This window comes from Panthera uncia, chromosome B4 (genome assembly GCF_023721935.1).
Source record: "Panthera uncia isolate 11264 chromosome B4, Puncia_PCG_1.0, whole genome shotgun sequence".
Lineage (NCBI taxonomy): Eukaryota > Metazoa > Chordata > Mammalia > Carnivora > Felidae > Panthera > Panthera uncia.
In genome coordinates, this window is record NC_064809.1 from 1,590,442 (window position 1) to 1,734,620 (window position 144,179).

The window sequence follows — 144,179 nt, forward strand, 5'->3', positions numbered from 1 at the left end:
ATACATGTGATGTGTGCGTACGGATGGAGAGAGCACAGATCTAGTGTTTGGAAGAAATGGGCTCACGTGATTATGGAGGCTGAGATGCCCGGGGTCTGCCACGCATACGCCGGAGACCCCGGGGGCCCCCGGTGGCTCAGCTTTGAGTCTGAGTCCAAGGACAGTAGAAGACCGATGTCCCAGCTCAAAGACAGAAAGACAGAATTCCTCCCACTCAGTCTTTTTGCTCTCTTCAGGTCTCCTAAAGATCGTATGAAGCCCACCCACACTGGGGAGAGGGATCTCTTTACTCACCCCCTGCTTCAAATGTTAATCTCATCCAGACACTCAAGAGACACCTGGATTCACGGGAGACCAGATGTCTGGGTGCACAATGGCCTAGTCAAGTAGACACATGCAATTAACCACGATTATGGACAGACAGATAGATAGATAGACAGGCAGATAGACAGACAGACAGATAGACAGAGACATAGGCCTCGAGGCGGATAGCTATGGATAAACATGGACACAGACAGGCGGACAGAAGTGTGGAAAGCGACTTAGAATTCTCAACAGCTCTCTTGTTGACCACCTCTGTAGAAGTTGGAGATTCATTAACCTTTCAGGGTTTTATTTCCTAAATCACAACAACAACAAAAAAGGGTTTTAGACTCATCCATAAACTGTGGAGTAGAAAAAAGCAGGTTTTTTTTGTTTTCTGTAAATGTTTTTTAATGCTTATTTATTGTCGGGAGAGACAGATTGTGAGTGGGGGAAGGGCAGAGAATCCAAAGCTGGCCGGATGTGGGGCTCAAACCCACGAACTGGGAGATCGTGACCTGAGCGTGACTGACTGAGCCACCCAGGTGCCCCCTACCCCATAAATATAAACAGTAGAGCAGCAAAATAATTTCTAAAATATGAGACAACCTTGAAAAAAAATAAGCAGGACAGTTACTTGTCTCTAGTTTTCTGTGACTTAACACCCGCTTTTCCTATTTTTCCCTTAACACCAGGATAATTGTAACGTTTTTGTGAGAGAGGGTGGTATTACCGTTTCAGTACGTAGAAACGGAAGAGCAGTCCAAGCAACTTTCTAGCATGTCATTTCAGAAAGGGTTTAGGTTATGTTAAAACATTCACTGAAACACATTTCCTCCTAGCACATTCCATTTTGATAATGGGTTCATTCAAACGCAGCTACGTACACACGTGGATTTTCTTGCCACGTACAATAGGAGGAAATCTGAGAAACAGTATGAACTATACACCTATATAACTCATAATTTATGTTACATATAATGTGAGAACATATTCTAAACATATAGTAATATATTATAAAACACATAAATATTACACGATATATAATAGTGCAGTGAATATATAATGCAGCATAAGGTATCCCGGGACAACCAGAGTTTCTGGAGTTCGTCAAGCAAATGTAATGACCCTAATGTTTTCGAAGCAGCTTTTTATCTTGACTTCGAGTGTACATAAATTCAGAATCAAAGGAAAAATAATGTCTTCATTTGGATTCGAAGGCGTTCAGTCTGCCTCAGACGCGTCATTCGCTCACAGGGCATGCATTCTCAACTTGCAGACAAATGTGGGGAATGACTCTTTCGGTTAGAAACCAATTTGTCCTTCACAAATGCATCTCCACAGGTTCTGTTAATTTGTTCATTAGGCCTCCATATGGGGCGCTCTGTGCTGAGAGGCAAACAGAAACAACTTGGAACGGATCTGTTTTGTAAATCGGGCGTGTGCATGAAAAGGAGAACCCACGATTCTGTGGCCTGATTTCCCTTAACTGATAAAATCCAGAGTTTGTTTGGGAAGTGTCTCTGCAGCCACCAGCAGAGATGGACTTTTCAGGGCTCTCTGTTTTGAATTGTCCGATAAAGGGACATAGTACATTGAACCATGTAAAATCAGTGTGTTGGCACGTCCAAAACGAACGCTTACTGGCACTTTCCTAGCCTTCAGCCGGTACAGCTATTGAAGAGAATCAGTCAATGGATTTAAGGGAATATGAGAAAGTCCGTGGATATTACTCAGACCAGAACTGGAGACTTGGGCTTTTTAGTAGCACTATTTAGAAGCAGATACCTTTTGAGGTTGGGTAGGGAATATTTGTCCTCAGAGGTTTTAAGCAATAAATTGAGCATTATTCAAATAGATGTAAACGAGGGCGTGAGAGAGGAGACGTGAAAGAAAATGTGGTGCGGCAAGGCAGTAAGTGATTAGTACAAGAGCAGATTCATCAAATTACTGAATTAGCAATCACCTCTCACACAATTTTTATTCTGTTTCTAAGTTGTCTGCTCACCCTTCCTTATCCTTTTTTACTTTTCATTCCACTGCAGCTGTCAACATGTTTAGTCTCTAATTCTTGTTTGATTTGTACCAACCACACCAGTTCTGAGCCCTGCTGTTTTCACTGGCTTACTCCCAATCCCTTCTTTGACCCTATGTCGGGCAAACCCTTTCCATCTTTCACGCCTGAAGCTCAAACCCGCTTCTAAAATCTTCCCTGCTCCAAACATCACATTTCTCAATCTGTTAGATGTGTCTGAACAATTATTTTCTTAACTCATAATTTATAACATAAATATTATCTTTTATTGTATATCAATTTCTCATGCCTCTCACTTCTCCAGTTACGAGATGATAAAGTCTTTGACGTTCGGGTCCATGCTTCACCATTATAATGCCCAGGCACACATAAGATCTTAATGATTAATTAAAAATAACTTACCGATGACCAACTCTTCCTAGCACACACTTATAGAATATGTATTATCCTCAAGGATTGACTATAGGACGACATACAACCAGCCTCAATAACTTCAAAAGATCAAAATATTGTTTTAACAAAGTGTTCTCTGATCATAACACCATGGAATGAGAAGTCGATAACAAAGGAATTTGGGAAAGTCACACCAATGCGGATATTAAACAACACCAACACATTCTTAAATAACCAATGCATCAAATAAGAAATCACAGGAGAAATTTTTAAATACTTTGAGATTAATGAAGTGAGGACACAAAAGGCCAAAAATTATAGGATGGAACCAAAGCAGTATGTAAGGAGAAATGTATCAACGAATGACTACATTAGGAAAAAATATTGATCTCATATCAATAACCTAACCTTTTACCCTGAGACCCTGGGCCAATGCAAGCAAACTAAACGCGAAGCAATCAGAATGAAGGAAATAACAAAGATTAAAAATAGAAATAAACTAAATAGAGAATAGATAAATAGAGAAAAGCAGTAAGACCAAAAGTTAATTACTTTAGAAGAGCAACAAAATTGATAGATTTTTAGCTGGACTGAACAGGAAAAAAAGGAAGCCTCAGTAGTAAAATCGGGAATCAGAGAAGGAACTTACTTCCAATCTTACAGAAATCAAACATATTAGAAGGGAATCGTATGAAAAACTGGATGCCAATAAATCAGATAACTTCGATGAAATGGACAAGCTTCTAGAAAGACATAAACGACTGACACTGACTCAAGAGGAAATAGAACATCCGAATAGACATAGCAAACAAATTGAATTAGTAATCAAAGAATTTACCACAAAGGAAACCCTAACTCAGTTGGCTTTACTAATAAATTCTACCAAATATTTAACAAAGAATACCATTTTTTTTCAAACTCTCCCAAAAAATAGAAGAGGAGGAAATACTCAGCAGCTGATTCTACAAGGTTGTTATTCCTCTAATCGCAAAACGCAGACAAAGACATGATAAGAAAATCAGACCACAGACCAGTGTATCTTCTAAGCATAGACACAAAAATCCTCAACAAAATGGTAGCAAAAGAGCCACCCAGGAACCTATAAATGGGTTCTATACCATGACCTAAAGGCATTTATCCCAGCATTGCAAGACTGGATTAACATCCTATAAGTCAATTAATGAAGTATCAGCAGAATAGAAGATAAAAATAAAACCTCATCAACTATCTCAATGGACACAGGAAAAAGAAAAAGAATTTTGATGAACCAAGTTCAACACCCTCCGCGATACAGCAGTTAACTAAATCGGAATGGAAGCAGACTTCCTGGGGCTGGTAAACGTCGCCTACGAAACTCAGAGCTAGTGCCGCACTTAATGGCCAGAGACTGGCTGCTTTCCCCGGGAGACAAGAAACCAGACAGATGACACTCCTACCGCTCCTGTTCTACGGGAAACTGGAACGTGTAGCCAGGGAAGACTGGAAACAAACAGAAATAAAAGCAAGAAGTGCCGAAAAGCAAGGAGACTGTCCTCTCAGGCTGATGTCTCACAAAACCACATGAACACCCTGTGAATGCTTGGGCTTCCAACCCACGGCTGATCCGAAGGAAATAACACAAGCACTCTTGGGAGTTACATAGTCCGTGTTCGGTCTTCAGATACCAAAACAACAACAACAACAACAAAAAGGTTCTAAACACTTGGTCATGCTCTCTACTTACTCTCGGATCTTGGAGACATGACATGTGATTCTCGGGGCAATAGTAATGATCTACACGATTTTGGAGGAATGGATCACTAACACTGATTGCTAGTACTTATCGAGGGCTTGATGTGTACCAGGGATTATGCTAAGGACCTTCAGTATTATGTCCATCTAATTGTGAGAACTCTGTGGTTTAGATACAATCATTGTCCCTATTCTTATAAACGAGGAAAGTGAAGAACAGAGAAGGTAGGTAACTTGTCTGTGATCACACAGCTAGAGTGGGTGGCTGAGCCTGGAGTGGAAACCAAGTGGGTGACGCCATACTCGTGCTGTTAGCCGTGAAGTCAAACTGATAGTGACTCACTACCTGTTCGCCATCAATTCTGTCGTTAGCACGCGCAACCCGCTAAGGGAGTGCGTGGGGGTGCGCACCTGGTGGCTGGCTATCGGTGTCCACGGATTATAGTTCAGTCCATCCTTCTTCACTCTGTCCTTACACTCAGATTGATTTACAGTTGGCCTGGCCAAGTCTTCTAGAACAAGTGCAGGTCACAGGGAAAGAAAGGAGAGGGTGTCGCCCGGCCCAGAGTCTGACCTTTCCGAACTTTCCATCCCTGCTCAGGGAAGGGAACCTGAGTACCCCTGGGTCTACCTGCCCCAAACAACCATCTGGGATGAGAGCGTTCAAAGTCCTCTCTTATCACTACGAAGTGTCCCGAACTGGGTCACACGTTCTTGAGCGGTCCGCACTGACCAGCACATGTTGTTGTACGATCCCCTGTGTTAACGCCAGCGAAGAGCTCTGAAATGAGTAAACTCTGCCGTCTGAGGCTGATCTCTGATGATTTGGTCCTACCGGGAATCTCACAGGCATTTCCTAGCAGACAAATGTACTGTTAATTCAACGGAGAATACAAAGTTACAGCTTTCGTTTGCTGTAAAACAATAAAAGCACTGTTTCCATGTTTCCATAAGCAGCTTTATGATTAGTACAGTACGTAGGGTCAGAGACAGTAAATCAAGTCATGTTATAATTCTTTTTACACAACAAAAAAGTTATATTCCTTTTTTTTTTTTTTTGATGTTTAATTATTTTTGAGAGAGGGAGAAAGAGACAGAGCATGAGCGGGGGAGGGGCAGAGAGAGGGGGAGACACAGAATCCGAAGCAGGCTCCAGGCTCTGAGCTGTAGGCACAGAGCCCGACATGGGGCTCGAACTCACGAACCATGAGATCATGACCTGAGCCAGACGCTCAAAGGACTGAGCCACCCAGGCGCCCCTGAAAAGGAGTGTATTTTAATTCTTACCCTACCCTGCGAATAACATCACAGAATGGATATGGAGACACCCAGCTGGAGACAGAGGGTAGACCCTGCAGGCAGCCATGACAAACAGGGAAAGTGTTTATAGGAGCAAGTGCAGCATTTAGGATGGAAAAATGAGGGTGGAATTCACAGAGCAGTTGTGTGAAATTAGCTAATTCATTTATAACCCATTTTCTGAGTCTCCACTAGGAATGGGGCTGAGTTAGATGGGGACACAAGGCCACACGTGGTGTGAACCCAGGAGGGCTGTAGCAGCAGAGTATCATAAGTGATCGTTACTCCTGTTCAGGACACAGAGGACGGTGGCCTCGGACGGGGGATGGGCACGTGGTGCAGACCACTCCCCGGGCACCGCCGTTCCCTCGCCATCTATGTGACCACCAGCTTGGCCACGTCAGCTCCCATACTCAACCCTGGGCGTCAACCGATGGCCTGGGATCTGAAAATTCATCAGCGTTTGTGGGGGGCTCTGGGAGAGGCCCCAGAAGGACTGCAGGGCTGGGGGCGAAGGGTAGCCCGGAGGGGTGGCAGCCAGCTGACGGACGTGGGCAGGGACGCTCGGACCTGATGTCCCCGCACACGGCTACGGCGAGACGGGAAGCACGGAGTGTGGGGGCACCCAGGGCGCCCCGTCCGTCCTGCAGTTTCAGGGCTCTTACATTTCTGCAGAACATGGTTCCTGCAAAGCAGGCTTCACTGTGAGGGCATCTGAACACCTGACGGCCAACAAAGCCAAGGCACAGGCCAGGATTAATAGGATAGGGACAAGTCTACTGCAAATCCAAGACCTCTCAGGGTAAAACATGAGCCACCTCGCAGAACATCAAAACATAACAGCAGGAGTAACCTCACGGTCTTCTGTTCCACGACAATGGCCGTGTTCCCGGCTAAGAACCAAAACTCACCTCCACACACGCAAGTTAGCAGGAATTACTGTTAGCTAGCCCATCTAAACTGTGAAATAAAACTTTGCTCTAAAAAGTGGGTTCATCTGCCCGAAAGTGATACTTACGTGTAATAGCTGGAAAAAAGTCAAGGAAAATACGCACCTGCACGCACACAAGCTTATTCCTCACAGAAATTATTCAAGTATTTGTTAAACTCCTATCATGGGACACACATCATAAAAATATTAATCCCCATGGTGTTTATATTTACTAGAGGAGAAAATAAAATAAGTAAAGTTTACAGTATGGGAAAGAGTAATAAGAAAAATAAAATCTAAGAGAGATATTTTCAATTTTAAATAGTATGACCAGGGGAGACTTCACTGAGAAAGTTGCATTTTAATGAAGGGGAAGCAGTGAAGGAGAGATGCAAATATCCAGTAAAAAGAGGTTTTCAGGTGCAGGGGACAGTGAGTGCAAAGGCCCTGAGGCAACGAGGCACCTGGCAGGTTGGGGGAACAAATCAGTGAGCGGGGGAAGCAGTCTGTGAGATGAGTCTCTGGGCCCCTAATCACACGACTGAAACTAGAGGTCCAGTGTGTTTCAGAACTCCAATTTTCCCAGATTTTTAGGAAGGTAAGTAGGAAAGGTCATTTTCTAATTAGGGAACCTACTTCATAATAAGTCGCAAAAGTAATACACGGCACGTTCGAGTCATGACACAACCCCTGGGGGCCTGTGCAACGCCCCATAATTACGTGGACAGAACTGCATGAAAAAACGGACATGCTCACTGAGTGGGGAAAAGACTAGAAAAAGCTTTGTTTCCGTTCAGGTTGCATTTTGCTGCCGTGCAAGTGTTGAGTGTCCATCCAATGCTGGGCATCTGACTTTTGAGCGATGTAGAACCAGGGACTCGGGGTGGTGCTGTCCTCCAGGCATGGCCTGCATAAGACGAGGTGCAGGGAGGGTGTTGGGTGCAGGGTCCGGGGGGGGGGGGGGGCAGGTGCTCTGGCCACTCTGTGCAGGTGCTCAGTACAGTGCCCTGCTTCCTTGTGCCACCGTGGCAGCCACGAGGACTTGACTGTGTGTGACTCCTCGGGTGTCCATTCCTTAGATATTTGTTTGCTTTTATTTTTTTCTTTACGTTTTTATTTTATTTTTGAGAGACACAGCATAAGTGGCAGAGGGAAACACAGCAGAGAGAGAGGGAGACACAGAATCCGAGGCAGGCTCCAGCGTCCGAGCCATCAGCACAGAGCCCGACGCAGGGCTCGAACCCACGAACCGCAAGATCATGACCTGAGCCGAAGTCGGCCGCCCAACCGACGGAGCCCCCCAGGCGCCCCATCCTTAGACATTTTAAAGTCATGCATTTAATTAGCTCTTTTTCCCCAAAGGTCTTTTGTTCCATGTAGGGTCCCCTCAGAGCAGACGTAGAAACTATGCAAGAGAAGCATGTTTTACCCTATCTCCTGAAAATCCCTTTTGTTGTTGACATCACACCGTGGCATGTCGGTATCGTAGTATCTGTGGACTGTTAAATTAATACCTATTTTGAGCACCGATAACAGGAGTTTCCACAGCTATCTCATCCCAGCAGCTAATTACAAAGCAATGCTCGAAGCTATCAGAGTAATTCAGTGCTCAGCAAAGCTGTCACTGCCCATTTCGGGCGGGCACATTGTTTCCTGTCTTCGGTGTCGTCCATAGAAATCCAACGGCTGGGGTCCCGTTCTGTTCCATTTTTCTTTCCTTTTCCTGGCTGCAGAGTTGATCATTCCGACATTGGTCCTGAAATTCAACATGGGTGGGCATGTCCGGTGGCCAGCTGGACAGAACGCACTCCCGGTAAACTGTCTAAGGTCCGTGCTCGGCCACGCGGGGGTGGGAAGAGGGTGTTTTCCACTGTCCTGGGAGGCGGCCTGTCCTTGACGATCTCCGTAGCACCAATGTGTGTTTATTTGTGTGGCCGGGGTTAAGAAGCAGAAACTCTCTCCTGAGACTTTTGCTAAAAACACTCTCTAGCATTTCATGATCCCTAATTTTACATTTTTGCATTTTAAGAATTAAATAATGTCATCTATTGTGCATCTCTCAGCTGGAATATTTTATATCCTTTTAAGGCCCTGTGTGTGGTTATTACGCACATCTAAGCAGCTGAAATACAAACCACCGAGGCCTTTGCAATAGTGCAAAGCACCGACGTTGTATGAAGGTGTGTGTGGTGTTTCAAGGGGTAAAGAAAGTATGACACACAGGTCGTACCCTCTAGGATCTGTTCCTGAGAAGTAAGGCAAAGATAAATGAAAGAGCAAAACACGGTGTAATGTTGGGTGTCCCATGAATGGTGCCAACAAGGAGGCTTCTGGAACCAAGGCCTCTGCGTGTGAGGTCAGGTCCAGAAATATCCGGGAGCTTCCGGAGGCAGGGGCAGGTGAACCGAGCCCACACAGAGCATCTGGGGAGCCGTGTGACCTTCCGCAAATGTTTATTATGTGGCACGGTAATGCAACACGTGGTGATGGGCGAGGACACAGCAGCCACTCTGAGCCTCTATAATGGAGTGAACGGAACAGGAGGTTGGTTAAGCAGGTGACAGACATGGAGATGGAGGAAATCAGTCCCCCGAGCAGGCGGAGAGCAGCTCCCACACCTAGGTGAGGGCCAAGTGCCTGCAGACGTCCCCCCATCTCCCACCCGGGCCTCCCCTTTCTGGAAGCCGGCTGTCTCGGGAGCCCACGGGGCCGGGGCTCCAGTGAACGTGGTGGGGAGCAGGTGCTCTGACGGCTGACAGAAGGGCTGACGGCTGCTGAGCCACCTGAGCTGTGCTGGGCACGGTGTTTTCCGCAAACCACGAGCAACGATTTCGCTCCATGCCCTGGGACGTAAATTTTAAAGATCAGGTAAAAAAGCATAGAAATATTAAGTACCTTCAATATGGTCGCAAAGCTACTAACTGGGAAGGACGGAATTGTGAATTTTACCTGATTCTGAGCCCTGGATTTTTCCACCACGGGTACGAGACGCCCAGAAGAGCAGGCTCCAGCCCACTCTGGTGACTCCTGGCAACCCGCTCTTTGCTGGCTTGGGATGTCTGGCAGACCGTGGTACCTGCTGGAATACAGGGGACGTTTTGTAAAGAACTTTGGACTTAAATACGAACCGAACTGGCTCTTCCACTGGCTCCTAAGCCATCTGTCCACAGCTGTAATGCAGACACATTGCGGGGAACTGTGAGGGGCTGCACACATTTGAAACTTCTGATGGAATATTCCATAAAGGGGGAAATCAATGGGGAAGTCAGGGTTTGTAAAAAGGACTTATCGAACGGTCGGCGTGCAGTAATCTTACGGCCACCTTTGTGAAACGGTCTTGCCAAACTTGGCTGCGATTAAAAAAAGCAATGGCAATCAGCTTTCATAGATCCGTTCCTCCTTTCGGGTGTCTTGGTAAGGTCTTTGTTACCTTTGAAGCGGTGCCTAGTTGATCGTTGCAGGCTACACAGGTGTGTTTATTTCGCTCTCTCTGTGCTCTGACGATGTATCTACAGTCCGCACTGAAGGATTTCATTACTCAGAGCACATCTGGAAACAGCAGACATTTGAGTAATTCCGTGTTGCATCCGTGTATCAAGTACAAGAAATATTTTAAGCTTGTGAGTTCCTGTCCTATCTGGGACCCCTGTGTCGATCCCCAGCCTGGGTTTGGAGCCCCAGAGCCCTGCCTGGGAAGCGAGACCAGAGGAGGGATGTTTCACTCAACTCCCCCAGGCTTAGTGATGACAGGAAGGGATGGCTGCTCGTGCCTACAGGTGCACTCTGTACATTGCATGGATGTTATAGATGAACATATAATATGCACATATATATGCATATATAATATACAGGTATTATATATGAATGCCCAGTGTGCACACATACGGACACACATAGAGACAGAGATCATAGTTCATCCCTAAAGCTGGTGTTGATCTAGGCTGTGTAGTAGGGGGCTCTACACTGGAGCACTTGACTGATACAGGCAGAGAAAGGCTGGAAGTGAAAGAGACGGGAAGGATCCCGGGTACCGGAAGACAGCTGCTCCCGCCCCGGTTCCCCCGATTGGCCAGCGCTCACCTGCCCTTACACACATCCTTCAAGATCTTTACATGCACGGGCTTTGTGGCTCCCTATATCGGAGGCGTTTTATACACTTCTCCTCAGCTGCTGCTTAGAACCAACAATTAGCATTTCAGATGCAGGGGCTAGATATTAACCAGATGGAAGTTAATTGTACATACTACGCACGACTTAAATTTATGGACTTTTTAAGCTTCTTAAAAATGTTCCCGTTAGAAATAAGACCGTGACACAAATCAGCTCATCAAAAGTATACACTTTCACTAGCTTATTTATCCCTATTCCTCATCTTTACACAGGGACAAACTATCATAGGCTTATTAGCTGGAGAATGAAGTTTATTTATAAGATAACAGAACGCTGTCTGGTTAGCGAAGAGCTTCCAAGTTCAAACAAGGTGGAAACGTCTTCAAAACATTTTAAGATGTCTGACCAGAATCCCCGGTTACACTGACTTTTTCCTACTAATTATTTTACAGAACAGATAAAATTGTAGAAAAACAACTCCATTTAATATGGGTATTTAAGATGATCAAATGTCAGGGAATGTGCCACATTCAGCCAGTGAAACATTCGACACGTTAAGGTATGCATCTCTATAAAGTGATTATATGGTAACAGTCTAGATGACACAGGATCTCCAGTCATCAAACACGCTTTAAATTCTTTCCATGGGAATCAGAACTTTTAGATATACTTTTGTCAAGGACACATGCATTTTTCCTGGAGCTTGGAGACCTCTAGATTCCGATCTTAGCTTTGTAAGCAATGACTAACATAAATCCAGGGATGGCCCTTAAACACCTGTGGTGTAATATTGTCAATAGTAAAATGAAAAGTTATTGAACATTTCAGTTTCCTTTTTTCTTTTTTTAACCCAATACCCTCTCCTTCTTTAGGGAACAGCACCTCTCTCCTCTAGGGAGATGTGTTCTGCCTCTGCTTAGACCATGTAATTTAAATGGGGACCACCAGCATCGGGAAGTCCACCCTAACCTAGGGTGAGGGGACACATCTGACCCAGGTTCCATTTCAGATGATTTATTTTATTTTATTAAAAAATTTTTATTTAATATAATTTATTGTCAGGTTGGCTAACGTGCAGTGTATACAGTGTGCTCTTGGCTTCAGGAGTAAATTCCCATGATTCATCGCTTACATACAACACTCAGTGCTCATCCCAACAAGTGCCCTCCTCAGTGCCCATCACTCACTTTCCCCCTCCCCCACCCTCCATCAACCCTCAATTTGTTCTCAGTATTTAAGAGTCTCTTATGGTTTGCCTCCTTCTCTGTTTGAAACTATTTTTCCCCTTCCCTTCCCCCATAAGCCTCCTTTATGTTTCTCAAATTCCACATATGAGTGAAAACATAGGATATCTATCTTTCTTTGCCTGACTTATTTCGCTCACATAAATACCTTCCAGTTCCATCCACATTGTTGCAAATGGCAGGGTTTCATTGTTTCTCATTGCCAAGTAGTATTCCTTTGTATATGTAAACCACATCTTCTTTATCCATTCGTCTGTGGATGGACATTTAGGCTCTTTCCCTAATTTGGCTACTGTTGAAAGTGCTGCTATAAACATTGGGGTACAAGTGCCCCTATGCATCAGCACTCCTGTATCCCTTGGATACATTCCTAATAGTGCTTTATTTTAAGCTGGATCTGAAAAAGAGACTCTTATGCTCATGAGGTCTTAAGATTGGGTCAGCTCCCCATCTCATCAAAAGGTTGTGTGAGAGGAAGAGGCTCACCACAGAGAGAAGCAGAAACACAGGGCAGAATCCCAGGTTCCAGGCCCTCCTCAGGGAAAACCCATCCTTGTTTTTCCACGTTTCATCAAGGGAGACCCTGGTCTGACATCACAACCTAAAGATTTCTAGGGGTACTAACCTGAATGGACTTTGAAATCTCTTCCACCTCTAGGATTTCATGATTTTATGGTCAACTAAAAGCAAGTCTAAAAAAATAAATAAATAAAAGATTTTTAGGGAAACCTCAGTTGATCAGAAAATTACTAGCGAGAAGATGACACAGTTTCACAATAATGTTAGGGATCTATACTAGACTAATGCCTGACACACAGAAGGACCTATATATTTGCCAACTGGCAGAGTGAGTCTAAAAAATTCATGTATCCTGGATGATTACACTTACCAGGACGTATACCTGGGTGTCAACTACACTGACCAAATTCCGCGAGTTTGGGTAGACATAGTACGGTAATTCAGAAGTATGGTCTGCATGATATTTATGGGCATAAAATGGTAAATGCTAAACCTTTCGTATTCTCATGTCATACAAGATGTTCGATACTTTCTACATGAGGATGAAATTTCTGCTGAAATGGGGCTTCAGTGCCAGGGCAGCCAATTGTGTTGAAGCAGGGTATACTGCCTTGCCGTCCCTCCAGTGTGCAGGAATAAGATAAAGGTAGTGATGGCAAGGGAGGGAGGGAGCTAGCTGGCAAGAGAGATGGGGTCGTCAAATTATCAGGAAAATAAGACAATTTCTAGAGTGACAGCAAAATAATGTAAGGCATTGGATAAAGCAAATCTCTATAGATATCCACTGATACTCTTGTACTGAAGACAAACTTCCAGAAACTTTATAAACAGAGGCTGAGGGTAAAGGTCTGGAGACTGCATAGCACCCTAATGTAGATCAAAGGGGATAGAAAAGTGTAGAATGCACAGATCAACCATCCCACATAAAAAAAAAGGGAGAAAAGTACAGAAAATAACCCAATCCTTTCATTAAGAGGAAATGAAAACAGAATCCAATTTTACATATTTATTCCTTGTTCTATATAAATATACATGAGCCAGTTGGAGAATGAAGAGCATGCTATTTTCATATTTTGGCAAAGACATAACCATTCCCCAGTGATTCCTTTTATGTGTGTGTTTGCCTATGTGTGTGTAAAGAGTCTGGAAACTAGAATCCAGTTAACTTGATTGAGAGATTTCTGCACTGTGTGAAGCCTGAGAATTTCTGTCAGTATTCTGGTTCCAAGGGGGACCAAAACAGGTAAGCCCCCACCAACACCCTTATATTAACAATGTCTTATTTTTCATAGACAATGTTGCTGCCATCATCATCATCATCATCTTCTTCATCACCACCACCATCATGACCATCATCACCACCACCATCATCATCATCACCATCACCATCATCATCACCATCATCTTCCAAGGATTGTTCCTACACACAAAGGCTGCCTCTGACCATACCGTATGAGAGTTCTAGCCCCATGTTTCCTCACTGCGTGAGCTGGGCCTACATACTCAGTCTTTCCAAACTGTGGACCTTCCATTAACAACATAAAAAGTGTATTGTACTCACCTCACTAGATTGCTGAATAGGATAAACAATAAAAATATAGCTCTTGACACAGTGCTTCGTGCCTGGTCAGTCCTCAATACATACAAGTTTTGTCACCACTGTTGTCATCATCATCAAAAAAGCAGAGCCTGGGTGTTTCCAGTTTCAAATGACTGACATAAGCAATTTCTGGAAGAAAACTGAATTTGGATTTTTTTTTGATGGCTGAGGATGGATGATGGAAAGAAGATTATGAGAATAGTAAGATTAATTAATTCTTAATTAATCTAAGTCATGTTTTAAATGTTGGCTCAGGAAATAGTTTCCACCCAAAGAGAGAATTTGGGAAGAAAGGAGAGAAGCAAAGCAGTCCTCGGTTGCCTCCTTCCTGGAGGAAGTGATATGAAGGGATGTCCTTCTGGAGAACTGCTGATCAGTAGGGAAGCCAGTGATGGACAACGTCTCTTGGTGGTCAGAGCACTGGCTGTAGGTCACATCATGCGATGCACAAGGGACATCTCATTGTTGGGGTCCTGGTGATATGTGTAATCCCGTCAGAGCGCTCACTGTGTCTCACTTACAGAGTCTGGGCAGGCATGGCCTGAATCTGGTGTCTCTAAGGAGACGCCTGCTGGTGTGTGGGGGGCAAGGAGGCAACAAGGTGCTGAAAAACCTCCAGTCACAGGGAGTGGCACAGACATGATGAGGGTTCCAATGGTGAACTCAGAACAGCGTTCCTATAATTTACTGCAGGTGGAAAACTCACTGATGAAGAATCACTTACTTTCATTTGGGGGCTTTGAAGTGAAGAGGCTATAGAGTTCGTGTCAAGATGATGATGATGATGATGTCTTGGCCATGGGACTGATGGACACAGGGATGTTGCCCTGGCCCCACAGTCTTCCCTCTGCACGAGCTCCTCAGAGACAAGCAATCCCTGGGGTTCACTCTCTGGGGTCCTTCATTTGCTGCTAACAGACCAGCATAGGAGCTTGTGCACGGGAAGTTTGGGGCCAAAGCCTCACCTGTGATTAAAATGCTAACTTTCCATCCTTGGACTCTTTTGCTTGTTGACCTTGGAGGGAGGGAGGATGGTCACTGACCAAGGGAGGGGTTATGTCTACCAAGGTCTGTGGGCCCTCCCTGAAAAATGTTCCATCCTATGACCTCTGCCTCTTCGTGAGATACCGTCGAGAGGGATGCATTTGCTGATATTTTTTTCCAACACATTAATTTCACCCCATGTGCCTCTTGTTTGCATGATTTCTGATGGGAAGTCTGATGTAAGTCTTACCTTTTTGTTCCTCTAGAATATTTTGAGAACTTTTTTTTGACTTTCTAACTTTTGAGTAGGATGTGCATAGAAGTGTTTTCCTCCCTCCCTCCCTGCCTCTCTGCCATCCTTCCTTTTCTTTTTTTTTTTAAATTTTCTTTCTTTTGGAATTTATTCTACTGGGTGTGCTCTGAGCTTCTTGAATCTGTGGTTTTGCGTCTGCCATTAATTTTGGAATGTTATCAGTCATTGTTATTTCAAATATAACTTTTCTTCCTTCTTTCCATCTTCTTTTGGTATTCCAATATGGGCATATTAAACCTTTAAAATTGTCCGTGACTGGGGCACCTGGGTGGCTCAGTTGATATAGCGTCCGACTTTGGCTCAGATCATCATCTCCCGGTTCATGAGTTTGAGTCCCACGTTGGGACATCTCAGAGCCTGGAGCCTGCTGTGGATTCTATATCTCCCTTTTTCTCTGTCCCTCCCTTGCCTTCACTCTGTCTCTCTCTCTCTGTCAAAAATAAACATAAAAAATTTGAAAAAAATAAAAATAAAATTGTCTATGACTACTGGATATTTTGTTCTTTTTATATTTTCATTATCTTTTTTCTCTTTGCATTTTAGTTTACTAAGTTTCTATTACCCTATTTTCAAGTTCACTGATTATTTTCTCAGCTGTGTCCAGTTTACCAGTGAGCATGTGGAAGACATTTTCGTTAGTGTTTATTTCCTGATTTCTTTTGTTTCTTTCTTGGAGCTCCCAACTCTCCGCTTACATTGGACGTCTGTTCTTTTTTTTTTTTTTAATTTTTTTTTTCAACGTTTTTTATTTATTTTTGGGACAGAGAGAGACAGAGCATGAACGGGGGAGGGGCAGAGAGAGAGGGAGACACAGAATCGGAAACAGGCTCCAGGCTCCGAGCCATCAGCCCAGAGCCCGACGCGGGGCTCGGACTCACGGACCGCGAGATCGCGACCTGGCTGAAGTCGGACGCTCAACCGACTGCGCCACCCAGGCGCCCCTGGACGTCTGTTCTAACACTGTGTACTTCACAGCTGTTCTGACTTCCTGGCCTGACAACTTTCCTGCCCTGTCCGGGTCTGCTTCTGATGACTGTTCTGTTCATTCATACTGTGTTTTTCTTGCTTTTTGAGCTCATTTCCCTGTAATCACTGTCAGTATGCTGAAGTGTTTTCGATGTTCCAATTAAGCCTCTGACTTCGGTGGCCTGTGTCTCAGGGCTGCAACCTTTGCTCCTATACAGTCTGCTTTCAGTTCCCTAATCTCTGTCTGGCCACAGCCTCCTGATCTGCTTGAAGCCCTAGGCATGGTTGACCCTGTGAGTTCCCCACTTAGCTAAGACAAGATCGGGAGTGATGTGTTCCCTCCCTGGGATAAGACTCTGGCAAACCCTTCTCTCCCTGGGCCAGCCTTTGTCGGGAGGAGATTCTGGGTGTATTTCACTCAGAAGTGGCACTTTTCCCTCTCCCCTGGTGGAGCCACACGGGAATGTTCTTGGACCTTCACTGTGATCATTCTATCATGGTTCCAGAGGAAAAAGCCTGGGAAGAGTGGAGCTCCCCTCAGCCCACAGCCCCACGCACTTCTTACCCTGCTGCTCGTCCACACTCAGCTTCCAGAAATTCATCAGAATCACCGCTAAGTGCAGCTCCGGTGGCTTCTGCCCAATCAGCTGCTCTCAGCCACACCTTCCTGAATGTGCCTTGTCTCCAGATTCTGGGCAGGGTCTGTCTTGCAACTCCAGTTCTCTGACGATTTTCCATTTTTCTAGCTCTTTCTTGTTCTAAAGACAGATGGGATGTCTTCTGAGATCTTTCCTGTGGCAAAGCCGGAAAAGACTCTGTAGGTTTCTGGAAGATGAAAATGGCCTAATACGCTTCCCATCGTAGGAAAGATTACCCTCCTCTTCAGTGAGGCCATCAGTGAATATGTCATTAATTGAATTAAAGCCCACCATCAGCATCAGCATTGATTGCAGGGACACAACAATATAGTAGAGAAGTATTTTGATTCTAATTATTTTTCTCTGGTGTTCTTAGCCCTTCATGCTTTCTCTGAGGTTCTTCATCTGATACATACACACACACACACACACACACACACACACACACACACACATTTATTTATTTATTTATTTATTGGCCCAAGAAGTACATTTCTTCAAAAGATTAAAAAATAGCAAAAGGTACACATAGCTGGTTTTCCCTTCAAGATATGTATTCAATTCTGAAGCTTCATGGGGTAGGAGTTTAAAACACAGCACCAAACACTTTGACAAGCAACATGGATTTTTTCCCCCACATTCTTGCACTGTTGAGGGGACAGAATTTAGGGTTCAGGGTCTGCCTGGTGAACTCACCAAGGAAAGCCCACCTTGACTACTGCTGAAGCCTTTGGGGGTGGGGGCTAGGTCCCAAGACCTAGGAGCCGGGGAAGACCAACCAGGTGGGAGTCTTCCCTGGCTCACGTCACTTCCTACTGGATGGAGGTCAAACATCCACCTGTGGAAGGAGGCCGCTCCATCTGCAGCCTCTCCTCGTTTGTAAACAATGCTTGGTGTGTGACCTACGCAAGAGAGCTGATCGAACATAAACCCACCATAGACCCCCCCTTTCCACATAAAAGAAGCATGGTTCCTATGCTCAGTATCTGGGGGGGAAAGACATGGAAGACGTATAGAAAGATGAGAATTCCACCAGCTGTGTTTTCCTTAACATGTTTCATTCAGTGCCCTGCTACGAGACAAGGTAATTATGGTTCTGCCGGGGAGTTTTCCCGGGTTGAAGAGCAAACGCATTGGTACTGTCTTAGCCGTGCAGGGGACATTGACACCTTAGCTGGCTTCTTCATTCCCATCAGCCAGCCTTTGTTTCCGTGTCTCTAAGTGGGGATTACATAGTCGGTCCGTGACTGCTTTTGCCAGGTCCCCGCTATTCCCCCAGCACCCACAATTGTGTGCTTTTGCAACAGTATCTGGCTTCTCCACAAACTGAACATTTGCTCAACGAGTGAACAGAGATAATATATGTAAAGCGCCTGGCCAGGATCTTCTGCGTTTCACGTGTGCAGAAAATGGTGAATTGATTTGAAGCTAGGATCCTGATATGTTTGAACACAGTTGATGAACTATGAGTACATTTGATGAAATTCTGGGTGTGGAGGTGGGGGGAGGGTGGTTTTGGTTTTGGTGAGGAGAGAGAGATCCAGTTTGGATGCTGGTTTTGGCATTCTGGTCTTCTGAGCCCTGTGGAGAAAGGCCAGGAATGCTGGACGGAGAACTCTGATCTCACACGATTTCAAGAGGAATGTATTTATTCCAGCTCTGGTGACCGTGAGACAACAATGCGGAGAAACAACGTGAGACACCTTCTTCAGGGTGAACCTCAGGAAGGCAAAGCCACATTTGCATTTGTCCCCTGTAAGTTTTCAGGTTTAGGGGCATTGGTTAATGGCGTTCTTGGCTTGTACTTGAACATTGTTGTGGTGGTGAGCGGACAGAGCAGCATTTGTGAGATGCCATCCCAAGGGGGCTCCCAACTTAGAGGTCATGGATGTCCTGAGGAGTGAGGGGGAAGGTGATTCGTGCAGGCAAGAGAATCAGTTCCCCAGCAATGAGGGGCCTGGAGAATTCAATGAAGGTTAAATATGCATGTATGTACATAATACATATGTATATACAGTATAATGGACATATACACATACATATATACACACACATATATGTATATATGTGTTATATGCAATAGACATATAAATAAACAGATATAAATATGCTATATATAGATTAAAATTATATATATACATATTTCCTTGTATGTTTGATCTGGGATACATTCTTCAAATTTATAGTATAATAGGTTAACACTGTTCTTCAGAATATCTGGAATTAAATGATTATAGTGATGATGATAACAACAATGATTAATATTCATTTGCGACTTTGTCATAATGTAGTACACTATATATGTAAATCTGCCTATCTTCATCATCTATCTATCTATAATCATCATCATCATCATCATCTACCTGTCTCTGAATATTAAAAGCATGCAAGAAGACTTTATTAATACCCTTGTTTTATGGATGGAGTTTGAGGCACAGAGTGGTAGGTGAATTCTCTGGGTTCACGGAGAACTAGTGGTGAAGCCTTATTTGAATCCAGTCAATCTAACTGCAGAGCCTGGATATTTTATGTGAGTGGAAAACAAAGCAGAGAAAAATTCTTAAGTAGTGAATTCTTTATAGGACTATCAAAGCACGGGTACTCATGTCTGAGAATGGTAATTATAAAATGATATTCTATAGTAAATGTTGTTAGGTTAAAGCACTTAACGAAGCGATGAAACACACTGAGTTGCTGGTCTCCGAGTCCCACGTGACCTCCAGTAACAAGCTGTCAGTCACAACGAGCAGAAAATTAAAGATTCAGCATCTCCAGAGACCAGAGCCGATTTGGGAAGGAGCCCTCAAGAGTTGCCTAGGAAAGCGGGGGTGGGGAGCAAACTCACTAACGAAACTAGAGCTGGAGAGGGAGACAGCCGTAGGGTTATCTTTTCAAAATAGAAGTATGGATTTCAGGCCAGAACGGCCAAGATGGGGTTCTTTGTCTCTGCGTGGAGCACAGTGAGTCTGTCTGTTTCACAGCCTGTTTCAACCTCCGTCCACAGACACAGTTTGAATAAACACAGGCCACATCACATTAACATAATCTAATTGCCACAGCCTCACTTCCCTAAACGGCTTTGAAAACACACAAACTTGATAATTTATACAAAGCTTCTTGAGAAGACTTTAATAGACTTTTTATAAGCGAATAAACTAAATGTGCTGGAGTTTTCTAAATTGCACTTCAAAGGCAGCACACACATCTGTAAATAATAAAAAAAAAAAACCCTATATCACATTTCATGCATTGACTAACAATTTGTGGGGATCTGAATAGTTTAATACATAGAAGAATTCATAAAACCTTTATAGAAATAAAAAAATGTATCTTAACCCTACAGGGAATGACCTTTGTGATTCACTTTGGGGATCATTTCTTTTCGGGTAAATGTATTGTGGATTATAAGCATAAAAAATGAGTGGAAAAATTTGTATTATTCATTTTGAAGGCTCTTTTTATTAAGAGAAGAAATGAAATTCAATGAAAATCATTTTGCTGATAATTATAATGAAATATGAAGTGCTCTGAATATATTCTATTGCAGGCAATATAGAAGAAATGGCTCTATCTGCTTGATGCCTGATTTAATGGATTGGCTCCACAGAGCTGGCTCATTTCTACACATAGTCATCAGAGGGATAGTTGGTGAGATCACTTCCAAAGGAGGTTTGAGAGGAAAGATCTGGAGAATCATGGACAATCGTGTTTCAGTTCCCAGAGGCTTAACCACTTATGGGTTGTTATTAGCCAATGTCGGTTAGCAGTGACAGCTTGACCCATGGTGCAGTCTAGGCAAACCGCCTTGGCGGCCGCAGGGAGCAAAAAAAAGTCGTGACACTGAGGTCAGTGCCACAGTCAGAAGCCATGGGTTCCTGAGAATAAACCGGTGAGATACAATCAATGCAGCTATATTCCAACAGTCCTCACATTATTTGGTGCCATATTTTGGCCCATTATTTTTTCTAGCATGCCTAATATAATCCTGATCTTTTTTTTTGTTTTTGAGAGATTAACGATGATGCCAAACTAGACATGAATAGATAAGAGCAGTAACTCATTAACGAAGATTTAAAAAACCCACTTTGACCTCGTAGCTCCCAGGAACTGCCTCAGAAGGGGCCCGTAGGTCCTGCTCACTGACTGCCCAGGGACTTGTGATGCAATGTTCCTTCTACACCACAAGTACACTGAGAACAAGCTAAGGACTTTAAAACATATGCATCATCCGGGAAATGCAAATCAAAACCGCGACAAGATATCACCTCACACCTGTCAGGATGGCTGACATCAACAACTCAGGAAACAACAAGTATTGGTGAGGATGTGGAGAAAAGGGAACCGTCTTGCACTGTTGGTGGGAATGCAAACTGGTGCAGCCGCTCTGGAAAACTGTGGAGGCTCCTCAAGAAACTAAAAACAGAACTACCCTATGATCCAGCAATTGTACTAGTAGACATTTACCCAAAGGTTACAAAAATACAAGTTCGAAGGGGCACATGCACCCCAATATTTATAGCAACACTATCTACAATAGCCAAACTATGGAGAGAGCCCAAATGTCCATCGACTGATGAATGGATAAAGAAGATTCCATATACCATGAAATATTACTTGGCAATCGAAAATAATGAAATCTTGCCATTTGCAATGACGTGGATGGAGCTAGAATGTATTCTAAGTGAAATAAGTCAGCCAGAGAAAGACAAATACCGTATGATTTCAGTCATATGTGGAATTTAAGAAACAAAATGGATGAACACATGGAAAGCTAGGCGGGGAGAAAGGGGAGAGAAGAGAGGAAAACAAACCACAAGAGACTCTTAAATACAGAGAACAAACTGAGGGTTGATGGAAGCAGGTTTGTGGGGGTTGGGGAAAATGGGTGATGGGCCTTAAGGAGGGCACTTGTTGAGATGAATCACTGGGTTCTATTCCTGAAACCAATATTGCATGGTATGTTAACCAACTAAAATTTGAATAAAATTTAAGTTAAAAAAATTTAAAAAATCTATAAAACACATGGTTGGGATCCTGGTACAGCTACTGTGCTCCAGAATCCAACTGATTACTCTAATTGTGAAAAACAGAATTGAGGATCTCTTGATTGGACAGATTAAAACCCAGAACACATAATCTCAAAGCCAACACAATTTTCAGAGGATTTAGAAGGTCACAGATCAGGTATAGGCTGATCTCTTATATACTTTTAATCTAGTTACTTTAACAATGAGGTTTAAAATTCAGAATAATAATCCAAAGGCTTCAAAGAATTTTTGTTTAAATGGCATTCATTGCTTTCACTAGATCCTCTTTGTAATTTTTCAGTTGGAATACACCTTAGCAGTTAAGAAGCCCAACATTTACATTAATACACACAACTATAAACACCAGAAGTCAAGTCCAAAAGCCTAATTAATGATGATATTTGCATTCAACACCCAGAAATTCTGAGTGAATGCAATCCCCAGATGTTTTGAGCTTCACCATCAGGGGATCACCAATCGACCATTTATTAGGTGCGGGCCCTGAGCAAGTTCGTTCTTTACCCTGGGCCTTGATATTGTCTCATCTGCTGAGGGGGATAATAATAACCTCATAGCATAGAACTGTGTTGCAGATTATATGAACAACACACACATAAACCAGACTATGCAGTGCGGAAACATCTGTGAGTGTTTATAAACTATTGGCCATCACCATGAAACACAACGGTGGGGGGAAAGTTGAGCCAGGTCACCGAGATACTAACACACACACACACACACACACACACACACACAGAGTGCATGAATCTGTGATTCCACACGAGATCTGTTCGGCCTGACTTTTATTACAGTGTGTGTTCGGGCTCTGTCTGGAGATGTCAAAGCAGTGTGTATGCGGGTTGTCACTGAATTCTACCAAATATAAAATGGTTCAGTCAGAGGGAAACTTGGAACTCATGAAGTCCTAAAGGCAAGGTAATAGGACTCCACGGTCAAAAGTTTCCAAGGTGATTTATGAATCAAGAGAAACAGTAAAATGGAAACCCCATGTTGGGCTGCAGGAACAAATCACCCTTATAAATTCTCACCGGGGCAGTTGGGTTCTGTGGCAAGGCTTCAACCCAGTTGAAATTTACAGGATTTGTTTTACGTGTCAGGATCATTGTCACCTCAACCCTTTCTGATGTGCACTAATGAAGGTAAATGGTTGGAACTATCTGGGATGGAAGGACTTAGATTTATAACCGGGATGGTGCCATTCACTTGCTAACAATTTAAAATATATGAATGTTATAGACACTTCTGCTTGATTTGAAAACCCTCAAATGAAGCTCCAAATCATCACTTCTGTCTGTGCACAAATGATTTAAAAAATGATTAGATAGATCCTCTTGAATTAGTTTACTATTTAAAACAGAGAGAAAACTCCCAAGAACATAAATTTACTAATAACCTGCTAATATATTCAATATCCGGTCAAGATTTTGGAGGTGTCTGTACAAATGTGCCACAAAATTCTCTTTGCTTGAAGGTAATCACTACTTAAAAGATAACATCTTTTTCTTATTTATATATGAAGTCCGTTTTATATGGTTCGACATGTAGGTACCAGGGTTGAACTCAGACAAAATGGAAGTACAGTCAAAATTTCACAGTTGAAATCGAAGTCAAATTTGGACAGAGTTATCTACCATGGCATTAAAATGTCTTATCCAACTTAAAAAATTCTTTTAATGTTTATTTATTTTTCAGAGAGAGAGAGAGAGAGAACAAACAGGGGAGGGGCAGAGAGTGGGAGACCCAGAATCCCAAGCAGGCTCCACACTGTCAGCACAGAGCCCAACGCGGGCCTCCAAAGCATGAACCGTGAGATTATGACCTGAGCCGAAAATGGAAGCTTAACCGAGCCCCCCAGAAGCCCGTCTTATCCAACTTTTAAATTCCAGTGTGCAATAAAAAACAACAACAACAATAATAAAAACTGTATGGAAAAGAAAATGGCATCCACTTTGTATAATAACAAATGTGTTTTAGCATCATTGCTGTGAATACATCCCAATGCGTTGCTCTCCAAATTCCTCTGGCCTGTTTCTACACAACTAATTTAAAACAGTCAAGGCGTCAGGAATTGATCAAGGTGGGAAGTGATTAAGATCTGTTCTCTCCTTGCTTTTAAACTGTAAAACAGGATTTCATGCATTTCAAATCCTATTAGTTTATTTGGTATAGGTGACCTTCCCAATAACCTTATTCAAATATAGGAGGCTGGGTTGCGTTCATCATTAGCAGGGAGAGCTATGCCAAACACGACTTTTAAACCTATTTTCTGATTCAGATTTAGTAGGTCTAATGAAAAAAACTACCTTGGGCTTCGCAGCTGCATCCATTTGCACACGCACATTCAGTAATTGCTCATATAAATTGAGTAAACTGTACATGAAAACAAGCTGTTAAATATTCAATTAATCAGTTTGCAAAAGTCTCCCCATGCTCCTGCTACCAGCAGACTCCTTCAGAGATCATTCGCAGGGGCCAGAGCACAATCGGGTATTTCATGTGCACACGCGGTGGGGCCCCTTCACCCCAGCCGGCTCTGGCTCGCTCGCACGACCTTGTTTGGTGCACACCAAGTGCCGAGCACAGAGGCCCCGCGGTGAGGACGGACAAACCCGCCGTGCCCCTCACCGGGTTCATCTTCTGACGCTGAGAAACCACAGCAGGTGTAGACAAGGTTATTCTCCGCCACCCGGTTTCAGGCGTGAGGTCCTCAAAGGCGGGCAGGATGATGCCACGGAGATAACGCGGCCTTGAGACCCAGCTCTCACTTTCAAGGATTACAGTCGTGGAAGACGGTTTCTGCGTTTCTGCCAGTTCCCTCGAGTGTAAAATGAGGGGAGCCAGCGGGCCGTCCTCTGCTGCTCTTCCTTCTGGTGCTGGGCACCTGTCACGCCGTGTCCACCGTCCTGGCTCCCCGCTCCCTGGCCTGGACGCGCTCACCCGTGGCTGGGGGACCCGTGCACGAGGGCTCCCCCCGGGCAGGTCTGGGAGGGGATGGAGAGCTGGCGCTCCCCGTGCTGGGGTGCCCTGCACCTTCGCCCGTCCCGCCTCCTGTGTCTACACCGGTCTGGAGCACTGAGTCCGGCTAGACGGAGTGAGGTGCCGAGTGGACAGTGAGCCTGGTGCCCGGGAACCTGGAAGGCAGGGTTTGCAGAACCTTCCCTTGAGCCTCCCACCGGCTCTTCACTGACTTGGTGGCAGCCGACCCGACGGAGGCTCAGGGACGAGATGTAGCCCAGCGTGTGCACCGTGCGGGCGCTTCCTGGTGACAGCCCCTTCCTGGCACTGGCCTGCATCACCGCAGCGGTCCAGGGCCCGCGTCGGACAGGAGAAAACGGAGTCCCAGAGCAGCTAAGCAATTTCCCAATCTCGTCGGCTGGTAAGCCGTGGGCTGTGACTCTCAGGCAACCGTGTGCGGCTCCAGAGCTGACGCTGGGCACGGTCCCTCCCGTCGCCGCCTGCCCCCAGCTCCCCCCACAGCCGTGCAATCACGGCTTCGCGGCTAGAAGGCACATTATGCCCAGAAATGAAAGAACATTGATTTTATCAACTGATATTATTTAAAACATCAATATTTGGCATAATTCATGTTTCTTGAAATGATGACCTATTCAAGAATTTGGATTTTTACATTTCTCAGATTTAATGAAGATAGAGTTCAATGGATCCAGTATTCTATGAAAGTTCTATTAATATGTATGTGTAATAGGGGAAAAAAATGTCTGGTGCTGAAGATGTGTATTAGGATATGTGGTTTTTAAAATCCCTTCTACAGTAGAGAAATAATCTATTCATAGCATTTGGGCCAAAAAGTTCCAAGAATTATTTTTCTTATCTACTTCTTTTGGGAATTGAAGAAACTTTATTTTCTTAAAAGTCAAATTGAGGGTATGAAAATAAAACGGTATTCTCACTTCTGGACATTTTCCCTTCCCTGTGCACGTAAACTTTCCAGAGCAGATGAAGAGTTTGTATTGGAATTCTAGAAATACAGGGAGATCTGATCCCACTTATCAACTGGTCTGAAATGACGGGTGGTGTGCCCCCGAGGCAGACACCAGGTCGGTGTTTCTGGGGGACCTCCTCTCCCTTCCTCCGGCTTCTTCGAACAATAGTTCTCAATGTCGTACGTTAGTAGAGACATAGACAAAGTGGGATTCTCTCAATGGTGTCCAGAAGGGTGACATCTCTCTTTTTATTATGTTTTTATTTTATTTTTGAGAGAGAGAGAGACAGAGCGTGAGCAGGGGAGGGGCAGAGAGAGAGGGAGACACAGAATCTGAAGCAGGCTCCAGGCTCTGAGCTGTCAGCACAGAGCCCGATGTGGGGCTCGAACTCACGAACCGTGAGATCATGACCTGAGCCGAAGTCAAACGCTTCACCGACTGAGCTGCCCAGGCGTTCTGTGGATGACACATCTCTTGAGCGATTGTTGACAGAACTGGAGGTGCAGGGAGAGAAATGGGAAGTTGGTAGAGATGCAACTCATGTTTTTGAGTCCATGAAGGTGAACCTGCCAGAAAGGCAGGTGGTTCAGAGCAGGCCCCGAACCCCACGTGGCTCTGCATAGACACCATACTCATCCTCAGAGCTGGGCCGTCGTGAGCTCTAGGAACCCAGCATGTGCAGGACAAACATCAAGGGAGCAGACGGGGTCACCCCTATGGCCTTGAAACTGTAGCACCGAGGTGCTGTTGTCTGAAGCTGTGTCCTTGCGGGCAGGCACTGGCGATGATCCCACTGGATTGGGCAGGAAGGACCTCGGCAAATCTTCATTGGGCCAGGGCCCGATTCTCGCCTTCTCAGGGGCCTCTCTCTCCCACATGCGTCCTCTGCTCTCAAGTCTCTTTCTGTCCCCATGGCCACGTTCCTCTATTCCGATGGCACGCTCCCTCTTGGAGTTCACGTCGTCTCAGCGACTCTCCTGCTTTATCATCAAACCTCTGGAAACCTCCGCAGCTTTCCTTAAGGCCCTATGGGCCGGGCAGAAGGGGGCCCTGTGAGCACTGGAAAGGAACAGCCGCCTTGGGTCCTGTGTTAATTTTCTCGGGTAATAATGCCTTTAAGGCTAATACAGGAGTTTCGGTCACAACAAGACAATGAGGGGTTGTCTTGTCCTACGGTCCTCTTGTAGAAAACGTCAAGCCACAGTGGGCGCTTCCTCTGTCCTCACGAAGCGTGCCTCCTGGGCTGAGTGTAGGGAACGGTATCGGTGCAGGACTCTTACCAAATCTGGATGTGTGACTGCACACCGGGGCCTGGGGGCAGCCCGAATGCAGGGGGCCCCTCTCCACGTCAAGGATGCGTACCTTCTAGGAGGAAGAGACCACTTCGCACGCTCACCCCAGGAACACGAAGAAGAGGCAAGGAGAACACTCACATGTCTGAAGGGAAAATAAGTAGAAATCTCAAGTCCTACTTCTATGTGAAACAAAAGCGTTTTTACGTGCTTTGCAGGCAGCACACCTGTGACAACATTTTTTAATTAACATCCTAAACAGACTAAGCGATGACCGGACAGGTTACCTGAAGGCCATAAGCATTTTCAGAATTTAAAATTTTCAGAATTCAAATTTATTTGTCACCATAGTAATTATTTTCTGAATCCTTTCAGGTATATCCTTGCAAATCTGAGTTTTATTTTTTAAATTTTTTTAACTTTTTTTATTTTATTTTATTTTATTTTGATTTTTTTTAACATTTATTTATTTTTGAGAGACAGAGAGAGACAGAGCATGAGCAGGGGAGGCGGAGAGAGAGAGAGGGAGACACAGAATCTGAAGCAGGCTCCAGGTTCTGAGCTGTTTGTCAGCACAGAGCCCGATGTGGGGCTCGAACTCACGAACTGCAAGACCACGACCTGAGCTGAAGTTGGACGCTCAACCGACTGAGCCACCCAGGCGCCCCTTTTTTTTTTTTATTTTTTTTTAACATTTATTTATTTTTGAGAGACAGAGAGAGACAGAGCATGAGCAGGGGAGGGGGAGAGAGATTTTATTATTTTTGAGACAGAGAGAGACAGAGTATGAACACGGGAGGGGCAGAGAGAGAGGGAGACACAGAATCTGAAACAGGCTCCAGGCTCTGAGCTGTCAGCACAGAGCCCGACGTGGGGTTCGAACCCACGGACCGTGAGATCATGACCTGAGCCGAGGTCGGACGCTTAACCGACCAAGCCACCCAGGTGCCCCGCAAATCTGAGTTTTAACTTATTAAATGGCCACTTAGTTACCAATTTCTCAAATAATTATGGTGCACAGTGTTTCCACTACGTATTTGCTGATACCTGAGCTGGTTTGTGGATGAGGAACAGATGATTTATTCAGAGGAATCAAGTAGAAGAATATTTAATCTTAATGTGTATCTTGATATAGCTCTTAAGTTATTCAAAGTTGTCCGTTGATGTTCATGTAGGAAACTCCTTTAGAATTGTATTAAATGTATGTTTGCCTTTATGTATTTGCATTACATATTTGAAGACTATATTAAAATTATAAAGTAGTATCTAAAAAAGACTTAGAAATGTATATGTATAAGCAAATATGTGTGTTATTGTTAATTAATTATCAATTTTCAAGTAGTGTGTGTAAAGAGGAATATTACCAAGTATAAAGAGAGACATCGCACAATAATAGAGAGGCCAACTCATCATGAAGAGACGCCATTCCTAATTGGGTATGCAACTAATGACAGATTCCAGGTAAATCTGACAGAACTGAAAAGTGAAGCAGGCAGATCCAAAATCATCTTAGTAGTCGATAGAAAGCACAGACACGCAAGAAGGGACAGTGCAGAAGCCCCGAGCGACGTTATCATCCTCTTTGCCCAACAGGTATTTGTGGAACTCTTCACCCCCAAAGCAGAGAGACACTCATAATTTTTAAGTGCACACAGGGTGCTTATGAAGACAGATGATCTTCTTGGCCACGAAACAAACAGCAACATATATGAACACACTGAAATCACACTAAGTGTGAACACAACGGAATTAAACAAAAAATGTCAGCAACACAAAGGACTATATATACAAATACGTGAAAGTCAAACAACACTCTTTTACATAACCCAGTGGTCACAGGAGAATTCTCAGGGAGGTTATGATATATTCTAATTGAGTAAAAATGAAGCAGAATTAATCAAATTGGGTGAGATGCAGCTAAAGCAGAACTGAGAGGGGAATCTAATGCATGAACATTATATTAGAAAAGAGAAAAATCTCAAATCAATGATACAAGTTGCCAAATGATGAAAATAGAAAAGGAAAAGCTAATTATTAAAAAAAATTTTTTTAATGTTTATTTTTGAGAGAAAGATAGAGACAGAGTGTGAGTGGGGAAGGGGCAGACAGCGGGGAGAGACACAGAATCCAAATCAGGCTCCAGGCTCCAAGCTATCAGGACAGAGCCTGACTTGGGGCTCGAACTCACAAAGTATGAGATTGTGACCTGAGCTGAAGTCTGACGCTTAACTGACTGAGCCACCCAGGCACCCCTTAAGTGGAAAAAGGAAGTTATAAAGATAAGGGCAAAAGTCAATGAAATAGAAATCCGAAAAGTAGAGAAAATCAGTGAAGCAAAAACTTTGTAAAGGTTAATACGATTATGAAAACTAGCAAAAGTGATCAGAATAAAAAAGAAAGACACAAATCTCCAATATTAGGAATTAAAGAGTGGTATCACCTTAGACCTTAACAGCATTAAAATTATTTTATTTATTTTTTTGAAGTTTATTTACTTATTTATTTAGAGAGAGAAAGAGAGTGCATGTGAGCAGGGGAGGGGCAGAGAGAGAATCCCAAGCAGGCTGGGGCTGTCAGGGCTGCAGAGACTGACTCCGGGCTCGATCCGACAAACTGTGAGATCATGACCTGAGCCAAAATTAAGAGTAGGATGCTTAACCAACCGAGCCATCCAGGTGCCCCGCATTAAAATTATTTTTAAAAACACTAAGATAACTGTAAGGCAATATATTGGATGGATTGAATAGAAACTATGGCAAGTTCACCCAAGAAGAGGTGGACAATTGGAACCACCACTAATCCACTGAAGAAAGAACAGTCCAGTCCCATGCGTCTTCCTTGATAAAATCTACCAAAGGATTTATGGAAAAGGTAATAGTCGGCATTCAACACAAAGTCTTTTAGCAAATAAAAGAGCAGAGGACAAATCTCAACTTAATTCGAAGACTAGAACTATTCTGTGAGCAAAAGCATACAAAAACGTCACACGCACGCAAACCCTACAGAAAAGTAACTCCACATGAACATAGCCATACTAATCATTAACACGTTTTGAAAAAACAAAGCCAGCAGCATGAGAGAAATGCAAGATGACCCACTGAAATTCATTCCAGAAACATAAGGCTGTATCAACATTTGAACATCAATCACTGCAATCCCATCCATCAAGAGATTATGAGAAAACTTATATGATGATATTATGCGATTTGGACCCACAACAGTTTTCCTGATAAAAACTCTCAGCAAAGTAGGAAGAGAAGGCGACTTTCTCTACCCGAGGAGAAATTGGGTATGCATATAGACGTTCAGTAAGCACTTCCTCAATCTACAGGAAACACACTTAACCGTGAAGGACTTTCCCCCGAAGATTAGAAACATTGCAACAAGAGCTGCCCTCTTCTCTCCTATTCAACACTGAGCAAACAAGGCAAAATAAAGACTTTTCTTGGGGTGCCCGAGGGCTCAGTCGGTTAAGTGACTCTCGATTTTGGCTCAGGTCATAATCTCACGGTTCCTGAAATAGATCCCCATGTTGGGCTCCACACTGAGCATCGAGTCCGCTTGGGATTTTCAGTCTCTCTCCCTGTCTGCCCCTCCCTGCTTTCTCTCTTTCTCTAAATAAATAAATGAACATTAAAAAAAAAAGATTTTTCTTTTTGTTTTTCAAGCATAGAGCTCTGACACGCAACATAGAAGTGTCTTTTATGGAAAATAAAATTATTTACAAAGAAATCCAAAAGATTCTGCAAGAACTGCTACCCGAATATGTAAGTTTAGCAAATTCTCAGGAAACAAGCTCAACATACAGAAACCAATAATTTCTATATTACCAATTAAAAGCTTAAATTGAAATTAATATAATGAACAATAGCATCAGAATTATGGAACAATTAGGGATAAAGCTGTATGTGGGTAGCTTTTTATAGGGATAGAAACACATGTGTAAGATTTCTCTGTGGAAACCACAAAATGCTGCCGAAATAAATTTTAAAAATCTAACTGAATTTCTTAAAGAAATATATACCATGTTTATGGATATAAAAGTCAATCATGTAAAGTGGTTAATTGTCTGAAAACTGATTTATAGATTCAACACAACCAAATTTGCAACAGCCTGTTTGTGTTGAAATTTATAAGGTTTTCCCAAAATTTACATGGAAAACAAATGACCAAGAATAGCCAAAATATTTTGAAAAAAAAAAGCACTGCCTGATTTCAGCATTTTTTCTGTAAAGGTAAAATAATCAAGATAGTGTATATTGACATAATGATTGATATGTAAATCAATGGAACAAAATAGCAATAACACTCATTGATTTCTGACAATGAGCAAAAGCAGCTTAATAAGAAAGAATAATCTTTCAAATGAATGGTTCTGTAACAATCGGGCATCCATTTGTGCAAAAATAAACTATGATCTGTAACTTATACATCAAACCACGAAAAAATGGATAGATGCTTTGCTTTTTGAAAGACAGTGTTATTGAGTAAATGAAAAGACAAAACACAGATTAGGAGCAAATATTTGGAAAACACATCTGATAAAGGATTAGTAACAAAAATATATAAAGCATTTTTCAAACTCCGTCATAAAAAGACAAGCCAATATATAACAGGCAGAGCATTTGAACACTTTATCAAGGAAATATAGACGTTCAATAAGCACACGCAAAGATGTTCAGTCTCATTAGTAATTAATGAACTGGAAATTAAAACCACACTGATGTCACTGAAGCAAACACATAATACCTGGAAATAAAAGTATGTGCATCGGTCCCGCGGTGAGACACTGCATGCATGCCCCACCAGTCTGTGGGAACGCCGCATGCCATCTCGCGGGGTTAACCTTGCTCCCCTGTGACACATCAGGGACACTTGGCCCAGGTGTGATGTCGTGGAGGGAAGTTGGCCTTGAACCTAGAGGAAGCAGATTTGAATTTCACCTCTCGACTGAATACGTGATATTGAGTCTGCTTTCCTCTACAATAGAGCCTAATTTTCAGGACCACTCAGGGCTGCAGTGAAGATTTGGGAAAACGCTTCGCAAGTGCCTGCACGGCAGCCCACACGGAGGGGATGCTTCACGAGTGGCGGCGACTGTGCTTGCTGCCATATTAAATGTAGGTCCTTTATGATGATGTTTGTTTAAACGGCATTTGTCACACCTTAACATCTGTAATAGTGAGAAAACAGGCAATATGCTTTTTTGATGGGAGAATCATTACCAGAAATTTCGTTATTCTTCGTGGCCAAGATCGTGCAGACTCTATTCAGGTGCTGAAGTCGGTTATGACTGGGGTAAGCTGACAACCATCTACGAGGCGTAGAGTTCTACATGTGGGGTCTTGTTTGTGTCCACAGCATCTCTCGAGTCCCCTGGAGAGGGACGGGGCTGGTGGCTACTCACCGACACCCTGATGGGTTTTCATTCCTTATCAGCCGCTGGCTGTTCTCTCCTACCAAGGGGAACATGCCATCACCTCGTGAATGATCACGGACTACGAGTATCTATTACTGAGGGACTAGTGTTTCTTTAGATGCTACCAGAATGAAAGAATGGAGCATGGCCTTTGTCTTAGCCTGTCTGGGCTGTGGGGACAAAACCACAGACGTGGTGCTTGTCAACAGGCACTGATTTCTTACAGCCCTGGGGGCTGGACATGGGAGACCATGGCCCGGGCAGATCCAGTGTCTGGTGCCGGCCTTCTGGTTCACAGATGGTATCTTCTCCCAGTGTCCTCCCATGAGAGAAGGGGCGAGGGGGCTTTCTGGAGTCCCTTTTATTTAAAAAAAGTTTTAATGTTTATTTATTTTTGGGAGAGCGAGAGAGAGAGAGAGAGAGAGAGAGAGAGAGAGAGAGAGAGAAACAGAGCACAAGTGGGTGAGGGGCAGAGAGAGGGAGACACAGAATCCGAAGCAGGCTTCAGGCTCTGAGCCATCGGCACAGAGCCTGACGCAGGGCTCGAACTCACGAACTGTGAGACCATGACCTGAGTGGACCGCTCAACCAACTGAGCCACCCAGGCGCCCCCTGGGGTCCCCTTTATAAGGGCACTAATCCCATCACGTGGGCCCTGGCCTCATGACCTCCTCACCTCCTAACACTATCACCTTGGGGGTTAGGAATCAACATAGGAATTTGGGGCATACAAACATTCAGTCTTTTGCAAGCTTGATCCAGAGAAGTTTCAAAAAATGGACTTAGAGTGAAAATATGTGAACAATTTGTATTCTATCTTTGTCTTAAAATCTTTTTGTGTTCCCTTAAAATGTCACATCTTTGAAAAACAAACTTAAAACAAAATGAGCCCTATTCTTATTACCATGAGACACAGATGCCGCCTCCTTTCTTTTCACTCCCCCCCCCCCCCCCCCAACCAAGGCAGCCCAGCAAGCACACTCCAGGTGGATCGGATTACTGTAAACCACCGGCATCACTTCTAAACTGGGTTGAAATCTAGTGGAAAACTTGGTCTTTTAGATTCCCTGCAATAAAAGTGGAAGTGATCCTGGATGTCAATTAGAAATCACATCGAAAAATGCCCCAGGCTTCTCTCTTCCCTTGATGGATTTTTCTATGGGCAAGAGTTTCCGTATTGAATATCTGAACGTGCCTACAGCTACCACACTGAAGAATCTTAACCCTCGGGCAAGCAAGGAACAATTTAACAATTCGAAGGGAGTTTTTCCTGTTAGAGTTCTAATTTTTTTTTTCCTTCAAAAAAGAGGAGATCAGTATTTTGTCGAAAGTTGTAAGGAGTGCGTTCCGTGCCAGCATACATCTTTATGAGTGCAATGTCACACCTAAGATTTTTATTTTTTATTTATTTTTTATATGAAATTTATTGTCCAATTGGTTTCCATACAACACCCAGTGCTCATCCCAACAGGTGCCCTCCTCAATGCCCATCACCCACTGTCCCCTCCCCCCCACTCCCCATTAACCCTCAGTTTGTTCTCAGTTTTTAAGAGTCTCTTATGGTTTGGCTCCTTCCCTCTCTAACTTTTTTTTTTCCTTCCTCTCCCCCATGGTCTTCTGTTGAGTTTCTCAGGATCCACATATGGTATCTGTCTTTCTCTGCCTGACTTATTTCACTTAGCATAACACTCTCCAGTTCCATCCACATTGCTACAAATGGCCAGATTTCATTCTTTCTCATTGCCAAGTATTAAGTACTCCATTGTGTATATAAACCACAATTTCTTTATCAGTTCATCAGTTGATGGACATTTAGGCTCTTTCCATAATTTGGTTACTGTTGAAAGTGCTGCTATAAACATTGGGGTACAAGTGTCCCTGTGCATCAGTACTCTTGTATCCCTTGGGTAAATTCCTAGCAGTGCTATTGCTGGGTCGTAAGGTAGATCTATTTTTAATTTTTTGAGGAACCTCCACACTGTTTTCCAGAGTGGCTGCACCAGTTTGCATTCCCACCAACAGTGCAAGAGGGTTCCCATTTCTCCACATGCGCACCAGCATCTCTAGTCTCCTGATTTGTTCATTTTAGCCATTCTGACCGGCGTGAGGTGGTATCTCAGTGTGGTTTTGATTTGTATTTCCCTGATGAGGAGTGACGTTGAGCATCTTTTCATGTGCCTGTTGGCCATCTGGATGTCTTCTTTAGAAAAGTGTCTATTCATGTTTTCTGCCCATTTTTTCACTAGATTATTTGTTTTTGGGTGTTGAGTTTGGTGAGTTCTTTATAGATTTTGGATACTAGCCCTTTATTTGATATGTCATTTGCAAATATCTTCTCCCATTCCATCGGTTGCCTTTTAGTTTTGTTGATTGTTTCCTTTGCAGTGCAGAAGCTTTTTATCTTGATGAGGTCCCAATTGTACATTTTTGCTTTTAATTCCCTTGCCTTTGGAGGTGTGTTGAGTAAGAAATTGCTGTGGCTGAGGTCAAAGAGGTTTTTTTCCTGCTTTCTCCCCTGGGGTTTTGATGGTTTCCTGTCTCACATTCAGGTCCTTTATCCATTTTGAGTTTATTTTTGTAAATGGTGTAAGAAAGTGGTCTAGTTTCATTCTTCTGCATGTTGCTGTCTGGTTTTCCCAGCATCATTTGTTAAAGAGACTGTCTTTTTTCCATCGGATATTCTTTCCTGCTTTGTCAAAGATTAGTTGGCCATACATTTGTGGGTCCAATTCTGGAGTCTCTATTCTATTCCATTGGTCTATGTGTCTGTTTTTGTGCCAATACCACGCTGTCTTGATGATTACAGCTTTGTAGTAGAGGCTAAAGCCTGGGATTGTGATGCCTCCCACTTTGGTTTTCTTCCTCAATATTACTTTGGCTATTCAGGGTCTTTTGTGGTTCCATACAAATTTTAGGACTGCTTGTTCTAGCTTCGAGAAGAATGCTGGTGCAATTTTGATTGGGATTGCATTGAATGTGTAGATAGCTTTGGGTAGTATTGACATTTTGACAGTATTTATTCTTCCAATCCATGAGCATGGAATGTTTTTCCATTTCTTTGTATCTTCTTCAATTTCCTTCATAAGCTTTCTATAGTTTTCAGCATACAGATCTTGTACATCTTTAGTTAGTTTATTCCTAGGTATTTTATGCTTCTTGGTGCAATTGTGAATGGGATCAGTTTCTTTATTTGTCTTTCTGTTGTTTCATTATTAGTGTATAAAAATACAACTGATTTCTGTACATTAATTTTGTATCCTGCGACTTTGCTGAATTCATGTATCAGTTCTAGCAGACTTTTGGTGGAGTCTATCGGGTTTTCCATGTACAATATCATGTCAAATGCAAAAAAGTGAAATCTTGACTTCATCTCTGCGAATTTTGATGCTTTTGATTTCCTTTGGTTGTCTACTTTTTGATGCTAGAACTTCCAACACTATGTTAAACAACAGCGGTGAGAGTGGACATCCCTGTCGTGTTCCTGATCTCAGGGGGAAAGCTCTCAATTTTTCTCCACTGAAAATGATATTAGCTGTGAGCTTTTCATAAATGGCTTTTATGATGTTTAAGTATGTTTCTTCTATCCCGACTTTCTCGAGGGTTTTTATTAAGAGAGAATGCTGAATTTTGTCACACCTAAGATTTTTAGAGAAGAAACCACAGGCACGTTGAAGTCTTGATCATAAAGCACATTTGAGCCTGTTGATTCATCCACTCATTTACTTTGCGCCCCTAAGTGTGAGCATTGTGTGAAGTGTTCGGTGGGTGGGCACCTACCTGGAAGACACTGTATTCGCACTGGGGGAATTAACCAGTTAAACAGAGCGGCCAGAGACATAGGTAAATACCCACAGTAAGTGACGTGTTAATGGGGAGACATTTACAAAATATAATGGAAATATGTGATTAACAACCTCTTTGGGGAATTTGAGTCGCTGTATCATAGGTAATATGTGAACTGGATCTTGAAGGATCAGCAGGAATCTGACAGGCACAAATGGGTTGATGTATGAAGACAGGCCGTGAGTACCAGGGTGAATACTGCTGACTTCTGCTGAGCAGAGTCCTAACGAGGCACAGCGAGGGGGGGCGCTGGCTGTTCCTGTCCTCAGACCCAGGGGTGGGGGCCCCGGGGGCAGGTGGCCAGTGAACCGCTGGGTACACCATGGCTCTCCAGGACCAAGCAAGAAAGCGGGTTCAAGCGGGAAGCTGAGAAATGTTTTGCTGTGACCCCATTCAGAGACACTGGCTCAACTCTCACAGGAGATCAGCTGCCAGAGGTCAGCCGAGAGCCCCCCAATTGCTCTGCGGGTCCGAGCATCCCACACGGTATTGTTGGGGCCGCTGTGGATGGCCCACTCCGTTTTGCTGAGCAAAACCAGTGATTTGGAAAAATCAGAGCCCCAGACACCGTGGCTTGCAGCACGGCACATCGCTGCTAGCGGTTAAAGAAGGGACAGTCCTGACTAGCGCCCTGAACAGGAAGGCCTCTCCGTCAGCATAGAGTGTGCTGGTCCTGTGGAAAGAAAGCAAAACAGAGCACTGAGTACATTCTGGAAGGTCTAGCCTAGGATGGGGGCATCTTGGAAGGCCGTGGCTCTTTCTTTTGCAGCCGTTATTTTGAAGCAAAAAGACGTGTTCTACGTTGCCTCCCTCAGTACATGGAGGTGATAGTTCACAACGAGAAGTGTGTGGAAAGCTGCTCAGTCATGACACAGACACTCACAGGCCCGGTGCTCCTCTTGCTGGGGACCCCGAAGGGGTACCCGAGTCACCAAATCTCAAGTAAGATGCCGCGAGCCACTTTGTTACGTGTTTGGTTCCCCGCTCTGAAATGGGCCTGGGATTTTGTAGTTTCACAAAGGAGGCATCTCAACTTGAAACTTCTTGTAATATCCCCGGTACTGGGGATCTACTTTGAGGGGAAAGGAGTTTGCGTGGCTCAAGCCTTTTCCGCAGATGTACGGGCGCTGATGGTCAGATCCGTGAGGGCTTCCTTCCAGGAGCGGGGACGGACAGGAGCTCCAGCTTCCCGTTGGGGCAGAAGGGAAGGAAAGGAGCACTGATCTGACAAAGCCTGGGATCTCCCCCAGGCTCGGAAGCAGCAGCGACGAGAGAAGCCCTGTCTCCTGATTGTCCCAAGCGCGGGGCTGAGAGCGGGACTCCGGAGTCCCAGGTCCCCACACCCGCGGGTGAGCGCGAGCGCGTGGCGTTCTGAGCAAAAGACGTTCAATGAAACGCACAAGCACTGGGCCTCGCGCGGAGTCTGTGTCCACTGAGGAGGCCCAGGCCCGTCTCCTGCCACGTGGGTTCTCATCCATGCGACTGTCTTCCACGTATGGAAGGTCTCACCCAACATCTTCTGATTTTCATAGATTTTCTTTTCAAGTTGTTCAGGCAGCACACATCTGGTGGAGCATGCAGACGCTAAGCCACTCTTGACTCATCTGGAAGCTTCCATGTTATTATTGCTCAGCTTTTCATGTGGGACAAAACAAACAGCCACGTATTTTGTGTGTGTATTTCGTGTGTATTGTGCAGTCTTTTGCGTGTTGTATTTCTGATTCCATTGAATCTCTTTCGTTGTGCCTTGTAGTTCACCGAGCTTCCTAAAAACAACTATCTTGAATTCCCTATCAGCTAAGCAGGTCTCCGTTTGTGAGGGGGTTGGTCACTAGAAACCTGTCCCTTCTGGGCTGCCGTGTTTCTGGATTCTTCCAGTCCTTGAAGCGTTGTGTTGCTATCGTCACACTGGAGGCAGTGGTCACCTCTGAGGTCTCTACCCACTTACTTACGTCCGCTCTGATAGGGATTTGGGGGCTCCCAGGACTTCCCTACGGACACACCTGCCCCACACATCTTGTCTCCTCCTCAGGGAGGTTCTTCGGGTCTTTCACCTTCTCCGACCTGAAGCACAGGTCTTGTGCTGACGGTCCCTGTTTCCACAGGGACGACGCTGTACGTTCATGTGTGATCCTTCCCCAAGGCCCACAGACCATCAGTGCTGTGCTCACCAGTCCTCTGCAAGGCCACCCTCTCCGTGGTCAGGGGTGCCCCCGGGCCAGCTGAGGGGACCCACAGGCACAGCAGTCCCCGTGGCTTGTGGGCGGGCCTTCTGATGGGGTCCTGGACGCCTGTAGAAGCATCCACGTGCCTCTGACCATTCTGATCCTGCCCTGCCCCCAGGAGCTCCCGGCCCCCAGGGGTGCAGTGACCACTCTGAATGCTGGCCATGTGACTGGCAAGAGTAGGGGCTTCTGTGACAAGCACCCACATGGCTGGGGAAGCTGGCATCCACACACAAGCTCTCACGCTCTCACTTTCCCCCACAGGACAGATCATGGACCCTCAGCTGGGGTGCCTTGGGAAGGAGAGATGCCAGCAAAGTCACACGGTTTCTCTTCCCTTCTCTGTGCATCCAGTCTTACATTGTTTCACTCCAGTGCTGTGTAGACCTTCTCCGCTCCACTCCCAGACTTCATAAAGTCTATGGGTGGACTCCTCACCCACAGATGATTATCTAAGTTTATGTTCTTTTTGGGGGGCAGGCGGTAGAACATTCTTATACTGCCACGATGGTGACATCACTCCTATTTGTTCATTTTCATTTGAGGCTTTGGAGCCATGTTAACTATGGGTCTCAGTAGTGTATTGATGTCAGCACACTGTGAGTGAGATATCTAATAAATGGAAAATCAAAAGAAAAGCATGGCAAATGGTGGAGTTTGTCAGGACAAAGGACTTTTGGGCATATGTTAAAACACTGTGTATGGAAGGACCCAGCTGTGGTGTCCAGACAGAAACCTTTTGGGAGAATAGTTTGCAGGAAAATTAAATGTATATTCAAAAAACGTCATTTGAAAAACAAAATAAAGTTTATAGGTTCTGCCTTAGGAGACCAGGTAGCCTGAGTCACACAGCCTGGCTGGTCCTCAGTCAGCTGGCTTCCAGACTCCCTGGTGTCTGCCCTCTGTGCCAATGCCCTGTGGCAGGACTTCACTCGGTTACATAAATGCTCAGCTGTGGCCTGGACGATGTCATTTCTTACCTTTTACCTCTGCACAACCAGTCAGCTCAGGTAAGGAAAGCATAATCCAAAATAAACTCATTATCCTGTCCCATGTTTGTCTGTATGACCACATGTTTGATACCCAAACTCTCAAATAAAACGTAGGACAAGTAAGGTGGTCTTCCATCCGATGGGGGGCCCTCAGGGGGCCTTCTATCAGATGGAGAACACAGTCTGTTCCTGAGACTGGAGAAAACAGGCAGGAGTTTGACTCAACGGTGACGTAAATCCATTCAGTGATTGGCCTCCCAGGCTTCCTGAGATCTCACAATATCCTCTAGAACCAGCGTCCACAAGCAGCACTGTGTTGCGTGCAAAACTCCTGTCCGGGCACACTGGTCATCTCCATGTCTGAGCTCACATCTGACACTACTCTGAAGCTACCCTTGAGCACTACTCTGAAGCTATAGAAGCTTAAGACAGCGGCTTTACATTCTCAGTGAGCACCCATGTCCCACAAATAAGTGTGTGTCTTCACAGTCCACCTCTTCATAAAACCAACCTTGCCTTCCCAAGCTCATTCCCCTCGGCTCAAATGCCCCACCCTACGCTATCTCTATTGTGCTCATCACCACCTTGTCCATGAAGGACATTGGTGCTTCATCCATAGCCTTCTTGACCGAGTCTAACCTTGGCTCTGTGTGACTGCAAGGTGCCTGAAGACGTCCCATCCAACACCCATCTTCAGGACTGGACCAGACGTCCCCAATGGCCGCCTCACCCAACCACCTGCCTTACACAGTCATGGAGGCGTCTTGGGTCTTGTTACCCCCTGATGTGCCTCCTCACATAAGCCCACCACCCAAACCTCTCTCCCTGCAGACTGCGTGCCCAGTTATTCCCACTCAACCTTCTGTTGATTCCACTGAGTCCAGTCCATCGGACACGTCTTCATCCCGAATTCTCACCTCTCTCCTTTCTTCTTGTTCCTCAGATGGAAGCACCAACCTCATTTAGTCTTTCCCCACTGCTGTGGTTAGCTCCTTTGAGATCACTTCTGGGAGTAGAGGAGGGTGGAGAGGGTCACTCACGTTTCTTGCTCGACCCGAAGTTGTCATCTGTCAAGGAGAGAAATTAAAGCTCTGCTCTGGCAGGGAGAAGCCTCTGAAGTTGTCCTTTCAAGTCACACAGGCTTCTCTCCTCTGCTTTGATCACGACGACTACCCTGAGCTTTCACAACAACCTTGTTAGGAGTTAGGCTAATCCTCGGCGTCTCATGAAGGCTGAAGAGTGTGCATCACGGTGGCCTTTCCCTGAGCGTGCTTCCACTGGACTGTTTCTCATGCCCCTTCACGTCACGTTGCCCCTTGCAGATGCACACAGCGTGTGGTACCACTTCTTACACAACCATTTTTGTTGCTGCCGTCATGCTGAAACGTCAGCGTGTACTGGGCTCTTGATTACTGTACGTCAAACATCAACAACCATATGAATGTCCTCCTACTCGTGTTACAGATGGGAAGACTGAGCCTACCAGGTGCTGCCACGAGCTCCTGATTCTTAAATTTGATGCTGGGAGCCAAGTGTGATCCCAGAACTCCCCACTGCTCTGCCGTTCTGCCTTTCTGACGGGCGTATCCCCGGCCTCTTGGCAATAGCCAAACGTGTAAACGTGATGGAGCGAACAGACAAAGCCACCTTGCCCGGGTTCCAATGAGGCTGGCTCTTCGGTGATGAATGCCTCTGTACACACGTGATGCTCGCAGTAGGGTTGCAGCGCTCGGCCAGGCTGGCACAGAACCGGATCCTCACGTGTCACGTTTACTAACAGAGCTGGAAGCTACAGTGTGTTTAGGGGGAAATGTATGTGGCTGCAGCTAACAAGTAGGAATTTATCTGATTCATAAAATTGGCACCTGCAGCCTCAGGACCAGGGGCCAGTCTCCCTAAATGTTTACAAAACAGCAAAATTCACGAAGCGCCAAACATTGCAGTGAGGGAAAGCGGCGGTTCCTGAGTGTCCCTCCAGCTCTGCGTCGGCTCACTGCTCAGTCCCCCAGGGCACAGACACAAGCAGGGAATGGGTGGTCAAGGTAGTGGAAAGGCCGCTGAGCGGGGTCCAATGCGGCTCTGTGGATGTGATGTGCCAAGAAGCAGCCAGAGGCCCAGGAGCCAGCCCTCCCCTCTCCCATCTCCTTCCTTGAAGATGGAATGAAGGCACTGGGCTGCTCGCTCTCAAGCCCGTGTCAGACCTCAGAGCAGGTGCTAGACATGGACGGTTTTTATTTCTCTGATTAACCTTGTACCTCAACCACAGTTGGTGGAAACAGAAAACATCGATTCCACTAAGTTATCCCAATAACATTTTGGCCGGATCTCCATTCCGATTCCTTCCTGAAAGTGACCAGACCCACTGACCCTCACGAGTAAGGATTTCCATGCCGTCACGTAATTTCTGGGGTGCACACCACCAGCCTCACTCGCCCCAGCCTCTCCCTGTTGGAGAGGCTCAGGTTGCAACTTTCAGGTTCTGGCTTGTTATATGGATGTATGTGTTGAACCCCCAGGAGTAAATACAAGTATGGGTGAGGACATCGTTCCTTTTAAGTGAGTCTCGTTTTCCTCCATACCTCATCCCTCCCTGCCGTTGAATCTTTTCCTCATAAAATGCAGAGAGCTTTCTGGTGGGAAACTGATGTGACAGGGAAGGAAAACTCTTTAGAAACTTTTTGCCTTGGGGCGCCTAGGTGGATCCGTCAATTAAGGCTCCGACTCTTGATTTCGGCTCAGGTCATGATCTCACGGTTTGTGAGTTTAAGCCTTGCGTCGGGCTCTGTGCTGGTAGCACGGAGCCTGCTTGGGATTCTCTCTCTCTTTCTCTCTCTGCCCCTTTGCCACTCACTCTCTTTCTCTCTCTCTCAGAATAAACAAATAAATGTAAAAAAAAATAAGATATGCTTTTAAAAAAAAAGAAAATTTCTTCCTAGAAATATTGTTCGTTTGTGTGTGGCAGTATAAAAAAAATCTTTAAGTTATTTTGGAAAGTCATTAGATTGGTTTAAAAATTGTAAGTCGTTTGATAACTACAAAACAACAACAACCAAAAAAAGGTAAAAGGGACGATATGGTAGGCAGCTGAACATCCGCGACCCATTCATTGTTAATAAATTTGCCTTGTAGTTTTAATGAAGAAAATAAAACATATGGCTAGAAGTAGATTCTTCAGGATAGTCACAGGACACCCTCAAAAATAAAGTCTCTCTGATCCATACGTCAGCCACGGATTCTGTCTCTGTCTCCTCACCTCTCTATCACCTACCTCCCCATCTACCTATCCATGTGTCTGTCTCTCCATCACCGATAGCTATCTGTAGGTTAAAGGAACTCCTCACGGATTTGTCCTTGTATGGGGACCGCCTGGACCAGGGAACACAGCTGATTGGCTCGCTGATATTTCCCATCAAAGCATCTCGGAAATTTCACAATCCCACCGCTGCCCAGCAGGGAGCACGGGACCGCACCACACCTTGGAGGCGTGCAAGGGAATGGTTTGCTCGGGCCCATGGTTAAGTCCCTTGTGAGGAAAGCTAAGGTGTCTAACGTCCCAAGTCCCTGTTAGTTGTTGGTAAAAATGGACTGGCTGTTCCGGTCACTCCTCCTCACGTGGCTCTTCCCAGCCAAGGGCATGGAAGGGAAAGTGTCCTAGTGAGCCCTCGGGCAGGCGTGAAGGTGCGGCCGGTGCTTACCTCTGGTTACCTGGAGGAGCAGGCCCTCCGAGGCCACTCCGGGCGCTGGGTCATGACGGGCATGGTCGAGGAGAGGCTTTTGTGTCATCCTGCACAGCCCTTCTCAGCTCCGAGCTGATGAGGACACGCGGGAAACACATGCCGGTCAGACCCAGAGGGGACGGCAGGGAACCAGAAGTCACTGGGACAAACCGTCCGTGGCGCTGGAGCCACTGCAGCAACTCCCGAGCCGGAAAGGTCTCAGGAATTGCGCCTCCAGGGGCCACGGGATGCGGCACGTCCACGGGCCTGTCCTCTGAAGGACAGGGGCTTCGTTGCCCTGCCACCCCGCCCGTCTTCTCTCCAGGGCTGCGCCTCTGCTCCCGAGGCTCTGGGCCCCCGGCAGCCTTCTGTTCCAGGCAGAGATCTCTCCCCTCAGTGAGCTCCCGTTTGTCTCCTTAACCTCCTCCGCTTGTAAGCACACGAATGTTTCCACTCACCTTTCCGCAGAGCCAGGGGGACCCCGCAGAGTCCGCACGGCTCCTGCCTCCCTCTTCCCCACAGATGTCATCTCTGCAACGGCGCATCCAACACGCACGAGCGGCCGTCATCCCAACAGTTGTGCTCGTCTCTGCGGCGCCATTTACCTGTGTGTTTATTTGAAACTTTGGCTCCCGTATTTCAGAATGCCTTATTTCTGGGGTTTATAAGAGAATTCAGTGTTGATATTTTCACATGCTCCCGTGGTTTCTTGTTTGGTATTGGTGAACAAAAATGATGTTTTTTCTCCTGGTCCTTTTTCTAGTTCCCTTTCATGTCATGGCCGTGCCCGTATGCAGAAGGTCATGTTGCAGAATAAGCCAAATTAAAACAAAAACATGAGGCCCTTTCTGCTCCTTCTGTAGGTAACACAACTGGTATCTGAATCCCTTGATTTACAATGTGATGCAAAAAAAAAAAAAAAACAACAAGCACCTCTCCCTTTAACCAAGAGTTTAAGAATGGATCCCTGTCCTAAACATGACAAGAATGAATAGTCATTTTTGTGTGTAACTAGTCATTTTAAATACACGCATTTTCCTTTGACCTGCTGTCTCTAATCATTACACATAGTGTCTCTATCATCTTAATTGTTGAATCCTTGCTAGGAGGATTTTATGAGTTATCTGATTAACTGATTACTTTATCCTGTAACTGTCTAATACCATCACCATCACCAGGTTTCACTGCATCATGATTCCGTCACATTAAAGCTGCCATGAATTTAACATGAATTATCCTGACCTAATTTAATTTCTGAGTTTGAGTTTTTAAAAACCAAGACAAACATACAAATTTATCCCAGGTATGTCATCATAAACAAAAAATTTCTACAGTTTCTAGGGAAGCATGCCTTACCCCAAACAGTCACGTAAGTGCCTTTGTTCACTTGCTTTATTCACTATTAGTCCCTAAAGAAGAAGCATTTACTCACATGATTTTAGCAAAATAACTATTTTATGTTACATGGAAACATCATTTCATCCTGTTCACCAAATACTAAGCATACGAGTTTTGCAAATCGAATAAGCAGAGGATAATTGACAACCGGACGTGACAGACTAACCATTTCATGGTGCTGAATGGTAAAGACAGCAGGATTTAATCTGATTCGGCTGAGGGAAGACTACTTTGGAAGAAGCAGCATTAACTTTGGGTCTAGATCAGGGGTGCTGGGATAGGAAAGAACCCCAACTTCTCGGTGGGCTACAGCCACCTCGACCACATGCCTTGCCAATCCTCTCTCTGGGACCCGGGCTGACAAACAGGAGGCCCGCACAGGCTCTGGAAGCTTCTGGCTGGGAGGGACAATTTCTTCGACTCCCCAGTCAGAGGTCGAAGCAACGTAACACAGACTCACCTGAGTTTCACAGGGCAGGAGTGTTGACGTGATCATCTCAGCGCTGAGGGAGCAGAATATTTCGCACACAGCACGGGGACAGGGCGGGAATGGGCCCACGGAGATTTTCTAGCAGTGCCATCTGGGGATTTTCCCGGATCTTACTTTCTACATCCTTGACCACTGGCATGATCACGCCCATCTCTGGGGGTGGTTCAAGCTCACTGAGGAGACACAGCCTCCAACAAAGAGCCTGCTATGGTTGCTGCACTTTGTTAACTAGCGTGAGCTATATCGACCCCTCATGTAACCCGGACACTGATGGGCAAACTCCATTCTACAAATGCAGCAGGCACAGTGTGAAGCGGTGTAATCACTTGACCTGGGTCAAGGTAGATTAAATGGTGAAGCTGGGCTTGGGCCCCGTCCTCCCCACCCTGTAGAGGAGGCTCAGCCACATTTCACCAGGAGCATCGTTACTCTCGGGGCTCTGGAGGCTTCCCCTAGCAACTGCTTGGACTGTTCCACCACAAGGATGTTTTCTGGAACCTCCCATTCTCCGTGGACTACTGCTGCTGGCGCTCATCTGGCCACAGGTAATGATATTTCCCAAGAAACAGACTTTGGTTTGGTCTGTGCTTTGGAAAGGAGATCTCACTTGGAGGAGACAAATTAAGCCAAAGACTAGATCAGGACAGTGTCAGGAATGTGTGACAAAGCCAGAGGTGGAGATTTGAGGAATGAATCATGGACGGTTAGTCAGTCCCTTTGTAGACCAGGCCCTGTGAATGGGGCGTTCCTCAGGCGTCATTCCACTGAGCTCCCGAGCCTCTGTTACCTCTGTTTGTGGAGGAAGAATCCAGGTTTTCCATTTAAAAATCAGCGTGCCTTCAATTTCACCTGGAAACAACAGTAACAACCTAAGTAACGGAGCTTCCTAAGAGGCATCCGCACAGGCTCCCTTGAATGTCTGCCAACTCCATCAGATTGGAAATGCGCTTCGCTCGTTTCTGTGCCATTCTCACCAACAGTGCACGGGGTTCCCTTCTCTCCACAAAGAACCATTAGGATATTCTTATCAAGGAATTTTTAAGGCCTCTGACATTCAGATATATGCTAATTTTTAAGAAGTTTAAACATCAATGTTTACCTTTTATATTAAAAATGAACATGACCTATTATTTTCGGGAAAATTTCTCTGAACGCAAACCAAGTCGCACCAGACCCCAAACACGGCTTTCCATCACCTTCCATGTCTGTTGACCGTGATGAGCCCTTCACAACTGGTCCTCAGCCACTTCCTGACATTGACCTCTGTTGTCAGCATGTTCCCCAGGGAATGCGTCACAGCCTACGTCTCTAGGAATTTAAGGGTACGGTGAGTTCTTGAAAGAATGAGGTCCTCACGGTACGTCCATATTTAATGAGATGGCGTTTTTGTTAACATTTCTCCTCCCTAAGTCTGCACCTCTTCCATTCTCTCCAAGTAGTCCCAAAGCACCAAATTCTCCCCTGATATCTTCACCGGCCTTGGCCGTCAGAATCAGACACAACGTGTCAACTACTTGGATTCCTGGGCTCCAGCACGAACCTGCGGTACCTGCACCACAGAGAGGGGCAAGCGTTTCTCCGTTAGGCCTAGATAGATAAATCTTTTCAGAGCGAGCTTACGGCATATGTGGCGATTTGTCACCGCGGGGTGTGGTCAGCAGTACAGCCCCCATGCTGTCACCCGTTTCCGTGACCTAATGACACATTGTATTATGCTGCATTATGTGGCCAAAGGGTTTTTGCAGACGTAGTTAAGGTCATGGACCTTGAAACAGAGACATTTTTCCCTGGGTTATCCAGTGGGCCCGTCTAATCACAGGACGCCTTAAAAGCAGAGAACTTCTCCGGCTGGAGGCAAGAGAGGCTGGCAGAAGGGAAGTCTGAGAGACTCCAGGAGAGAGCATCTTGACCGCCACAGCTGGAGGGAGCCACGTGAGAATCTCAGAAGAAATCTGGGTGGCTCCCGCAGCAAAGGCCGTCCCCCCTGCTAGAGGCAGCGAGGAAACTGGATCTCATTCCCACAAGCACAGAGGTGAGCTGGGAGGCACATTGCTCCCAGGAGTTTCCAGCAAAGGGCACAGAGGACCCTTCAGGAACACAGCTCACAGCTGTAGAAGGTTTCAGAAATGAAGTGTTTTTATGCTAAAACTCATGCCTACCATGAGACACAGATATCTGCTTGCCTCACGGAGTCAGGAGTTTCTTCTACAAGTCACAGAGGGCTTCCACAGTCTCTAGTCTGCAGGATGGTCTGGCCCGGACGCCCGGTCGGGGTTGGGTCTCCCAGCTTCCCTGTCACCTGCACCCACCCAGTGACACCACGGAGGCCGCAGACACTGCCATTCTGTGCTTGATGTCAGAGCCCCAGGGGTATCTGCTCATAAACACTGCCGTCACCGAGAATTCTTGCTTCTGTCCTCACGTGTGGGACTTCACCCCCAGTCTCAGTGGCCTGCTCGTGCTGTCTCCGTGCTGGGTGCTGACACGGAGACATCTCCATAGGACCAGCTGTGGCCACCCTCCTGGCCTGGTTCTCCACCTCTTCCTTGCTTGCCTTCTGCTCCGTGTCATGCTGTCAGTATCTCAGTGTTTTTCCCAACCAGGCCCTGTTAGGTCTTTGTACTGTAAGGGGAAACTATTTTGGAACAGTAGGACATTTGGGGATATTTTATATCAAAGAGCAAACACGGTTATCAGACGGTGGTATGCGTGTCTCTCTACGCTCAGGATTCTGCAGCCACAACAAGTGTCTCCAGGTGGCCCTGAGGCATCGGTCTCCACACTGAGAACCATGCCGTAGGTGTGGAGACGCGCAATCCGCGCTGATGGCGTGTCGTTGTCTCCCCGAGGTGGCCGGAAGGTACACGCTCACCTGAGGAGAGCAGCTCATGCTCAGTACAGATGACTGATGAGTTGAAATGTGTCACTCTCTTGCCCCCAGAGAGCGAACCAACTGGCATTTCCAGCAGGAAAGAAGGTCCCCAACAAACTCGTCTTCAGCCCCCTTCCACACAGCCCCCTTCCAACGTCGCCACAACAGGGACAGCCTGTGTTTTGCCCGGCTGGGAGGCACCTTCTAAAGATGCATCACTGAGGCTAACAGGAGATATTTATGTTCTGAATAGCCTGCCTGTGGGGACCAATCCCCTAAAATTGGATTTCCTCTCTTTTTTATTGACAAACAATAAAATGGACAGTTAAAAATCAATTGGCTGTTTGACCCGCATGTAAATGCAATAGACCTGGGTCCCTTCCCATGGGGACCGTGCCCTCGGGTTAGGGTGGAAATTGCTTTGTCATAACGTCGCAGACCATCTCCTGTGATAAAATCTCATTCCGATCCTCCGTAGAGACGGCCGGTGTTATTGGTCTGTACTCTCCTGTAGGATTGATCTCAATTTGTTCTTCCCGTTCAGCCTTGATATTATTCCCGTTCATGATTTACAGCTCAGAAGCCAAATGCACTTTGGAGCACGCTGTTGACGAGCAGGGTAAGTAATGAAGGAACCGGACGGCTCGGGTGCACCTGAGCCCCGCACAGCATCATGTCTGCTGCTGCTGCTGCTGCTGACCCCGAAGAGGGGAGTTCTTAAGTGTGGCCTCTCTTGCCTAACTTACAATGATTAAAGCTGCCCGTACGGGTGTGGAAAGAGAGAGAGAGAGGGCAAGCTGGAAGACGGAGAGACAGAAAGTATAAAAGAGAAAGAGAGTATTCATCTCAAGTCTCCAAGGCTCCGATGATCTGTCCGCTCCACTCGTGGTCGCGGCAAATGATGAAACCCACCCACACTCCGATTTGTATGATTTGATTCACTGTGACAGAATGATTCTCACATCCATTTAAATCACAGGTATTGGAGGTTTTTCACGCAGGCTTCTTCCAGACGGGCGAAGGAATGGCGCCACAAATGGCTGAACCCTGACTGTGCAGAATTTTACTTCATTTACTTTCTCCAAATTGTTGCGGCTGAGCATTAGGCTTCCCCGAAATGTATTTCCTTAAGAAATGTGGGCAGCAGAAGAGTAAATTTTAGGGAGAACTGATATGGTTTTCAGAAGACTCACCTGTTTCTTCATGGAGCTGTAAACTGAGGTCTGTATTTGGAATTCTTAGGAAAGCAGGGAAATCATCAACACATCTAAACCTGAGTAGGGATGGTTAACTATGCGTAAAACAAACAGACCAAAAACACATTACTCAAAAGAAAAAAGCCTTCCTCAGAAACGAGTGTCGTCCTCGCCCTCCCTCGCGTGCTGTGTCCGGCGGCTGTTGACGCCCTCACACTGTCATGCAACAGCACTTTTCCCTCCTGGGAGCTGCGACATTGTAGTGATTGATAAGGTGCATTATTTTAAGTGCATAATAAGCTGGTGGCCATTCCAGCTGAGTGGAGCTATCTAAGTGGAAGGTCACCACCGTCGCCATTAGGAAGGAAATCGTTTCTAATGATAATCCCCTTTACCTCTGGCTCTAGCTGCACTGAGTCCCTCGAAGAGGTAATCCGGCCCCGCCTCGGCGGATAGAGCCCTGCGATGTGCCAACAGCCACTGTCCGTGTATTAATGTAACGAGCTGCCTTCCCAACCCGCAGACCGTTTCACGTCGCTGCGTCCAGGGGACGTGGGCAGAGGAGGTGGCCCGCCTGATGGAGTGATTTGTCAGGCGCTTAAGTGGCCATGTCCGACCAACGTGACGTCTCCTAGCAGGACACTGCCGCGAGCTTTGTTCAGGCCATGAGGAGTCACAGGGTTTGTTTTCCTTCCCTCCCCTCTGTTCGGGCCAGATCTACAGGGCCGGAGCAGCACAGAGCCTGAGCGGACACCCAGTGCAGACGCAGGTGTGAGGGGCATCTTTGGGGCTTTCGGAGTCCAGGTGACCTGCCTGGGCCCCAGGGACATGCTCCCCATGTTGGGACCCCAGCATCCCCACCAGTCTTACGCGTTCTGGGGGAGGGGCAGTGGCTCTGTGCTCACGGAACTAAAGAGCCAGGGGGAATCCTTCAACCCTTTGCTCTGGTTTGACTAAAACTTCGGGAGGAGTTGACCTTGAACTTCATGACAGAGATGAGTTAATGGAGAATATGCCATTAAATAATCACGGAACCCAACACAGGTGTGGTTCAGGCCAAATGGGTTTCGGGGGGAAAGCTGAGTGTGAGAGCCCCAGACCACCCCCTGAACTCAGACACAGTGAAGCTGGAGGCTCTCGACTGAGGCAGGGACAGGGGACAGGGTGCTTGGGTGCCAGGAGGCCACCACTTTGCAGAGGCCTGGGAGCTCCAGGAGACCGAGGCCAGCCCCGCCCGACACACACCTACAGTTGGATCCTTCTGAAGATCAGGGTTCCAGTGGAGCCGGTGGGGGGGGGGGGGCGGCGGGCTCCCAGGAAACACTCGGAGGCTTGAAGACTATAGACATGGGAGACAGACAGCATCGTTCAGTTAAAGAAGCAGTGTTTACCACATACCCTTTACGACCCCGAGTTTTCCCTTTTAACATCTTTCGTGGTGTTACACGTGTTCAGCCAATATTCATACAATAGTATCGACTAAAGCCCCTCGCTGACATGAGGGTTCGCTCTGGCTCGTACATTCTATGGGTTTGGACAAATGTATAGTGACATTACTCCATCACTGCAGTATTAGACAGAGTATGTTCCCTGCCCTAAAACCCTCTGCTATGCCTATTCATCCCTCCCTCCAGCCCCTGCAATCCCTGAACTTTTTACCGTCTCTACAGCTTTGCCTTGTTCAGAGTGTCATAGATTTGGAATGACAGTGTGGAGAGTTTTCAGATTGGCTTCTTTTCACTTAGTCATACGCATTCAAGGTTCCTTCGTGTCTCTTCATGGCTTGAGAGCTCATTTATTTTTGGCGCTGAATACTATTGCATTGTCCATCCATCACCTACTGAAGGACGTCTTGGTGGCTTCCAAATTTTGACCATTATAAACAAAGCTGCCGTAAACATCTTTGTGCAGAATTTTGTGTGACTGTGTTTTCAATTCACTGGGTAAGTACCAAGGAGCAAGACCCCTGATGTATATAGTAAGAGTTTTATAAGAAAACACTTTCTAAGATGTGTATAGACAAAACTAACAAGCTGTCTTCCAAAGTGGCTGCACCGTCTTGCATTCCCACTAGCAGTGAGTGAGAGTTCCTGCTGCTCGACATCCTTGCCAGCACTTGGTGTTGTCAGGGTTTTGGATTCTAGCTATTCTACAACGTACGGAGCGGTGTCGCATTATTGACTTAACTTGTGATTCCCTGATGACAGGTTGTGTCGAGCACTTTCTCAGACACTTATTTACCTCCCATGTATTTCTGGTGATGTGTCTGTTCATTTTCTTTGCCCATTTCTTAATTGTTTTTTTTTCTTACTGTTGGATTTTAAGAGGTGTGTGTGTGTGTGTGTGTGTGTGTGTGTGTGTGTGTATTTTTGATACCAATCCTTTATCAAATGTGTCCTTTGTAATTTCTTTTTCGGTCTTTGGCTTTTCTTTTTCTCCTCCTAATATTATTATTGTAGAGCAGACGAGTCTAACTTTAATAAATCCCACTGCATCAATTATATCTTCCATGATTGAAATTTCAATGTCGTCTACAAAAAATCATTGCCAAACCCAAAGTACCTGGGTTTTCTCCTGTGTTATTTTCTAGCACTTGTATAGTTCTGCATTTTACATTTAGATCGACAATCCGTTTTGAATCAATTTTTGAAAAAGATGTGGGGTCAGTGTCTAGACTCATTTTTTTTTTTTTGCATGTGAATATCCATCTGGTCTAGTACCACTTGTTGAAAAAACTATCTTTGTTCCACTTGAATTGCCTTTGCTCCTTTGTCAAAGATCAATTGGCTATAATTATCTGGGTCTATTTCTAGCTTCTCCATTCTGTTCCATTGATCTGTTAGTCTATTCTTTTGCCTGTACCACACTATCATAATTACTGTAGTCTTACAATACATCTTGAAGTCAGGCAGTGTGAGTCCTCTGACTTTGTTCTGCTTCCTCCATATTGCGCTGGCTATTCTGGGTCCTTTGCCTTTCCATTTAAACTTTAGAATCCATATGTCAATATCCATAAAGTAACTTGCTAGGATTTTGATTGCGATTACATTGAATCTATAGATCGAGTTGGGAAGAACTGACATCTTGACATATTGAATTGCTTATTTTTTAAAACTTGTGTCATGGGATGAATTTTACTGCTTCTCCCCTAGATTCATATTTGGAAGCCCTATCTTCCGGTGTGATGGCATTTGGAGATGGGGTCTTTGGGAGGTAATTAGATTTAGATGAGTTCATGAGGGTGGGGCCCTGATTTGGGGGTCAGCGCCCTTATGAGAGGAGGGGATACAGTTTCTTTCTCCCTTATGTGCGAGGACACAGCAAGAAAGCAGTCACCTGAAAACCTGGGAGGAGCCTTCACCAGAACCCAACAGAGCTGGCATCGAGGCTCCAGCCTCCAGCCTCCAGAACCGTGAGAGATCAGTGTGTGTAGTTCAGCCAACCTTCCTCCAGCCCGAACAACCAGGACAACTTGCAAAGAGGCAACTGTGAGCTTCGTAAACTGCATTGTTTTTTTTAAATTTCACATTCCCTTGATGAATTCTATGCAATTATTTTAAATCTGATTACTTCTGACTTATTTGGGCTCCTGTAATATGTCATATTTCTGGCAATTTTCACATGAATTATAGTGATGTCAGTTGGTTGTTATTCTTTTTTAAAGTTTGTTTAAAAAATTTTTAATGTTTATTTTTGAAGGAGAGAGAGACAGAGTACAAACAGTGGGGGGGGGCAGAGAGAAAAGGAGACAGTGTACGAGCAGGGGAGGGGAAGAGAGAGAGGGAGACATAGAATCTGAAGCAGGTGCCAGGCTCTGAGCTGTCAGCACAGAGCCCGACACGGGGCTCAAACACTTGAATTATGAGGTCATGACCTCAGCGGAAGTCAGATGCTTAACTGACTGAGCCACACAGGCACCCCTAAAATTTATTTTTAGAAAGAAAGAAGGTGGGGGTAAGGGGCAGAGGGAAAGAGAGGGAGAATCCCAGGCAGACTCCATGCTCAGTGTGGAGCCCAATGCGGGGCTCGATCCCATGACCCTGGGATCATGACCTGAGCCGAAAACAAGAGCTGGACACTCAACTGACTGAGCCACCCAGGCACCCCAGTTGGTTATCATTCTTTGGTGCACATTTTTTTTTTCTGAAGAGAATGCTTGAAATACATACATGAAGAACTTAGAGAACGGTCCAGTGAAACTGTGATTGTCTAACAACACACGTCTTCATTCCTGGAAAGACATAACATTACGTTACACTGATGGAGAGTCTGAATTTTCCCTACAGAATAAGATATGGATATTTAAGTGTCAATGTAAGTTCCTGAAACTACAGCATCTGTTACAAAGAAAATAAATACTAATCTGTTTTGAAAATAAAGGACTACCGATAACAACAATAAAACGCTTTAAGATCTATTTTCTAATAGATTTGCGAGAACATTATCATGACATTTGCCTTTTAATGGAAGCAATTTGACTTCAGAGCCCTAATGATGTGGATTATTGGTACTCCGTGCTGTGTCTAGTGAGACCGGCATGTGGAGTGTGGGGTAATGAGACGGGCTGTGATCCGGCTTCCAGAACCTATCTCTGGGCAGAGCATCCTGAAGGCGAATGATCAAAGGCAGGCTGTAGAGGAGAATGAAGTCATCCGGGCAAGTGTTACAGGACCGTGGGGACAGGGTGGGAGCTCGGAATGCTGGCTTTGCCCAGTTGATTCAGAGGCATTGTGTGTAGATAGAAGAAAGAGAAAAATTGCTCAGGCGGAGTCTCTTAAGTTAAAATGGGATTCAGTCTTCTTACTTCCCTCAATTTTGTGCCCTTCTGTTAATTTTTATTTTTTAAGTGTGGCTTTCAGCATTCACATTCTTTTTCTTTACTTTATTGTTAGCAATTTAGTTAATCTTGTGTTCCTAGTACTTGAGCAAGATGAGAGTAGACATTAGCGTGGTGTTTAAGCCGTGAGTTGTTTGCTGCATAAAAACCAAATGAGTTAATAAGGAAAAGACTCAGCAAATTCGTTCATGACAATTCACTTGGAGAAGCTTTACTTTTTTTAAATTTTCTGTCACGATGAAAGTAATTATACCACTTTTTTTCTTCTTTTTATGGCACTAAACCGGCACATTTTCAGTGCCATAAATGTAAACAATAAACATATTGCTGCATTTTATTTTATGGTTTTAGCTGTCAAAGTCTTAAAGTGCCACATGTTTAAAAGCTAGACCACTTTGCTACCTGATGACTCACAAAAATTATATTCCCACGACGGTACGCAAGACATCAGTATGAAGGGGACGGGTTTTCATTGCATTTAACAACGTCAGGAGCAGACCAGATAGGTATTCAGAGTCAAACATCATTTTTGCCTAACAAGCCTGGGTTGGAGCAGAAGTTGGTGTAGAAACAGGAAACGTAATATAAAGAAGATGAACACATGAAAGATGGACAAGGGAAATGAAGCACACAACAGATTCAAACCCATCAACCACTGTCCCAAAGGACCTGTTTCCACTGGGATTTATGAGATGGGTCCAGAAGCTTCACGTATCCCAAAGGCAGCTATTATTTTTAAGCCAACCTGTACCATTTGTTCTTATAATCTTGACAGCCATTAGAAACAAACCATGGTAATAGCAAATTATTATTTTTACCTGAATCAGAGTATCTCTTAAAAATATATCCAGATGTGAACTTCCCTGAAACAAACATCAAACATACTAACTCTGTTGCCGGGCAACAACTCCTTAATCGCTTCATTCAAACGGAGGTCAGCATATCAACCTTACTATGCCACAGAAGTTGACTTTGGGGAAAAACACACGCATCACACAGAAATTTGTTCCAACCAGGAATTTGTTTTGATTTTCAACTGAAGTGTAAATGTTGCTGTGAGTTTTATGACATTTCAAAGTATTTCATTGTTTGGACACATGTCATTTTTAAACAAAAGCGTCTGTGCCCCAAGCCATGATAATATTCTATGGATGGCAAAGTTGGAATTTTTTCCTATGGCTTACGGTGGAAGAAACAATTTGCTTCAGATCTTGATTCTCCCCTACACATTGGCCACGTCAATTCTTTAAGATTGTGATGAGCCGTGTTGTGGGTGCGGGTGGAGAAGTAGGGAGAAAGAGCAGAGAAAAGCTAAGTGTTAAAAAACACGCAGAAAGATATGGTGGTGGCTTCCCCGGAGTGTTTCTTGGCGGAATTCGAACACACACTGACAGAGCGGTTTTCTTGAATTCGAACACACACCGACAGAGCGGTTTTCTTGTTTTTGTCCCATCTCCTTCTGTTACTCACATAGTTCCCACCAAAACCAAGTCCCGGGTTCAGTCTGTATTGCACACGAGTGGACCAAGCTTTGCCATCAGAAGAAGGGTCTCTTCCACCAGCTGTGAGCCAGGCTGGTTTTTGACTTGCGGTGACCCATCAGATGCGGGGCAGGTGTCGTGCTGAGTTCCAGGCCGGCCCTCACCAGGTGCCCGGCGTCTCTTTAAAGCTCTTCCTCCATGTGGGAGAGGATGTTCTGCTGAGAACGAGGTGCCACACGGGGCGGAGGTAGGCCCGCCGGTCGGCGTGTCCCTCAGCCAGCCAGGCCTGGCTGACTTCCAGGTTGCCCAGGGACGCATTAATGACCGCCGCAGGGAAGCGGGGTCCAGCCGAGCTCAGGCCAAGTTGAATTCATAGTCGTGCTAAACCACCCCGTTTCAAGGCGAAAAGCAAAAGCAAACTGATGGAGAAACAGGCTCCTGGAAGTAAGACGATGGACAAAGCAACGGCAAAAAACCGAAACGTGTGACGCTGGCTTTGGGACAAGGCAGTGAGCTGGGGCTGGGGACACAGGCTGGAAGAACAAAGGGCGGACGACTGGTGGAGGCTGGGTGTAAAAGTGCTCTGCGGAGAGGGGGCCGTGGCGGCCTGGGTCTTGTAGAGGCGACGACAGCGGCGGGGGTGACGCCTCTGGTAACCTGACTGGTAGAAAACGCACAGGCGGACTTGGGGGGCTGCCAGGGTGACGTGGCAAACCAGGTCTCGGGGGGTTGCCGGGGGGTTTGCCACGCTGGCCGCCTACCTGCCTCTTCAGCCATCTGTGAGGGGACACCGCAGGAGTGGGATGGAAAGAAGAGAAGAAGAGGCGAGTTGTTCAGTCTTCACGTGGGGTTGGGGGGTGTGGAACGCCAGGACCCGCTGGTTTAGAGGGTGAGACAAGCTCTCGTGCCCAGGCTCCAGAGCTGGCAGAGGGTTCGTGAGGTGATGTGACACCCGGGGGTGAGGGGGTGCCGCGGGACCCTTCGTGCAGGGGAGAGCAGGCCCACGGGTCCACACGGGGCGACAGAGCGCCACCAGAAAGAGCTGCAAGACAGCCGGAGAAAGAGAGGTCCCGCAGGCCCCCGAGGACGCGGCTTTCGTTGACTGGACGGACGGAGCTGTAAAATGCAAAGAGCACGCACGGTCTTAGGAGCATTGGGCACGAGAATGCGACACCCGCTCAGACCGGAGAGGGCCCCGTTTTCTACAAGCGGGAAGCCGGGCGAGAAGGCCTCTCATCTGCACACCGCCGGTTCCCGTGGAAAAGGAAGGCTGTCTTCCTGAAGGGTGGTTATAAGAGCCCCTGGGGACACCAAGGGCCAGAGCGAGCGGCAGGCCGGCCCAGAGAGGCCCTCGGAAGAGCAGGAGGGGACCCAGAGCTGGGGCTTCCTAAGGGACGCCAGACTCGCGGGTCCCCCGGGCCAGCCCCGCTGACCGTGGCGTGGCATGGATTTCAGAGTCGTCGTGGGCCAGGAGCTACAGCACGTGCCCATTCCTCTGCTCCGGTGGGGATGTCTGTGGCAAGAACCCTGTCCCCACGTCTCACCGTTTCCAGGAATGTCACACAGGGGTGAAGGACAGGGAGCTAATCTTTTAGATCCTAGGTCTCTAAATCAGGAGGGGTTGGCCTTCAAGAAGCTGCATGTGGGCACCAGGTGGATGATGAGACCCCGGACCGGGAGCTTGACGCCATGGTAGGGGGGACATGCGGCCTTGGTCCGCAGGAGTCGATTCACAATAGGGAGGGGCGCGGATGGGTCCGCACGGACTGTGGGCGGTATGACCCGTGTGCATTCGGGGCTCGGCCAGTCCCAGGGATACTCAATGGCACATTTGGTGCAAACACAGCCTGGGAAGGTGCCTCCGCAGGGAGACTTGACCGTCCTGCTGCTCGTGGACTGCTGCCACCAGGCCAGCATGGTCCACGGTGAAAAAGCCACGGGTTTAGTCCCTTCCACCGTCCCAGCCGACGGCCAGCCAGTGAGCAAATGTGTCAGCAAGGTCACAGGGCAAGTCAATGCTGCGATAATGCCATGAGCGAAATACACCGTGTTGTGGACAGAATTTTAGAGCAAAAAGCTCTGGATTACTTCGAGATTTCCCTGCCTTAGGCTCTTTCCTTAAAGCATGTTGCTCAAAAATAAACGTATGCTGCTTTTAGTTTACAATGTAGTGGGAAATACCGTTCCTCCTCTTTGCACTTGGAACTTGTTTGGATAAAGGTGCCGTCGGAGTCTACGCTGTTCCACACGGAGAACTGGAAAACTGTGTCTGTCAGTACCTCCTGGGCAGGACTCCTGATGACCCTTGGCTCCCTGGTTCATTCATAAGCTCAGGCCTGGCTTGTGTAGAGGACAAGGACTCACTTTAATTCTGTATGAATTCTGCCTGAAAGTTGAAGTTTTTCTTTATCCTCCTCTACATGAAGCCTGAATTTCTGTGAGTAAAACGCGCTGTTTATTGTAACACTCGTTAGCATGTTCACATAACTATAAGTACGACCAGGTATTTACGACTCGCTTTTTTAAAGCACTCACTCCCAGATTTTGCAGACTTGCAGATTGTGCTGCCCTGAGCAGGGTGAGAACCAGATGCGTCCCCCAGCGTCCCCTGTCAGGTGGACACGGCTTGCTTCACCGGGCCACATGCCTTTTCCTTCCCTGTCCTCCGAATGCTGCCATTCTGTGGTTATTGCCATCATTTTGGAAACGGGGCAGCGGATGGTCCTCGCTGGAGCTGTCCCTGAAATGTGACATTTCCGTGACGGGCACTGGCATGGTTTCTGGAGCTGTCAGTGTTCCGGCGAGGTGTGCACGGTGCCAGGTGTTCCCGGGACTCTTCTCCAAGTGAACCGTGAACGTGAGGCTGCAAGGGACAGATGTGCTGGACAAGGGACAAGGGACAGATGTGACGATTTTTGCATTTTTGTTTTGGGCTCCCCACCCCCCCACGCACAATACAGAAAATCACACTTAGTGGGAGAAAATAGCATCTCTATTGTGAAGTACCCCTTTCCTTTGAAACTTGCTAGGGATTCTCGACGTGGCTCCCAGCTGTAATGGGGTAACAGGCACGGGGCTGGGGCCTCCCCCTCCTGACACCTGTGAAACTGGACAAAATGCCTGAGGCCATGGTTGTCAGGTTTTGGACAAAGACAGTCCAACACGGCCATCATTTGATGGCATTTGTTTTAGAAAAGGGAGGCTCATGGGTGAACCAATTCTGTTCTTTATTGTACTAGATGCCTTAGAAAGTACAATAAGGCAGGAAAAAAATTTTTAATGTTTATTTATTTTTGACAGAGAGAGAGAGACGGAGCATTAGCGGGGGAGGGGCAGAGAGAGAGGGAGACACAGAATCCAAAGCAGGCTCCAGGCCCTGAGCTGTCAGCCCAGAGCCTGATGTGGGGCTCGAACCCACAGACTGCCAGATCAGACCTGAGCCGAAATTGGACATTCAACTGACTGAGCCACCCAGGTGCCCCAAAAATTTTTTAAAAAGAGTGAACCCAATTTAATTTGGAAAATTCCCAAGATTTTGTTACTACCATTACAACTACGACTACCATGACTAATGCAACCATCCAGTGCCAACAATCAAGCCTGGTGATATTACAGGCTACAAGATCAATATCATACATAAATTGTATTCCAAAATATCTGTTCTGAAAAAAATGGAAATTGAAATTCAGCAGCCAGAAGCATTTACAAAAATATCTGACACATGAATTCTTAGGGATAATTCTAGCAAAATTTGTAGTATATATGCATACTGAGAAACACCAAACATTGTGGACAGAAATTCAAGAAGATCCAAGTGTATTTTTCTAAATATTTTCTAAATACACCATATTCATGGATTAGAAGACTCAATAATGTTCATGTGTAATTCTCCACAAAACTGAAATATTTAAGTAGTTCCAATTAAAGTTCCAGTAGGGATGGGACACCTGGCTGTCTCAGTCCATAAAGCATTGATACTAAATCTCAGGATCATGAGTTTGAGCCCCATTTCTTTAAAAAATTTCTTTAAAAAAATTTCTAAAAAAATTTTTTTAAAGAATTTCTTTAAAAAAAAATTCCAGTAGGATTTTTACTTAGAAATTTACAAGCTGATTCTAAAATTTGTGTGATAATACAAATAACCTAGAAATGGTCCAAACAATTTTAAGCAGAAGACCAAAGCTGGATGGTGTATAATTTATAGACATAATATGAAATTTCATTAATAAAGACACCACAGTTCTTGTATACAAACTGATGTATATATTAAAGGACACTGATTAGGAAATCCAGATACAGACTCAAACATCTACGGCCAGTTGATAATAACAATGCCATTCTAGTTCAATGGAGAAAGAACGATCTCCCAAGAAATGGTCCTGAAAAAAATTATACATATATATATATATATTCACACATATATGTATTTATATTATATATTTAATATATAATACATTATATATACAACATAATTTATATAATACATTACATAATGTATAATTATACATATAGACATATATATGCACATATATATACATATGTATACATATATATACACATATATATACACATATATATATATATGTATATATATATATATCTACACTTACTTCATATGATAAAAATAATTTAAAATGGATCATGGATTTACATGTAAGAGTTCAGTAAATAAAACATCCAGAGTAATACATAGGAGAATATCGTCATGTCTTGGAAAAGGCAAGAAAGGATTTTTGGTCTGATATAAGAAGCCAAAACCACAAAAGGAAATACAAATGAGCTGAACCTCAACAAAATTAAAAAGAAACACAAAATGTTCTTCAAAAGTCACTTTTAATAAAAGAAACGACAAGCTGCAGTATAAGAGATAGTATTTTAAAAACATTTATCTAATTAAGAACTTGTATCTAGAATTTATAAAGAACCTTTCAATTCAATAAGGAAGGGACACACCATAACAGTTTAAATGGGAAAAATTTGAATAGATAGTTCAGAAAATAAAATATATTCATGGCAAAGAAGAACATTAAAAAAGAAAAAAAAACAATCAAGGGACACCTGGGTGGCTCAGTAGGTTGAACACCCGACTCTTGATTTCGGCTCAGGTCATGAGCTCACAGTCCTGAGTTCAAGCCCTGCGTCAGGCTCTGTGCTGACAGTGTGGAGCCTGCTCGGGATTCTTTCTCTCCCTCTCTCTGCTCCTCCCTCGCTTGTGCTCTTTTTCCCTGTCAAATAAATAAACTTAAAAAAAACAGTCAATATAACTAGTCATTTGTGAAATCTCAGCTGAAATCACTGTAGATTGTATTAAATACACTCTACAATTGCAACCAGTCAGGAGATACACCAAATTTGGGGGAGAATGAGGTATAACTGGGAATCTCATAAACCGTGGCTTGAATGTAAAGTAGTAAAGCCACTTTGGAATATAATTTGGCCAATTCTTTCAAAGTTGAACATACCTTTATCATATGATTAATTTATTCCTTAATGGAATGAATGATAGAAGTCACACTGGTAAATGGATGAATAAATTGTAGTTATATATTTTTATAAATTTCTTTTTTTAATGTTTATTTTTGAGAGAGAGAGAGAGAGAGAGAGAGAGAGAGAGAGTGAGAGACAGAGCATGAGTGGGGGAGCAGCAGAGAGAGAAGAAGACATAGAATCTGAAGTAGGCTCCAGGCTCTGAGCTGTGGGACGTGGGGCTCGAACCCATGAACCACGATATCATAACCGACCTGAAGTCAGATGCTCAACCGACTGAGCCACCCAGGTGCCCCAACTGTACTTATATTCATACCAAAGAATATTATTCAGGAAAAAGGAAATAAACTGCTAATCCATGAAACACCCTGGAAGAATTTCTAAAGTATTCTTCTAAGTGAAAGGGTCAGACATAAGAGATTACATATTGTATAACTTCAGGTACATGGGATTTTGTACTGTAGAATATTATGGTGATAAAAAGTAGATATATGGTTGGGTAGGGCCAGCTGGGATGGGAGGGATTAACTGTAAAGGAGCAGGATGGAAATTTGGAGGTGACCAAAATGTTCTTTACAATGATGGTCTGGTGGTCACATGGCTATGTATGTTTTCGAAACTCATCAAACTGTAAACTTTCAACTGGTGGTATATTATTATTATGGGTATGTTATATCCCAGGAAAGCTGATAGAAAAATGAACAGAAGTAAGAACTTTGTTAGAAAACTGGAAGCTGAGAGAAAACGTTGCCAGCAATCTTGCACTCTGAGAAATGCTAAAAGAAGTTGGAAACTTTATCAGCAGGGAGAAACGACCCAGAAATTGTAAACGTGGGGAGAAACTTAAGAGACGTTTTCCCTATCTTTTTCATTGTTTAACATGACCATTGACTCTTTAATGAAAACATACCAGAAATGCATTGTTGAGTTTATAACAGATCTAGATTCAGTGTGTGGCAGTGAGAGCAGAAAACCAGGGTTGGCAAAACTACAGTATAATGTTGGAGTGTTCCTACGTTATATGCGAAGGTCATCCGAGACAACTTATGGTTTTATGCTATAAACTGAAGAGCTACCACTACAAACAGGTATAGCAGTTATGCCATTATTTGAGGCAAGATTAGGACCTAAAAATCCTCAGCTAGCTTCTGCACAGGCAGGTGGAAATAAATAATGCCCTAATGAGACAAGTGGTAGACACACAGCAATAGAGTACGTTTATGTCCAACTCATTTGAAAATTACACCAGATAGAGTCTAAGCAATTCGTAGGTGGAGAATGTCTGTTTGGACAAAAGAGCAAACGAGAAAAGACTACTCAAGAAAGTAATTTGAATACATTAAATTCATCATTAAAAACTCTTCTGCAAAGAACATTCTAGTATAAGTTCAGGGGCTTTACAGATAGATTTGATCAAAGAAATATACAGTGTTTACCAGAAATACATTTCAGGGCGCCTGGGTGGCTCAGTCGGTTAAGTGTCCAACTTTACGGCTCAGGTCATGAACTTACAGTTCGTGGGATCGAGCCCCGCATCGGGCTGTGCTGTCAGCACAGAGCCAGCTTGGGATTCTTTCTCACCTTCTCTCCCTGCCCCTCCCCAACTCGTGCTTTCTCTCTCTCTCAGAATAAATAAACTTAAAAAAAAATGAAAGAAACATATTTTGGAACATTATTAAATGCATTTAATGAGGGCAGTATTTACTGATACCAAAATCATACACATATACATTACAAGAAAACTACATGCCAATATTTTCATGAATATAGACACCAAAATCCTTAAGAAGAAATAGGTCTTCAAATCTGGCAACATTTAAAAATGACTAAATATTATGAGCTAGTTTATCTGAGGAATGCAATTTTGACTGAACGTTTGAAAAATCACTGAATATAATCTACATATTAATAGACTCTTAAAGAAGATCTACATGATTTCTCAATAGTTGCATTAAAGGCATTTGAGAAAATCAAAACTCATTCATGAAAAAACCTCTCAACAAACTGGAAATAGAAGATTATTTACTCAACCTGATACATGACATCAAGGAGTAAGGTTCAGCTAACATCAAGCAGAGGTACATTTGTCATAGTTATAGTACAGGACATGGGTGTCAGTTCTTACTTTAGTGCAGTGTTGGAAAGAAGTCTTTAGCCAAAGCAATATGTCAAGAATAAGGAATGATGTTTATACAGACTGGAAAGGAAGAAGTAACTTTATTTGCACACCACCTAACTGTATACACAAGAAAAATAAAAAAGAAATTACAAACTACTAGATGTAATAATTGAAATCAGCAGGGTTCCAATATACAAGGTCACTATATAAAGATCAACTGTATTTCTTTGTATTAGCTGTGAACAATGGGGGAATGACAAAAAAAAATAGCATTTACAGTAGCAGCAAAACCAGCAACTGCTTAAGGGAAACTCTTGAAAAAGCTAGAGCATGTCACACTACATAAAAAACAAAACAAAACAAAACCACTACAAGATAATGTTACAGGGAAAGCACAAAGACCTTAAAGACTGGGGAATTGTACCATGTTCATGAATTGGAAGACTCAACGTTGTTAAGATGTCATTTTCCACTAATTAATCCATATGTTCTATGCAATCTAAATCAAAGTTTCAGTATGCTTTCTTCTACAGAAACTGACAAGATGATTCTCAAATTTACCGGAAATTCAGAACACTTAGGATAGTCAAGACAAGCTTCCAATGAAAATAATAAATGGGAGAACGCACACTGTAGAGAGACAAAAATAGTCCAAGGAATGGATGTGGAGTCCCAAAACATACCCGTGCTGATTTGGCCGTTTGATTTATGACAGAGTCTCCGAAACAATTCAGTAGCTAATGGTAAGTCCTTACAAGAAACTGCTGCTGAGATAACAGGATATTGATCCGAAAAAAAATTAACTTTGACCCCTGCCACCCGGAGAACAAGTAATTTAGACCAAAATGTAAACACCCCAAACTATAAATCTTCTAGAAGAAAAGACCGGAAAATACCTTCAAAACTCTCAGTTTGGACCACGTGTTTGTAAATAACGGGACAGACGATCCAGAACAGGACATAGACCAGCAGAAGAAGTAAGTTTGACTTCATCCTAATCAACCATTTCTTTTCATCGAAAGAAATTGTAAGTAATGGAATTGCAAACCGCAGTTATCTATAATACATCTGGTAAAGGGCTTTTATCTGTAATATGTAAGGAAATCCTGCTAGTTAGATGACCAGTCTATAAAAATGGGAGAGAGGCATTGAACAGATACACCACAAAAATGGACATAAATGGGTCATAAGTAAAACGTGTTCAGCGGCATTAGTCATCAGAAAATTGCAAATTAAAACCACAAGACGTCACCACCTAATCACTAGAGAGCTAAGAGTTAAAAAGACTGAAAATGCATGTTCTGAAATGTTTTCTAGTGCCTTCTGAATCCCCAGTGCATGTATTTTATAATCTCTGGAGACACACAGGGAATTTTATATTGTATTGCATTTCCGTACCTGAATGCTTAGCAAGTACTTGCCTTCCCCAGGACCCTGCTCGCTATATTCAGAATTTGTAGACAGAAATGCAATCCAAGTCGGACAATTAGTACTGTAGTATAGGGTCTCTGAGCTAACACGTCAGCTCCCTCCTGACGTGATTAACTCCAGGGATTCTGGGCACCCGAGCCAGTTACAGAGTGCAGACTAGTTAACATGGGACGGCGCGTAAAGACAACGGAGGCCAGCGTGATGCACAAGCTGGGGTACGTTGGAAATAAGTTCAGCGCAGCAGGAGAGACGGGGCTCTTTCCGACGGCACTCTCTTCCCCCTTCTCGTCTTCCCCGGACTTTACCTCGATGGTCGTGGGGGGAGGACAGGAAAGAAAGAAACTGTCATCATCGGGAGTCATGAACAACACACTAAGTGAGAGTGACCGTATTTTGACCCTTAGCGTAGCCACCACTCCTCGTGGGCACAGCTCGGGTCCACGGGGGATCCTGCAACAGGTGAGAGTCTGTGTCCTCGCTGAATCTTTTCTTTTTCTGCCAGTTACACAAAGCGCGGCAGATATGGGCCCACGTGTAAAGAAATCACTTTTCTGGCACTTTTCGACACCCTCGCATATGACACATGGGAAGATTAAAAAGATAAACACAAACAACAAAAGGGCCATGAAAATAGCTGATAGAAAATAATGATGCCGTTGCCATGGTTTATGGAAAAGAGTGAAGAAAAAGACTTTTCTAGAATAAAAAAATGGTACCTCGACGTTCTCTTAGTTAACCTTACCATAGGCGCATGGCGGGAAGAAAGTGCTCCTGGATTCTTTGTGGCTTTTTATTGATGTAAATCATGGCTGACTGGCAAAAGATGTAATAGAGTACAGTCCTTAGCCTGATGTGCTCTAGAAATTTTAGAATATATGCTGACGTTTCGGCAGAAATTTGTATGATGTTCTATTTTAGGTATACATATTAAATGATTTTGGCAGCCTAGGGTCAGTAGGACACAGGGAATGGATTTCATCCAAATGTGAGAGCAACTATACAGAAGATGTATCCCTCCCCCCAAGACCCCAAAACTATGCAGTTTAGGGCACACTGATTCCAACAAATGGTGGCTGTTAGTAAAAAAAAAAAAAAAGACTCGGGAGTCCATCAGTGCCTTTGAACCGTGTTGTAAAATGTTTGGTGACAAAACAGAACAGTTAAAGCCCCATTGGCAACTGACACCCACATAAACCCACTTTGGGTAGTTGATCCTATGAAGGGGCGGAAGGTGGTGATTCGAAAGTCGACCGCGCACCCATGTACAGAGCCACGCTTCTGCAGATTTGCAATAAACATTAGCATATTACACACTGTGGGGACATGGTGTAAAAAACAAAAATGGAAACTCAAAAAACAAAAATTGGTAAACCCACAGGCCCCTGCCCTTTCTTTAATCTACAGGATCCCATTTGTAGCACCATTTTTCATGGAAAAGCATTTCAAGACACGCTGCTCTGTGGCATCCGTGTTGATAGAACGGTTCATCTCTTCAAATGGCACCAAGGATTACTGGCGATAAGGAATTTTTTAGAAAATGTCGCACGTGTGGGGTAACTGGCACTAATGTGGATTGGAAGGCTGTAAAAATGTTTAGTGAACTCAGAAAGGACTTTTCATTTAGATTATTCATTGAAATCTTCCTCCACTCTCCCTTTTCCATCCTAAAAGTAGCTTAAATGGTCAACTGATCGTCCCTACACATGACAGTAAAGGCACGCGAAAGGGGGCAGGTGGCTTGCATGGTGACCTGGGTCTAGTCTGGGGGGCGAGGGCAGATGAGCAGAGGGCTTCTGTCTTGGCCAGCACTTTATCTGTAATCTCTACATTTATCTATAATCTTTAGAACATTGTCAGCGCATTAGGCGGCTGCCGGGGCATCCCAGCTTAAGACTCAAACATTCTTTACCAACCTTGGCCTGGAAACAAAAGCAGAGCTTTGTGGGATTAAGATGTTAATGGTTCACTGATCCAAAGAGATTATTGTTATGACAGTCGGAGCAAATTTTCTGTTGGGAGAATAAGATGCGACACTGAACTACTTTCTGATGTAGCAGGGGAAAAAAATCCCGTCGCCACAACCCTAAAGGGATACACACTGGAGAGTGTTTTCAGATTTCAGTGTCATTACCCTGTGGGAGCCATACTTTGGTTTCTCTGTTCTAGGCAGTCCCACTGACCTGACTCACTATGTCCACGGAGCCCATAGAAACACACTATGTATTTTGTCTCTAATTTCAGTGAATACACTGTGCCTATATCCTAATGTCTCAAACCTGCCATTCTTTTTTTAAATTTATATTAAAATATAGAAGCAAAGCCTGATTTTATGATCATGTTGGTTTTTATTTTATTTATTTATTTTTCATACCGGGTGCTGAGTATCCTTGCGAGCAGCCCACGGGTGGTTACATCAATGCAGCCTGCGTGAAGGCTCACTCCTGGGGTCAGATCCTTACAGGTGCTTTAATCCTTTAGAACAATTTTTCAATACTGTTTACACCAGGGACTTTCTTGTACAAATCCTTTTTACACACACAAGAATAACACAGGAAGGAACTATTAGTCTCCGATCTCTGCAAAGAAGGAGTGCAAATGGGAACCCTTAGGGGGTTTTCCTATCTTTTGAACCCACCAGGAGGAGATTAATCAGAGATCTCTATGCTGCCTGATGTACAATCAGGTACATGGTAATGGTGCCATTGATCAGGTGAGAGGAGAGGAGCAGGGTCACAGCGTCCATCACGGCCCGTGGCTGGAGGCAAAAATCGAGCAGGTGTGCACTCACAAAGGAGCGTGGGGACCGTTCGTTCGCTACTTTTCCGGAAGGGTCCCACACACGGTGCCTGTGTGACATCTGTCGCACGTTTCTAGCTTGTGAAAATGCCCCTATCCATAGCTGGCCTCCGTCTGTAGGGATTCTGAATCTTATCAGCAGACACAGTGTTTCCATCTGCATTGTGCACAGACAGGACACTTTCTTGGATGCGACCTTACTCAAGGCCACGGTGCACACCTGAAGTAGGCCCGGGAAGGTCCCTGTAAATGACACATCGATGTAAAATGTGATGTGCCAAGGACTTCATGCAGCTCCTCCTGCAATCAGAGTCTGAGATACATGTTCAAATACCTCAGTCTACATAAATGTACAACAAATATCTCAGCGGTCAGAGGACTCAGACAGTGATGGAGACGATGGTCGGGCTGTGCCGAGAATGTGTTTGCACAAGTTTCTTTCAATTTTCTGGGCTCTGTTCCTTCAGTTAAAATGTGATTCTCTTCAGGGTCTTACACTGTGGTTTTTCTGGTTCTGTTGCTTTCAATAAAAGATATAAACACACACTGTAGTTGAGATAAATGTAAAACATATAATCTCTATTTTTATTACAAATAATTTCTTAATTAAAAAACTTTACGCAAGATTAAATTGAGAGTAATGTATTTTAAGGTTGATATCAGGAATGGGGTGCCTGGGTGGCTCAGTCAGTTGAACGTCCGACTTCGGCTCAGGTCATGATCTTACGGCTCGTGAGTTCAAGCCCCGAGTCGGGTTCTGTGCTGACAGCTCAGAGCCCGGAGCCTGCTTCGGATTCTGTGTCTCCCTCTCTCTCTGCCCTTCCCCTGCTCATGCTCTGTCTCTATCTCTCTTTCTTGATAATAAATAAACATTAAAAAAATTTTTTTTAAAAAAGGTTGATATCAGGAACTAGCTACAAAGGAAATGTTAAACACCTCAAAAGAACTTTTTTAAATGAACAAAGAGTAGTTGAGGGAGTGTGAGCCTTCCGCACTTTCTCAGATAAGAAAAACAAGACAGCAAACAAAACAGAGGCGATAAAACAAACAAACAAAAGAAACTAAAAGTATCCAGAGAAGGATCCAGTGTGTCTCAGGCAAACTTGAACCAGAGGAACTAAAACTTGACTTTCACGAAGCAGGAGAAACCAACCGCTACTACATCTGACAGACGGAGATAACCAGGGATGCTCTGAAGGACAGACGGAAACTCAAGAACAAAGGTGCCGGTGGAGTCATGTGACAAGTAGCATGAAGGAATGTTTTGTAGCTGCACACGCGGAAACTGCCCGAGAGCCCCTGAGAACAATTAGTGCTCTTCCGGTATCATCGCAAGATATACCCCAACAGGAAAGTATCCGAAAGATAGTTTTGTAGTACAGCAAGCTGAGGTGCACATTGAGTTTTGCCAAAACACAGTGAGGAGAGTGAAGTTTCTAAGCAAGGAGGAAATATGAGACAAGGGCAGGCAAAGTATTTCTGGTCCGCAGGTGAGCTGTGTGGTCAGCTGACATGCCAGGGACTCAGTAGATACCGAGTGACTCCTTGGGTTCATGCAAAGGAGAGGTAGGAGATGTGGCTGTGTGTGTTGGCACCATCTTCCCTGTCACAAGCTGCCCACTCTTCGTGTGCACTTACACTCTGGTACACGTGAGGAAGGAAGGGACGCCAGAGACAGGCATTTAGTCCAAGTTCAAATGAAGCCAAAGCCAGAAAGCGAGGGAGAAAAGCCCGAAAACCAGTGCAGAAGAATCAAAACGAAAGCAACAGTTTAGAAATAGTAGATGAACAACAGACATAATCATTGTTCCCAATCACCTACTTGAGTTTAAAGCTCCTCAATTACATATATTATTCATTCAGGTATATTAAAAAAATTTTTTTTAACATTTATTTATTTTTGAGAGAGACAGAGACAGAGTGTGAGCAGGGGAGGGGCAGAGAGAGAGAGGGAGACAGAATCCAAAGCAACTCCAGGCTCTGAGCTGTCAGCACACAGCCTGACACAGGGCTTGAACTCACGAGCTGCGAGATCATGACCTGAGCTGAAGTCAGACGCTCAACCCACTGAGCCACCCAGGCGCCCCTCATTAAAGTGTATTTTAAAATGGACACGATCCTTATTAAAAAGACGATATCCATGATTATTTTCTTTGAATGGCATCCTTGAAAGCAAATTACTGGTTTGCAGAAACAAATGGCTTTAAAATTTTCTGATCCATGTTCTAAATGACCTTCCAGAAGGTTTTACCAGTTTATAATCCCCTCTGCAATATTTTTTCACGTGCACATTTGGTTTTTGCTTGTTCGTTTACTTTTAATATGGTCTTTATTTTTTATATTTAAATTTTTTTTTCAATGTTTTTTATTTATTTTTGGGACAGAGAGAGACAGAGCATGAACGGGGGAGGGGCAGAGAGAGAGGGAGACACAGAATCGGAAACAGGCTCCAGGCTCTGAGCCATCAGCCCAGAGCCTGACGCGGGGCTCGAACTCACAGACCGTGAGATCGTGACCTGGCTGAAGTCGGACGCTTAACCGACTGCGCCACCCAGGCGCCCCTGGTCTTTATTTTTTAGAGAAGTTGAAGTTTCACAAGACAATTGAGTAGAAAGTAGAGTTCTCGTACACTTCTTCCCCAGCGCCCAGTGACCCACTTCCCCTCCAGGTGGTCCATTTTCTGCAACCGGGGAACCGACACTGATGTGTCACTGCCACCCTGAGTCTATAGTTTACATCAGGGGTCTCTCCTGGTGCTGTGATTTGGACAAACGTGTAATGACATATCCATAATCACAGTACCATACAGAATAGCTTCACGGTGTGAAAAGTACCCTATTCATCCCTGTCTCCTCCCTAAGCTCTGGAAACCACTGATCTTTCACTGTCTGCAAGGTTGTGCCTTTGCACAATATCATAGAATTGGAGTCCTGCGGTGTGCAGGCTTTTCAGATTGTGTTCTTCACTTAGTCATATGCATTTCAGGTTCCTCCATGTCTTTTCGTGGCTTGAGAGCTCATTTCTTTGTAGTGCTGAATACTATTCCGTTGTCTGGATGGACCACAGTGTATTTATCCATCACCTACTGAAGGGCATCTTGGTTGCTTCCAGGTGTTGGCAAATATGAACAAAACTGCCATAAGCATTCTGTGGGCAGGTTTTTGTGTGGACACACGTTTTTCAATTCTGTCGGGTAATCACTAGGATCCACAGTTTCTTGATAGCATCACAGTATATTTAGTTTTGTAAGAACCCACCCAACGGTCTGCCGAAGTGGCTGTGCCATTCCGTGCTCCATCAGCAATGACGGAGTTCCTGTGGCTCGACATCTTCGCCAGTATTGGGTGTTGTCAGTGTTTTGAATTTCAGCCATTCGAGTAAGTGTGCTTGTTTTAATTTGTATTTCCATGATGACATATGATGCAGATCATTTTTCATATGCTTTTTTTCCATCTGTATATATTCTTTAGTGAATTCTTTACTCATATCCTTTGTCCATTTTTAAAATTAATTGTGTTCTTATTATTGAATTTTAAGAGTTATTTGTAAATTTTGGATACCAGTCCTTTATCACACATGTCATTTGAAAATATTTTCTCCCAGTTTGTGGCCTGTCTTTTCATTAGCTTACTGTCTTTTGCAGAGGGGAAGTTTTTACTTTTAATTAATTCCAACTCATCATTTTTTTTTCACAGTTGTTTTCTCTGTGTTGTATCTAAAAAGTCATCACCAAACCTAAGCTTGGGTAGATTATCTCCTCTTATCTCAAGGAACTTTACAGTTGTCTTTATAGTGCTTTACATTTAAATATATGATCATTTTGAGTTGATTTTGTGAAATTACATTTGGATTTATTTATTTTTTTTGTATGGATATGCCCACCTTCTCAGCACCGTTTGTTGAAGAGATTACCCTTCCTTCATTGTTCTGCCTTTGCTCCTTTGTCAAGATCAGTTGGTTGTATTTGTGCATGTCTATTTCTGGACTCTCTATTTTGTTCCATTGATCTACATTCCCATTCTTTCACCAACAGCACACTATACCATACTAAAAAAATTATTGAGGTATGATTGGCATACAAAGAACTGTGCATACTTAGTACATACAATCCGGTGAGTTTAAACATAAACACACATCTGTGAAACCATTATCACAAGAACATATCCATTACCTCCAAGTTTCCTCTTATACTCACACTTTTTTTTAAAAAAAAGTTTATTTTATTTACCTTGAGAGAGAGAGAGAAAGGGAACACGGAAGGGACAGAGAGAGATAGGGACAGAGAGAGAACCTCAAGCAGGCTCCGCACCATCAGCACGGAGCCCGACTTGGGGCTCGAACTCACGAACCTTGAGATCATGACCTGAGCTGCAACCAAGAGTCAGACACTTAACCGACCGAGACACCCAGGCTCCCCTCACCCCTTTCTTGTGTTAAGAACACTTACGTGAGCTCTACCTCATTAACACATTTTTAAGTGCACGGTACAGTATGTATCGGTCCCACGTTGCACAGCAGATCTTTACAAGGTATTCATCTTGTATAACTGAAACTTTATACTCATTGAACACCAGCTCCCCATTTCTCCCTCCTCCAAGCTCAAGACACCACCTGTCTACACTCTGCTTCTGTGAATTTGACTATCTAAGATTCCACACATACGTGATCATGCGGTATTTGTCCTCTGGCACTGGCTCATTTCACTTAATGTTTCTAGATTTATCCATGTTTTTGCATATCTCAAGAAGGAAATAGCATGCTGTTCTGACTAATGTAGCTTTATAGCAAATCTTCAAGTCCGGTAGTATCAGTCCTCCAACTTGGTTCTTTTCCATCAATATTTTGTTGGGTATTCTGGGTCTTTTTCCTCTCCATGACTTTAGAATCACTTTGTCAAAATCTGCAAAATTACTTGCTGGGATTTTCATGGGATTGCATTGAATCTATACATCAAGTTGGGAAGAATGGACATCTTGACAATATTTAGACTTCCTATAAAGGAACATGGGATATCTTTCCATTTATTTACCTTCTTTTATTTATTTAATCAATAGTTTTCCTCATATAAATCTTATACATATTTTGTTAGATTTAAACCTGTTTCATTTATTTTTTGGTGCCAGGGCAAATATTATTATGTTTTAATTTCAAATTCCACTAGTTCATTGTTGGTATATTTAAAAAGGTGATTTACTTTTGCACTTTGACCTTGTATCCTGTAATCTTGCTATAATTACTAATTAATTCTGGGAGGTTTTTTTGTCAATTTTTAAAATTTTTCTATATAGATAAGCATTTTATTGGCAAATTGTTCTACTTATTCTTTTCTAATTTGTATACCTGTGTGTGTGTGTGTGTGTGTGTGTGTGTGTGTGTGTTACTGCATTAGCCTGAACTTCCAGCATGATGTTAAAAGGAGTGTGGAGGGGCGCCTGGGTGGCGCAGTCGGTTAAGCGTCCGACTTCGGCCAGGTCACGATCTCACGGTCCGTGAGTTCAAGCCCCGCGTCAGGCTCTGGGCTGATGGCTCGGAGCCTGGAGCCTGCTTCCGATTCTGTGTCTCCCTCTCTCTCTGCCCCTCCCCCGTTCATGCTCTGTCTCTCTCTGTCCCAAAAATAAATAAAAAACGTTGAAAAAAAAAAAAGGAGTGTGGAGAGGGGGGATCCTGTCTTGTTTTTGACCTTCGTGGGAAGGCGTCAAGTTCCTCACCATCAAATATGATGCCAACTGTAGGCTTTTGTAGATATTCTTTATCAAGCTGAGGGAGTTCTTCTCTTTTAGTAGTTTGCTAAGAATTTTTTACCATGAATGGGTGTTGAATTTACTCAAATGCTTTTTCTGCATCTATTGATATAATCATGACATATATATTTTTTACCCCGTTGATATGATGGATTATATTAATTGATTTTCTAATGTTGAACCAATCTTGCATACTTGAAATACGAAAACTCATTGCCAACATGAAATGTTAAAGGTACTATTAATTTAATTACTAGTAAAGATAAACTGCTTTTTTAAAAAAGTTTTTTAATGTTTATTTATTTTTGAGAGAGAGAGAGAGAGAGAGAGAGAGAGAGAGATGGAGTGTGATCAGGGGAGGGGCAGAGAGAGGGAGACACAGAATCTGAAACAGGCTCCAAGCTCTGAGCTGTCAGCACAGAGCCTGATGCGGGGCTCGAACCCACAAACTGCAGGATCATGACGTGAGCTGAAGTCGGACGCTTAATAGACCGAGCCACCCGGGTGCCCCAAGATGATTATTTTAAAATCTTTGTGGAATAAATCCCATGTCTCAGCTTTCTCAGGGCTAGTGAATTTTGTTCTTTGAATGAACCATCTTTTCCTGTTTCTTTGTATGCCTTGTGATTTGTTGTTGTTATTGAGAATTGGGTGTTTGATTTTTTTTATTTATTTATTTATTTATTTATTTATTTATTTATAAATGCTCATTCATTTTTGAGAGACAGAGAGAGCACAAGCAAGGGAGGCACAGAGAGAGAGAGAGAGAGAGAGAGAGAGAGAGAGAGAAACACCAAATTCAAAACAGGCTCCAGGCTCTGAGCTGTCAGCACAGAGCCCCACGTGGAGCTCAAACCCATGAACTGTGAGATCATGACCTGGGCAGAAGTCCGTCGTGTAAACCGACTGAGCCACCCTGGCGTCCCCAAGATAAACTGTTTCATATATCTTTTCTTATTTTGCAAATTACTGTCTATATTTCATAACCATTTATATAATGGAATGGTATTCCTTATTGTAAATATAATTTATGAATGAAAGATGCTACACTTTTGTTTTTTGTATGCTTGTTATTTTTATTTGCTTGAGCTCAAGCAGTTTTTTTTTTTTTTTTTTTTTTTTTGCCATGCACTAAGTTCTTTTAAATGTAGTGAAATGTGTTGAGATGATGGTTGTGATTCTCTAAGCCTGGGTGACACTGAGCAAGCCCCTAACAAATTGTAGACAGATCTCCTCTCCGTTGTCTGTGAAATAAAGCAACGGGAACAAACCCGGGCATTGCTTTTATCCCTAAACTCCTAGAGCTCTCCGCCTCATTTCTGTTCTGAAATTCAGGCGCAATTAGGATGCTTGCTTCCTCAAAGATACCAGTGTAGGAAAAGACTGGATAACAGTAATTTCATGGTGGACGTGGCTTCGCATCATCTTTTCAGGCTGTGCGCTGGCAAAAGCATGCTGACCTCGCACTTATTGTCTGGACATGGCAGGAGAGCGGGTCAGTGAGATTTCTGCATAAAATTATTGTTGCCCAGTCAAAAGAGAATGACAGGACTCCCATGTAACCCTGAATCTTCATTTATTCTTTATTTTTATTTGTTTATTTTTACCGGTAAGAGTAGCCAATAATTCTTTCAAGAAAATATTATGAGTGCAGTAGTTCTCAAGGTAAGTTATACAACTCCTTAATGTTATTTACAGGCATTGAGATAGGAATTTATTTTCCAAGAATTATTCTAAAGAAATGGTGATGTGTACAAATATACATACAAAATCATGCGTATCTGGGTGTAATTTCGAAGAGTCACAGTCAAAAGCAACATAATATATATGATCAGGGGGCTACCTGCATTCGCTTTGTCAGGCCATCTGGCGAGATTACGAGCAGGTGGTCGCAAACGTAACTAAGAATGTGAGAAAATTCTGAAGACGGAACACTGGGGAGATAAAGATATCAAAAATATTTACACTATTATGGTCATTCCTTTGTTTTTACGAGGAAACTTTATTTTTAGCTGTGAAAGTTTTGCCTTTTTTCTTCATTAGTTCTTACTGATATCACTGACTTTCAAACTTAATAGAAAATTTGAAACATCGCTCACACAAATATGGTTCTTCAACTCACGTGTGAAAAAAAGGGGTTATGTGTTGAGACTGATGCTAACAAACGTAAGATGTGATAGCATTTTACTGGATCCATGATTGATATTGGCTTCTGTGGTCCATGAGCACTAGGGTGAGAATCTCTTAAAATAAATCCAAAACATTTATATTACGTATGACAACATTTTGGAAGTGATGCAGTCCCATGAGTCACCTAAGCATCTCTTGCATCAGAAAACACCTTTTGCAGATGGAAGTATTTTCTGTCCCACGTGCAAACCTGTCTCTGGGCATGACCTCCACAACCCTGCCTCCCAAGCCTCACCGAGTTTTCCTGAGGTAGATCAGTCGAGCAATCTCTGATGTTCCCTCGTGCTGTCCCCTTTCAGCACTCATCAATCCCACACTCAAAACTCCTTCCATACACCTCAGTGGGCAAAACAGGGCCATTGTCACTCACACCCCACCCCTCCCCCACACTTAGTGATCTGATTTTAACACACAACAGGGGCTGTTTTCATCAGCAGACTTCAGAGAGGGGCCAACAGTCTCTCGTCCACAGCCACATCTCATCAACAGCAGCTGAAAGGCAGAGAAAAGAGCTTCCCGTTGGAAACACAGAAAAAGAAAAGAGAAACTTCAAGCCTTCAAGAATGAACACACACACACACACACACACACACACACACACACACACGCCGAGACAAGACTAATTGGAAAATGATGAGACACGAATCTCACATCTGCAATTTCCTCTAAACGGTTCCTTTCCTAGGCAACAATTTGTGGATAATGAATTCATTTTTAAAATCACGGAACCTCATTTCGGGGTGTACATACTTTGAGAAGTGACCAAAGGCAGTGAGATCATGGGGAAAAAAGGATTTATTTAGAAGATGTCAATGTGAGCGCAATTAGAGCACACACGCATGAAGCAGCGAATAAACCAGCCAGAACATAAACCCTCCCAAGCTTCTGGAGACAAATTACATAATGAGGAGTGATACCCTGATTGGACTCTTGTCTTTCTTTAGGAGACGAAGGAGCTGAAGGCTGTGTACGGCGACTTATTTGTACTGAGAATGAAATAAAGGAGGTTTTGTGCAATGCATCTCTTTCCTGGGTCAGACTTCTCAGTGAGCAAGCTGATCACAGATGCTGGTGTCAATTAAAAAAAAACAACAACCCCCCCCCCAAAAAAAAAACCCAAACCCACAGAAAACAAAAAATCACTGGCCCCTGTTGCATTTACCTTATGTCAAGAATATCTGATGAGTGACAGGAGACCACGAGAAGCTGAAAGGCAAGAACAGGGGTGCCCTGGGCGCTACGCAGCTGATCCAAAGTCAGAGATTGTTACGTGAAAGTCAGAGGTTAGGCCAGAGCGAGGCCCCAGAGTCTGGGCAGGGTGCTGTACTGTTTATTCCTTTGGGTGGTTACTTCTCTGATAGTTATTTTGTAGAAAACTTTGGGTATACAAAGGTACAAAGTATAAAAAGTGAAAAGTGAGTATCCTTAGTCCCAATCTATCCAGCATTCCTTCTCAGAAGTAACAAACTTTACGGATTTCGTGTTTATTTCCATTTACAAACACCGTATGGGCAGACTCACATTCACTTATTTCCACCCAGTGTTTTTTGGCTGTCTTTCTATGTAAGTATACGTGCAGCTGCCTCTTTCTCTTAAATGCTCCCTATGGGGTACTCTATTTTATTGATGTACATAATTTATTTAACACGTCTTCCACTAATGGGTATTTACGTCTTATCCAGTTTGTGTGTATAAACCACGCTGCAACAATTTGTACATGCCTCATTTCCCACAGGTGGGAGCATATCTACAAAATAAATGCTAGATCAGAGTTATTTACACACACACACACACACACACACACACACACACACACACAGGTTGTAAACCTACCTTCCATTGAGTTCTATTGATTTATCTATCCTTCATGACCAATATATGAGACAGTCTATTTCTTATGCTCTGGTGGGATGTCTATCTGTCCATTCACCTTTCCATCCACCCACCCCCTCACCCATCCATCAATCCACTCTATCATCATTCTATTATCTATCTATCTATCTATCTATCTATCGTCCACTCACTCACCGGTCAATCCACCTTATCTATGCATCATCTATCGTCTTTATCGCTTAACTTGGTGAAAAACTGTTTCCCCATTGACTTTTAAATGTTACTAATATTATTATAAAGGAGTTTGCACATCTTTTCATATGTTTGAGTGAGTTTCCCTTTGTGTTAAGATACACGTTTAACACGCACTGTGGATACACACGCGTAATGCATACACGTGGAGATACACGCCCGCACACGTAAGTCACGTCAGCGCGTGCTCAGCACACACGCAGGCCCCGTGCGCACATCCGGAGTCACACCGGAGAGGGCGCGCCGAGGCCTCCGTGAGGACGCGTGTGTCCCAGGAAGCCTGGCCTGGGGAGGGGGGGGGGTGCTCCGTGTCCCCGGAGGACGCCACCCCTCCGCGCAGGCGGCCCCAGGACTCCTTGGCTGGTCACAGGGGGGCCCCCCTAGAAGCCCGCCCGGCGGAGGCGCCCCCGGGGCAGCAGCGCTCAGCGGCAGGACGCAGGCGCCTCCGGGTCAGCGCCGCCCCAGACCCGGCCCCCGGGTAACAGCGGACGCGGCCTGGAGCGGGGACGGTGTCTTATCGGCCTCTCCACCAGCACATGCCGCCAGTGAGTCTGCCGGATGCAGGTGTGGGGTCTCCGGGCTGGGGTCTCGGGGTGCAGCCGTGGGGTCTGTGGGTGCAGGCGTGGGGTCTCGGGGTGCAGGTGTGGGGTCTCTGGGTATGGGGTCTCGGGGTGGTGTGAGGTCTCCGGGTGTGGGGTCCCAGGGCTGGGGTCTCCGGGTGCAGGTGTGGGGTCCCTGGACGGGAGTCTGGCCTATGCGCCCTCAGGGCCTGCTACCTCGGGTCCCTCCGGTCCCTCGCGCTTGGCCCGGCTCCTGGCCACACCTGATGGCCGCCCCCCCCCCCCCCAGCTTCCAGGTCGCCAGGTGCGAGGCTCCCGGGCGCCCTCCTGCGTCGCCACCCGAGCAATGACCCTTGACCTCGGCCCCACGTGGTGCGTTCCCTTTTGGTCCAAAGCGTCTCAGAGTGCACCTGCTGGTCTTTGTTTAGCCTCTTCCCCGTTTGTCTTCCAAATCCGGGAATGTACTCGCGAAGCTTTCTCAACTTTGACCCCACGTGGCATTTTCTGCCCGTTCTTGTATTTACATCCTACTTTCTCAACGCAAATTTGATTTAAGATATGAAGTAATTAACCGGATGTATTACATTTCCCAGCTGGCTGCACAATGCCGTTTATCGACTTTTTGATCAGTTGCCACGGATCTCTGCTCTCAGTTACTTTGGGAATGGCTGGGCCATGAGTAGTTCTCCGCCTACGTTTTTGGGGGGGCGCCCCACGTTTCTGCAGCGGCTGCGCGGTTTTACATTCCCACCGGTGGTGCGTGGTGTCCCATGTCTCCACGCGCTGGCCGACCCCTGCCGTGTTACACTGACTCCTGGTGGTGTTGTCGGCGTAGCTCTCCTAGGGTGAGGGTGAGATGGTTTATCGGGGCGGCTTCCAATTCCGTTGCGCTTGTGACTGAGTAGATTGTTTCCGTGTGTTTTATTGGCCCTTTGTGTATCTCTGGATTTTGAGTTCGTTTCGTATACGTGTATTTTGTATATGGTTGAGGCAGGGGGTCCGCCTCCACTGTTTTGCACGTGCATATGCAGTGATCCCAGCACCATTGGTTAAAGAGCCCGTTCACACCCCCTGGATAGCATTGGCCTCCCTGTCGAAATCAATTACGCATGGATGTATGGGTCTGTTCTTGAATTCTCAATTCTGTTACATCGGATGGAGATGTCCCTGCTTATGCCAATAACATACCACGTATTTTTTTATGACTGTAGCCAGCTTTTGGTTAATTTCCAGAATTCTGAAAATGTTATGATAATTTTTGCCTTTTTTGTTGTTGTTGTTAGATAGTTACTGTGTATTTCAAACCTTAGCGTTGTGAAAGTAATCACCTCTCTCCGTCTCTCATTTTCAGTTTCTATACCTAAATAAAAGCTGTCTGATATTCAGGTTGTAACCTTGGCTATTTTCTCCTTTTTTTTTTTTTTTGTGGTTGTGGTTGTAATGGCTGATGATGCCTTTCATCATCATTTGATTTGGAATTTGAAAATTTATGGCAATTGGAGACATCCATCCTATTTCTAAAAAAATGTTATTTTGCAGTATAACATACATAAAAGTGCAAATATTACAGAAGTGTGCTTTTCAGAGAATGTTCCTAATCTCTCACATTTGCGTAAATAGCATCTTGCTCAAGGGACAACATCGTCCAGATCTCAAACTCTGTTCACAGCAACCTTCTTGCCACCTTCTGGGTGACCTTTATCTCGACTTCTAATGCTGTAGCTTAATTTTGCCTTCTTTTGTATTGTACAGGAGTTGTTTACTCACTATGTGTTTTCTTTCGCGTTACCTATTTTGCTCAGCTTTATGTTTGGGGTGTGACGTGGCGGTGTGTTGTAGGTCACTCACTCTCATTCGGTGTGCCCTTGCCCCAAGCGGCATCGACGCTTCTGCTGAAGGGCACTGAGCGCCTTACGTTTTTCGGATATTAACAGGAGTTTGCTGAGAATATGAGTGTCTGTCTTGTGCATACTCATGGTGCATATTTATGGTGCATACTTATGGTGCATACCTGTTTGGGCTTCTATTACATGTGACCTGAGAGTGTGCTCGCGGCGTATGAGTAAGACATGCTCGTTTCAGCAGGCGCTGACAAATGCTTTGCCGGCAGTGTGCCTTTCCAGTTCTTTCATGCGCTCTATAAACTTAGCGTGTTTATAGTTTCCTACATTTTAGCCACTTTGTGAGTGCTGTTATATTGTCTTGTGTTTTCTTTTAAAAAAATTTTTTTTAACGTTTATTTATTTTTGAGACAGAGAGAGACAGAGCATGAACAGGGGAGGGGCAGAGAGAGAGGGAGACACAGAATCCGAAACAGGCTCCAGGCTCTGAGCTGTCAGCACAGAGCCCAACGCGGGGCTCGAACCCATGGACCGTGAGATCATGACCTGAGCCGAAGTCGGACGCTTAACCGACCAAGCCACCCAGGTGCCCCTTGTCTTGCGTTTTCAATTTGCGTTTCTCTGATCGAGAATCAAGATGAGCCCTGTCATATGCTTATTTTCTGTTTGCAGATGTTTTTGCATTTGGTTTTTCGCCTCTTTTGCCCCATGCACTGCCACGTGTTCCTTGTTTTCCGTAGTGATCTGGAGGAGTTCTTTACATGTTGTGGACATGAGTCTTTTGTTGGTTGTGGACCATATATCACAAAGGTCTTGCACTTTGGGTTTGACTTTACATTGTTTCTGTTATGTTGCAATAAACAAAATTCTTAATTTTGAAATAGTCCAGTTTATCATTTTTCTTTGTTAGTATTTTTTTCCTTCTTAAAAGATGTTTGACTAAACCAAGATATTGTCCTACAGTTTTGTTAAAATATTGTTTTTTCTTTGACACTGAACATCTGCAAACTGTTGATTTTTGTTGGTAGGGTGAGATGAGAACTGTTAGAGCTTTGTGTATAGGGGGAGGTAGGGAGTCTCCTTCCTTATGTCTCTGGATGGCCCGTTGTGGCGGGGAGAGTCCTGAGTCCCCTGGGAGATACCTGCCCTGGTACCTGGTATCACCTCCGCCCCTAGAGTGTACGAGCAATTGTAAGTATGATGGACTTTACTGTTGATCAGGTTACGGTGTAGCACAAAGGTAAAGTAATATTTCAGATGTCACTAAGGCCCCAATTCAGTTACTTTGATTTAATGAAAAGGGAGATTATTCTAAATGGATCTGATCTAATCAGATGAGCCCTTCCAAGGGATGTGGCCCTTTTTGAAGGGAGAGATTGAAAGCATGAGAGAATTCTCTCGCTGGCTTTGAAGGCCTGAACTGGCATTTTGGAGAGGGCCCCATATGTATAAGAACAGCAGGTGGTCTCTATCAGCAGAGGGCCTGAGTTCAACAACCGCAAGGAAATGAATTCCAGCAAAGACCATGTGTGCCTAGAAGAGGCCCCAGAGCCTCCAGCCCTGACCAGCACGTCCAGCGCGGCCTTGTGAGGGCCTGAGCAGACAGGACCTGCTAACGTCTACCTGCACCCACAGAAATGGTGAGTAAAAAACTTGGATTGTTTTAAACCACTAAATGTGTGATAATTTCTTAAGGCCCCACAGAAAACTAATGTGTTTCTTGATACGAAACTATTCATTGACAAAAGTGCCACTTTTCCCACTGCATTCAAGCGGCGCTTTGGTGTCTGTTACATATCCATATGTCTGTTACAGGATTCGCCGTTGAGTTCCATTGGCCGGTTAGTCAATGCTCGTGCTGGTGTCGTGTTATCTTTTTGTAGCAAGTCTTGGCGTCTGGTAGTGTGAAGTCTTTTAGGCTTGTTGTTAGGCTTTAACATTTCCTTGGCAGTTCCTGGTCCTCTGCGTTTCTGTATGAATTTTAGAATAAGGCTAAAATTTTTGAAACGTAAATGTTAAAATTTTGATTGAGGGGCTCCTGGGTGGCTCAGTTGGTTAAGGGTCCCACTTTGGCTCAGGTCATGATCTCATGGTTCGTAAGTTTGAGGTTCATGAGTTTGAGGTTTGTGCGTTCGAGCCCCACATCAGGCTCTATGCTGACGGCTCAGAGCCTGGAGCCTGCTTCCGATTCTCTGTCTCCCTCTCTCTCTCTTTCCCTCTCCTGCTCCTGCTTTGTCTCTCTCTCTCTCTTAAAAATATATAAATATTTAAAAAATAAATAGATAAAATTTTGATTGAGACTGAATTGAATCTACATAAATATCAATAATGCAATATTTTGTCCACAATTTCACATTCTTATGTAGCATAAATTGATCCCACACTATGTGTAAAAATGCAATAAATATATTTCCATCCCCTTGCCTGCCATATTGCCTCTTCGTTGCACTGCCTAATTTCAGCGTGCAAAGACGTGTTTCTCACTCCTAACTTCAAGGCTGGTATTTACTTATGGTTTTCTAATGTATCCTCTTTAGTTCCCATCACTCAGCTGCAGGCAGTCACAGGCGATGACACTGGATGTTCACAGCGTCTGTCACTTTCCTTATGTCTTTCCTCAGAATTGTTGTATTGTTGCCACATCATTAAGGCTGGTGACATGAATGTTCTGGTCTTTACATAGGTAGCATATGTGTTTCAGTTTGTCTCGCATAAAATACATCCCGTAACGTCGCCATTTCTGGGACAGTACTTTCTGCAGTCATCTTCTAGTCAGTCAAACTTTGTCCCCTAGCATGTTTGTTGGTTAATTGGTTTTGTTTTCAACTTGCAGGTTATTGACTTGTTTTTGTTACGGCTTTTTGCCTTGAGCCACAGTTGGGCTGCTTATAATGGGTCACGTGTTCTCTCCCTGCACACCTTGTACCTGAGCTCCTGTGTCTCCGAGAATTAGTTTTGCTCCGGAGGTCTCTGAGGTCAGACCGGTTTTTACAACTCTCAGTCCCCACTGGCCAGATGACTCTCCTCTGTCGTCTTTGCTGAGCTTTGCAGCCATAGGCAGGTGTTGCAGATGGCGCTGTCATTGTCTTTGACTTTTGTTAAATCGGGATTTTGCATTTGTGATTTTCCTTGTTACTTCGTGGTAACATCCAAGTCAAGAAAGTGAAAATACAGTCACACTTCATTACTTTAATTTTTTTAAATTAATTAATTTAGTTTTGCGAAAGAGAGAGGGAGAGAGGCAGAGAGAGAATCCCAAGCGGGGCTCGAGCTCACAAACCGCAAGATCATGAGGCTGAAATCAAGGGTCGGAGGCTCAACAGACTGAGCCCCCCAGGTGCCCCCGCATCACTTTAAAGCCAAGAAATGTGTCTGCTGCACCGTGTCCCTGGTTTGTCCCCACGGTGAGTGTGCATTTACAGATGTACGTTGTACCTCTCCTGGTAGGGTTATAACTTCACATTTGAATCTGCGAAATGGAGAGCATCTCATCAGAGACCAAGAGAATGTACTTTTCCACCATTTACTACGCCCCATAGTTAGAAAAGTGGACGCGACGGTGTCCTTTGGTTGATACTAATCGAGGCAGCGGCAGCTCCGAGGACAATGACAACAGTGGCAGCAGCTAATGAGCATGAGGGAATTCGCACGCACACGAGAGTGTATTAGTCACTTGGTTCGGATCATCACGCTCGGTTCCTGCGGCAGTGCTATTCGCGGGTGAATACTAACATCTCGAGAACAGAATCACGAGGGAGGTTGCTCCGCGGGGCAGCGACAGGCCCCGAGGCTTTCTAGTCTTCGCTGCCTCTGCCCAGGCCTTGCCTCGCCAGTGCGCCCTTCCTCTTCTGCAGCAGGAGCGGGCACCTCTCTGTGACTCTCCAATCCACATGGCGGCTAGTGTTTCCCTGGAGGCCGGGCACCATCTCTGCGGATGGGTGTGGACCTGTGGCTGCGCTACGTTTGCATGGAGCACCCCCTCCCCCTGTCTGCCCCCGCTCCACACCCCTCTTCTGCAGAAGCATAGAAAGCAACGAGAGCCGGGAGCGAACCAGACTTCACCTCTGGAATTTAGGAACTCAGAGTCTTAGTTAAAGTGGCGTGGAACTTGAGAAAATGGCTCTGTGATTATGGGAAGCTTTTTAACTCATCTGAAAATTGGTTTCCTCCCATATGGAATGGGGAATCCTACGGGTTTTTGTGGGTATTTTTCCCCCCAGTCTAGGGTATCAGCCACCCTGAACGCACTCTGTAGGTCACCAGGAGGGACGATGGTCTCCACTCGGGAGCTGTGCTAATCATCCCACTGCTTCTCGCAAGCGGTTACGAAAACAGGTTTTATGTGATGGCGGATGTGGATTCCAGTTTTGTTGGCCCTGTAGCCCAGGGTCAGCAGAGCAGGGTCAGCCCTGTGTGAGATTACTGTCACTTTTACTGTTGCTTCTCGGCTGTCCAGAGGGGGTGACACTGCGACACCAGGCCAGGCTGCATTTCTTCCCGATGACGGGCTTTCTGTCACCAGCGTGATTTCCGGATCACAGTCCTTGCTCCCATCCGCCCTGGTGTGTGACAGACACCTTAGATGGGAATGCAGCTTCTGGACATCATCATCAACAACAACCCAAATTCTGTGGCTTCATCATTTGCCTAAGTGACTGAATTTAGGAAGGGCACTGAGTGAAATACACCCAAACAGCTATTTGGGGATAAAAATCCATGAAGGAGTGCAGGTGCCTTTCAGGTATGAGAAACAAAAGACTGATGTAATCAGGGTTTTCACTAATGATCCCAGAACATATTCCAGTAGAAGTTTCTATACACAGGAAGTTAAAGTTTTCAAAGTGATTTTTTTCGAATTATATCTTTCCTAAAAATCAGGTCCCACAGGCATTGTTTTTCAGATTTAACCAATAGACTGTTGCACATCCCACCCTAAACTGATGTTGGAATTAGAGTCCCCACATGGAGAAGTTGACTTCATAGAAATATCTGTACTTTATTTTATTTTTTTTTAATTTTTTAAAAAATTTATTTTTGAGGGACAGAAAGAGACAGGATACAAGCAAGGGAGGGGCAGAGAAAGAGGGAGACACAGAATCGGAAGCAGGCTCCAGGCTCCAAGCTGTCATCACAGAGCCTGACATGGGGCTCGACCTCATGAACTGCGAGATCATGACCTGAGCAGAAGTTGGATGCTCAACTGAACCACCCAAGTGTCCCAAAATATCTATACTTTAATTGGTGTGTGGCTACAACAGTGATCCCATGCCGTTGTTTGCATTCCGTTTTCCAGAAACGGATGTATTTTAAAATTATTTATTTTCACACTGGCTCTTAGGTGTTCTATGTCAGTGCCTAGTCCCTTTCAAGACTGTGACCCTCCCCTCCCATCTGCGCTATTGCTCTGAATTTGAATTTTTTATCAAGTTTCTTTATTTTTTAAGAGAGACAGAGACAGCATGAATGGGGAAGAGGTAGAGAGAGAAGAAGAGAGAGACAGAGACAGAGATACCAAGCAGGCTCCACGCTGTCAGCGCTGAGCCCCACACGGGGCTCGAACTCTTAAAACTCTGGTGTGATGGCCTGAGTCCAGATCAAGAGCTGGATGCTTAACTGACTGAGCCACCCAGGTGGCGCCCCTGCTGTTCTGGATTTGAATTAAGAGCTGGAGGGGCGCCTGGGTGGCTCAGTCGGTTAAGCGTCCGACTTCAGCTCAGGTCATGATCTCGTGGTCTGTGAGTTCGAGCCCCGCGTCGGGCTCTGGGCTGACAGCTCAGAGCCTGGAGCCTGCTTCCGATTCTGTGTCTCCCTCTCTCTCTTCCCCTCCCCCGTTCATGCTCTGTCTCTGTCTCAAAAATAAATAAAACATTAAAAAAATTTTAATAAGAGCTGGAAATAGTAGGTAGTTGTCAGGTGCGTCTGCACCAGAAGGACGGTCCAAGACCTCAGTCCCATCTGGACGCCCTTGCAGGAATAAACCAGACACTGAGGCTTGCCCTGCCGAGCTCGGGCAGTTTCCGAGGGCTCTGGGGAAGACCGCCATGGCCGTGACTGACTGTTCCTGCTACACGATTTCCTCTTAATATTGGGAAATTCCTCCAGTGCTTGTGCCTGAAATTCTTGTCATTTCTATGGGATCACAGTGGCTCCATTATTATGATTAACTGAGACATGAGACACATCTTTCCTTTCAACTATTCAATAGAAATTCAAAGGAGAAAAGCCTTTGAATCAATAAACAAAAACTGCTAAAAATCATGCGTGAGCTGGAAGGCTGGGGCGTGGGGCCCCTTGATGTGCCCGCAGAGCATTATTTCGTTATGGGAGAGAATGTTATTTAAATGATATTAACCAAAGGCCTCGATGTGGGAGATTGAAGTTCTGCCAATATAGAAGGTGGTAGATACTTCTCAGAACACTGTTGGACTTCACATCTGGTCTCTCCCGTATTATTTGACCACCTACTCCACGGAGCCCTGAAAGTGGTTCATGTGTCTGTGTCAGAAACACTCCGTAAATCCAAAAGTGCCCGGGACCTCCGGTAAGGCGCATCTGGGTGATGACTATCCTTAGCAGACTCGGAGCTAACCTGCAAATGTGACCTCAGTCACAAACCACCAGATACTCCGTACTCTGATTTTCTGGTCGTGTCTGGGGCACGTAGAGTAACTGACTGGTTGTTCCAACTGAATATTGCATAATCCAGTGGTTGCCCTGCAGACGTCTCCTTTATTCCAAATAATTAATCTGTTCTTGGCTCCCTGTAGTATACCATCTGAAGGACTGTTTCTCAGGAGGAGATAGATGTCTGGTCTAGTTACAAAATGTATGATTCATAGCTTTTTATTTTTAATTTTTTTAGCGGTTTTACAACTTGTGGAGTCTTCTTGTTTTCTCTCTAATTAATACGTTTGTTAATTCTCAGAGTCCATCATCCTCCAAGTCACACCCTTGTATGTGACTTAAATTTCTTTCAAAGTTTTTTTAAATTTAAAAAATTTTTTTTACATTCATTTATTTTTGAGAAACAGAGTGAGACAAAGCGTAAGTGGGGGAGGGGCAGAGAGAGAAGGAGACACAGAATCTGAAGCAGGCTCCAGGCTCTGAGCAAGCGGTCAGGACAGAACCGGACGAGGGGCTCAAACCCACGAACCGTGAGATCATGAGCTGAGCCGAGGTCGGACGCTCAACCGACTGAGCCACCCAGGCGCCCCTCTTTCAAAGTTTTTATACAATCGATTCCCAGTTCTTTCCTTTTTACGATTCTCTTATTATACTTGTCACTCTAATTTCTTGATATTTTCATTGTACTACACATCCTCTAATTCTTTTCAGTTTTATGGAATGCTGCATAAGAAAGTAGACTTACTGAGAAAGTGCGGTTACCCAGGCTTACGTGTCTGATGTGGTGGTATGGCTTCTTCCCCGAGTCACTCCAGACCAGGCCTGAGAGCACTCTTCAGGTGGTGAATTGTCCCGGAAATAGTTTGGTTCATTCCCAAATGTACTGGGAGACTCCTTACCTCTTCTTTCCCTAACTGCCGAGTTCATTCTCTTCAGATGCCCTTTAAACTGATCCGATTTGTGACGCTGAATGAAAAGTCACCTTCTCCCAGGGTTGCTGTTCACACACTGCGTGCTCTATTCTCCTCGTTGAGTTTTTGGTTCATTCGTGACTGTTTTTGTTCTTCTCAAAATGTTAATGGAAGTTTTACTTTTTACAAAATGAATTTACTTATTCAGTATAATGTAAACCACGGGGAGCTACTTGGAAAAACAGAAAGCATTCTTGTTTCAGTGAATCTTCATTTAAATGCACCAAAAAGCTTCCTAATTTTAGGTTCTTAAAAAAATCCAGTTCAGTCAAATGTGGGTGATAAATAAGTGATTGGTAATGAATATTACCCTGTGATTTTGAAAAAATTTTAAATTCTCAGTTCAGTTGAAATAACTCTGAATGGTAAATGGTAATTTTTGAAATCAAAATGCAATTTTAGCAAGCTAATATATCATACGGTGAATATATACACATGCGTGCCTGTGTGTATATAAAATACACAATATATTCCATACATTGGGTAGTTTCCTTAAAGGTTGCCTGATCTGAAATTTTGCCCAATATTTTTTGGCTTATCTCAATTTGATTTGTATGGGTACTGAAAATATTACAGATTTTTTTTTTTAAAGTCCTTGGGTCGTTTAACAACTCTCATAGATGGGGCTTCTTTGTCACATTTTATTTTTGATTATAATTTTTATTGAGATCATTTTAAATTCACATATATTTGTGAAAAAGAGTACAGAGAGAGAGAGCATGTGTATCCTTTATCCAGCTTTCCCCCAGGGTGGTTGGGGAAATAAACCTATTTCTTCTGGTTCTGAAGACTGGAGGTCCAGGATTGAGGCGTCGGCAGATCTGGTGTCTGGTGAGACCTGCTTCCTGGTTCATAGCTGATGTCTTCTCGCTGTGTCCTCATGTGGGGGGAGGGGCGACTAGCTTTCTGGGCTCTCTTTCGTAAGGGCAGTGATTCCATCACGGCAGTTCCACCCTCATGATCTCATCCCCTCCCAAAGACCGTTACCTCCCAATACCATCACTTAGGGGTTAGGATTTCAACGTGTGATTTTGGGGGCACACAAACATTGTCCGTAGCAATGACATTTTGCAGATCCGTAGTAGGATATCAGAAGTAGGATGTCAATATTGATACAACCTGTTTATCTTCCATGTGTTTTCCAGTTTTACTGGACGTGTGTGTGTGTGTGTGTGCGTGCACACACACGTGTCCTCGGCTGTGTTCACTTTCCTTCCACAGGTAGGTTCACACCGCAGCCATGGTGCTCACCTGGTTCATCGCCACAGGCTCTTCTGTTGTCCTTTTATAGCCACTAACTACCCTCTTCCCATCTCCCCACCCCTGTCTCTACCTGCCCATAACCGCCGACTTGTTCTCCAGTTTCCTGTGGCTGTCAGTTCAAGAGTGTGACATCGGTGGGATCACGTGTTGCGGAACCTTTTGGGGTTGGCCTGCTTCACTCAGCACAATCCTGGTCACCTTCATCCCAGCGGGGAGTGTCCACCACTTGTCCTTTTGTTGCCAAGCACTCTGCGGAGGGGAGAGGCCACTGTTTCACCACTCAGCTCTGGAAGAACAGCTAGGCCACCTCCAGTGTTTGGCTCCTGCAAAGAAAGCTGCTGTGAACATTTGTGCACAGGTTTTTGTGTGAGTGAAAGTGTTCGTTTCCCCAGGATAAGTGACCACGAACGCACTTGCTGGTCCGTGTGGTAACTGCGCCTTTAGTTTGATACTAACCTGCCAAACTGGTCTCTGGCCTCCCAGACCGTCAGGTCCTCGCCAGGCACATGCCAGCTTTGGACATCGCCACGGCGCTCCGTCCTGGCCACCGGATCGTGTGTGGCGGTGGCTCATGTGGCTTATTAGTCTGCATTTCCTGCCCGATCATGAGATTGGACGTCTCACTTTGCTCCTGCCTTTTACCTGTTTGCTAATGTGATGGTCACTGTACGTAGTGAGTGCTCTTCGTGTACTCTGGATACTGGCCCCTCGTGTGTGTGGCTTGCACATATTTTCTCTCAGTCGCTGGCGTGTCTTCTCACTCTGCACACCACCATTTGTGGAACATAAATTTTAAGTTCTGATGAGGTCCACTGATGAATGTTTATCTTCTAGCTTGGGCGTTGTGTCACGTCTAAAGCTCTCTGCCTTGCCCTAGTTCTGAAAATTTTCTATTATTTTTTTCTTAAAAATTGTTTAGTTGTACATTTTACACGTTTATGATACATTTGTCGTTAGTGTATGACTTGTGCTTTTTAGGTCAGAGTTTATTGATGAGTTGATTTTGGGTGTGGCACCATTTGGTGGGGAGGGCCTTCTTCTCCTAGTGAATAACCATCGCACCTTCGTCAAAACCCATTTCAGCATTATTTTTGTTACCCTGTTTCTTGGTTCTCTATTCTGTCCTGTTGACAGGTGTCTATATTTATCTGTCAATACCCGTACTTTCTTGACTACTGTACCTTTAGAGTAACCAAAATATTGTATTGAGTGGCTCTTCTGCTGTATTTATTCTTTATCAGTGTTAACTTAGGTTTAGTAGGCCCGTGCCTTCCCCTGTTAACTTTAGAATAAACTTGTATGTGTCCTACAAAAAGCTTTGTGGACTTTTGGTAAGAATTGCAGTAAATCTACAGACTGACTTTGGTAGAACTGCAGTCTTCACTATGTTGAGTCTAATAATCCATAAACATGATGTGTCTTTATTTAGGTGTCTTCTGATTTTTCACCAGATTTTTCTCGTTTTCATCTTTGTGGCTGTGTTTTATAAAGATATTATCATTATTATCACTAATTTGTCCTCTGGGAGATGATAACATCTGGTCAAAAATTAAAGATTTTGATTCAAAAGATAACTGGGCCAAGTACCTAATCACTTGTAAATATTGAAAAGACAAATGATTAACAACCATGTGCCTAAAAATCTCGTTTTACTAGGACTCACGATGTACAAGTTAAACAAGGGAAGATCAGGCCTCTCTCTGTTTTTTTCAAATGGTGTGATATTTCTGAATACAAAAAAGTTATAATGCAAACGACAATCTTACGTATGGCTGGTGGGCATAATACATAAAATATTTTTCTGAATAGTCATTATTTTCAACATTAATTCCTGGTCCTACACTTATTCTTTAGTATCCCTTCCATTCACAGATTCTTGTTGGGTGACTGCTGTCTAACCAAACAGTGTCACAGGTGCCGGGATAGAGTAGCCAACCCGAGACTTTTATGAACCTTTCATTGTAGTGGGGGGAGGTTCTTAGAACGTGTACCATTGATCTCATGAGTGTACAGTCCCACTGTATCTTAGAATGCTAACTTGTTTTCAAGAAATACTTTGTAGAGAGAGTGTTTTCATACTTCGAGTATATTATTATTATAAAATTAATGATACACTTTCATTTAAATAGTTAAACACACAATCTGTACAAAAGTTTGACGATAAAAAGAGTAAAGATAAAGGAAATAAATAAAAGCAGTATCATGACCGCTGTAGATGAGCAAGCCCCAAAGCAGTGTGCAGGAGGAGTAACCACCTCTGTCACCGTCCATAACAGTGTGGAGGTGACATCGTAGAGTCTTCAGCCGGTGACGCTCACACCTTGTTCAGCTGATGGCAAGACAGACCCAGACCTCCTTGGCTACAGTAGACTGTTAGGTGAAGTGTCCCTGAAGAAATTTTCTCTAAAACAAATGTTTGCTTCTAAGTATGCTGTCAGATACATGCAGATGCCGTGGAAAGAAGTAAGGCCGCAGAGGGGCGACGTGGGAGCTGCTGAGCTCAGTGAGAATGTCTTTCAAAGGGGCGCCTGGGTGGCTCAGTCGGTTAGGCATCCGACTTCGGCTCAGGTCATGATCTCACGGTTCATGAGTTCGAGTCCCACGTCAGCCTCTGTGCTGGCAGCTCAGAGCCTGGAGCCTGCTTCCGATTCTAAGTCTCCCTCTCTCTCTCTGACCCTCCCCTGCTTGCTCTGTGTGTGTCTCTCTCTCAAATACTAACATTAAAGAAAAAAAAAAAAAAAAGAATGTTTTCCAGGGATCAGCGACCAGGAATAAAGGCACCGAGACCAGGAGGAAAGAGGAAGCACGTGAGGGTGTCTCAGGCACGGGGTGGGTGTGCGGGTGTGATCGGCCTGTTTACAGGGCAGCAGAAGCAGCAGCCCAGAGAAAGAGGGCAGAGGAGGGAGCAGACGAGAGGAGCGCGGGGCCGGACCACGTTGGGCCTGGCGGACTGTGGAGGGCACGGGCTGCTTCATAAATCCACACATGCACTGAGCGCCTGTGGCCCGGGCGTTAGTCAGAGTGCCTTGAGATTGCCGTCGGCAAAACGAGTTTTCCCCTCGTGTGTCTTCGTATTCCATTGGGAGGAAGGGAATGAGAGTCAAACAGATACACAGAACTGGAAGAGAAGTCACACGGACCCTTTGGGAATCTTAAGTAAAAAACCACGTGGTGAAACGACATGTTAGACCATGACCTTGGATGCTGTGAGAAGCGTGCACTTGGTTCCGGAGTGAAAGTGTCATCACGGTCTAGCAGCTGGGCGGTACCGGTGGGTTTGAAGATGTGGTACCACGGGGAAGTCAGATTCCGAATTGGAAGGTAGACACACAGTGTGTATTTTTAACGCATTGCACGTGGGCTGTGAAGAATGGAATTCAGTCATGATTCACAGCCATTGGACTAGCGTAATCAAGTATGTAGAGATGCCATTGACTGAAAAATGAAGCACTGTAGGAATGAGGTTTTATTGAAGGAAAACAAGACATTTGTTTTGGGCGTTTTAAATTTGTTAAACCTACTTAATATATGGCCAGAGAAAAAAGTTCAGGGTTGCAGATTTGCGTGTTAAATTGAGTTTAGCAATCTGAGCTGGAGGTAAGCTGGATTTGGGAGCTATCGACGTATAGATGCAACCACTTGGACAATTGGTGTAGCAAGGGGAAATGGTTTAGGGTTGAGAGCTGGAGCCCTGTAGCATCGTGTGATCAAGAAGAATTAGGAAAATCCCAAACAGGTGACCGAGGAGGAACACTCAGTGAGGGATGGGGAGAAGGCACGAGTGTGAGATCACAGGAACTGAGGGCAGAAATGTTTTCAAGGAGATTAAAAAAGATACCAGGTCAAGTATTGCTGAAAGGCGTGAATAAGGACTTTAAAGTGAATATCAGTTACAAAATTATGAAGGTTGACCGTGACCCTGATATGCGTCCTGAGTTTGGGTGGCAAGGTTAGAAGCATGATTTCAGTGGGCTGAAGTAGGTGTGGACCGGGCTTTTGTGAGTAATTATGATCCAGAGGACAGTAGACAAGTGAGGTAGTAAGGAAGGGGTGTCTCTTGTCAAATTTGTCAAATTCTTGTTTGTTTGGTTTTTACTTGCTTCCTGGTACAGGTGGGAGACGCTTACTGATGAAGGAGCATGAGGCAGGCTAAGGGGCAAAGCATAAGCTGGTACCTCTCCCCCACGCCAGGTGGGACACGCCCAGCTCCCCAAGAACAAAGGCAAGGGGTTTAAGTGCTTGCCATGGTGATGTGGGAAACTGAGGCAAATGAAAAATTAAATACCCTTACTGCTGCCTATGGCCCAGTGACGAGTCCTTGAAACAGGCACAGTGACCTCCCTCTAGGAGCTTAGCTCCCTGGATGGAGACGCTTTGCTGGAGGGAGAGACAACCTTAGCCTACCAGTAGCCAGGCCTCCAGGGAGCCTTCAGCATGTGGAAGTCTGTTTGGAAACTCCCCTTCACTTTATCTCCCAGACTCCATAAAACGGTCACCACCCCCCCTCCACCCCCGCAACCCCAGTGCAGCTCTTCCTGCCCACGGGTCCTGTCCCCATGCTTTAATAAAATCACCTTTTGGCACCAAAGACGTCTTCAAGAATTCTTACTTGGTTGTCCGGTCCGGACCTCATGAGCCCCCCATCACCCCAAAACTTCATCATTAGCGTATTTGTTGTCGTGGAAGTAATCTAGTAAACAGGAAGTGTGGTGGTGCAGAGATACAACTGTCGGGGGACGTTCTTGAGTGAGAAAGCTCAGGAAGTTTTTCCGTAATGTCAGGCACATTGTCTCCTTACAGACACAGGTGGAGTGTGACAGTTTGTGAAGGTTCTAATCTGATTGCCACTTCTATTGAAGTAAGTAGCCAGGTCATTTTCTAAGAATAGGAAAAGGCAAGGAGTTTTGGAAGGTCGGTGTGATGGCTGATTTTATGTGTCAACCTGCCAGGCCCAAGGGATGCCCAGAGAGCGGTGTGTGTGTGTGTGTGTGTGTGTGTGTGTGTTTCCAGAAGAGATGAGCATTGGAATCAATAGACCCAGTAGAGAAGATGGTGCTCCCCAGTGTGGGTGGGCCTCATCCTGCCTGGGGGGCCAGAGTAGAACCGAAGCGGGAAGCAGGGGCTTCTCCTTCTTCTCCTCCCACCCTGGGACGTCCCTGCTCCCGGGCCTCTGGCTTTCGGACAGTGGATTGTCAGCCTCCATGCCTGCAGGAGCCGATCTCTCTTCTCTTTATATACATGGATGTTGTTAAGGTCAGGCGTAGGGCAAGGTAAAGATAGGAGTCAGAGGCTAAAAAAATTTAGCAAAGGCTTTGTTGGGAACTAAGTCTCGGGCGAGGTTCCCTGACTCAGGGAGACAGAGAGAGGAGTCAGGGAAGTCGCGCCTGGGTGTGGTGGGGTGGGGTTTTTAAGCTGCAGCAGTTCTGAGTTTAGGTCCGGGTGGGCCTTTTTCGTGCCAGATCGTGCTGTCGCTCGGTGATTGGTTGACCTTCAATTCGTTCTGGCACGCTGCTTGGGGCTTTCTGTTGGGGATTATCCACTGGCAAGATGGCCGTCCCCTCCACTGTGGTTCCAGGGACATCCTGACATTCCAGCCTCTTATTGGTTATAATGGGTGACAGATCTGATCTGGCTGCTTCCTGCGGGTGCAGGGGCGATGTCATGGTATGTGGGGTCTGGGGTTGGAATGCGGGAATACGGCCAGACCACCATCTGGTGAAATGCAACCTGGGAAACTTCATGAATTTGTTTCCGTATGAAACGGAGAAAACAAGGTAAGAGCATAAGTATTATACAGATAGCAACTAGTGGGGTGACTATGGGGAGGAGTCAAGTTAGGAGGGGTGATTGCCACCAGGAGGTTAGGGGGTCTGAGGATCCTGGGCGGGCGGATAGGGTTTTTTGGATTTCCTTTAGGTGTTCTATATTGGTTTCAACTGAGCCTGATTCATTGAGGTAGTAGCAACATTCCTCCCTCAGGAACAGGCATGTTCCCCCTTTTTCTGCTGTCAGGAGATCTAGGGCCCATCGGTTTGGTAGAGTGACCTGTGCTAGGGAGTTGATCTGCCTTTGTAAGGCGGATAGGGAGGTTGCTGAGGCTTCTATTGTGATTTGGAGCTTGTCTGACAGATCCCCGAAGGAGCTAATGGAGTGTATTAGGGAGCCGATCCCAACCCCGGCGGCCAGCAGGGAGGTGGCCAGGGATAGTCTGACCATTAGTGGGAGGAAAACGGCTCGTTTTTGGAGGTGGAATTCAAGGAGTTAATGGAGTTCTTCCTGTCTGTATAGGGTGAGTTGGGGGATGATGATGACTGGGAGACAAGAGTTTTTGGGTATTTGTTTATAAGCTGTGCCATTGCACCAATAGAATCCCCCTGAGGGGGGATTGTGGCTAGGCATAGGCAAGGGGGAGGGGCAAGTTGGGGAGGCATAAGAAGAGTAGCATGTTGGGTGAGATGTGTTGTATTGAGGGGTCTCAGTGAGGATGGGAACCTGTAGGGAGATTTGACTTCTGGGGTGGTTGGTGGAGTTAGTGGCGGTGGGAAAGGGGGTGGGTAATGGGACAGCTATTACTGGATCCCGCTGGAGGGATGCGCAAAGAAAGCAGTGTGACAGGTTAATTAAGCCTGAGTGGTTAAGCAGGACTGTTCCTTGTCTGATTAGTGTAAGCCATGAGAAGGGATGTTGTGCAGGGGGTGTCTGCAGTTGGGTTTTGAGCTGGTTTTCTTGGTCCATGATCGTTTGGGTAAGATCTTTAAGGTTGGAGAGGGAAGGAGCCATTGCGCGTTCGTAGGTTTGATAGATGGTTAAAGAGGAGACGGGGTTAGAGTGATGGCCATTCTGATACAGTTTGCCCCTTGTCCTGGTTTGCCAGCGGATATCCCATAGATCAGGGATAGAAAGGGTAAAGTTGCTACCTTGTAAGCAGAAGCGGCCCGTCTTTTTCCCTGTGAAACAGTTTCGGTTGAGCCAGTGCATGTTACAATAGCTATAGGGGCACCCTCCATATTGGGTGGGGGAGGTTTGGGAGCATATACTGTTGGTTTGGTCATATAGAAAGCAAACAGCGGGCTGTATGTGTGCAGCGGCTTGGAGGGTGTTGATTTGTGGAAGTAGGGTGGCAGGATTGAGTCTGGGGGAGAGTTGGAGAGATATTTCAGGATTTTCGACAAAGAGCAGATGGAACAATTGTATGCGTGATGGGGAGACGTGTGCCAGGGCCTTATGTGTAAGGAGATCAGATAGACGGTGCGATGAGAATGCCGTTAGGGGGCAGTGTAGGGTGAGTTCGAGTGCCTCTTTGGTTAGGGTGGCTGCTGCTGCAAGTGCTCTAAGGCAGGGTTGCCACCCCCTGATGGTAGGGTCCAGTCGTTTAGAGAGGTGGGCGACAGCTTGTAACTTGGGGCCACATGGTTGGGCTAGGAGCCCTGTCGAAATTCCAGCTCTTTCATCTGTGTATAAGAGGAAAGGCTTTGAAACATTGGGTAGGGAAAGGACCGGTTGAGTGACTAGAGATGTGACCAGCTGTTGGAAGGCCCTTGCTACCGATCCCGGGCTGGAGAGTGGGCCTTGGGGGGTTTCCTTGGCTGCTTTGTATAGGGGGGCTGCGTGTACAGCAAAGTTAGGGACCCAGTGTTGGAAGAAGCCCACTAAGCCCAGGAAGGAGAGGATTTCGTCTGCATTGGTAGGTGAGGACAGGGTCTGGAGGGCTTGGAGACGGTCTTGGGTTAGGGCCTTGGTGGTAGGTGTGAGTGAGACTCCCAGGAACGTGACTGTATTAGTACAGATTTGGGCTTTGTGTGGGGAGACTCGATACCCCAGGTTAGCCAGGAAGTTTAGGGTATGGATTGTCTCTTGTTGGGTGTGGTTGAAAGAGGTTCCACATAGTAGGAGGTCATCTACGTACTGTGGTAGAGTACAGTGACTGGAGAGTGGGGCTTTGAGGAGATCCCTGGCCAAGGCCTGCCCAAAGAGATGGGGACTATCACGGAACCCCTGGGGAAGTACCGTCCATGTGAGTTGGCAGGCCAGAGAGGTGACTGGATCTTGCCATGTGAAGGCAAAGAGGAACTGGGATTCAGGATGTAGGGGAATAGTGAAAAAGCCATCTTTGAGATCAAGCACTGTAAAATGGGTTGTGGATGGGGGGATTTGGGAGAGGAGGGTATATGGGTTGGGCACTACTGGGTGGATGGGGATTACAGCTTCATTGATTATTCGGAGGTCTTGTACTAGTCTATATGAGCCATTAGGCTTTTTTACAGGCAAGATCGGGGTGTTGCAGGGGGAGTGACATGGGATTAGGAGGCCTTCCTTGAGTAGGCGATCGATGATGGGCTTTAGGCCTAGTCGGTGGGTGTGGGAGATTGGGTATTGGGGTCTAGACGGGAATTGCGATGGATTTTTGAGTTTAATGAGGTGAGGTTGGCGGTGGGTGGCGATTGTCAGGGTGGATGTATCCCATACGATTGGGTCTACTGGGAGGTCTGGGTGTGGGTTGAGGCTGTGGTCTGTGTTGTCTGTGATAACAGCCAGTAGGAGATGAGTGGGGGAGGGAGAGGGACAGATAGCCGGTGGGTGTATAGAGGCTTCTAATTTATTGAGGATGTCTCGGCCCAACAGGGGGACGGGGCAGGAGGGGATGACTAGGAAGGAGTGGGAGAAGTGGAGGCCATCCAGGCAGCAGGTGAGTACCAGTGTGCATGGGGGAATGGAGGGGGTGCCATTAATGCCCACGACCGAAACGGAGGACGGCGTGGTGGGGCCGGAATAGCTCGGCAGGACGGAATAGGTGGCCCCCGTGTCCAACAGAAAGGAGATGGACTTACCCGCTACCTGGAGTTTTACCCAGAGTGGGTCACCAGAGTTACTGAGTCTGGGCCTCGTCAGTCGTCATCCTCCATCTCCAGCAGTTGGAAGGCGGAGTCCAATCGGGGTGAAGCCTCGCCACGTGGAGGCGTTGCGAGTCTGTCGTCCCTTGGGTTAGGACAATCGGATTTCCAGTGGCCCATTTGCTGGCACAATGGGCATGGACCGGTAGGCTTTTTGGGATGGGGACACTGAGGAGACCAGTGGCCTTCTTGGCCACATTTAAAGCAAGGCCCCGGAGGGGGCCGTGGTCCGGAGGGCTTTACTGTGGCTGGCCTCAGGGCAGCTACCAAGGCTCGGGTCTGTAATTGTACCTTTTGTTGGAGACGGGCCTGTGGCCGTTGTTCTTGAGCTTCTTCTCGGCCATTAAAAACTTTAAAGACCATCTTTACCAGGTCGGCCATGGGGGTCTGAGGACCATCTTCGGCCTTTTTTAGTTTTTTTCGAATATCGGGGGCTGATTGGGAAATAAAATAGGTGGCCAATACTGTGGCCCCGGCGGGGGTGGAAGGGTCTAGTCTGGTATATTGGGTAAGTGCCTCTGTGAGCCGGCCAAGGAAGGCTGCGGGGTTGTCATTGGGGTCCTGTATTATTTCTTGAAGTTTGTTAAAATTTACTGATTTGTGTGAAGTTGCCCTCATGCCTGCTAGTAGGCACTGGATCATCTGGTCCCGGCGCCGGTGACCATTGCCCGCATGTTGGTAGTTTCAATTGGGGTCGGCCGCCAGGATAGCATCGGCCCCTACGGGCATAGTGGGGTCAGTCATGTGGGTTTGGTCTGCATGCTCCCTGGCTGTGGCCTGGATGGGCTCCCTCTCCTCAGGGGTGAGGGTAGAGGTGAGGATCACGTGGATGTCATGCATGTGAGACTGTAGGCTTGGGCGAGGTATTGGAATTCCTTAACGTATTGGGTGGGGTCAGCCGAGAATGACCCTAGCCGCTTTTCATTGGCGGATAAGTCTTGGGAGGGAGAAGGGGGCGTGAACTCGAACTAGGCCTTCAGGTCCTGCCACCTCTCGGAGAGGCAAGTTGGCTGCTGGGGCCTGTTTGATGGGAGGGGCCTGAGCACGAGTTTGGGACGATATGGGAGGCGAGGGCGGGACGGCTGGGGGTTGGGAGTACGGAGGGGGGCGAGGGCCGATGGGCGGCGTGGCCAGATCCTCTAGGAGATCGGGGAAGTTGGTGAGGTGGGGTCATGGGGGGGGGGTTGTGGGCGGGCAAGGAGCACGCGTGCAGAGGGGCAGGAGGAACATAGCTTGGGGCGAGACCTGCGGTTCCAAAAGGCCATGACGTAGGGTATTTCTCCCCATTTTCCCAGCCGATGGCAGAAACTGTCCAGATTGGTTAAGATTTGGTATTGTAAAGACCCCTCGAGTGGCCATTGAGAATCATTATCTAATTTGTATTGAGGCCAGACTATAGTGCAAAGGCGGATGAGTCTGTTAACGACGAAGTTCACCTTGTAAGCCCAGGAGCCGGAAGTTTTTTAACAGACATTGGGGGGGGAGGGTAAGAGATGGAGGCGGTTTAGACTCGTTACTCCCCATTGGCGTGGCAGGGCGAGGCGTCCCTCGCGCTGCAATAAGGGGCCTATTGGCATGCGGGCCTTTCCGCGTGAGGAGGAAAGGAGACTGACTTGCGAGACGTCCCTCGTGGTTGTCAGCTGTAGTTGGAGGAGGGAAGGAGGGGTCTGTCCTCCTTACCGGCTCCTGTAGGTGCTTGTGAGTAGGGTGGTTGGCGTCTGGCTTGGCGAGGAGGGAGCGCAGCCAAGGGAGGCGAGCTACTACCTCCCCCCGGGTTTCGGCACCAAATGTTAGGGTCAGGCTTCAGGCCCAGATGTCCTATGGTTCTTTTTCTCTGAAGAACCTGCCTAGTACAGCGGGGAAGAGTGGGAGGGAAAATGACAAAGGTGGTATGACCGGAAAGAGTTAGGGGTCCCCAGACAAAGACAAAGACGCGGCCTTCAGGGCACAAGTGAAGTCATTTGGGCCCCCAGCTATCCCCCCGCCCCCTCCCAGCACCTGTGCCCCACACACCTCCAGCAGAACTTCCTAGGAGGTGTCAGAATAACAAAGAAATGCAAAAATGTTAAAAGATTTTAAGGGAACAGTGGGAATGTAAAAATGAACGGTCTCAACCAGGCCAGGAAAGAGCCTGACCAAATCAGAGATAAAAAGAGAGGGAGGCAAACCTTAAGAGACCCTTAATACTGAGAACAGAGTGAGGGTTGCTGGAGGGAGGTGGCTGGGGGATGGGGTAGACGGGTGGTGGGCACTAAGGAGGGATGGGATGAGCACTGGGTGTTGTAGGTAGGAGGTGAATCACTGGGTTCTCCTCCTCAAGCCAAGACTACACTGTATGTTCACTAGCTTGAACCTGAGTAAAATTAAAAACAAAATCGGAGGCCGTGAATCACTGAGAAAACTCCTACTGCTGTTTCCAAAGTAAGCCAGGCTCCGCTTGTTAGCGAGACCACATCCAGTTTATGCCTGGAGCTTGCACACGCCCCGCCGCTGGAGGCCCCGCCCCCGGAAGCCCCGCCCCCGGAAGCACAATTACCTCTGCTTCCTCTCTCAGCCCGCCCTAGTGAAGTGGAAACAGAGGCGGGAGGAAATGGCAGATAGAACTAAATGTCCTCATAACCTGCAGCCCACTGACAAGTCCTTGAGGCAAAGTAACCTTTCTCCAGGACCCCCCTGCTGTCTTAGTGCTAATGCTTTGCTGGAGGGAAAAACCACCTCAGCCTGACAACAGCCAGGCCTCCACTATCCTGAGGCTTTGGCATACGAACACCTCACTGGTGACTTCCCCTGGACCTTACTTGCCCGCCACCCCCACTCCATGGTCTGTAACCAGAGTCCCCTCGTCCCGGGGCAGCCCTTCCTGCCCACGGGTCCTGTCCCCGTCCTCCAGTAAAATCACCTTTTTGCACCAAAGACGTCAAGAGTTCTTTCCTGGCCATCATCTCCAGAACCCACAAACCCCCCAACACCGCAAAACCTCACCTCCAGGAGGACCCTGAACCACTCTCACATGACAGCCGGCCCCCTCCTGGGGCGTGTTTCCGAGGTGTGCCCGTGCACACCTCGCCAGCCCTTCCTTGCCGGGATAAAGCTCCACTTCCTGAATATTCGTCCTAAACCCTAAATAAAAGGAGCCCACACACCCCTGCTCAGAGCGTCCTTATTTGCTGCAAATAAAGTTTCCTTCGTGTGACAGCTCCACCTGCGGGCTCTGATGAAATTTGAAGCGGGGTTGGTGAGCAGACGGCTGAGAAGGAATTCTTGAGAAGTCTTTGGTGCAAAAAGGCGGTTTTATTACAGCCCGGGGACAGGACCGTGGGCAGGGAGAGCTGCACTGGGGTTGTGGGGGGCGACTGATTACGTAGATATACTTTCAAGTTTGTGGAAGGAGGGAGGTATAGATACCGTAAGTCTCCAAGGAATTTCTGGATGCTGAAGGTCTCACAGGACCCTGAAGATTTAGCTGTTGTCAAGATACGGTGGCTTTTAGTTTGTAAGAAAGTGTGAACGTGAAGGCATTAAGGCAGCATAAACGTCCTGGGGAGTGTTACTCCCCACAGTTCCCTGCCATCTGTCACCGGGCTGCAGGCTGTAAGGGAATTTAATTTAAACTACGTTTTTCTTGCCTTTGCTTCCCTCATCAGTCTCTACCAGTGACTCACCCAGGAGCAAACTTACATTAGTTTGGTTATGGTGTTGACGGGGTTTGGGAGCTGCGGGGGTCAGAGCTGAAGGTCAAGAAAGAATTCTTGAGACGTCTTTGGAGCAAAAAAGTGATTTTATTAAAGCACGGGCCGGAAGAGCTGCCCTGGGGTTACGAGGAGTGACTGCTTATACACTGTGGAGTTGGGGGGGTAAGGGCCAAAGGGAGGCCTCCAGAGGGACTGTGATGTGCTAAAGAGGGCTCCTGAGATACCCGAGGCCTTGCTATTGTCAAGCTGACGGTTTTCCCTCTAGCAAGGCATCAGCATCAGGACCCTAGGGGCTTCCTGGAGAAGTGTTCTCCTCTGGATTTGCCTCAAGTATCTGTCAATGGGCTGCAGGTTATAAGGACATGTAATGTCACCTGTCATTACTTCTGCATTTGTTCCCATGTCACTGTGGAGGGGAGGGTGATATTAGGGGCTCCAGGAAACTGAACCTACAGGTTTCTGGAGATTAGGCTGTGGATAACATTGCCTTTTTCTTAGAATTTACTAAGATATTTATAAACTGGTGGAGACTCCTGTCCTGCATGACTGTGATCTCCATCAGTTAACCATTGTTTTCTTTCCTCTCCTTTGTCCTTGGGCAGCAGGAGAGCCTGAGGAATGTCAGGTATGTCCCACCTGGGTGGGGGTGCTAGCTTCTGCTGGGCCCTCAGGAGGCTTCACCCTTCTTAGGGAACCATGAAGACGTCACTGAAGTGTGTAACCAGGATGGTACAGTGAGCCACAGATTTGTATTATCCTCACCCGATTTGGTGTAGATGTTCCACGGGTTATTTATTTAGTCAGTTTTTTTGGGAGTCTTTTTTTTTTTCTTGGTGTTTTTGTTTTTGTGTAGGTTTGGAATAAGATTTTGAAAGTGCTTTCCAGGTATCCTGGCAAAAGAGGACAGAAACAAAAGAGCTGACCAGGATGAAAAGGAGAAGTGATTTGCGTGGTTCCTTCCACCTCCTATAAAACTGGAAAGACTCTTGGAGTCAGCCACTGGGAGGCCGGGAAAAACACAATGCAGAACTGTCAGTGGAGAGCTGCTTACTCATGAGAAACAGTGTTGGGGGTGAACGGGATGTCTGGCTCTGTGTCTGGGAGCACTCCGGTGCTCCCACCCAACCTTGGACGGAACAAAATACAGCCTCAGCTGCAGGGGTTGGAGAACTCATTTTGTGGCTGGCACAGAAAACCAAGCAGTTTTGCCAGCAAGAGGTAACAGATTCTATTTGGGTGAGAAGCAAAATCCCAGAGCACTTGTTTGTTTGAGGTGGGAGGACTTCGTTCAGAGGGGGAGAGGCCCCCCACAGCTTCCCCAGCTGGCATTGACAGACTGGGTTCAGGCGTGCAGCAAAGCCCCGGCTTTCCCGGAGGGATTCTGACACACATCCTTTAAAAGTGTGACTGGGAGGCCTTGCAAGGGAGAGACCAGGGAGGGGCTGAGGGGACCTTCGCACGGGTCCCTCACTCCATCACAGCGTGGGTGCAAGACCCGAGTGTCCGGGCATCGCTGCCGAATCACTGGATGGCTGTGAAGTGTACACAGTCACAAAGGAGGCTTCCGGGGAGCTGGGGGGAAAAGGGAACTCGGAAGCCACGACATCACGGCATCGTAGCCAGAAGTGGCACTCACGGCCCAGGCAGATTTTACAGTGTGAGCCAAAGAATATTTCCAAAATGAAAAAGCAGCAACCCTCAGAAAAATAAAATAGAACCCCAAGTTGTCTCATACATTATTTAAAATTTTTTATGTTTATTTTTGAGAGAGAGAGAGAGACAGAGCGTGAGCAGGGGAGGGGGCAGAGAGAGTGGGAGACACAGAATCCGAAGCAGGCTCCAGGCTCCGAGCTCGAGGCGGGGCTCAAACCCATGAACCGTGTGTGACCTGAGTCGAAGTCGGACGCTTAACTGACTGAGCCCCCCCAGGCGTCCCTCATATATTATTTATAATGTCAGATCTTCAACCCAAGTCCCTAGATATGCAAAGAAACAGAAAGGTAGGACTTTATACTTAAGAAAAAAATCATTGGAGAGTGAACCAAGTGGACACAGATATGGGGCGCAGCAGACAAAACCTTTGAGAAGACGCCACAAATATGTTCAAGGAATTAAAAGAAAATGTGTTCAGATGATTAAAGGAAAATGTGTTAATAGTTAATTAACAACGAGGAAAAAAATTAATGGAATCTGTAAAAAAGAACTAAATGTTAATTCTGGTGCTAAAAATTACAGTAACATAAATTAAAAATTAACACTTTGATCTCAGTAATAGATTTGAGATAGCAGAAGAATCAGTGAATTTGAGGAGCTATAAATAGACAAAGAAACATCCTATAATTCAAAGAAAGAGCAGTGAGAAAATATTGGTGAGGAATATCAAACTACATGTATATGAAATGCTAGAAAAGAAAGCAAAGGGGATAGAAAAAAGAAATAATTTGAAGCAATAATGACCCCAGACTAAAACATTATATATCAAGAAGCCTAAATGAAGCCCGTATAGTATAGGCATGAAGGAAACTGTCCCTGCCCTCATTGTGGTCTAGGGCTGAAAGACAGAAAAAATGGGGAGATCACCCTGGGGACACTTCAGCTCGTGATCGGCACAGACTGATGTATGGGGTCCGACCTCAGACATACCCAGTGTGGGGGCGCCCAACACACAAAACCCAACCAACCTACCCTACTGCAGTGGCCGAATGAAGAAGAAAAACCACATGATTATCTCGGTGCAGGGAAAGCATTTGACAAAGCTCAGCATTTTCATGACAGAAGCACTCAGCAAACTAGAAATAAAAGGAAACTAAAAACACCTGAAAATAATAAAGGTTGTTAATGACACACTGACAGCTAGCCTCATACTCAGTGATAAAGTGTTGAACTTCCTTCATCGGAACAAGGAAGTTTAATTTGATTTTAATGGATAATATTTTGTTGTTAAGTATGAATAGATTTTTAATTATATCAGTTTCTTGTTTTTAAGGAATTCGGTGTGTGTCTATGTGTGAACATATATATGCATGTATGAGTGAGATCATCCTGCAGTATTCCATACCTGTCCTTTCTCTGTTAAGATTTGATATCACATTTTTGCCAGTATGTAAAGCTGGTTAGAATGTATTTAACAACTCTCTGTTCTCTGGGCGAGTCTGTGAAATATTGGTACAATTCTTCCATTAAAAATTGGGTAAAATTCATATATCTCTATATAGATAGATACAAAATTTTACAGAGAGAGAACACGAGTAGGGAAGAGGGGCGGAGGGAGAGAGAGAAAATCCCAAGCACGCTCCATGCTCAGTGTGGAGCCCGATGCGGGTCTGGATCCCACGACCCTGTGATCATGACCTGAGCCGAAATCAAGGTTTGGATACTTAACGTACTGAGCCACCCAGGCACCCCGTTTGTAGGAATATCTTTAATAATTAATTCAACGTATTTAAAATTGTATGGTGATTTAGATTTCTGTCTCTATTTGGTCAGACTTTGTGAATTCTATTTTTCTAATAATTAATGTCTTTAATCTATGTTCCTAAATTATTGCCATATTCCCTACCATCTTACTGTCTGTTTTGACAACTTTGAGATTGATAATGATGCACATTATCATTTCTAATACTGATTATTTCCATTTTCTGTCTTTTTTCTTGATCAGTATTCCCAGGAGTTTCATCAATTGTATGAATTTTTCAAAGAGCTAACTCTAGATTTTTCATTGACCTATCTGAAGCATGTTAGTATGATGTTGATTTCTACCTTTATCTTAATATTTTATCCTTTCTACTTTTTTCCTAAAAATAATTACATTAATATCCATCTCAATAAGTTTGAAAAAACCAATAAATTAGTTTAAGCTTTATATTCTAAAAATTTTTTTAATGTTTATTTTTGAGAGAGAGAGAAAGAGAGAGTGCGCACGCGCGCGCATGAGTGGGGGAGGGGCAGAGAGAGAGGGAGACACAGAATCCGAAGCAGGATCCAGGCTCTGAGCTGTCAGCCTAAACACAGGGCTCGAACCCATGAATTGTGAGATCAGGACCTGAGCCAAAGTCAGACACTTAACTGACTGAGCCATCCAAGTGCCCCTATATTAAAATTTTAAGGAAGCACATCTTAGTTTTAAGTATCTTTTAATATCCTTCATACTTATTCTTTACCCAATGGGTGATTCAGAATACTCTCCATAATTTCTGCGTCTGCGGTAATGTTGCAGAAGTGGTGTAAGGTTTGCAGAGAGGTCAGAGTACTTTTGGTAGGACTTTGAACTGTTGGTGTATGTTGAGCCTTGTGTGACATTATTGGAAGCAAAAGATTCTAGTAATACTTTTGCAGATGATTTATTTATTAAAAAACCTAAGCAGCAAATTTATAGTAATAAATAAACATTTAAAAATATATCTCTGGTATTTGAAAGTTTATGGATATAACAGAAATAGGAAATAAGTAAAATACAGACATTAAATTGATAACTGAAAAATTATGAGTGGTAAACCACTCTTTATAATTTGGTTAAATTTAAAATTTCTTAAGTACGTGGGATAAATGCACAATTTTTTATAGATGGATAAAATCTAATTTTTTCTTTTTTGGTTAGCAAAGTGTGTACATTCAGTGAAGGCTGAACTATTTAGAATTCATTGTGCAAGCTTGTGTTATTTGTTTACTGAAGTGTACGTGATGTACAATGTTGTACGAGTTTCAGGTGTATAGCATTGTGATTTGACAAATTATAAACGTTAGGGAATGACCACCATACATGTAGTCACTGCCGGTCACCATATAATGTTACTACAGTATTATTGACCCTATTCCCTAGGCTGTACTTTTCATCCCCGTGACTTATTTTATAACTGGAAGTTCATACCTTTGAATCCCTGTCCTTCAAATAGATCCACTACATTATGCTTTTAACAGTGTAGACAACAGCTTGTAGAGTTTGTAGAACACACTCTTTTGCTTTGGTTCCGTTTTACTATGTTATGGTGAACACAGATCCCTTCCTTCCTGGTGACTAACATGGAGTATGTGGGTGCACAGCAGGTCATTCCTGATCCAGTGGAAGCCCCCAGAAGGGGGCAGGGATGGGAATGTGACAGCCAGGCTTTGAGAGGGGTCCTGAAATCGGACAGTTCAGGGCCCTGAAGAGGAGGGAGGTCTCAGGAGAGAAAATGGACACCAAGAGAGGAGGTTTTCACGTTGAACCATGCCTCTGTGTCTTATGTGGTGGGCCAGAGGGAAGTGAATTGTGAACCAATCAGGTTTTTTTTCCTTATTCCTTTATGTCATGAAAAAGCAATTTTTTCTGTCTTTCTCCTAATTTATTTGATACTTTGGTCATCTGAGCTGCCTCACTGCAGAATCTACGTGCAGATTTTATTTCTTACCTGTACTGCTCTACTCTGGGTCATCGGTGTTCACCTGAGTGGGGGGCAGATGGCAGAAGATGGAAAAACTCTTACAGGGCAGGTGCGAAGGTCCTGCATGTGGTGGGGAAAGGGGTGGTAGGAAAATAACTTTCTGACAATGGATGTAGAAGAGAATGATCTAGGGTTTTTTGCTTGTGTTGTTGTTGTAGTCATCGTTCTTCTCCTTCTCCTCCTCCTCCTCCTCCTCCTCCTCCTCCTTCTCCTTCTCCTTCGGCATTTTGTCCACAGATTGTCAAAGAGTAGAAGGAATATGACTATTTGAGAAAAAAAGGGAGGGGAATGACAGATTCCAGTTAATTAGCTCAGATTCGCTTCACATATCATGACTCTCCTTAGGGTTTCTTGGGCTCTTAGTCTGAAAACATACTCACTGTTCTGTCACAGCTCCCCAAGTAGATGAGAATTTTTCATGCACTTGTCAGGGATAGATCTACTGAAAACTTCATGGGGATGTGCAAGAGATGATTGCATTACACAAAACATGGAAGTCTTCACGTTCAGTCTCTAAACATCTCTGACTGTCCCTGGTGCCACTCTTCAGCTCTTCAGTTGCCAATGGCCTCATTTATTTCCCTTTGTTTCACATGGTATTTAATTTTTTTAAGTGTATTTATTTCTGAGAGGGAGAGAGAGCATGGGGAGGGGCAGAGAGAGAGGGAGAGAGAGAATCCCAAGCAGGCTCCGCACTGTCAGCACAGAGCCTGATGTGGGGCTCGATCCCACAAACAGTGAGATCATGACCTGAGCTGAGATCAAGAGTTGGATGCTCAACCAACTGAGCCCCCCAGGTGCCCCATCACCTGGTATTGAAATTCTTCATGGTTGTCAAGGGTGAGTTGGCTCTGGACATCAGGAAGGAAAAGATCCAGTAATTGGCGGAGTCTGAACATTCCATGTGGGAATGTGATATAAGACCATGTCTTGTACTGGGTCGTGGCCCTGGGGGTCCTCATCCATGACTCTAAGGGTGTTATCAGCTACTTATTGAAGAGAACTATAACTTCTGCTAGAGAGTAGGGAGTGAGTTCTGCTTGCAATGAAAGATTTTTCCATAGCCTTGGGTCATTTATAACTTTTGCTTAATTTACTTTGTTTTCTGACTTACCCAAGCTTCAACAGTGGGATAAAATCATTTTTTTTCATAGAGGAGCAAACAATACAATCATGAACAGAATATAAATAAGATTCTCTTATAAGGGGTGTGGGTCAGAGTAATGTCAGAATGCCTTGAGTCACTCTCTGACTTCAAGTTGTGTGTGTTTATAACATCTGAGAACCGTCCCCACATTTCAAATTGATCATAACAGAGCAAGAAGAATCAAACAAAAACAACTTAACCATCTACAAGACACGCATGGCCTTTGAATGATTAGATCTGTATCCAAAATATTAATAATAAATATTTAAATATCTGTCTATCTATACTGATGGGTCTTCTTTCTGATAAAGTTGAGAAAGAACAGCGTTGGTTTAGCTGAAATCAACGGGATGAAAACAACGTTGGAAATTTTGACCTCTCCGCAGTATCACATACAACTTCTCACGTACACACGTACTGACCACACAAGGTCCACGGGTTTCGCGTTCTGTTCATGTTGTATGTGACGTTACACGGCAGCAGACACGTGCATCGTGTCGCCGGCATCTGCACCGCCCCTGGGGTCGTGGCTTGCATTTTCTGACGGTGTCGTTCCTGAAGTGGTACATTCGCATCATCTGCGTGATGCCACTCTCTCTCCCCTCCACGAACATTTGAGGATGTTTGTCTAGTAACACAGCCAGCAATGATGACGACAAAAACCGCGTGAACCGTGCTTCCCAGCGCACACGCACGGTTTACAGAATGTGCACAGTCCAACCCCATTTCAGAACCCGAGATTCTACCCTGCACGTTGCCACGTGTCAGCATGCCAACCGGGGGCCCCGGGGCACGGCCCTGCTCCGTGTGCTCACGCGCAAGCCGTGTCTCGTCCCACAGACGAGGAGGTGCCGTGGACGTTGTATTCCGCACATCCTTTCTTGTTGCCTGAGAATAAAATGCTCTGAGGTGTTCTTACCAAACATGCGGGAAAACACAGTTCCTAACCCTGGTAGCACTAATTATTACGGCCAATAATGTAATTTACAAGTATCCAGAGACACAAAACGGTGACACGCTTAGTCTTCAGCTTTGCGGCAAGGCAAAGCTGTTCCCAGGGGGGATACTTAATTACACTTCAATAGAAAAATCTGGAGGACCCCCCCCCCCCCCCCCCCCCCCGCGTCAGATTTTGTTCTTTTACGAAACAGTGCTCATGAAAAACGCCTTCCTACACGGAAACGAGCACAACCGGGGTAAGTCTGGTGTATGATGTGCGCTCACTGGACTTCGGCAGGTGGACCCAGAAGGTGGTGTGTCTTTGGCGTGACCTTCCCCTAAGTGTCATCCCGACCTGCTTTGATTTTCCGAGAGGGATCCCGGGAACGATGGTGCCCGGGGACTTGAGGCTCTCAGCCTTGGATTACCTCACGTTCAGACACTCGGTTTGTTTGTTAAATAATTAATCATTTCTGCCCATACGCCAGGGCCCTTTGGAATGCGGTGGTGACCTACAATTAAAAGCTCTGCTCCTTCAGTGTTTCTGTGAGAAGAATGACACTTCGATCAGTCATTACGAGTCAATTTGTCATGAAAAAAATAATCGCTGTTGCTTTACGTACTGGAGAGCTACGGCACGTGTTTCTTCTTTCTGTAAGAATCCGATTTTTCATATTGCTTTTCATTACACTGTATTTTTATGGCCATATGATTGACACAGAGCGGTGCAAGTTTAAGGCATGTTAACGTGTGGATTTGACCCCCTTACATATCGCAACGTGATTAACACGTAGCTTCACCAACACCTGCATCGTGTCACGTGGTTACCATTTCCTTTTTGTGTTGGGAACCACACCAGATCTTCAGATCGACTCTCTGAAGCTTTGATTGGTGACCCGGTGTTGGTGTCTACAAGGGCTGTGCTGTGCATTAGCTCCCCTGGCCTGACTCGTCTCCTGGATCCAAGTCGGGATCTCTAAACGACATCTCCGCTACCAGAAGCCACGTGAGACGATTCGAACTCCAAGGAGACAATCAGAGAGGCGCGGGGACTGGTTATTTATTCATTTTTGAAGACTGTCCAGGTTAATTTTTTTCCTGTCACTGATGCCAGGTCATTTCAGGGCTGTACTCAGCCTGGGTCTACGGGCTCTCGCAGTGTCTAGCTCTTTCTTTAAAAATTCAGTCGATTAAGGAAATTGGTTGTTGAGGACATCACCATTGTATTGATTCATCACACTTTTGCAGAAATGAATCCGTTTAAGAATTCCTTCTCAAGCCTTGCATGAAAACGTTTCCTCCCAAAGAACTAATATGCTTCTATGATCCTTACGCTAAATTTGGACAAATTAGAGACTTTTTTTTTCTTTGCCTTGGTTGTTACAAAGAAAGACCTTCGGGGTCACTTCTTCAAGGAAATTATTCTGGTCCTTCCTCATCATATTCATTTATTATATAATGTCACACAATCATTTTGCTCCCCCTTGACCACATAGTTCTTAAAATTACCTTCTTTGTGTAATGATTTATTTCTTTCTGTTTTCACCACAGTGTAAAGCATAATGATCTCCATATATTTATATCTACACACCATTCATTTTCTGATGACCAAACAGTCCCAGAAACACAGATGGCAATCAAAGAAGAAAACATTCCCAAATGAGCCAATAAATAAATTTTAGTATCGGTAGCTTCCCTGGGGAGTTTTTCAAAGATATGATTCTTATCCTTCCCCTTTACTTCATTTTTCTCATTGACTTTTCATTTTTTTATTATTAGTTTTAAGTTTATTCATTTTTGAGAGCGAGAGAACGCGTGTGTGCACGCAAACATTAGCAGAGGAGGGGCAGAGAGAGGGAGACCCAGAATCCGAAGCAGGCTCCAGGCTCCAAGCTGTCAGCACAGAGCCTGACGTGGGGCTGGAACCCACGAACTGTGAGATTATGACCCGAGCTGAAGTCAGACACTTAACTGACTGAGCCACCCAGGCGCCCCCATGCACCATTTTTAAAGAAGAGTTGCCTGTGGATTTCTGCTTGGTGTGGCTGGCTCTGTTCTTCTGCCCACATCAATACCTGTGGTCAGTAGTGATGTCAGACTCTTCCGTTAGTGTCCATGTGTTTTAATAGCCACGATATTATTTATGAAGTTGAATTCCATTTTACTAATGGTGAACTAAAAAGAAGTTGTGTTAACTTTTTATTTACGTTTATAATAATGTGGATACTATAAAAATGTGTCTCTTTTGTTGACAAGAAAGAAATTAAGACACTTAATGAGAGAGCCTATTTAATTGGTTGGCTTAATTTTGTTGATTCCCGTTCAGGTTTTGTTCATGGAGACTTGTTAATGACATTTGGCAGTATTTCAGTATTTTATGAACTGCAGAAGAATAAACACATGAACTTTACTTTTTCATCAAACAGCATTGCCTTTCATATAGTTATTGTACAATCTAATAGTTATACTCTTCAAAGACACTTTTATTTTCCTGCTTCGTGGTGTGCCTTATTGTTTCATTTCTGTGATTTCTGTGTCTCTGCCAAAGTTCCATCATTTAATTAAATCAGACTCCCTTCTTCAAATGAGTCTTCATGGATTAATAACAAGACTATTAGTTTCTTTTAAAACAATAGAAAATATCGATATATCTGTTAAAATATATTTTATTAAAGTCAGATCACTCTAATAATTGTATTGTTTGCAACGATTATTCTCTCCTCATTAATTTCCGTTAGAGTAAAATTATAAGACCTGATAAAAATTACAAACTCCTTCATAGCCTTTATAGTTAAAACTGATCACCCAAAGTCCAAATTTCCTTCCAAAATTCATTCTTTCAAGTCTTGGTATTTAATTCTCTGAGAAATTTATTTGACATATGGTTGAAAACATTTAAACTCATTGCATTTTTTATTGCATTAGCCAGAGAAAATTTCATATGGTGAATCAATGCCAAATTAAAACCTTCTGGAAATTTCCCAAGATTTTGCCCCAAACTATAGCTTTTCTTTCTATAATTTTACTGATAAAATCTGTACTAAAATCCAATTATGTTTTCATGTAAATATTATTTTCTTTGGAAACTTTTAAAAAGACAAAAACATTTGATGTATAATTTTATATAGTGTTTCAGCTTCTTGGGATCAAAAATGAAATTATCCTAAGGCCTGAATTTTACATTTTAAGATTATTTAAACACTTGTTTATCAGAAGTAAGTCATCATAGATACTTACTGAAAGTCTGTTTCCTTGATGATTTTTAAGTTTTAGTTTTCTTGTGAAAATAGATACGAGTGTTGCAACAAGGGAAGGATATGTCAAGATAATAATATTATTAGATTATGAAGCCTCAGTAAATATTATTATCTGAAAGTGCTTGATTATTTTTTAAGTATTCAGTATATATTACAAATTCTAATGTCAATTTCTGAGTATTTTTGTTTGTTTTCTTAACACTTTTAGTATATTTTGTAAATTTTTAGCATAAAGTACTTTAATTAAGAATTTGCTTTGTTTAGGGTCACCTGGGTGGCTCAGTCGGTTACATGTCCGACTTCAGCTCAGGTCACAATCTCCCAGTTTGTGAGCTCGAGCCCCGTGTCAGGTTCTGTGCTGACAGCTCAGAGCCTGGAGTCTGCTTCGGATTCTGTGTCTGCCTCTCTCTGCCCCTCCCTTGCTCACACACTCTCTCTCTCAAAAATAAATAAACATTAAAAAAAAAAGAGTTTACTTTGTTTAAATTATTTCTCCATTGATGATTGACCGTTTTACTCATTTGCACCCTGAGCTTAAATAAAACATTACGCCTGTCTCACAAAATATCTACATATTTACCCTTGGGGGTTTTAGTGATGTAATGTCCGAACAGGCCAACATTATGTCACCAACAGTGAAAGTCCACTCACATACTTTCCTGAAATAAATTGGTTCAAAGTTTTTCTTTAAATAAATAAATAAATAAATAACTAAATAAATAATTTAGAGAGAGAGAGCACACGCATGTGAATGAGGGACAGGGGCAGAGGGAGAGAGAGAGAATCCTTAGCAGGCTCAAAGTTCAGTGTTGTGCCTGACGTGTGGGGCTCGATCCCATGACCCTGGGATCATGACCTCAGCCAAAATCAAGAGTCAGATGCTCAACCGATTGAGCCACTCAGGTGCCCCTAAATTGGTTCAGTTTTACTCAGTTTTGCTTATTGCCAAAATAGATTTCTGTCTTTTCTGATTTTTTACAGTGTTACAAATTTTCCGGGATATAGTTCATTAATAATATCATTTCTTCCCTCCCCTCCCCCTTTTAAAGATTCATGCTTATTATAGTTAAAAGATCTGAATACTTATCCAAACTTGACCATATTTTCATTTATATTTTTCTTATTGCTGTTTTACTAAAAATTCCCTGGTGTGCAAATGTGCACATTGCATGATGATACTTGCACAACCTCTCCCGTGGGTGTGTTAAGGACAATGTGAAAACGAAGTATCCAGGACCAACAGTAGGAGGTAAATAGTGTCAGTGCAATCACCCAGAGCTTCTCAGAGCGCATTGTTCAGGGAGTGATCCAAGACCGTGGTATCAGCTACCTGTGGGTTTTAGGTTATGTTAACTTCTTGGCGAATCATCTTATGATTATTAAATGTTTAGAACTAGAAATGCTTCCTCACTTCAGATATTCTTTGCATGCTATTTAGGTAGGTCACCTAGATTTTTTATTTTGGGTTAGTATTTTCATGGTGTACCTTTTCTCTTTCTCCATCAACGTGATGGATTTTTACATTGGAAAGCTTGTCTTTTATGTAGCATTGTTAATCTTTTTTCGAATCTGAAATTCTTGATTTGATTGAGTATGTAATCCACATTCTTCTACACAGTTGCTAGGATTTTTGGCGTATGTGCAAAATTTAAAATTTTTTTTTTAAGAGAAGTTTTAGGTTCACAGTCAAATTGAGAGGAAGGTACAGAGATTTCCCATACACCCCCCCCCCCCCCCGCCAGGATCTCCCATTATCAACATCCCCCACCAGAGTGGGACACGTATTGTAACTGATGAACCTGCATAGACTCTCATATCACCCAAAGCCCATTCTTTACATTAGGAATCACAGTTGGTGTTGTGAACTCTGTGGGTTTGGACAGATTATACTGATGCGTCCACCACTGTACTATCCCACAGAGTGTTTTCACTGCTGTAAAAATCCTCTGTGCCCCCCCCTTTTTGTCCCCCTCACCCCCACCACTGGCAACCACTGATTTTTTTCTTTATAGTCTCCGTAGTTGTGCCTTTCCCAGAATGTCATATAGTTAGAATCACACAGGACAAAGCTTTTTCAGATTGGCTTCTTTCATTTAGTAATGCACATTTTAAGTTCCTTCATTCCCAAGGTCTTTTCGTGGCTTGATACTTCATTTCTTTTTACTGCTGAATAAGATTCTGTCATGTGGATGTATCACGTTCATCTACTGAAGGACATATTGGTTGTTTCCAGGTTTTGGCAGTTCTTTTTTTTTTTTTAATTTCTTTTTTTTTTTTAATGTTTATTTAGTTTTGAGACAGGGAGAGACAGAGCATGAACAGAGGAGGGTCAGAGAGAGAGGGAGACACAGAATCCGAAGTAGGCTCCAGGCTCTGAGCCATCAGCACAGAGCCCGACGCGGGGCTCGAACTCACGGACCGCGAGATCGTGACCTGAGCCGAAGTCGGATGCTTAACCGACTGAGCCCAGGTTTTGGCAGTTCTAAGTAAGGCTGCCATGCACACCCACGTGCAGGTTTTTGTGTGGACGTGATTTCTGGGCTCTTTTGGATAAATACTCAAGTTTGTGATGGCTGGATGGTTGTGATAAAAAATGTTTAGTTTTGTAAGAAACCACGAGTCTCCCAAAGTGGCCGTGCCATCTCGTGTCCCCACCGGCATGAGAGTTCCTGTTGCTCCACATCATCGTCAGCATCTGACGTTGTCAGTGACGCACATTTTGTCCGTCTCAGTACATGTGTAGTTGTATCTCATTATTGCTTTAATCTGTCTTTCCCTGATGATACGTGATGGGGCCTGTTTTCATATGCGTAATTACCAGTCATAAATCTTATTTAGTGAGGTGTCTGTTGAGAATGTTGGCCCATGTTTAATTGGGTTCTTATTAACTTTTAAGAGCTCTTTGTATATTTTAGGCAGTAGTCCTTTATCAGATGTGCCTTTTGCAAATGTCTCCCCAGCCTAAGGTTTGTCTTATCATTCTCTTGACAGTCTTTTGCTGAGAAATTTTTAATTTCCAAGAAGTCCGGCTTATCAGTTCTCCCTTTTATGGGTCACACCTGTGGTGTTGTACCTAAGAGTCACTGTCACACCCAAGGTCATCTGGGTTTTTGCCTCTGCTTTCTTCTAGGAGTTTTTCAGTTTTACATTTTATATTTAGGTCTGTGATCCATTGGGAGTTAATTTTTGTGAAAGGCATAGGTCTAAGTAGAGATTTTTTTTTTGCGTGTAGATATCCAGTTGTTTTATAACTATTTGTTGGAAAGATTATCTTTGTTTCATTTTATTGCCTTTGCTCCTTCGTTTTACACAGATAGATATTGTACATATTTTGTGAGTGATCTCAACCATCATAAGAAAAATACAGAGTCACATGAAAATGTTACTTTTATGGTTATAGGTATTTATCCAAGCAACTCACCAGCAGATGACAAACAACATCGACGTATAGAAAATTAGAACAACATCATTCACAGTTTGAACTAATAATGACGTATGTAAACTCAGTATTCAATGGGTGAAAACATACAGATTCTCAAATGCAGTGGGAGCGTTTTGTGAGTTTTGAATGTACTAAGTTCTAAAGCAAAATACACACACACAAAAAAATAGCATTATAAATGTACAGGCTTGTTTCACTGAGTTAGAAATTTTAGTGGAAAGAACCTGGACTTCAACACCGCCAAGACCTAGATGAGGTTGTACTTTGTTCAGTTGTTTGATGCGTTGGTTGCTTCTGGGAGTCTGGATGTCTGTTTTGGCAGAAGAGAAATGGTGGATACGAGGCCAGTTTGCTGTGGAGATTAGAGCCAATATGTCAGCATAAGCCTTGGTTTCCGGCACAGGCTTTATAAGCACTCACTGCCTGTGAGCTGAGTGTAAAGATGGGGCATGAGTAGACTCCTTCCTAGAGAAACGAACGATCTTTCAGACACAGAATTGGGGAACCATTACTAGGTCTGTGGCCCTACTTTGATACTTACTCAATGTTCATTCACATATTCTGCTAAACCCAGTATTTCTCAGTGAATAGTACAGTTAACTTCCCTGCCCTTCACCTGTCATTGTCCAGGTGCCTATTCACCTTTGACAGCTGAATGCCAGCCCCTTGTCCTCTGTGAAGTTGCGTTTTTTGCATTAGTTGAGGAGACTCGTAATTCCACAAGTCACAGGGTGGGTTAGGTGGCTCCCCCTGGATGCTCACCTCCATGTAGTGACTTGGGGATCCATGTGGTGGGACCCTGTGGGACATTTGCCTTCTGAGGTCAATGTGGAAAGCAGTGGACAAGCACAAGGAGATTTCTGGCCAACCCCACTTAGCTCCTGTCACGCAGAACGTAACCCGGTCGTGTGGTCCCAAATCAACTGCAGGAGAAGCTGTAAAAGCACAGTGGGATTGTATGAGCGCGTGGGTAGTATAGCTGTAGATACTGTGTGTGCTTAGCCAGGTTCGGTTCTCGGTTTTGATGCTGTTAGTGTAATTTGCTGTGTGGTCTACTTAACCTGATGCTCATGTAGCCTCTCCTGGTTTCTCCCGATGAGTGTTCGTGCGTTTTTCCCGAGGGTGGGCTGGCAGGGGCTGGCCGCGGTCCAGACGTCTTCTGTCTTGTGAGATTGCCCCTTGGCTATTGCTCTGGCAGGTGAGGGCGGGCTTTGCTGTGGGCCTTTAGGTAACAGCCTGCTGTGCTGATGTCTGTGGGCGGTGTGCCCCTCCAGCTCCAACCCAGGCTGCACAGAAGGCGAAGGACCTCCAGAAACTCACCGCCATGTGTCCGGTTTCCTGTCCGGCCCCCCAGTCTCTCTCCACCTCTGTCTTGCGCTTCTTGTATGCATGGCATTCGTGCTTTTCAGCTGCACTTGGTGGGAGGAATATGGTGAGATGTGTCTGTCTCACTTTTTAAATGCTTACTTATTTATTTTGAGAGAGACAGAGAGAGCGAGCAGGGGAGGGGCAGAGAGAGAGAAAATCTCAAGCAGGCTGTGCACTGTCAGCACAGGGCCCGATGCGGGGCTCGATCTCATGGCCCTGGGATCATCTCCTGACCCCAAACCAAGAGTTGGACGCTTAACTGACGGAGCCACCCAGGTGCCCCGTGTGTCTATCCAATTCCTTCTGGATTGAGAAAACTCCCCTTTCTTACATTTTATAAGTGGCTATTTGTGAAGTATAGGAAAACAGCTGAGTCTAGTTATTTCTGAAAAGGACTAGAAACCGAACTCTAAATTGCAAATTAATATTTATAAGCATATGCTCATGACATGTTAACATAAAATACTTCCTATCCATTTTTTTTCTTTTTTTATGCGCTGGCCCAAATTCACCTCCTTTAGAAAGCATTCTGTTATTATTTTGAATAATATTCAAACTGAATTTGTTCTCCTCCATCAAAACCATACCTTTGATAGTATGGCTCTTAGCGTATAGTTAGACATTTAATTATACTCATTTTATCCTCTGATTATATGTTTGAAATTCTTCTTACTGATCAACATGTTTCAGTCTTTTTTTTCTAAGCGTATTTCTTGAGAGCAGGTGATAAGCTCAGTTGTTGTCTTTACACACGTGTGGAACCCACTAACCCTCATGGTGGTTGCCAGTATGGTATTGGAATGGACAAACAAGTCCCAGATGAAGTCCCCAAGCGACACAGAGCTTTGCCCTCTCACACAGTATTGGGGAAGCATTTGGTGTTTTGCATAGATTACTCCCCATATTGTGAAGTTCCTGATGTGGCCCCCCCCCCCCACTTCTGTAGCCACATGACATTCTTCTTTTGTCACGACTAGGGTTGGAGATAGACACATAATCCCATACATCTGGGCAGGAGATTGCCTGGCAAGTCAGACAGTGACGGGGAACAAGTGATGGGGTAGGATTCAGTCAAGTGGCTCCAGAACCCCCTCCCTGCAATCTCCTTCCTTCCGTCCAGTGTGTTCTCATCTTTTCCGTCTTTGTCCTTTCCCCTGCTTAGAGACCCCAGCCATTGTCACATGTCAGAGTATAACTTTGTGTTTCAGGTTTCTGAAATTTTTGGAGAACGTAAGGACGGTTCCCCTGCAGGAAAGGCCATCTGTCAGGAAAATTAGGCTATGAAAAGCTCAGAAAGCAGCTTGATGTCGTATATTTTGTGCATATACCTTTATTTTATTTAAATTCTTGACCTGCTAGTTTTTACGAAAACCACAAGGACGGCAAAGCAGTCAAGAGTTAAATTATATGGAAATTCACTTAAGATGATTTTCTAGTTTTAAGCTCTTGCACACCTCTTTCTGGATGGGCATGAGAAAGAGGGTGTGGAAATTAGCTTTTGGATGGCATGGGATTGAGAAAGATCGGCTTAGTGAGCAAACCCCCTGAAAAGCAAACTTCTGTGTGCCGGAACATTCGCACTAAGGGATGTGGCTTTTCCTAATCCTTTATCCTGGATGCACCATAATGCAATATCCACCAGGAAATTAAAGCTTTAAAATGACAGTTATAAATTATACTGACAGATAGTAAAGAAGACGGGGGAAAATTGCATTTCTGAAAATGATTTTGCAAAGTCTCTTGATCAGGTTCCACAAAAGATGTTTCGTGAACAGTAATTATGGCTGGGTGAGTGCGCCGGCTGTGTGGTTAGGGACTGCTAGGAAACACAAGGAAAGAAAGCATTTAGCAAATTAAAGACACTCACATTGGGAGCTGCTGATACTGGAGAAAACTTCAAGATTCAACATTTTAAGACTCAATGAATTTATTCAGATTCTCAGACCACATCATCAATGAATTCACTGTGCATGTAGCAGTCAAAATTAATATTGCATAAAGTTGCCATGTTTTGAGAGATAACAGAATAATTTTATCAGTCACTATAAATGCGGTATAAAGAAAATGAACAGTTGGGCAGTGTAGGAAAGCCGGCATACAGCTCACACCTTCATACCTTCCCCACTGTGCTACCGCTTGAAGGACAGTGAATGTTTGGGGGCATGAAATTTTAATGATTGGTCTCCCAACTGATGACTCATTGGGACAGCGAATACTTTCATCAAAATGCGTAAACTTGGCAATATTAGAATCGTTTTTAATAAGGTGAATAAAATGGGACCATCCCTAATTATAAAAAAAAATTATGACTCTGATAGGCATCCTGCAAAATCAACTGTATTAAATGGCACTGATTCCTAATTGACTTTTTACAGACGATGACCTGTTCACTCTTACTCCGCCAGCTTGACACTGTTGTTTAATAAAATTATACGTGTAGCTAGTAATTTTCAAAATCGTGCTCTGGTTGTCAAAGTCCATTTTGCCTGTCCTTGTACTCCCAATCCCACAGGATGGATGAAATGAATGCGCCCTCACATTGATGATTAAGTCATTGCCAAAATAAAGTCTGCACTGAATAGAACCCATAGCCTTCTACTTGGTCTATCAGAGGCTGCCCAGTGACCAGAGAAGCATTCGTCAGCGCTATAAGGTGCTGATAAAAGTCTGTACAGACTAAACAACCAAGGTGATTATTTGTGCTGAGACAGTAATTTAGTAAAATTGCTCTTATCTGTTATATCTGTATGAAATTTATATGGAAGAATGTAAGAATTTATGCATGCATATAGAAAAGAAATCGTCTGTCTTGTACATGTGACTATGGCAAGATATCAGAATTAATTGCAACAATTGGTCAGTTTTGGAATATTCTTATTGTTTTATCTTTAGTCCCAGAGCACCAATAAAAGTAAGATAAATTTGTATCTTTGGTTCTGAAATTCCAATTATAAATTGCATCAAGGTTGTATAACTGACTGGTTTTTATATGCCCTGGTGTCGTTTGGTGTTTAAATTCTTCCTCCAACATATCCATGCAGATGGCTGTACCTCCTCAGAAGATTTATGCCTGTTGATAAAGAAACCGAGCCGAGTTCATTGTCGCGCATTATGCGCAGGCTTCTGGAGCGTCTGCTGTATCCCCCTGTGCCACATGACCTTCTCCGTGTGCCTGTGCACCGTTCTTCCTACAAAAATGCCTTCATTCCTTGGGTCTAGGCAGACGCGTTTCCTAACATCCATCATATTTTCTCAGTTAATACACTGGGGAAAACACATAATATCTTCTTTCCATTGTGTTTATTTTGTGACGGGTATTGTTTCTTTCAGTTGGATTAGAGACCATTGGAGGGTTGAAGTTGTGTTTCTCACCCCCTTTTCACTTATAGAATTTGCTAAGTGATGTGTGCCCACATGGGAGTTAACATATGATCTCTCTTCCAAGTCCTTGTAAGTGGGCTTACAATGAGAAAAAAGGAAAGAAAGACATCTGCATGTTTTTGAGGGTCTTAATTGATTTCTTGGAAATGTGGAGATTTTTTTTTCCATATTTACCTTTCAGATCCAAGTGGCTCTATAAATCCATCATATGACATGAAATTTTAGAAGAATATTTTTGGACAATCTGCTAAGAAGGGGCCAAAGTTTCTTGGTCATCGTAAAGGAGATTCTGTAGATGACCCTGACTCTTGTCCCCTTTTGCTCACATTTTACTTGGTCTGTCTTGTTATTGTTGAGTTTTATGGGTGTTGTCGTGTGTATCTAAAAAAGTCATTGTCATACTCAAGTTCATACAGGTTTTTTTCCGATTTTATTTTCTAGAAATTTTACTCTTTATGTTAGGTCTGGATTCATTTTAAGGTAAGTGTGTGTGAAATGTGTAAGAGCAGTGTCTGGAAATTTTTTTTTGGGGGGGTGGGGACATACAGGTTTTTGAGTACCATTTGTTGAAAAGATCATCCATTTTTGGTTGAGTTGACTTTGCTTTTTTGTCAAAACAATCAGTTCACTATACTTGTGTTAGTCTGTTTGTGGGATTTCTGTTACGTTCCCCTGATATATCTGTTTGTTCTTTTACTAATATCTCATTGTCTCGATTACACTATCTTTATAGAGAATTTGGAAATCAGGTGATTGTCGTCCTCCTATTTTGTTCATTTTTCAATATTGTGTTGGGTATTCTGGGTCTTTGCCTTTCCCTTTAAACTTGAGAGCCAGTTTGTTGATATCCATATAATTACTTGCTGGACTTTTTCCTGGGATTCTATTAAATCTATATATTAAATAGGGTCAATTAAATATCTTAACAACATTGAGTTTTCTGACCGTGAACATAAAACACTTCTCCATTTATTGAGACCTTCTTTGATTCATTTTGTTAGTGTTTTGTAGTTTTTCTGAAATAAACCTTGTACATATTTTGTTAGCTTTGCACTCACTATTCCATATTTTTGGTGTTAATTTAAATGTGTTTGTTTTAAAATTCAACGTACATTTATTTGCTTATTGCTGGTTTACAGGACAGCTGTTGACTTTTCTTGTTTTATTATTTTTTTAAATTTATTTTTGAGAAAGAGAGTGAGCAGGGGAGAGGCAGAGAGAATGGGAAAATTTCAAACAGGCTCCATGCTGTCAGTGCAGAGCCTAACACAGGGCTCAAACTCACAAAACTGTGAGATCACGACCCGAGCCAAAATTAGGAGTCAGACGCTTAACTGACCGAGCCACCCAGATGCCCCTGACTTTTCTTATGCTAACTTTGTATCCTGTAATCTTGCTATAATCACTTATTGGTTTCAAGAGCTTTTTGTTAATTTTTTGGGCTACATAGAAAATCATGTGTCTGAAAACAAATAATTTTATTTCTTCCTAACCAATCTGTGTATCTTTAATTCTTTTTCTTGACTTATTGTATTAGCTAGGACTTCCAATACCTTGTTAATAAGTAGGAATGATGGGGGGACATTCTTGTCTTGTCCTGGTTCTTAGGGGGAGAGCATGTAATCTCTCTTTTTTTTTTTGATTTTTTTTTAAAGTTTATTTATTTTTGAGACAATGCGAGAGAGCGCAAGCAGCGGAGGGGCAGACAGAGGGAGACACAGAATCTGAAGCAGGCTCCAGGCTCTGAGCTGTCAGCCCAGAGCCCGACGTGGGGCTCAAACTCACGAACTGCGAGATCATGACCTGAGCCGAAGTCAGACGCTCAAACGACTGAGCCACTCAGGTGCCCCATGTCATTTCTCATTATTAAGAGAAGTGTTTGCTGTGGGGTTTTGTAGATGTTCTTTATCAAGTTGAAGTTCCTCTCAGTTTCTGGTTTATGGAGAGTTTTTAATCAGGTATTGGTGTTGGATTTTGTCATATGCTTTTTCTGCATCTGTTGTACAATTGCGTGATTTTTCTTCTTTAGCCTGTTGGTGTAATGCATTAGATTTATTGATTTTTGAATCTTAAATTGGCCTTTTCTATCTGGAATAAATCCAATGTGGTCATGGTATGTAAGTCTTTGTTTACGTTGTTGGATTCTGTATACTAATATTTGATGCAGTTTTGCATCTGTGTTCAAGAGATGTATTTGTCTGTAGTTTTCCTTTCTTGTAACATTTTGTCTGGCTTTGGTATTAGGCTGACACTGCTTTATTTAATGAGTTAGGAAGCACTTCCTGTACCCCCGTGCCACAAAAGAGATTGTGGAGAATTGACATAACATCTTATTAAATGTCTGATAGAAACCCCTCATGAAGCCATCTGGGCCTGGATGTTTACTAAGTGTTGGTGTAATTTCTTTAATAAAAATAGGCTTATTCATATCATGTTTGTCCTTGAATGAGCTTTGGTAGATTGTGATTTTTGAGAAATTGTTATATTTCATATAAATTACCATCTTGTAAAAACCATGCATGAGTACTGGGTGTCATATGTTTTGTTCTGAGTCAACAGTATGATATGTCTTTTCTCTGTTAGCTTGTAGGTATGATGGTTCCTTTGATTCGTTTTTAATATTGATCCAGACTTACATACCTAGAAGAAAACCAACTTGAACATGATACCTAATTCTTCTTCACACATGGCTGACTGTGTTTGGTAATATTTTGTTGAGGATACTGAAGTTCGTGAAAGAGATTAGTCTGTATTCTTCATTCTTCTTCCTTTCCTCTTCTTCATCCTTGCCCTGCTTTTTCCCCTCCTACTGCCTCTTAATTACTGTCTCTGCCTGGTTTTGGTATCACAGTAATATGAACTTCATACCATAATTTGGAAACTGTGCCTCCCGCTCTGTTTCCTGGAAGAAATTGTGTAAAATTGGTTGGTATTCTTAAAATGTTTGGGGGGCGCCTGGGTGGCTCAGTCGGTTAAGCGTCCAACTTCAGCTCAGGTCACGATCTCGCGGTCTGTGAGTTCGAGCCCCGCGTCGGGCTCTGGGCTGATGGCTCAGAGCCTGGAGCTTGCTTCCGATTCTGTGTCTCCCTCTCTCTCTGCCCCTCCCCCGTTCATGCTGTGTCTCTCTCTGTCTCAAAAATAAATAAACGTTAAAAAAAAAATTAAAAAAAAGATGTTTGGTAAAATTTTTCCATTAAAATCATCTGGCTGTGGAGTGTAGATTTTTGTTTGTTTTGTTTTTGCTTTTTCAGGAGTTTTAAATTACAGACTCAGTTTCTTTATAATAATTTAAAAAATATTTTAATGTTTATTTAATTTTGAGAGAGAGGGAGAGACAGAGCGTGAACAGAGGAGGAGCAGAGAGATAGGGAGACAGAATCCAAAGCAGGCTCCAGGCTCCGAGCTGTCAGCACAGAGTCCAACGCAGGGCTCGAACCCACAAGCCGTGAGATCATGACCTGAGCTGAAGTCGGCTGCTTAACCAACTGAGCCACCCAGGCACCCCAAGTTTATTTTGAGAGAGAGACAGAGAGAGGCACAGAATACAAAGCAGGCTCCAGGTTCTGAGCTGTCAGCGCAGAGCCCGACGCGGGGCTCGAACTCACTGACCGCGAGATCATGACCTGAGCCGAAGTCGTCGCTCAACCAACTGAGCCCCCCAGGCGCCCCCAGATTCAGTTTCTTTAATGGTTTTGGTGCATATTTTCTGGCTCCTCACTCATCTTTGCTGAGCTTTTGTAGTTGTGTTTTCCAAGGAATTGATCCATTTCTTGAAAGTAGTGAAATTTATGCACATACGTTTGTTTGTGGTAATTCCCCATACTTCCTTTAATGTTCTGTGGGATCTGTTGTGATGGCCTCTTATTTCATTCTTGTAGTTAGTGATGTGTCTTCTTTAATTTTAACGTTGCTAGTCTTGGTATAGAGTTATCAACTTCACTGATATTTTTAGTTTATTTCTACTCTCTATGAATTCTTTTCTGCTTCTACTGTAGAAATTTTGCTATTCATTTTCTTTGTTTCTTGGGTTAGAACATTGATTTGAGACCTCTCATATTTTACCATAAACATTTAAGTTTCCCTTTAACAGTGTTTTAGATGTCTTCCACATATTTTGATTTTGAATTTTCATTTTCATTCGGTTCTATGTATTTTTACTTTTTTGAGGCTTATTTTATGACCTATGGATCATGGAGAAGTGTGTCGGTTAATTTCAGTGGGATTTCCTGTTTTCTTTCTGTCAGTAATTTCCAGTTTGACTTCATTGATGTCAGAGAACATTGATGTCTGTGTGGTTTTAATGTTTTAAATATTTGAGGTTTGTTCTGTGAATCAGGATATAATCTGGGTGCTCCAACAATTGTGTATTTGTGCTAATTGGTTGGAGCATCTGGCAATGTCAGTCACATCCTGTTGGTTGATTGTGATGTTCAGTTATTATCAGTTACTAGTGACTGGTGCTTTCTTGGGGCACTGACTGCCTTTAACAGAAATGGACCGCCTGCCAGTGAGATTTTGAAGCATTCCTCTGTCCTCTGTTCACTGATGGAAATCTTCTAAAAGCCTTTTGTTATTATTTTTTTTTTGTTTAATTTGCAAATGTTTCGGTTTGATGGTTTTTGTTTCATTTTGAAATCTGAAGGTTCACATTTGTGTATGGCATCCTTTCTGTCATGAGCCACTCTGAAAAACTTCACAATAATATTCTATCAAGTTTCAAGCCATCCTTGTCCGTTTCCAGGATATGTGAAAATTGATATAAACACTGTTTAAATGATAAGAAAGTTAAGGTATGGGGGTACGTGGGTGGCTCAGTTGGTTAGGTGTCCGACTTCAGCTCAGGTCACGATCTTGCCGTTTGTGGGTTCGAGCCCCGCATCGGGCTCTGTGTTGACAGCTCGGAGCCTGAAGCCTGCTTTGGATTCTGTGTCTTCCTGTTTCTCTGCCCCTCCCGCTCTGGTTCTCTGTCTCTTTCTCTTTCAAGAATAAATAAACATAAAAAAATAAAAAAAAAGAAAGTTAAGGGAAGTTTTAAGGATACAAATAGAAATATAAGTGCGTAAAGATATTAGTAACTTTCCTGCTTAAATACTAGTTGCTGTAAATACATTTGATAACGTGACTAATCAGGAGTGGATATTATGTGTATCAATGATGACAAATGTTACCATTTTCTATGTAGGCTATTTAATAGAAGAAATAAAAGGTCAAATTTCATAAATCCTTGGTAAGTTCGCATTTACTGAGTTAAGAGTCAACTGTGTTAGCTTTTATTCAACCTTCTTTGTATATATCAAATTCAGATCCATGTTAATAAATATTAGATTTATTGGGTTTTTCTCTTTCTGGAGTTTTGATTCCTACAGTGTTTCACAGAGAGGATTATGCATAGTGGCATTGCAGGAATTTCTTTTACATTAAAAGCTCTTTAGAGAAAAAAAAACTCTTACCAACATTTATATTCAGTCAAGATTGATTCAAGAAAAGTCAATTATGGTCTGACTCCAACATTTATTTAGAGCCACGATAATATTCTCTATGGAATACAGAGATAAGCACTTCTGAATATTTCTAAGTATTCTCTCTTGCAGAACGTTCCCCTCTACCAAGGTGTGCTCTTGACCCACAATCTGTAGCTGTGCTGCCTATTCTGGGACTTTCCCGACCTCCACTGTGCCTCTCTGCCCCTCATTTGTCCCCCTGACACGGAGCGTGCTCTATTTCAGATGTCTGGCCAATCTGATAATTAATCTGACCTGCTGTGTCGCCAAATGGTATATTTTACTCTCCTTTTTTTTTTTTTTCCATGCTAGGTTAGATATTTACATTTTAATTGGATGTTTCAGTGTCAGACTTGAAGCCTAACTTTATGTTGAGGTTATTTAGGACAGTTTTTACACCCAAGAACGTTCTGAAGGGTTATCTGAAATATTATAAGGGGTTATGCAGTTACATCATGAGGTCTATATGCATTTCTAAAACATCTTTCTTCAGCCAGCACCCATTTGTCGATCTCCTATTAAATTTGAGGTGTTGTGCTAGGCATCGTGAATGAGTGAGTGAATGAATGAATAACAAAATGCAGTCATGGACTTTTAGAGTCTAGTAAACTCAGCCCTGCATAAGTCAATTGGAAGAAAGTATGTTATATAATGAATGCTTCTTTGATTTAAAGTAGAACTTTGTACAACTGACATTTATTTAAAATCATCTAAAAAGAAACCATGTTAACCAAGTTAATCTGAGCTTCTTATTCGTCTTTGAATACTGTTCTCTTACTGTACTTTTTAGAAAATAATGGGATTAATTGTTTGAAATGTGAATGAAAGACTAATTCATTGTGATATGTGATAAACGTTATACTAATAGAACAGTTAAACATATTATATATATGCAATATCAAGTTATAGGATTTGTACATACACACATGTATAGGTACAATAAGAGCTAAAAAAAAATTCATCATTTTTTCCTCAATAGGTTTTTAATTTTTTTAAAAATGTTTATTTTTGAGAATGAGAGACACAGAATGCAATCGGGGGAGGGGCAGAGAGAGGGAGACACAGAATCCAAAGCAGGTCCAGGCTCCGAGCTGTCCGCACAGAGCCTGATGCGGGGCTCGAACCCACAAACTGCGAGATCATGCCCTGAGCCGAAGTCGGACGCTTAACCGACTGAGCCCCCCAGGCACCCTGAGGAAAGTATCTTTATATACTTTTCCTGACATGGCTGTCCTCAGTCATAATCCGTGAATTACAACAATAGCGGATCCATCCGTGTTCAGAGCTCTTGGACACTTTCTGAATCGAAGAAAGTGAATGTATCAGTGCTGACTGGCAACACGGAGGTGACTAAGCTACAGGTAAATGTACGTTCAAGGCAGTGTAGGTGGGAGCTGACCTCGGGCAGAAGGCCGCAGAGGTCCTGACCCTTGAAACTGCACGGGCAGAGTGAGGTGCGGTGTGAAAAACAGGGGGCAGGTGACTTGTAGATATGAGCGTGCGCACGTGCACGCACACACACGCGCGCGCACACACACACACACACACACACACACACACACACGGCTGTCAGCCTTTTACTTCCCTGTTCCAACTCTACAAGTTATATGCAGCCATCGAAACCTTCCCACCCAGCCTTCCCACCCCAGCCAACTAAGTGGAGGTTATTATGGAGAAATTGATCCTCGGATCTGGGACGAACTACCAGACCCAAGCTATGTGGGTATGCCTGTGTTAGAACCAAGCCAGAGTCTGGAATTTGAGGTTCCTCCTCCTCACACGGTCTGCTCCAGAGATGGTTTCGTCCACATGCACTGTCATCAATCAGCCTTCCTATTGCCTTGTCTGAAAATATAAATGAAAGTTCCAGTATAAACGTGTGCTTGAGGACTATTTTAAACATGAAATTTAAAACTCAAGTTAGAAAAAACAGAATTGTTCATATATGAAACAAAGGAACAAAACCTTAGAAAATTTTTTTAATGTTTATTTATTTTCGAGAGAGAGACACAGCATGAGCAGGGGAGGGGCAGAGAGAGAGGGAGACCCAGAATCCAAAGCAGGCTCCGGGCTCTGAGCTGTCAGCACAGAGCCCGACGCAGGAGCTCATGAACTGTGAGATCATGACCTGAGCTGAAGTTGGATGCTGAACCAACTGAGCCCCCCAGGAACAAAACTTTTTAACTTCTATAATCAGAGGGTTTCAAGAAGATATTGTATCCATAAAAAAAGAATTGGATTTTAACAATAAGGAGTTAAAATGGTAAGGAATTAAAGAAATTATGATTGTTAACTTTTTTTTTCAAAGGCTAGAAAATAGAATTGGGAAAGTCTCATAAAATGTAAAACCGAAATATAGTGTTCAGGATATGTGAGAGAAAAATTGAGAGAGAGAAACAAATTCAGGGGACCCAACATTTGACTAATAGGATTTCAAGAAAGAGAACACAAAGAAAATAGAGAAGTGAAAATTCTTAAAAAAAAAAATAACAGAAGAGAGTCCTGAAGATCCATGAGTATAATGACTGTTAAACAAGATTAAAAAAAAAAAAGAAAAAAGAAAAAAAAAGACCCACACAGACCCAGCATTGTGGGCTTTTGGAACTACAAGGAAAATGAAGATATTATGAAAATCCACAGAAAGAAACTGAGGTTATGTTACCTGGAAATGATATAACACTTCTCACAAGCAATACGGGGCGGTGGTGTGGTGGTATTGAATGAGACAGTTCCATCAGCATGTTTTCAAGAAGTGGTTCTGATGCTTCTAGACCCCATCCAGGATCCCAAGAGCGGAGCGTCTGCAGCATGGGAGACTTGGGGACATTCGAGGATTCATGCTGTTTATCCCCCAATACAGGTTTCCTAAGATGTGATTGAGGGCTTTCTGGTAGCTAGCTCTCCAGTAAGGCGGGAACTAAACCAGGCAAAAAGAAGACTGGGATCTAAGAATAATGGTTCAATTTGTAAGAGTAATACATTGCACATCTCAGGGGACGGCTGCACAGAGACCAGTTATTTTCCACTGGAGCAGAGGAAGAAGGGACCAGGGAAGGATCTCCTTGTAGAAAGGATGAGAGACGAGACGGGTTGATGCAGATGCTGGAAGAAATTAAACAGAAGACAAGTAAAGAACAGAAGTACGTTCGTAAGGAGGAGAATTGTGTCAGTTTGAAAGTCAAGGGACTTTCAAGAAGGTTTTTCAAGAAAAGAAGTTTCGTCCTGGGAGACTATTCAACCATGATTCTAAATGGTGAAAAATACCTATACATAATGCATTTCCAGCAATTAGAATCAGAGAGCACCTACCACAGGAGGTAGTGGGGTTTGAGATTGTCATGGAAATGTTTCCAAAGTGTCCATTGTAGAGGTACTGATGATAAATCAAAAGAGCCGGGGGTGGGGGGGGTGGGGGGAGGTGGGGGAGGGGGGGGGGGGGGGGGGTGGTGAGCACGGGTGTGCGAACACTCACATCCTTTTACGAAATGAGGAATCAAGGTGGAGACTCCATTTTTGAGGAAAGAAAATAGAAGTAGTTAAGTATATACCATTAAAATCACCCACGTAATCGACAGGTGTTAGACTGTACGGAGCGAGGGGACAGGTGGGTGGGGGAGTAAACTTGATCGTCTCGTGCAATGGTACCTCGATAACGTTCCAAGTAGATACTCGAGAAACAGCGTCTCCTGATTACTGAGAAATCCGCAGGCGGCGTCCAGCACCACGGAAGGACCGTACATGCTCTGGGTTTGCAGGACTTGTGCTTCCATATTTGGACCTCACGCTGGGAGGCTGTGGTTGTGCAGTAAGCAGAAGTCTGTCTTAATCATGCCTTAGTACAATTTGATTTTTAGGCCACCTGTTATTTCCAAAATACCTTAATTTGCGGGCTAAACAAAGATGGTGGTGGGAGCGTGGTTTTTATTTTGTAGACAAGAAAACGGGGCCCCACGATGCACATTTGGTTGTACCCGGGACCCGGGGAGTGATGGAGTGAGGACTGTGGCACGGGGTTTCTTTGTCCGGGGTGCTCTACCTGAAAGCTCAGTGAAGGGGGCTGCCGGTGCCCAGGAAAGCAGCAGGTTCTTCAGATGTAAACAGATGATCTGAGAAAGTGTCAGGGAGTAGAAAAACAATGGAAAACCCAGTCACACACTGGCTTTTCCCCGGAGGTTGGTCTGGAGAATGTGGGAGGGAAACCAGTTTGCGTACCTTTCTGTGCACGTGGAGTGGGGGTTGTTCTGTACACGAAGAAATGCTCTTTGCTCCTTACTGGAAACAGTTATTGTTTTTCCCTTTCCTGTTAGAATGGAGGAAATTGGCTCTGGACAAGAGTCTACTATTCATTTTAAGTACCCAATAAAAGTCCTGCATATATACTTGAAGTGCCAGCCAGAGGACAGGCAATTAGAAACCTGGGAAATATTTGAACACAGGTTTGAGGTTATTTGAACTAATAACGACATTTATTACTAATGAGACAGGAGATATGATTAGACTTTCTTCGTGAGCAAGCACAGTGTCTCCTGGCAACCACTGATTTTATTTCAAAAAAGGATACCTTTACTTTATCACGCGTAGTTTATCTGGCTACAGGACTCAATTGTTGGAATATTGAAGCGTTGTGACTATTGTAATCAAATCTGCATGCAGTTTTCTCTGTAAAAATAATTGCAAGCTTTCACTGTATTGAAGGAAATGCTTTCTAATCACACCAGTGTTAAATACGGGAAAATTTCACTAGATTCTAAAATATTTTTTTATTGATAACAGTCTGACACGTAGAAAAATTTTGCAAGAATTTAAATCTTGTAAGATGTTGTACAATTTATCACTATTTCTTATTCTAATAGATAGAAGAATACCTATAAAACTAGTCCTGGTAGGGGAAGACACTTCAGTGCTATGTAATTTATATATATATTATTTTTCTGAGTATCTTTCCAATAAAAACAACTTTTGGAAAAGGGGCCATGACCATAAGTATGCATTTTGTTCGACCTCATTTTCCTTTCCTTGTACAACTGGTGACACATTCTATAATCATAAATTTCTATATGTAAAATTGAACGTTGGCTTTAAGAAGATGAAGTATGTATAAAGTAAACCACTTAATTTTTTAAGTTAAAGTGTAGTTAACACTCCTTTAGAATAAAAATGAACAAATAAAAAAATAAAATCAATGTTCAGTTAAAGAGGATACAGATTGATTTATCTGGTCAGTATTTATAGGTTAATTAAATATATTATTTCTTATTTTTATAATTATAAAGTTACATTTTTTTTTAAGTACAAGCAAAACACAGAAGGTCAAAAGGCTGTGATCACTGTCCACCTCACCAAGAGTTGACCCCAGCTCTCAGTTTAGTGTACAACTGTCCAGGATATTTTTCTTCTTTACAGTAAAATATATTATAAATGTATTTTCAATATATGTGTTCTTTTATGATGTTAGCTTTTCCGTAGATGAGTATTGTCTCCCATGGACATGTTTTCACGTGTTCTCCCAATGTGCACGGCCAGTGGACCGTCTTACCCTACGTCCAGGGGCACCTGGGAGGCTCCATCTGTTGAGCATCCGACTCTTGATTTTGGCTCAGGTCATGATCTCACAGTTTGTGAGTTCAAGCCCTGCATCAGGCTCCGCACTGACAGTGCTCTCTCTCCCTCTCTCTCTGCCCCTCTCCTGCTCATGTTCTCTCTCTCTTCCAAAATAAATGAATAAACTTAAAAAAATAGTTCAAAATGATCACTTTTCTTAAAGAGTTTGTGAGATTAATCTAAGCAGTATTACTATCCTGTTGAAAATACAATAGAAGACTATCTAAATGTGATTCTGTTCTTGGGGACCATAAGAAAATAGACTATGGGTAATGTACTAAGGAAGTGATAGCAAGAGATACTACAGGTAATACTGAGATGGAAGGGATATTTTGAAGGTTGCTAAAGTCAGTCTTTGTTTCTGATACGGAATTTTGAGGAATGTTAGTCTGTATGTATTTTTTTAAACACAAGGTATCTTTTTCTGTTAGTAAAATACCAGCCTCTTAATTACCACGTGACCCATGCATTTATGAAAATTTTAAAGTGCCGTTGCCTTCTCACACCGCCTCCGACTTCTGAAAGCTCAGCCGAGAGGATAAATACTCTGAAGGCTCTGTCAGCCGTTTTGAATAACAAAAGACAGCAAGATTCTAAAAGTTCTAACATATTATTAATAACAACTTTCCCCCAATTGTCATCCCCATAGGTATGATAGTATGATTACTTGTTTTATTTGAATCGATAAATGTTTTTCTATTGAATAAAAACGGGCGGAAACTATTGTCTATTCACTGTTATTTCCCAGGGCACTCAGCATGTGATGACGTCTTATCTGTTGAATTTATTTAGTAATGTGAAGGAAGACGTTAAAGGCCAGATGCACAGTAGCGTTGCCACAGTGGAGGCTACATGTTGACGGAGATCTAGAGGCCAGAAAAGATGTGGAGTGCATAGGTGGGGCCAGGGGCAATGTGAGGGAGGGGCAGAAAGAGAGTGACATAGTCAGGATGAGAAAGAAGACAGGTACCATTGAAACCACCTGATGCCCGTGCCGTAAATCTAAGCGGACACTGAGCCAAATGGTCCACACCATGGAGAAGGAAAAATCCACCTCCTGTGTTCGTTCCTTCCTCTGACAAATAATTGTCGAACGCCCAGTAGTACGAGGCACTCTGCTCTAGCTTTGGGCATGTACCAGGAGACACAGGTTCCGGGCCGATGGACCTTTCGTGTCGGTAGGGAAAGTCAGGGAATGATAAATGTAACTGAATTCCATCGAATGTCAGAAGATGGAATTTGCTGTAGAAAGTAAAAGTGATGTCACAGAACCAAGGGGATGATGCGTGGCTTACGGTGTTAAATAGGGAGTCAAGTCAGCCTTATTAAAACTCAGGTGCTTAAATAGGATCTGAAGAAGATGAATGGGTTAGCCAAGGGAACAAGGAAGGGAGGCATTCCAGTTAGAAGAAACTGCTAGAGGACATGGGAGACTGTGCTTGGGGGCTGCCTGGAATCCAGTGTGGCTGGAGGGCGGGGGGTGGGGAGCAGAAAATAAGGTCAGGAGATGAGGAGCCAGACATGGAAGGTGTTCAGAGCCATTTTTACGAGCTTTGCTTTCACTGGAAGGCATTGCCAAAATATTTCCTACACGATTGGATATTGGTGCGAGACGGTGCAGTCAGGCTTGAGTAGAAGGGTTTTATCTCTACCAGCTGGAAAGATAGAGCTCCACCAGGGGAGAGGTAGAGGCTTCTAACCTCATGGTGGGGAGGGTATACTTCATTAGGGGGCAGAGCAGCTGTTCATTTTGAACATCTTGTACTTGACATGTCTGTTCCACAACCAAATGGAGATGTTGAATACGCAGTTGGATGTTTGGTCTGAACTTCCAAAGATTATCTCTCTATGTCAGATATCTCTGTTTCTGTCTCTGTCATCTCCGTCACCTCCGTGTCCATCATCTGGTCTCCCTGCTGAGTGGAAAGGCAGCGTGCACAGACCGTGGAGCTGCTGTGCCCTCCGTGGTCTGGGGCGGGCTCCCTCTGACGCTCCAAGGGCAAGCAGGAAGCAAGGGCATCAGTTCAGGACGGGGTGGGGTGGGGAGCTTGGAGGTCGGGGAGAGGAGGCAGAGAAGTGGTTCTTCAGTTGGGAGACTGAATGCGCCCAGGATTTTAGCACGATTGCCCCGCAACTAGAAGGACGCACAGAAGGTTCATGGGTGTCGTCTACGAGATAAATAGTTCCACTTGAGCCTCGTGTTTAATTACTGAGAAAACACGTGTTACTTGCAGCAAATTTGCATCCTTTCAAAAACCCTCAGACTGGATTACACCAGCAGCAAAATGCCATGCTAGGTAGACAGAGGCCAGGTCCCCTGGCCGTTGTTGACATCGGGCTGTGTGCGGCACTGGGTCCGGTTTAATAACGTGCCTGTAATGAAACTCATAACCTAAATTTGCAAGGCCTCTCAGAATCACTTAGTAAGGTGGAAATGTAAGTGCGATTCTAATTATAAACTATGCGGAGAGATTAACGTACTTCATCAAATAATTTTTTTAGAGTAAGCGCAAACCAGAGACTTGGTCCACCGATCTTCCCACTGTGGCCTCTTTCTTGGTGCCACAAGACTTGGGTCACTGGAGGTTTGCAGGATCACTAAGCAGCCTTCAAAGAGCAGCCCTCAGCACCTAATTCGCACACGTCAGGAGTCGTCCATTACCGGCACCGACGACATCACAGCCCGTGCACCTTGTCTTAGTTCTCTTGTGTGTGTGTGTTTCTGCGGCCCACCCGTGGAATTTTATTCTTGTTGCCAGGGTAAACCTGTGCTTGGTTTAGAAACAAGACACAATATGACACTTCTGTTTTCACGCTTAAAATGCAGTAGAATAACATTGCTTCCTGACCTCTGTCCAATTATATTTTTAGGAGCAAATGGTTTGGGAATTGGGAAGGGCCTGAGGAATGAGGTCATAGAATCATTACGTGGAAGGATATGTCCCCGCTCCTCAGGATCAGAGGACGGGGCTTGAACCTAAGGCTCACATTTGTGCTCCCAGTTCTGTCCTGCCTTCTCTAGGGTCTTGACTGTGAGGTGGCCCAGAGCCTGTCTTTGGGGCGGGGGCACAGGAGGGGCAGGAAGGGCATGTCGAGGCCCATGGGGGTGGCCGCACATGTAGAGAGGTCGGGATGTTTTACAGTGAGAACAGTTCTCCAGAAGGCAAATTGCACGGGAAGCCCGATGGCTTGCCTGGAGAGTTAAACCCATTCACTGAGTTCCCGTGGAGTCAGGGACAGTTGGCTTTCGGAGGCATTGACGTCACGGTTACCCCACCAGCGCCTTTTTAGCCAAATCACATGCTGGTACTGGAGCCACATACTCACTCATAATTTAGGAGAATTGGAAGTAGAGTTCAGTGTTCTGCCAGCCTTTTGCGTTGACACATTTGTGATCTGCGTGTGACCAAAATCCAAAGACTTGACTCAAAGTCATAAAAATGAGGATAGTCCAGAAAGTATGGATTCGAATCCTGATTAGTTCCATTCTCCACACCCCGTCCCAATTTATTTTTCCTGAATACGAACTTCCTGTCCCATTTGCTTTGCACTGCAGAATATGCATCACGACAGGCATTTAGGTGCGTTGGCCTCCCCAGAGGAGGGACAGGGGAATGTACAGGAACATGTGTGTTCCTCAGAAACATTATGCCAGTGCGCACTGACCGCCTGATAAAAGCCGTCACAGCAGTGGACCAACACCAGGACATAACAGACTTGTCCTCAAGAAGACACCTCTCTGTAAGAAGGACTTGAAGATCGAAATGGGGAGTGAGCTGGTGCTGGACTTTAGGAGAGGACCTGACTCGGCTCCTCTGTCAGTCCTCTGACAGGTCCCTCTGTCAGCCTGTCGTCACTTCTGGGCGCGAGGGGGTCCGTGACCTTGTTGTCGATGCGTAGACAGATTTGGTGGGCAGTACACATTTTCTTTATACTGTAATGACTAAGGCAGGGAAGGGCCTGGGTGTAGGGTCTCATTAAGGGTGCACCCTTAACTGACAGGTCAGGTGGCCGTGTCCCCAACAGAAAGACACACATGATAGGTGATGAATGCTGGGTAGGATTAGAATGAGGTTACAATCCTCAGATTACAGAGGTCCAATCAGACCCAGCTTCTGACTTCTATCTATGTATGCCTTCCGAATTTTCTGGGCTGCGAAGGACACAGGAAAGCAGAGGCCAAGTAGCAGTGTGCTCAGGCATCGTAAGCTATCATCAAAGTCACCTTGGGTTTACCCTGTAATGATGTTTGTGGCAAGGTAGCATGCAGGAACATGATGGTTTATTTCATCAGAATTGATGAGCGAGCAACATAGGGGTGGACAGCAACATAGGGGTGGACTGTCATGGGTTTGTATGGTGTGGATGGTGACTGCCCTCGCGTGGTGCACATTTTATAACGTATGCAGTTGTCGAATCATTGTGCTGTGCACCTGAAAGCAATGTAATATTGTATGTCAGCTATACCTCACATTAACAGAACCAAAACCATTCCCACCTCATCTCTGAAATCCCCAACCCAGATCCTTACAGGGTCACCTGGATCTTCAAGGCTGTCACTGCATGGGGACCCGGAATCACAAAGTCACCACAAAAAGACCGCGCTCCCAGCTAAGCTCTCAGACTCGTACGAGTGGAGCAGATTCCAAATTAAGAGGAATGTAGTCTCCAAACATGTGTGTTTACCATGAAGCTAAAGGGACACTGGTAATTAACTTACCTTGCGACTAACGATTATGGCTTTCGCACCAATTCACGCTGATCTTTGGAGTTCAGGGTAGTCCATGATTTCTTTAGTAGTGAGCCTCTATTTACCTGCTTTGCACGGAAGTGAATCCCAGTGAGAGGCTAACAGTCTTCCGTCCGGTGCTCAGTGGTGTCTCCGTACAGGTAGAGCGTGTCCTTGGGTCACTGGGAAAAAAGCAAACGATGACATCACTGCCTCGGGAAGAGCGTACATCTGGTACTGTTACACGTTCCTGAGTTTTGTGAGTAGGGAAATGAGTGTTTTGTGCAGAAAGGTGGAGAGAAACGCTCGAGAACACGCACGCGCCTCAACCCCGGAACTGTCCTGGAACGTACGTCCGCTCTCGGCGGGGCTCGCGGTGTTCTCGCTTAGGGCTGATACCAAAGATCAGGGACGGAAGCAGGTGTCCGATCCGTCAGTGAATACAAGCGTTCATTGTCGGACGTCTTCATTTGTATTCGTGCTCCAGAAACCACGCTCTCCGAGTCTCTTCCTACCTGATGAAACGCCTGTCAGGCGCGAGAATGTTGCTCAGGACTGGTCCCCACTGGTCCCCCTGGCAGACATGTGGCTCCCTGCCGGCCGCACCCACCACCCACAGGGAAAGCCTGATGTCTGCCAGTCCACAGTCCACACTGGAGCCCGAGGTTGGCCACCAGCGAAAGTTCTGCCACATTGAGTCACCTTCGCTTCGAGATTTTCCTCTCTTGTCACTGTGGCAACAAGCCGCCCTCTCAGCGAGGAAGAGAGTGATTCTGTCCTGTACTCACACCGACCCGAACAGAAACCCGGAGCTGCGTCCTAAACGCTAATGAGTTAAAAAATAACAAGATGCACCAAGTTACTGACGGAGCAAGGGTGCGGACCTGACTGCGGTCTCCCTTCTGTCTCGTACTTGGGATCACCCGCTCCCCTGAGCTGTGTAGGGCACGGGGTGGGATCAAAGCCAGTGCAGCCCTCCACTGGCTCACGGCAGCTTCTGCGTGCTTGCGGGAGCCCATCCGTGGCCATCAGAGGTGCATCTATACTTCTGATCATCAGTGATGGTCACGACCCTGACTGTACTTTCCTTTTCTGGTAAGAATTCCCCGATCCCTGTTCAAGGTAGTACACGTACTCGGCTACGCGGGAGGGCACTTGGATGAGGCCTTGGTCCTCATCCCAACCCCAAGTCAGATGCAGAAGAGAGCGAACCCCAAGCCCATCCTGCATCGACAGCATCAGAGTTCTGAGACTTCTGCTATTATGTGCTGCGTATTAATTATATATTACCTACTGTCTTCGGTTTTTCCCTTCTTACTATCACAAATGTGCTACACATGTCTTCTGCAATCCCATTTAAAGGTAATGCATCGCCTGTAACAATTGGCTAGGACTTTGATTCAGCATCATATAGGAGCACCTTAGTACGGAGGGGTGGTGACCTAATTATGGTGAGAAGGTGGAAAAAGAATGGAGTGGATATTAATACGGAAAAGACTGTGTGCTCCTGGAGAAGCCGAAGCGTGCCATGACTTTCTTTGAACGAAGGTTTCAGAGGAGTGCGGATACGTTGAAGGGGTGTGAGAATGGGGTCCTCTAGCTCAGGGCTCCCGTGCGGGTTTCCAAGAGCAGAGCCATGTTCTTGCTGCAGGTGGGCATATTCCAGGTGGGCTCGGCTCTGAGCCCGCCCAGCAGCAGAGGGACGTTCCACTGTCAATACGTGTAGCGGTTTTGGCAGCTGGCGATATCAAATAACGGGTTACTTCGTGTGGCACAAAGTACATCCAGTAAGTAGAGAACGTGGAAGGAGATAATGTAGGTCAGCCGTGGTGGCTGGGAACAGGGAGCCAGTCATCCGTTGCTTCGAGAGACTCCTGCAAACTCTGAAGTTCTGTTTCACGTCTGCAGCCTGCTGACCCAGATGAAAACTTCAGCATCTGCAGGGTCAGCTCCCTCACATCGCATCTCCAAGGGAGAAATGAGAAGTGTTTTTATTATGTCCCACTTAACATATATGTAAAGCAAAGTAATCAAGACGCCTCCCCAGGAGGATGGCAGGATGTGGGCCTGTGAGGTCCCTCCCAGCCACCGGTGAAAGACAGGATTCAGAGTCCAGGACCCTGTCTCTTCCAGGGAGTTCTGACAACAGTAGGGATCTTTGACGATGACCCTCAGCACAGAGTCATATACCGATATATGGTTTCCTTAAGGCAGTCCCGAAGGAGATCTCTTATTGTGATTTGATCCCATAACCTTACTGTAACTGTGCAAAATACCCCTTTTGTTTTTGCTTTGCTTGGCTTTGTTTCTGATGGCTTGCATCTCAAGGACATCCGACAACAGTTCTTACTAAAATTTCTAAATTGGTTTTGTTTTGCCAGATTTTTCCGGGCGTTCACCGTGTGTAGTCTCTGTGTGTTTTTGTATGTTGGCACGTATGTATCACAGGCTACGTGTAACTCACGTTCACAAGACCGCATACTTCTTTGTTCACGCCGCATTCCTGGATTATCACCCCTACTTTGTGTTTAGGAGCTAATTCACTTTTTTGTAAGAAACAGGCGCGTCCTGAAGATACTACTTTTCATGCTTATAGCGATTCCACGTCTACTCGTAACTCTATTTGTCAAGTTTAATTAATTCTTTAATCCCGGTGCTGCTTTTGTTTTACTAGCTAATATCTTGAACCGTTTTTAAATGGGTATAAATGTACTCTGCTTGTTGACATGCTTAAGTGCCTCTTCTAAGCTGTTCTTACAAGCTACTGACAAATTTAAGACATTATTAGACTAGAAAATAATACTTTTTCCCGAGAAATCCAAATGCATTTTAATATAGCTGTAAAATGTTCACACATTTTATGTGAAGTGAGTATAGGGAAGTGATATTCATAATTTACGGGGGGAAGTATTTATGCTATCAGGTGGTAAGACTCTTTTCAAAATTCACCAAAAGGCAGATTTGCTTTTTACCTTAGTTCCTCCAGATTTTTCATTTATGTCGGGTAAACCTCGTACCACGTTTCCACTAAACCTGGTGATGACCACAGTGCCCTCTTCAGTGGTTGGGTCCTGTGATACTCTAGCCCGTCCTTGGAGAGGTAATAATTCCAGTCGTGGTGGTAGGTTTGTCCAAGAACCCAATCATAGTGGCCGTGATCGTCTGTGACGTCCCTGGGAGGATCGACAGTCACCATCCTACACACGGGATCCACGTCAGCCTGGGCGTTTTCCAGTCCTACGGCCTGTTCTTTTTGTTTCCACCAGGTCCCCACTCAGACCCACAAGCCCCCCCACCATACTGCTCGTTGCCCTCTTTCTTCAGTCCAGTAAACCCACTGAGCTGTGGTATTGTGTCTTCACCACCGTCACCCACCCCTGGGTCCTTACCCACCTGGTGCCTCCTTCCCTGTCCCTCTTTCATCCAGGGTAGCACACAGCACATATCCCTTCTGTGGTGAAAATTTATTCTCTGTCCTTCTCTATCCTTCCTTCCCTGGATCCTTAACACATTGGCCACACGTTTACCACTTGGAAAAGTCATGCAACTGCACACATTTAACCACTTCTTGTTTGCTAAGTTTCCTACCAACTGGTTGGGAATTCATTCATTTGCTTATTCATTCACTTATCCAGCAGCCAGTGGGTACGTGTTGATGGCTCTTTCTGTGCCGGCCGCCGTGCGAGGGAGGCAGGAGCTCAGCACCCACGCCTGTGATGGGGGGCATGATGTACCCACAGACCGTGATTGGTTTCCTGGGTGTGGGTCTGGGATTGTAAACTGTTCTCCTATCTACTTGTGCAGGGATTGTTAAGTGAGACACGGTCCCTTTGGACTTACTGGTTCTAAACTTTGGACACACATTTTATGGGGCATATCTCTGTTTTTTGGTTAATCAAGAGAAACCTGAGCGCCGGGGAAGGTGGGTGAGTATGAAGGTGTTACTATTTAGTCCAAAATGAGCCAAGAGCCTACTTTGCTCTAAGCACTGAGCTACATTGGGAAATCTTAGATGTCAGCACATCAGTTTGGCCCAAAGTAACGAACTGTGAGCATGTGCAGAGTAGACAGTCACACAGGCGCTCACATTGAACAAAACCGGCAGAGGGTTGCACGTAACACACCGCCTTTCCCCACACAGTTTCCCCTGTTGCTAACACCTTGCATCAGTGTGGCACATTTGCTAGAATTAACGAGCCGATACTGTTATGTTGTTACTAACGGAAGTCTATACTCCACGTTCGGGCTCCCTCTTTGTGCTGTGAATTCCACGGATTTTCCCCACATGCATTTGTCATGTGTCCAACACGTTGGACATGTCATGTGTCCAGCATTTGTCATGTGTCCAACGGTGTCACGCAGAATTAGTTGTTATGGAATCCGCCTGTTCATCCCCACCCCTGCCACCAACCCTTGCCAACCACTGATCTTTCCATTGTCTCTGGTTTTGCCTTTTCTAGAACTCCATGCAGTTGGAACCATGCTGTGTAGACCCTTTTCAGACTGGCCCCTTTCACTTAGTCATATGCGTTCAAGGTTCTTTCATGTCTTTTCATGGCTTGAGAGCTCATTTCTTTTCAGCACTGGATAATACTCCGTTGCCGGAATGGGCCAGCGTATCAGTGTATTTATCCATCACCTACTGAAGGGCGCCTTGCTTGCTTCTGAGTTTTGCCAGTTATGAATAAAGCTGCTATAAGCGTCCGTGTGTAAGTTTTTGTGTGGATATACCGCACTCCTGTGGGTAAATGCCAAGGAGCCCGATTGCCGGATCATACGTTAAGAGTAAGTTTAGTTTTGTAAGAATCGTCAAACCATCTTCCAAGATGACTGCACCCTTCTGGCTTCCCACCAGCAGCGAGTGAGAGTTCCTGCTCTCCACGTGCTCATCAGCCCCTGGTGGTGCCAGTGCTTTGGGTCTTGGCCCTTCTCAGACGTGTGCAGCACTGTCTTGTTTCAACGTGCATTTCCCCAAGGCCCCATGATGTGGAGCATTTTCAAATGCTACTTTGTCATCTGTATGTCTTCTCTAGTGAGGGGTCTCTTAAGGGCTTTGGCCCACAGTGACTTGTTTTCAGACGATGGCTGTGACATTAAGCTTCATGTAAGAATTCCGATCAACGAAGGGCTTAGGAATGAATGCTCTTGGAGGAGGCACAGGGAGCATCCAATCCCGTACCTGGGCCTTAGGTTTGTGGTTATAATGCCTGATGCCTGAGCTACCAGTGCCCCAGGGCTTATCCACCCACAAGGAGAGCAATTGGGCATGAGGGAGAGTTAACATCTGATGACCAAGGGAGTTAGCGCATGGCTGTCCAAGTCCCCTTCGCCCTTCCCTTAGTGGATGGCCCTGAGCCAAGTGGTTCGGATTGACTTTCCTGGTTCTCCAGCTGCACTGAGTTCCACTCACCCTCCCAGCAGTGACTCGTTGAGAATATACCCTGGTATTGGCCGCCTCGACTCCCTTTGTGACTTCCTCAGCCTTGCTAGTATATGGCAGGGCGGCCTCCGCCTCAGATCTTTGTCCGAGGGCCACCGCTGTGGGTACCTGCACTAAAAGGGCCTTAGTGTAAATGTAGAAGTGGTAACAGCCCAGTTCTGTTTCCTGACTGTTGTCTGTCAGCCTGAGAAGATAGACCCCTGTGAGTGCTTGGTTTGCTCAGTGATTCTCTCATGAATCAATGTAACGGGAACCTTAATCACATTCACTGCTTCTCTATATGGCCTTCGTCATGGCTAAATCTTTTTTTTTTATTTATAAACTTTAAAAAAAATCTTTTGTTTATTTTGAGAGAGACACAGTGTGAGCAGGGGAGGAGCAGAGAGAGAGGGAGACACAGAATCGCAAGCAGGCTCCAGCCTCCGAGCCGTCAGCACAGAGCCCGGCGCGGGGCTCGAACCCACGAACCGGGAGATCATGACCTGAGCCGAAGTCGGACGCTTCACAGACTGAGCCGCCTAGGCGCCCCATGGCTAAATCTTTCTTGGACAGACTTCTGTCGGCAGATACATTACTGACAGGGTAGGAGTGACACTGTTAGATCCCAGGGCGATGGGAGAAGTGGATTCTCTTGAGGGTCTCTGAGGGGCCTTGGCTGCAGCCCTAGAGTCCTTCTCCCCGTGTCCCTTATTTCTGTGCGGTTGTCTTCTTACAAGGAAGCCAGTCACGTCAGATTGGGGCCCATCTTCCTCTAGCGTGACCGTACTTCAGCCGTGTCTGCGATGACCCTTATGTTTGCCATGTGACGTTACGCAAACATGCATATTCGAAGATACAGCAGATATAATTAGGCTAGGACTTCACCATGTGGCTTTTGGAGGGACGCAAAACGACCCACAGCGCGTGGCAAAATGGACAAAATAGAAGAGTCACAAACTGAGTTACAAGATAGATGCCGGAGAGGTAATGTACTGTGGTGACTCTGGTTGATGCTGTCGGACGTTGTATTTGAATATTGCTAGGACAGTAGCTCCTGAAAGTTCTCATCCTGAGGAAGAATACTGTTTTTTCCTTCTTTCTTTTCTGTCTTGTCTTTCTTTTTTTCATCTCTTCTGTCTTTGTCTCTCCCTTCCTTCCTTCCTTCCCTCCCTCCTTTCCTCCCTCATAATAATAATTATTATTATTATTAATGATATTAATTAATAAAGATGGGGGTGCAAATAATAATAAGTAATTACAATTATTTTCCTCCTCCTCCTCCTCCTCCTCCCCCTTTTTTGTAACTATGTGAGATGACAGTGTTAACTAAACTCACTGTGTTCATCGTTTTACACTATTTTCAAGTCCAGTCACCAGGCCACACACCTTACAGAGTGCTTTACGTCAGTTCTATCTCAATAAAACTGAAAGAGAGAAAAAAAAAAAAAACAACACAGTGCTTTTGCAAGAAAAGCTCTGCTAACGATATTGCTAAGTGAAAAATATGTTTTGACTAATGTTTTCTTATTACCTGAGCATCAGAACTATTTTCCCATATAGTATTTTGACAAATCAAAAGTTATGCATCCATTCACATTCTATACAAAGTGTATCTTAAAAGTTATATGTAAATGGGGCTAGATTTCAAATTGTGAAAAGCATTTTTTTACTGCAAGATTCTGCACTAGTAGATCTAAGTTGTACTTTATAAACTAATTTAAAATATTGGGCTAATTTGTTATCCTTACATAATGTTGTTTGGTTATTTACTGTTACGTAACTTTTTCTCAAATTGCTTTTCCTCAAAGTCAAGTTGAAAAATAATTGTAATTACTCATTATTATTTGTACTCCTATCTTTCTTTTTGCTTATTTAGGGTCCTATTTACTGAAGATACTGCTGTGCTAGTTAATACTGGTATTTCGTATGCAACGGCTCGACTGGGTTTGAGAAACGTACAGTCTAAACTGTTTTTAATTGCAGGTATTTGTGTTTGCTGCATTGTTATAGTACATAGATCGACACAGTGGAGGCAAGTGGACACAACTTTACATTTGGGGGAGTTTCTGAAATCTTACTCTAGTAGGAATATATTTGAAACAAAGTAACCAGCCAGCCATGTGGGTAGAGTTGAGTTTATGATACTTGCGTTCATTCCTAGGTGAGGAACTTCAGATGGAAATATGTGAAATTATTTATGCCTTTTAGCTCTGGTCTTGGCTATGGATACATTTTTTCTACCCAGTCGTAGGCAGCAGAGGACGTTAGCTGTCAGGAAGAGGTCAAGATTTTGGAAAGCCGCGAGGAAGTCTCATGTGACCGTTGCAATTGAGTATGTTTGAGTTAGAGTCAGGATGAGGGCTGTTCTACCCACCAGCAAATAATTCTCACTCAGGGCTTGGGGCAGACAGATGAAGCCAAGGCATGTGCCTCAAATGAGCCCTGTTTCCTAGAATTATTCAGAT